This window comes from Aquarana catesbeiana, linkage group LG02, assembly GCF_042186555.1.
Source record: "Aquarana catesbeiana isolate 2022-GZ linkage group LG02, ASM4218655v1, whole genome shotgun sequence".
In the NCBI taxonomy this organism is placed as follows: Eukaryota; Metazoa; Chordata; class Amphibia; order Anura; family Ranidae; genus Aquarana; species Aquarana catesbeiana.
In genome coordinates, this window is record NC_133325.1 from 622,630,486 (window position 1) to 622,774,664 (window position 144,179).

General features: G+C 43.8%; 1 protein-coding gene and 1 long non-coding RNA gene across 2 annotated transcripts; both read right to left on the minus strand.

Moving 5' to 3' along the window:
* Nucleotides 1-40,732: 40,732 nt before the first annotated feature.
* On the minus strand, nt 40,733-102,009 carry LOC141130043 (uncharacterized). Its single transcript, XR_012241963.1, has 4 exons — nt 101,870-102,009; nt 50,119-50,190; nt 41,422-41,580; nt 40,733-41,346 (listed from the first exon to the last, which is right to left on the minus strand). It is a non-coding gene; the product is annotated as an uncharacterized lncRNA (long non-coding RNA).
* Nucleotides 102,010-120,824: 18,815 nt separating this feature from the next.
* On the minus strand, nt 120,825-121,180 carry LOC141130044 (large ribosomal subunit protein eL37). Its single transcript, XM_073618024.1, has one exon. It carries the CDS (start codon nt 121,144-121,146, stop codon nt 120,853-120,855), a length of 294 nt encoding a protein of 97 aa, XP_073474125.1. The 5' UTR covers nt 121,147-121,180; the 3' UTR covers nt 120,825-120,852.
* Nucleotides 121,181-144,179: the final 22,999 nt, after the last annotated feature.

A 144,179-nucleotide genomic window follows, 5' to 3' on the forward strand; every position in this document is an offset into this window, starting at 1 on the left:
TCACCCAACGTTACCTGTGGTGGCCTTCCCTAAGATCTGCCTGCTAAAAATATGTTAATTCCTGTCTGGTGTGCCAACGTAACAAGGGTCCCAAAACCAAGTCTTGGGGTCTGTTAACTCCCCTGGCGGTATTCCTGAGTCTGGCTCGGGGTGGATTTTCAGTACCAAAAGCGGTAACCTCGAGCCAGATTCAGGATCGCATCGCAGGATCCATGTAGAGGTTACTTACCTTGTCCCCTGGATCCTGCAATGTCTCCCCGCTGTGATCTGCGAGCTGCCATGTCTCACTCAATTCACAGTGCCGAGCTCTGTTCCCTGCGAGCATTGCGATGCACGGGGGCGGAGTTCGGCGCCAAATTCAAAAAGTAAAAAACACAGTATAGATACAGTACTGTAATCTGTAAGATTACAGTATACTGTATCAAATAATTACACATCCCCTTTGTCCCTAGTGGTCTGCCCAGTGTCCTGCGTGCAGTTTTATATTATAAATACTATTCTTTCTGCCTGGAAACTGGTGATTGTCCATAGCAACCAAAAAATGTCCATTTACGTCAAAAGTGCTTTTAGACCAGTTAGAAAACAGTGATAATAAATTAGAATCGCTTGCAGAATTGAGCGATAGTGATTTGTGGGGAAATTCGTCATCAAACATTAAAAGTAATGACAGCGACAATTCTGCAACTGAGCAAATTTCAGTGTTTTTGATTTGATTACATTATTGAATAATTTTTATTATTATATTATTATTTCTTATAATTATTTATAGTTCTTTATTATATTATAATTTTTTATTTAATTTTTCAAACTTTATCATACCCGGGATGTCTACTAGACTCTTGTTTGAACAGATTTAAGTGAGTTATTCCTAAGAATTACAGGCCTACAATATAAAATGCCAAATTTCCGTGCAAAATAATTGTAACGCTTTCAGCATCAAAAATCTGAAATAATCATACCGCAAGGGAGGTTAAGACCCCTACCAGTCCCAGAGCAGCCTTGGAAGAATATCTCTATGGACTTGTTGATCTCCCGCCAGAGAATTTCACTACAATCTTGGTAGTAGTGGACAGACTTTCAAAAATGGCCCACTTCTTACCCATGCTCAGTACACCTTCTGCCATGGATACTGCAAAAATCTTTATCAAAGAGATCTTGAGACTACATGGACTTCCTGACAATATAGACAATATAGTATCTGATAGAGGAGTACAATTCACCTCCGGCTTCTGGAAAAATCTCTGCAAAATCTTGTCAATTGAGTTATGCCTCTCCTTTGCTTATCATCCCCAGAGTAATGGCCAGACGGAGAGGACAAATCAAACCCTGGAACAGTATCTATGATGCTTCTGCTCCTTCTCCCAAGATGACTGGGCCTCTTTACTGCCTTGTGCCGAGTTTGCCCATAACAACACCATTTACACAGCCACCAAGCAGTCACCCTTTTGGGCAAACTACAGCTTCCACCCGTTCTTTCTACCCAACACCATTCCTGAATCTCCGGTACCAGCTGTCCAGGATAGAATAACTTTTCTCCAAACTTATTACCAAGTTCTCCAAAGCAGTGTTTCTCAACTCCAGTCCTCAAGGCACCCCAACAGGTCATGTTTTCAGGATTTCCCTCAGATGAAACGGCTGTGGTAATTACTGAGGCAATGAAACTAATCAACTCACCTGTGGAAAATAATGGAAAGCCTGAAAACATGACCTGTTGGGGCGCCTTGAGGACTGGAGTTGAGAAACACTGCTCCAAAGAACCATGCGAAAGGCTCAGGAAGACTTCAAAAAACACTATGATAGAAGAACAAAAGGAGAATCCCATCTACAAGATGGGTGACAAGGTATGGCTGTTTTCTGTTAATCTCAAACTTTCTTGTCCTTCCAGGAAGCTTGGTCCAAGGTTTGTGGGTCCAATCAAAATCAAGAGAGAAGTGAACCCTGTGGCCTTTGAACTCTCTTTGCCGGCCTCCTACAAGATCCATGCGGTATTCCATGTCTCCCTACTGAAACCAGCTGTGCCAAGTCCATTTTCAGGAAGAAAGGAGTTGCCACCTCCACCAGTCACCATAGGTAATGCCACTGAATATGAAGTCAAAGCCATCCTGGACTGCCGGAAAAGAGGTAGGCAGACTCAATTTCTTTTCAAATGGAAGGGGTATCCTTCAGAGGAAAATTCTTGGGAACCGTTGGCTAATATTCATGCTCCAAAACTTTTGCAGAATTTCCATAACAAGCACCCTGAAAAATGGTCTAGGTTAAGCATCCGGAGGCTGCCCCTTGGGGGGGCACTGTCAAGAACATGGCCGTCTTAGTACTGGCAATGTTGCCCAGACCCTCTATGGACACCCACGGAGGATCCTGAGACGTGCAGGAGCGTGTGCTGCGCATCAGCATGCATTGCGCACGCCGGCTTGCATGCAAAAAGGCGCGTGCGCGACAGAGCGCAAGTGGTGTGACAGACGCTGGCGCCAGTGGCCCTATTTAAACCAGCCTGTGACCACAGGACATTGCTGGATTATCTTCTCAGCTCCCTTGTGTACTTGACCTTGCTTCCTGATCTGTGACTACCCGTTGTGATCCGGATTGCCTTGACCTTGCTTCCTGAATCTCCTGGTTTGACCCTTGGCCTGCTTCTGGACTCCGCTTCTGCATCCTGATCTCCTGGTACTGGTACCTAGTACCTAGTACTGGCAATGTTGCCCAGACCCTCCATGGATGCCCACGGAGGATCCTGAGATGTGCATGGGCATCATTGGCACATGCTGGCGCGCATCGGTGCATGCACCATATGGCGCGTGTGCAATGGCATGCAAGTGGCGTGACAGACGCTGGCACCAGTGGCCCTATTTAAACCAGCCTGTGACCACAGGACATTGCTGGATTTTCCTTTTATCAGAGACTGAACTTGAAACGTTACAATCCTTTATCGATGAGAACCTGGAAAAAAGATTTATTCGTCCCTCTTCATCCCCTGCCGGTGACGGCATCTTTTTTGTTTAGAAAAAGGATAAGATGCTAAGACCTTGTGTAGACTACCGAGAGTCGAATAAGATTACCATCAAAAATCGCTACCCTCTCCCCCTCATCCCGGAAGTCTTCCAACATTTCCGTACTGCCCGAGTTTTTTCCAAGCTGGATTTACGAGGTGCTTACAATCTGGTGCGCATCCGTGAGGGGGATCAATGGAAAATGGCATTCCGAACGTGCTTCGGACATTTCAAGTACCTGGTAATGCCGTTCGGATTCTGCAATGCTCAAGCCACGTTCCAGCACTTCGTGAACGATATTTTTTGAGACCATCTTGACAACTTCCTCATTGTATATCTGGATGACATCCTTGTTTTCCCAGCCACACTGGAGATCCATCGAGTTCACATGAAAAAGGTACTAACTATTCTAAGAAAGCATGAACCGTACATGAAAACCAAAAAATGCGACTTTGTAAAGGAAACTATCCACTTCTTGGGTCTGGTCATTTCCACTAAAGTAGTGGCCATGGATCTCCAGAAAGTAAAAGTGATCTTGGATTGGCCTGCCCCCTCAGACAAAAAAGGCATCCAAAGATTTATCAGTTTTTCAAACTTCTATAGAAGATTTACTAGGAACTTTTCAACCATTAAATCTCCCATTACCCAACTAACCCATTTGCATTCCATGTTCAAGTGGACCCCAGAGGCTCAAGCAGCTTTTGACAGACTTAAAACAGTATTTGTCTAAGCACCAGTCCTGCAGCATCCTGATCCCACATTACCCTACGTGCTAAAAGTCGATGCATCTGAAGTGGCCTCGGGAGCTATCCCTTTCTCGTCGTCAAGGCCCTAAATCATTATTACATCCTGTAGCTTTTTCCTCTCGGAAAATGACGCAACCAGAGAGGAATTATGATGTTGGAGATCGGGAGCTTTTGGCCATTAAAACAGCCTTAGAGGAATGGAGGTATTTACTTGAAGGTGCAGCACATCCCATCATGATTTTCACAGATCACAAAAACCTAGAATACCTGCCAGACGTTTAAGACCGCGCCAAGCGTGGTGGGCTTTATTCTTTTCAAGATTTAATTTTCATATTTCTTATCGTCCTGAATCAAAGAATGGAAAGGCGGATGCTCTGTCTCGGATGTTTCCAGATACTCCTGAAGAAACCACTCCCGGTACAATTCTGTCTTCTCAGAACTTTCTTCTGATTCAGCCTGACCTAAGAGCATCTATTGTTCAAGCCTCTCTCCAGTGTACGGAACCAGGAAGTACAACTTTAAGGAGACACGAAGGGTTCTTGTGGCATCAGGACAAAATTTTTGTTCCCCAGGAAGTCAGACTACAGGTCTTAAAAAGATTTCATGACCATCAGCTGGCCAGGCATTTCAGGGTCTGGAAGACTCTTGATCTCACCCAACGTTACCTGTGGTGGCCTTCCCTAAGATCTGCCTGCTAAAAATATGTTAATTCCTGTCTGGTGTGCCAACGTAACAAGGGTCCCAAAACCAAGTCTTGGGGTCTGTTAACCCCCCTGGCGGTATTCCTGAGTCTGGCTCGGGGTGGATTTTCAGTACCAAAAGCGGTAACTTCGAGCCAGATTCAGGATCGCATCGCAGGATCCATGTAGAGGTTACTTACCTTGTCCCCTGGATCCTGCAATGTCTCCCCGCTGTGATCTGCGAGCTGCCATGTCTCGCTCGATTCACAGTGCCGAGCTCTGTTCCCTGCGAGCATTGCGATGCACGGGGGCGGAGTTCGGCGCCAAATTCAAAAAGTAAAAAAACCAGTATAGATACAGTACTGTAATCTGTAAGATTACAGTATACTGTATCAAATAATTACACATCCCCTTTGTCCCTAGTGGTCTGCCCAGTGTCCTGCGTGCAGTTTTATATTATAAATACTATTCTTTCTGCCTGGAAACTGGTGATTGTCCATAGCAACCAAAAAATGTCCATTTACGTCAAAAGTGCTTTTAGACCAGTTAGAAAACAGCGATAATAAATTAGAATCGCTTGCAGAATTGAGCGATAGTGATTTGTGGGGAAATTCGTCATCAAACATTAAAAGTAATGACAGCGACAATTCTGCAACTGAGCAAATTTCAGTGTTTTTGATTTGATTACATTATTGAATAATTTTTATTATTATATTATTATTTCTTATAATTATTTATAGTTCTTTATTATATTATAATTTTTTATTTAATTTTTCAAACTTTATCATACCCGGGATGTCTACTAGACTCTTGTTTGAACAGATTTAAGTGAGTTATTCCTAAGAATTACAGGCCTACAATATAAAATGCCAAATTTCCGTGCAAAATAATTGTAACGCTTTCAGCATCAAAAATCTGAAATAATCATACCGCAAGGGAGGTTAAGACCCCTACCAGTCCCAGAGCAGCCTTGGAAGAATATCTCTATGGACTTGTTGATCTCCCGCCAGAGAATTTCACTACAATCTTGGTAGTAGTGGACAGACTTTCAAAAATGGCCCACTTCTTACCCATGCTCGGTACACCTTCTGCCATGGATACTGCAAAAATCTTTATCAAAGAGATCTTGAGACTACATGGACTTCCTGACAATATAGTATCTGATAGAGGAGTACAATTCACCTCCGGCTTCTGGAAAAATCTCTGCAAAATCTTGTCAATTGAGTTATGCCTCTCCTCTGCTTATCATCCCCAGAGTAATGGCCAGACGGAGAGGACAAATCAAACCCTGGAACAGTATCTATGATGCTTCTGCTCCTTCTCCCAAGATGACTGGGCCTCTTTACTGCCTTGTGCCGAGTTTGCCCATAACAACACCATTCACACAGCCACCAAGCAGTCACCCTTTTTGGCAAACTACAGCTTCCACCCGTTCTTTCTACCCAACACCATTCCTGAATCTCCGGTACCAGCTGTCCAGGATAGAATAACTTTTCTCCAAACTAATTACCAAGTTCTCCAAAGAACCATGCGAAAGGCTCAGGAAGACTTCAAAAAACACTATGATAGAAGAACAAAAGGAGAATCCCATCTACAAGGTGGGTGACAAGGTATGGCTGTCTTCTGTTAATCTCAAACTTTCTTGTCCTTCCAGGAAGCTTGGTCCAAGGTTTGTGGGTCCATTCGAAATCAAAAGGGAAGTGAACCCTGTGGCCTTTGAACTCTCTTTGCCGGCCTCCTACAAGATCCATGCGGTATTCCATGTCTCCCTACTGAAACCAGCTGTGCCAAGTCCATTTTCAGGAAGAAAGGAGTTGCCACCTCCACCAGTCACCATAGGTAATGCCACTGAATATGAAGTTGAAGCCATCCTGGACTGCCGGAAAAGAGGTAGGCAGACTCAATTTCTTTTCAAATGGAAGGGGTATCCTTCAGAGGAAAATTCTTGGGAACCGTTGGCTAATATTCATGCTCCAAAACTTTTGCAGAATTTCCGTAACAGGCACCCTGAAAAATGGTCTAGGTTAAGCATCCGGAGGCTGCCCCTTGGGGGGGCACTGTCAAGAACATGGCCGTCTTAGTACTGGCAATGTTGCCCAGACCCTCTATGGACACCCACGGAGGATCCTGAGATGTGCAGGAGCATGTGCTGCGCATCAGCATGCATTGTGCATGCCGGCGTGCATGCAATAAGGCGCGTGCGCGACAGAGCGCAAGTGATGTGACAGACGCTGGCGCCAGTGGCCCTATTTAAACCAGCCTGTGACCACAGGATGTTGCTGGATTATCTTCTCAGCTCCCTTGTGTACTTGACCTTGCTTCCTGATCTGTGACTACCCGTTGTGATCCGGATTGCCTTGACCTTGCTTCCTGATCTCCTGGTTTGACCCTTGGCCTGCTTCTGGACTCTGCTTCTGCATCCTGATCTCCTGGCTTGACCTTCGGCTTGTACCTGGACCCTGCCTGTGCATGACCTTGGCTCACCCCTGTATTCTCTCTGGACTGATTTATCCATGTATGACCCCTGGCCTGTCGCCTGGTTTCTCCTTTTACCTGAACACTGCAAGTTCTGCTTTGCCAGCATTGACCATCCCTCAGTGGCTGAGCTCATCGGACTGCAAACAAGCACCTGGCCAACTGTGCTTCTTTGGGCACCGCGCTTCCTTTTCCCAAATCCAGGAATGCACTGCACTTAGCATCAAGGTGAGCCCTCTTAGCATCTCGATCTCCATACCCGCATCTGACATTAGTGAAGCCTTTGTACCCCAGGGCACACATCAATAATTTTATAGTCAAAATTGGTGGCCTGAGGTGTCCTTACAATAGGGAGCACAATCCGGTCCAGGACTACAAGAGATCAGGAACAGCAGCAGATGACATCTATGTCCCCAGGCTGTGTTACTACCACAGCCTGCATCTTTTGCCAGACCAGACTGAACCCAGGGCCATAACTCTCTGGTCTTCCTTAGATGCTTCCTTCCAGGCTGTGGCTCTGGTGTTGGAGGTGTGGCAGGAGGTGGAGGAGGAGGAGGACCATGGTTGAACCCACAAACGTGGCTTTGACTTGTGAGTTGGCCCCTCAACCCCTTATTTAGGGCTTGTAAGATGAGATACTCACATATCAGGCATTGGCCCTCCTCCATTTCCAACATTTTGCAGGCTGTAATATAGGCCTCTTGAACACTGTGGGGGGTTCTGAGGGCCGCAGTAGCCTTCATAAATAGGCCAATTGCTGCCTCCTTTGGGTTACTCCTCTTCCTGCCACTTTTTTGTGGAGGGCGGAGGGGAGGAACCTGGGTATCGGGCAGGCTACTGGGCCCAGCCACCTCCTGGCTGCCACTTACCCCCGCCACCTCCTGGCTGAGACTTTCCTGTGTATGAAAAAGGGACATCATTTTAGTTTTTGGTTCATCAATCACACATAATTTTCAGCTCATGACTGTTGCAAATTGAATGTTAATAACTGAAAAGACTATCATTCTGACCCCAGCATTTTTCACTCTTGTCACAATCATTTGTGGCCACTACTGTCTATTGATATGTAAAACACTTTGTGAAATTAGTTATCAAAACTAACATATATTTATCATCATTAATTTGACAACCAGAAATATTTAGAAGAATGCTATACAGTACCTGACTGCGAGATTGTGTTTCCAGCGCGATCCCATCGCGCTGGTTCTTGGCGACAGGGTACTGTGCATGTCAGGCTGGCTTACTCATTGGGAAAGGAAAACTTTTTTTTTCTTTCGCAATGAGCGACAGGCACTGCTGACAGCTATCTGATATGAATCCTGAGGGGGAACGCCCCGCCAAATTTTAAAATGAAAAAAATGGCGTGTGTTCCCCCCAGAGGCATACCAGGCCCTTAGGTCTGGTATGGATTGTAAGGGGAACCCCCATGCCGAAAAATTGGCGTGGGGATCCCCCCAAAATCCATACCAGACCCTTATCCGAACACGCAGCCCGGATGGTCAGGAAAGGGGGTGGGGACGAGCGAGCGCCCCCCCTCCTGAGCCGAACCAGGCCGCATGCCCTCAACATGGGGGGTGGGTGCCTGGGGCCCCCCACCCCAAAAGCACCTTGTCCCCATGTTGATGAGTAGGGATGAGCCGAACACACCCCTGTTCGATTCGCACCAGAACATGCTAACAGGAAAAAAATTTGTTCGAACACGCGAACACCATTAAAGTCTATGGGACACGAACATGAATAATCAAAAGTGCTAATTTTAAAGGCTTATATGCAAGTTATTGTCATATCTGTATATGGGGGGGGTGGATTTAAATGATCAGATGCTGCAACCATATTTGTCAACCCGCAAGTCCAATTATTGGTATAAAAAAGCTGCATTTCATCTGTTTCATATGGCCATGTTCAATCCATTTGTCTGCTATCAAAAATCATCCGAAAACCAACCCATCACCTACCTCAAATATATTGAAAATATTGTCACTGCCCTTATTTACCAGCAAGGACGTCCATGTGCACTGACCTCAGCCTGTTTACCGACAATGCCTTTGCCTGACGTTTTAACCACGTTTCTGACTTCCACGTGCACCAACCTCAGCCTATTAAATCGACCATGTTTTTGCCTGCTACTTGGACTGATTTTTTGCCCTTCTACTTCAGTACACAGGGGTCTCACATATGTGAGGGGCTTCAGAATAGCGTTCTGAGTAGAGAAAATCAGTTTTGGTTTTCTGTGTTCCCAGAACAGGGTCTGGTTGCCCGGAGGCTTCAAAGAGATTTGGGTGGGAGAAGCCTCTACCCCTATCCCCCTGGCCATAAGCTTGATGGTCCTTCCTCCTGCCTGGACCAATACTTTGGCTGTGCTGACCATATCGCTGCCTGTAATGACCCAGGACTTTATGGACTGTGTTTATTTCTGCTGCCTGGACCAATACTTTGGCTGTGTTGACCATATCTCGGCCTGCTGCCTCTACTGACTATAGACAGTATCTCTGCCTGAACTAACTATGGACAGTATTGCTGCCTGGACGATTGCTTTTGCTGTCGCTGACCACATCCCTGCCTGCTGCCTGGACTGATGCTCTCCTCTGTGGACCACTACACTATAAAACCACAGGTAATCTTTTGTTATTTGGTATTTACATGTTATGTGTTAGAAATATGAAGGGCCTTCAAAAATATGATCGGTAGTCATGAAATTATATGTGTAATTTATGCTCCTAGAACGACTGGAGGTGCTATTTGGATGTTGGGCTTCTGTATGTGGCCAGGCTGTGTAAAAGTGTCACACATGTGGTATCGTTAAACTCAGGAGGAGTAGCAGAATGTATTTTGGGGTGTGATTTTTGCTATGTACATGCTATGTCTTAAAAATATCTTATAAATGGACAACTTTGTGTAAAAAAAAAAAAGCATTTTCATTTTTTTCCCATGTTTTCCAAAAACTTATGGAAAAAAATTAACTGTACAAAAGACTCATTATGCCTCATAGATTATACGTTGGGGTGTTTGCTTTCCAAAATGGGGTCATTTTGTGGGCGTTTCCATTGTCCTGGTGCTCCAGGGCCTTCAAAAGGGAGATAGGTCGTCATGAAATTATATGTGTAATTTTGCTCCTAGAATGCCTTGGAGGTGCTCCCTGCATGTTGGGCCTCTGTATTTAGCCAGGCTGTGTAAAAGTCTCACACATGAGGTATCGCCATACTCAGGAGGAGTAGCAGAATGTATTTTTGGGTGTGGTTGCAAGTATGCGCATGCTGTGTTCAAGAAATAACCTGTCAATACAATAAGTTTGTGTAAAAAAAAAAAAAAAACAAGTCTTCATTTTCCCAAGAATTGTGGGAAAAAAATACAACTTCAAAAAACTCACCATGCCTCTTACTAAATACCTTGGACTGTCTACTTTCCAAAAAGGGGTCATTTTGGGGGTATTTGTACTTTCCTTGATTGTTAGTGTCTCAGAAAATGAGATAGGCCTTTAGTACATCAGTTGTGATCAATTTTCAGTGATTTGCACCCTAACTTGTAGACTCTATAACTTTAACACAGACTAAATAATATCCACTAATTTGGGTTTTACCAAAGATATGTAGCAGTATAAATTTTGGCCCAAATTTATGAAGAAAAATTACTTATTTGCAAAATTTTACAATAGAAACTAAAAAAAAGTGGGTTTTTTTCAAAATTTTTTCTATTTTTTTGCTTAAATCACAAAAAGAAAAAAAAACTGCGGTGATTGAATACCATCAAAAGAAAGCTCTAATTGTGAGGAAAATGATAAAAATTTTGTTTGGCTACAGTGTAGCATGACAGAGTAATTGTCTGAAAAAAGTACAAAAAAAAACCCTAGTGGGGCTTTAAAGCAGCCAATGAATACAAAATGAATAATCAAAACATAGTTTTATTCGTACAAAAAATATATATTAAATAACAAATAATTCTGACCTTTAGAGTCAGGACATGAACTGGGATACAGTGTACAATAAAAGTATAAAAAAGTATGCAACGGACAGTGCCCGTAATCGGGAACAATGTGCAATACAATGTATAAGACAACAAAGGAATGGTAAATATTAATTGTTAAAATCCTGACGCGTTTCAACCCTGAATGGGTCTTCTTCAGAGGATAATTGTCAACTGTGGAAATAAAATCATGTATCAAACAGAATATATGGTTCGACAGTAGCAAACTTACATATATAACTCACAGTACATCTACAGGTATCATAAAATTACCAATCACAGAGTTCCCGATAGTGTTGGGTGTTTCCAATGAGAAAAATATATATATGTAGTCCCTCCTGAGCCAGTGTCTATCCCAGTGCCGGGTCAACTCCTAAAAGGCGGGCGGTGGGCCAGGCATGCCTTACGAGGAATCGTGCATTTGTTGCCCCCCACACACAAAGGGGAGGGGAGCAGGGTAGAGGCGGGCGGCAGGCACTCACCGCACCCGGGGTGAAGTAATGATGGTACTACAGTCAATTTGGAGCAGAGAAACATTGATTAGTACTCGTAGGGGAATATGAATTCCCCTAATGCAGAACGTAGTAAAATGTAAATGTGGGGGCATGCAGGGGCAAAAATGCAAGGGAACAGAATAGAGAAACATGAGGAATGAAAAGTAAGGGGAAGAGAACAAGGAAGGGGGGAAGGAAGAGAACAAGGAAGGGGGGAAGGGAGGGGAAAAAAAAAAAAGGGGAGGGGGGGAAGGGGGGAAAGGAGGGAGGAGGAAAGGGGAGGGACAAAGAAAGGGAGTTGCAAAAGATGTGAGGGGAGCGGAAGTGGGGAAAGATGAAATAACAGAACATATGGGAGAATAGGTGAGGAACGGGAGTGTGAAAATGTGTGGTCAGAATAGGGAGTGATGTGGTGAGACAAGGGAAAATGCAGTCCCCTGCTGCCCCTGCAAGACCATGCAACAGTATGGGTATAGGTTATAAGGCAAACCATACACTAGTATGAAAAAGTGTGAGGTGAAAAGGACCAGCCACAGGGCTGGAAAAAAGAAAACGTTGAGGTGTGGCAGTGAAAGAGAAGGAGGTAAAGGAGCCAAGAGTCAGGAAGAGAGTGAAGAGACACATAATGAGAATAGTGATAAACCCCAGAAACCATATACAGTCACACAGAGGATTAAGTTTGAAAAAAGTGCATACATAGTGATCAACTAAATAGAAGTGCATAGGGTGATGGTAATGATTATTACCTATTACTGAGGACCAGGGGAGCTTGAGTTAGTTAGCTACAATTTCTGAAAAATATGATATCAGCATCAGATATAATTAGATGAAAACAAGAAGTATTAAAAAGAGGTGCTCCACAGCAGTGGTATGAACTACATATAGAAGAAAGCATTTCCAAGTGTTTAAAGGCACTTACCATTACATGAAACAATGGCTACATGCAGGCGTTTAGCAGAGTCAGGAGAGGACCAATGAACCTCCCATGTGGTTATGTGCTTCTTATAGTCGGAGTGCTGATTGACTAAAGCCCCTACAGGTGCGAGCCGCCCGTCTAAAACCCCTCCTCCCCCCACCCCCATGGGGAGGAACAACACGCAAATGCACTTACCGCACGGTCCCCCCGGCGTTCCGGAGGAGAATGAACCCTCGGGGACACCCGTCGCTTCCGCCGCAATTGCGTTGACGCCGTGACGTCACGCGGACATGACCTAGGTCGCGTGCGCATGCGCACGGCATCCGGAAGGGATCCGGGACGCCGCTGGCAGGGAAGAGGCGTCCAATACCAGGTGCTGACACCTGGTGGACGCATTTCAGGAGACACAGGGCCCAAGCGTCTCCCCTCTTCTGCCAGGAAGGCATGTGTGACACGACACCGCCCCCTGCCAGGAGGGAGAAGACGGCAGAGGGGGACACATACACGGGACACGGGGGGGGGGAAAGGAGAGCCAAATCATGGCAATGGATCGTATTACAAAATGTTAAAAGTAATTGTCATTCAAAGTGTGAGAGTACTGAAAGCTGAAAATTGGTCTGGGCAGGAAGGTGTTTAAGTGCCCTGTATTGAAGTGGTTAAAGATAGTAAGGATGTCATTAACCTACTTAAACAGCTCAGGGTGAACGATTCAACACTATTGGTCACCATGTCGTTGTACACCAACATAAAGCAAACGGATGCATTGGAGGCAGGTGAGGACAGGATAGCATTGTTTGCAGATGATGTCCTGTTCTTCCTTGGAGATGTTGAAACCTCGTTAAATACAGTGATACAAATGGTTGGAGGGTTCGGACAATTTTCTGGTCTGGTTATCAATTGGGAGAAGTCGGACTTGTTACCGGTTGACCCACTTGGTAATCGGATACCGTTTGGAAACCCCCACCTAAAAGTAGTTACAAAGCTGAAATATCTGGGTGTTTGGATCACGAGCGATATAAATCAGTATGTTAACAATAATTTAGCTAGCTGCTCAGCTGCAACATCTAGCGGGCTGCAGAGCCTTAGAAGGTGGGGGTTCCAGCAACAGAATGATGATAACAGGGGCCCCACATAGGATATTAGTGGAGGTATTAGAGGCAGATTAAGTTATCTATAGATGCCCGATGATAAAACTAGTTAGTAAAGTATGGCAGGTAACGAAGACATTAATGGGGTATAATGGGGTAACAGAATATACCCTCTTATGGAACAGTAAAAATTTGGCAGAAGTAAAGCGTATAGAGAAACCCAGGGAATGGGAGAGGCAGGGCATTAACCCACTAATCCAATTATACAAGGGCAATTCTATGAAAACATTTCTAGATCTAAGACGGAAATTTAACATATCAAATGGCTCGTTTTATAAATATCTCCAGATTGGGCACACCATTCAAGTACAGTTCAGGTCACAAACAATCGAATGGATTCAGATCCCCACGCTTATAAACATAATTAAGTCAGACACATCCAAAGGACTAATCTCCGAATTGTATGCAAGATTGGGGACTAGAATAATAAGCCGAGTAGGACCTTCCAAGAGCATAGCGGGATGGGAGAGAGATGTGGGGGTAATGACTACAGAAGAATGGGCTAAGATCTTAGAAGGAGGAGTATTAGCTTTGATTTGTCCCTCACAGAGGTATCCTACTTGTTCTTAATACCTAGAGTCTACTACACCCCTAAAAAAAGTTTAAACTCGGGTGGAGACAAAACAATGAGTGCCCTAGGTGTAAGGCGTCAGGAGATTTCATACATATGGTGTGGAAATGTCCAAAGCTATTTAGATATTGGGTGGAGGTAATAGAGAGGATAAATAAAATCTTCATGACCACATTAGAACCGGTGGCCAAGACATGTCTATTAGGGAATATGGAGGAAGATAGAATTCCAACTGGCACCATCGAAGTAGTGTTGAGATGCCTATTCCAGGCGAGAAAATTAATTGCACAGAAATGGCAGACATAGACCCCCCGACTGTGAAGAATTGGGTTGAGACCATCAACTCAATAGTTTGGAGTGAGAGAGTGGCATATATTAGCCAAGGCAATAGCAAGTTGGAGAGAATGTGGAGGCCTTGGCTGGACAAGGTGGGGTGCCCCCCATAGGGGAGTGGCGAGGGGCAGATGGAGTTTTCTTTTCTTGCCCCCCTCCACAAACCTCTGTTTCTCATTTTCTCCTTTATAAGACACTGGACGTCTTTCTCCCCGTGCTGCTTTTTTCTTTTCTTACCCCCAGGGGTGTCCTCTTCCCTTCCCCCCCTGAGACCTTGCAACTAATAGAAGTACCTTCACAATTATAGATTAGGTGGTGTGGGAGAGGGGGGATAGGGGTGGGTTGGGAGCGAAGAGGGAAGATAAAGTAATAACAGTTTTTATGAAATGTAAGACACCATATAATGTTTTATGATGTATTTTTTTTCACTACTTGAGAAATAATAAAAAAGTAATTAAAAAAAAAAAAAAAACGGATGCATTGGCAGCGGTATCATGGGCTATGAAAAACAATCAGACCTGAAGTTAAAACAGAGAAGATTTATATTAGAAGGTTTAAGAATGGCCATGGGAAACAATTTTTCTGGCACAATCATAAATTCTACAAACAGATAAAGGGGGTAGGAATGGGAAATAAATATGCCCCAAGTGTGGCCAACATCTTCCTAAACAAATGGGAGGGGAAGGAGATATTTGGAAGGGGTTGGCCACACATACAGGTATATAAAAGATTTATAGATGATATTTTGATTGTCTGGAAAGGTAGCCAAGGGGAACTAGATGAATTTGTCCAACATATAGGTGCAAACCAGTATGGCATCAAGTCCACAGTAAATGTACATCAGGACACCATCAACTTCCTAGATTTGGAGATTTTTAAAAATAAAGACAGACTATATACTAGAACGCACTTTAAAGATACTGACCGGAATGGATACATACCGTTTAGCAGCTGCCATCATCCTCAGTGGAAGAGAGCCATCCCCAAGGGCCAATTCATCAGGATTAAGCGAAATTGTGACCTGATGGGAGACTATCATGCACAAACAAGTGTCCTTATTGAAAGGTTTGTGGACAAAGGTTACGACAGGAGTGAGTTGGAATACACTAGGGAGAAAGTAGGATGCCTAGATAGGGACATCATACTAGACATGTGCACAGCCAAAAAATGTGTTCATTTTCATTTTCATTTCATTAGTTTATATTTTTTTCGTTTTTCAGATCATTCATTATGATCGCAATTTGTACATTCGTAAATTTGTGAATTCGTACATTCATCCATTCGTAAATTCGTACATTCGTAAATTCGTAAATTCGTACATTTGTAAATTCGAAATTTGAAAAACCAAAAACCCGAAAATTCGAAAATCTGAAATAGTAACTAACTATTAAATTATAGTTATTGTAATTTCCTTTCAAATTTGGCTGTCAGTGAACGTAACAAATACGAATTTATCTGAAGTTACGAATTATCCGAAATAACGAATGCTGCATCTAAACAAATGGAACAGAACATATTAATAATAAATAATAATAAAAAGTTTTTATTATTATTATTGTTATTTATTATTATTAATTCATTACGTTCCATTTGTTTGGATACAGCATTCGTTTTTTTCGGATCATTCGTAACCTTCGGATAAATTTGCATGTGTTACGTTCACTAACAACCAAATTTGAAAGGAAATTACAATACCTATAATTTAATAGTTACTAGTAATAGTAGTTAAGTTATTATTAGTTAATTATTATTTCAGATTTCTGAATTTACAAATTTACGAATTCACTAATTTACTAATGTGCGAATTTACGAATGTATGAATATACGAATTTACACATTTTTTCGAATTTACGAATATTCGGAAAAATTTGTTAAACGGGTTTTTGTTAATTCGGATAATTCCGAAATTAACGAATTTGTTGAAATTCGTTAAAAAACTAATTTAGAAAGTAACGAATTGCACATGCCTACGTCATACTACAGAGTAAAAATAGGGAACAAATTGAAAGAGATAATGTACCATTCATAACGGGGTTCAATAAACAATATAAAACACTAGAAGGGATTGTGAAGAAGAATTGGCCAATAATTTGCAATGACCCGCATTTGAACAAAATCCTACCGTCTAAACCAACATTTATTTATAGAAGGGCAAGAAGGATCAGAGATGGAATTGTAAAAAATGTGCCCGATCCCCCCCCAAAAAATGATTACTTTATTTGACCATAAGGGGTTCTACAGATGTGGCAAATGTAAACCCTGCAAGCTCACAAATAAAGAAGCAAGGAAAACAATAGAATTTCAATCCAGTTCAACCAAAAAAAATATATAAAATTGATAAGCTCATTATGTGCTGTAGTACCCATGTGACCTACATATTGGAATGTAGCTGTGGACTACAGTACGTAGGAAGGACAACAAGGACACTTTCTGTTAGAGTAGGAGAACACATTAGAAATATAAAAAAGGGGTATAAATACCATAGCGCTTCAAAACATTTTAGGCATGTACATAAAAGAGACCTGCGACACCTCAAGTTTTACTCTATAGATAAGATAGAGCAGGATTTCAGGAATTTGAACCTACGAAGAAAAGTATTGTGCAATGAAACTTACTGGGTATTCAAATTAAATACGATGAGACCGCAAGGGTTGAATGTGGAACTAGATATTAATTGTTTTATAGAAAATTATTAGATTAGTATCCTATCTTTTTAATATATTTTTCATCATTATTTTCATCTTTATTTTATTTTTATTTTTTTCATTTAAATTTTGTTTTTAGTTTTATTTATTTTTTATATTTATTTTTATTTTAATTTTTTATGTTTATTTTTATTTTTATTTTCATTTTTAATTTTATTTTTATATTTTTTTTTATTTTTATTTAATTTTTTATTTATATATCTTTATTTATTTTTTTTTCAATTTTTATACTTTTCCATAAATCATTGATAGTTTATAATAGCGTTATGCTTCCCTCTTCCCTCTTCCCTCTTTTGAGTTATTGAGTTTTTTTATACATAATTAGATTTGCAAATTGTCATTAAATTTATTAACCGCTTAATAATTGAATGTACAGTATATGTAGATCTAGCATAAGTAAAGAAGTACTATGGAAGGATTTTTATATAAAGTTTTATATGGGTTTTGTAATTGTAATTTTCTATCAACTTTAGTAGTACGAGGATTGTAAAAGCTATTCCAGCCTTTTGCATGGGGAGACCCCGGAGGTTTTTAAGTAGGGTCTTATATTATCTGTGAAACAAACTGCACCTGGGTATAAACATAAATGGTGTCAGAACTAGGGATGAGCTTTGAGTTCGAGTCGAACTCATGTTCGACTCGAACATCGGCTGTTCACTAGTTCGCCGAACAGCGAACAATTTGGGGTGTTCGTGGCAAATTCGAAAGCACCGCCCCCTCTGACGTCACGGGGAATGCCACAGGAAAGTCCCCGTGCGTCAGAGGGGGCGGGGTCACCGGGTGGCCCCGCCCTCCATTATTTAAGAACCGTCAGAAGACGAGAAGCGTCACACAGCGGGAGCCTCCCATCATGGTGGATGCGGAGCGGCCCGAGAAGAAGAAGGGAAGAAGATGCCACGGAGGAAGATGCCGGACGAGAACACCGGAGGAAGAACCAGAAGAACCAGAAGAAGAAGAAGATGGAGGAAGAAATTGAAGGAAGATAGAAGAAAGAGGATAGAAGAAAGAAGATAGAAGAAAGAAGAAGCATTTAAATAAAGGAATTGTCAAAAACTGTCTCTTGTCATTTTTGACACTTTTTTGTGAAATGGTAGGGGTACTTTTGTACCCCCTTACCATTTCACACAGGGGGAGGGCTAGGATCTGGGGGTCCCCTTGTTAAATGGGGGTTGCCAGATTCCGATAAGCCCCTGCCCGCAGACCCCCACAACCACCGGGCAAGGGTTGTGGGGATGAGGCCCTTGTCCCCATCAACATGGGGACAAGATGCTTTGGGGGGGCTACCCCAAAGCACCCTCCCAATGTTGAGGGCATGTGGCCGGGTACAGTTCAGGAGGGGGGTGCTCTCTCGTCCCCCCTCTTTTCATGCGGCCTGCCAGGTTGCGTGCTCAGATGGGTCTGGTATGGATTTTTGGGGAGACCCCACGCCATTTTTTTTTTAATTTTGGCGCGGGGTTCCCCTTAAAATCCATACCAGCCCTGAAGGGTCTGGTATAGATTTTGAGGGGGACCCCATGCCATTTTTTTTTAAATTTTGGCCAGGGTTCCCCTTAATATCCATACCAGACCTGAAGGGCCTGGTATGGAATTTAGGGGGACCCCCACGTCATTCTTTTTTAAAATTTTGGTTCGGGGTTCCCCTGTGGGGAATTCCCATGCCGTTTTTATCAATGAACTTTTATGTGTATTGTCGGACCGGCAATTCATTAATAGCCACGAGTAGTTTTCAATGACTTTTTTCCTTTGAAATGTCATTTTGCTGTCAGACTGTTCTAAACTCAGGAAACATGCGCGCCTTTACAGACATACTATAGACACCCCCAGGTATGAAATTTAAAGGGATATTACACTTTTATTGTTTCACTTTAAGCATTATTAAAATCACTGCTCCCGAAAAAACAGCCATTTTTAAAACTTTTTTTGCATTGATCCATGTCCCCTGGGGCAGGACCCAGGTCCCCAAACACTTTTTATGACAATAACTTGCATATAATTTACATAATTACACATAGGTTGGACTTGATGGACTTGTGTCTTTTTTCAACCTCACCTACTATGTAACTATGTAACTATAAGCCTTTAAAATTAGCACTTTTGATTAATCATGTTCCATAGACTTTAATGGTGTTCGTGTGGTCGAACAAATTTTTTGCCTGTTCGCATGTTCTGGTGCGAACCGAACAGGGGGGTGTTCGGCTCATCCCTAGTCAGAACAGAGCTAATTTGGTTTCCGGAGACACCACCATTGAGGACCCACAGGGAGACAGAGCGCCGGGAATGGGCTAGGGACACCAGTGTTTAAAATGGCGGATTGATTGTTTCCGGTATAGCGGTAAAACGATAGGTCTAATTAGTAATGCTGGTGACATAAATATTGTGACGGGCATCATACAGCAGCTTCCTGATGATGCAATATAATATTTTTTAAATGCATAGAGGCTGCTGGGAAAATTATTACGTCACTTCCTGCCAAGTGGGAGCGAGGCCTGGGACGCATGCCAACACAGGAAAACACAGGGGAACACATGCCGATACTTTCTACCCCATACACACCGCTGGTTAAGCTTGGTGCCAGCTTGTGGGCACATAAAATTGTGAGTTTGACAGTTTTTATACCTTTTTAACAATAAACAGTACAGACATAATGAGCAATGATTGCTGTTTATTTTTTATGAGAATCGATAGAACAGGAGAAATCGATTATATTGACACGCTGTTTGGAAAAAGTGCAGACTGATGCTCTGAGTGGAGTGGTTATCCCATTGATGAACCAAAAGCGTATGTATATTTATTTCTGGTGAGTGGCTAATCTACAAGGTGGTGGTGTTGTCACACATTGGTGGAATCAGTGGCACGGAGCCTCGGATGAGGGATGACCACATAGGAAGTAGTTGATCTTCACTGAAGCAATTCACTGGGACTTGATACACATCATCACAATCATTTATTTACATATTATATTTTTTTCACATATATTTTTTTTTCATACATTTTTTTCACTTATATTTTTTCATTTTTATTTTTGAATTCACTTTGTTGGTTTATTTTTAGCACTGTATATTTGATTGGTTTCTATACGTATTTATTTATTCATTTTATATATGTATTGCAGCATATATTTCAGTTTTTTAGGTGTATTATTTGGTGTTTAACATTTGGGCACATATATTAATTGTTTATCATTGGATAGGTTAAACGGAGGGTATTTTGTGAAAATCCTTCACAGTAATAGTTAATAGATATATTTTTTTCACTGCTATATTAAGAGTGGTAGAACACAAATTTGTTTAGGAGTTAGTGCAGTCAACACTTTCCTTTTTCCTTTATATTTCACATCCCACTTTAGGGTGGCATGCACCTTTGACTGCAGCAAACAAAATTTTTGACAAATTATTGGTTATTGTGCGCCGGTGGCTTATATATTTTTTATATATTCCTGACTTGTCTGGTGTGTTCCTTGGCCTTCATGATGCTGTTTGTTTACTAAGGTTATCTGACAAACCTCGGAGGGCTTCATAGAACAGCTGTATGTATACAGAGATTAACTTACACACAGGTGGATTCTATTTACTAATTAGGTAACTTCTGAAGGCAATTGGTTCCACTACATTTTAGTTAGGGGTATCAGAGTAAATGGGGCTGAATACAAATGAGCACAAGCACACTCAATTTCAAACAAGCCAATTTTTCTGATCTGCGGTTTTTACTACATGACATCAATTGGAATTAAATCCTAGAAACACTAAACATGGGAAGAAAAATGGGAATGCTTTAGAAGAGTATTAAACAAAGGTATCGCATTCCAATGGGCAATAAATATAGAAGAGCGAAGCTTAAACCTGGGTGGCTAAACCATAATGTAAAAAGCCTTATTAAGGAGAAAAAAATAGCCTTTAAAAAATATAAAGTAAATTGGTCACCGTCAACATTCCAACACTACAAGGAATGCAATAAAAAGTGTAAGAGCACAATCAGGGTGACTAAAAAAAAAACTAAGAGAGACACATAGTGGAGGAGAGTAAAAAAATCCAAAGATATTTTATAGATATATTAACAGTAAAAAGGCAAGATCAGAGCACATTGCCCACATAAAAGATGAGGATGGAAGGATGGTTACAGATGACACAGAGAAGGCAATTGTACTAAATGCCTTCTTCTCCTCAGTTTTTATGCAGGAAAAAGAGGGGTTTACCAACCACGACAGTACTGTTAGTGACATGTCACAGGGCATACCGTTGTGGCTAGCAGAAGCCAGAGTGAAGGAAATACTTAATAAATTTAATACAAATAAATAACCAGGACCAGATGGCTTACACCTCAGAGAACTCAGTCATTGTTCCTAATCTTTGCGGACAGCATACTGACAGGAATTGTACCAGCTTAAAGCCAACATGGTACCAATATTCAAAAAGGTCAGAGACATAGCCCTGGAAACTACAGGTCAGTCAGCCTAACATCAACAGCAGGTCAATTATTGGAGGGGGTGATAAGGGACTATATCCAAAAATTTACTGAAGAAAAAAATATCATTAGTAGTAATCAGCATGAGTTTACAAAGATTGTTCCTGCCAGATCAATCTGATAACATTCTACGAGGAAGTGAGCTGCCATCTAGACAGGGGAGGGCCTGTGAATTTTGTGTACCTGGATGTATGACCATTTGATACACTCCCCCATAAACGCTTAATTTACAAGCTGAGGTCTGCAGGCATGGACTATAAGGTTTGTTCTTGGATAAAAAAACTGGTTACTGGGGTGTGTCCAAAGGGTGGTGATAAATAACGTTTACTCACACTGGTCTATAGTGGTAAGTGGGGCACCCCAAGGTTCTGTCTTGGGACCAATTCTATTCAATTTATTCATAAATGATACAGAGAATGGAATAAATAGCTCAATCTGTTTTTGCGGATGACACAAAAATATGTAGGGCAATAACTTCACATTAGGATATAAAAATTTTACAGAAAGATCTGAACAAAATAATGGAGTGCGCAACTACATGGCAAATTAGATTTAACGCTTTCGTTGCCAGGCCCTGTGCTCCATTTTGTACACTCAGGTGGCCAGACCATTTTTGCAATTTTTCCTTTGTTTTATTTTTATCACCTATAGCTTTCAGAATTTGTGAACCCCCCCCCCCCCCCAAACCATGTATCTTTGAAAAGAACATGATAAGTAGAATAAAAAGAAGGTGCTACTGATTTTTTAGACCCCGCGATATTTGTGCAAATGTTTATCAAACCAATATATTTGCAAAAAATATACTAAAGCCATTATTAGCAGATAAAAACACAGCAAATTTTACAAAATTCCTACTAAATATAAAAGCTTAACCTGTATTGAGTGCATAAATAACAAATATTTGTAACTTTGAAATTGAACCTTTTTGCGTAATGGTGAAAATTGAACAGACGCAAAAGTGTAATTATCCAAATTTCTCTAAAAATCTGAAGGTTTTCATTTTTCCCTTACAGCTTTCAGAATTTGTGAAAGACCCCCAAAACCATATATTTTATGAAAGCATATGACCTCTAGAATAATAAGAAGGTTAGAAGGTTTTACAGATTTTTTAGACCCTGTGTTATTTGCTCAAATGTTTATCGAACCAATATATTGGCAAAAAATGCACTAAAACCATTATTAGCAGATAAAAACACAGCTAATTTTCCAAAATTCCTACTATATATAAAAGCTTAACCTGTATTGAAATCATAAATAACAAAAAGTTTTAATTTTTACATTGCGCCCTTTTGCAAAATGGTGAAAATCGAACGTACGCAAAAGTGTAAATATCCAAATTCCTTAAAAAATCTGAAGGTTTTCATTTTTCCCTTACAGCTTTCAGAATTTGTGAAAGACCCTCAAAACCATATATTTCCTGAAAGCATATGACTTCTAGAATAAAAAGAAGGTGCTACAGATTTTTCAGACCCCCACAGTATTTGCGCAATGTGTATCGAACCAATACCGTATATACTCGAGTATAAGCCGACCCGAATATAAGCTGAGGCACCTAATTCTACCACAAAAAACTGTGAAAACGTATTGACTCGAGTATAAGCCTAGGATGGGAAATGCAGCAGCTACTGGTAAATTTTCAGGATGCGGTGTGGCACGGACAACACAGAGGCTGCCAGCTTCACTGTGCCCATCACCGTAGCCTCACGATGTCCATCATTGCAGCCTTACCATGCCCATCATTGTAGCCTCACTGTGCCCATCACCGGAGCCTTACCATGCCCATTATTGCAGCCTTACCATGCCCATCATTGTAGCCTCACTGTGCCCATAACTACAGTCTCACCATGCCCATCATTGCAGCCTTACCGTGCCCATCATTGTAGTCTAAAATATAAACTAATTGTGAAAAAATGTTAAACCATAATTAGTATGCTAATAAAAACATACATGTAAAAATATATATATATATATAATGTGCAATCCTTATATATAAAATTCACAAAGTGCATCCACATAAAAATGCAATCCTTATATAAAATGCTGAAAGTGCATCATGCATGAATATAGACCTAATTAATAAGTGCAAATCCTGTGATAATCAAGTGTCCAAACAAAATACGTCAGTAGATTCAAACTGAAACAAAGAAGTGCAAGAAAACAGTGAATGAATGAAGTTTTCATCAAGCTTCTCCTGAAAAGTGTCCAAATCACAACAAGCTGGATGTGCTCTCCCGTGATCCCCCACTTGTGCTTGCGCTCACCTCTATTCCTGTGACACGGTAGTTAAACAGTGTCAAAACACGCATTGGGGCCACTCCTGAGCTCACTCAGGATGCAATGATGTATGTCCAATCCTCACAGGTAAAACATCATTCATAAAAGAGAAAAAGAAAGCTCCATGGTGTAATATAGTAAGGGATTTATTTAAAGTAAAAGAAGTTCCTCCAGGAGGGTACTCACAGTATGCAGGTGCTACAGTGCACCAAACTATACAGGTGTATTTCCTTTAGCAGCGGCTCGTATGGCGTGCGGTGTGGTGTATATTCCTCTCCTTCCCTGCTGACAGCTCCGTCCTACCCCTCCCCGACGCGTATTCGGCACAGGGATCACGTGCCTTCCTCTGGGGGATATCCCCCACGTGATCCCTGTGCCGAATACACGTCGGGGAGGGGTAGGACGGAGCTGTCAGCAGGGAAGGAGAGGAATATACACCACACCGCACGCCATATGAGCCGCTGCTAAAGGAAATACACCTGTATAGTTTGGTGCACTGTAGCACCTGCATACTGTGAGTACCCTCCTGGAGGAACTTCTGTTACTTTAAATAAATCCCTTACTATATTACACCATGGAGCTTTCTTTTTCTCTTTTATGAATGATGTTTTACATGTGAGGATTGGACATACATCATTGCATCCTGAGTGAGCCCAGGAGTGGCCCCAATGCGTGTTTTGACACTGTTTAACTACCGTGTCACAGGAATAGAGGTGAGCGCAAGCACAAGTGGGGGATCACGGGAGAGCACATCCAGCTTGTTGTGATTTGGACACTTTTCAGGAGAAGCTTGATGAACACTTCATTCATGGACACTGTTTTCTTGCACTTCTTTGTTTCAGTTTGAATCTATCGATCGTATTTTGTTTGGACACTTGATTATCACAGGATTTGCACTTATTAATTAGGTCTATATTCATGCATGATGCACTTTCAGCATTTTATATAAGGATTGCACTTTTATGTGGATGCACTTTGTGAATTTTATATATAAGGATTGCACATTATATATATATATATTTTTTCATGTATGTTTTTATTAGCATACTAATTATGGTTTAACATTTTTTTCACAATTAGTTTATATTTTATACTCAGTTTATATATATTCATATTTTTTTTCAATTCACATTTTTAGCGCGAGCACAATTGATTTTATTTATATTCAAATACACGGAATGAAACGTGGTGAAGTGTTTGCTGCTTTAAATATAGTTGTTTTACTCCTTAGAGGCATTGGTCCACTTGTGGCTCGCAAGAACCCCACCTGTTTGTTGGCATCATTGTAGTCTCACTGTGCCCATCACTGCAGATTCTCCATGCCCATCATTGTAGTCTCATGCCTATCATTGCTGCCTCATTGTGCCCTTCAATGCAGCCTTAATGTGCTCATCATTGCAGCCTCAATGTGCTCGTCATTGCAACCTCACTAGTAGTGACTGTGTGTCAGTACCTGTATTGCACAGCGGGCATCTCCCGCTGTCTCGGAGCTCAGTCTGAAATGTTCAGCCGTGCTGTGACAAAAGTCCCGCCCTCCTCCTAGACCAGCTCGTGTGATGGACCCAGTGTTCTGTCTATCACATGAGCTGGTCTAGGAGGAGGGCAGGACTTTTGTCACAGCGCGGCCAAACATTTCAGAGTTAGCTCCGAGACACAGCAGTCTCCCGCTGTGTAAGGGAGGGGGAGAGGGCGAGACTTTTGTCACAGTGTGGCCAAAAATGTCAGAGTCAGTGCAGAGACACAGCGGTCTCCCACTGTGTAAGGGAGAGAGAGAGGGGAGCGCTCCAACCACAGTGCAATGCAGCCCCAGGACAAGCAGCCTAATGGCCGGTATCCCTGCCCTGACTCAAATATAAGCCGAGGGGGGTTTTCAGCATAAAAAACATGCTGAAAAACTCAGCTTATACTCGAGTATAGGGATGTGCTTCGAGTTCGAGTCGAACTCATGTTTGACTCAAACATTGGCTGTTCGCAAGTTCGCCGAACAGCGAACAATTTGGGGTGTTCGCGGCAAATTCGAATGCCGCAGAACACCCTTTAAAAGTCTATGGGAGAAATCAAAAGTGCTAATTTTAAAGGCTTATATGCAAGTTATTGTCATAAAAAGTGTTTGGGGACCCGGGTCCTGCCCCAGGGGACATGGATCAATGCAAAAAAAAAGTTTTAAAAACGGCCGTTTTTTCAGGAGCAGTGATTTTAATAATGCTTAAAGTCAAACAATAAAAGTGTAATATCCCTTTAAATTTCGTACCTGGGGGGTGTCTATAGTATGCCTGTAAAGGGGTGCATGTTTCCCGTGTTTAGAACAGTCTGACAGCAAAACGACATTTCGAAGGAAAAAACCCATTTAAAACTACCCGCGGCTATTGCATTGCCGACAATACACATAAAAGTTAATTGATAAAAACGGCATGGAAATTCTCCACAGGGAAACCCCGAACCAAAATAAAAAAAAAAAATGATGTGGGAGTCCCCCTAAATTCCATACCAGGCCCTTCAGGTCTGGTATGGATATTAAGGGGAACCCCGGCCAAAATTAAAATAAAAAAATGACGTGGGGTCCCCCCAAAAATCCATACCAGACCCTTATCCGAGCATGCAACCTATCAGGCCGCAGGAAAAGAGGGGGGGACGAGAGTGCGCCCCCCCTCCTGAACCGTACCAGGCCACATGCCTTCAACATTGGGAGGGTGCTTTGTGGTAGCCCCCCAAAACACCTTGTTCCCATGTTGATGAGGACAAGGGCCTCATCCCCACAACCCTGGCCAGTGGTTGTGGGGGTCTGCGGGTGGGGGGCTTATCGGAATCTGGAAGCCCCCTTTAACAAGGGGACCCCCAGATCCCGGCCCCCCCCCTGTGTGAAATGGTAAGGGGGTATTTACCCCTACCATTTCACTAAAAAACTGTCAAAAATGTTAAAAATGACAAGAGACAGTTTTTGACAATTCCTTTATTTAAATGCTTCTTCTTTCTTCTATCTTCCTTCATCTTCTTCTTCTGGTTCTTCTGGCTCTTCTGGTTCTTCCTCCGGCGTTCTCGTCCAGCATCTCCTCCGCGGCGTCTTCTATCTTCTTCTCCTCGGGCCGCTCCGCACCCATGGCATGGGGGGAGGCTCCCGCTCTTCTCTTCATCCTCTTCTCTTCTTCCTTCTTCTCTTCTTCTCTTCTTCATTTTCTTCTCCGGGCCGCTCCGCATCCATGCTGGCATGGAGGGAGGCTCCCGCTGTGTGATGGCGTCTCCCCGTCTGACGGTTCTTAAATAATGGGGGGCGTGGCCACACTGTGACCCCACCCCTCTGATGCACGGGACATGACGGGACTTCCCTGTGGCATTCCCCGTGATGTCACAGGGAAGTCCCGTCAAGTCACCGTGCGTCAGTGGGGGGCGGGGTCACCGGGTGGCCTCTCCCCCCGTTATTTAAGAACCGTCAGACGAGGAGATGCTGTCACACAGCGGGAGCTTCCCTCCATGCCAGCATGGATGCGGAGCGGCCCGGAGAAGAAAATGAAGAAGAGAAGAAGAGAAGAAGGAAGATGAGAAGAGGATGAAGAAGAAGATTAAGAGAAGAGCGGGAGCCTCCCCCCATGCCATGGGTGCGGAGCGGCCTGAGGAGAAGAAGATAGAAGACGCCGCGGAGGAGATGCTGGACGAGAACGCCGGAGGAAGAACCAGAAGAGCCAGAAGAACCAGAAGAAGAAGAAGATGAAGGAAGATAGAAGAAAGAAGAAGCATTTAAATAAAGGAATTGTCAAAAACTGTCTCTTGTCATTTTTAACATTTTTGACAGTTTTTTAGTGAAATGGTAGGGGTAAGTACCCCCTTACCATTTCACACGGGGGGGGCGGCATCTGGGGGTCCCCTTGTTAAAGGGGGCTTCCAGATTCCGATAAGCCCCCCGACCGCAGACCCCCACAACCACCGGCCAGGGTTGTGGGGATGAGGCCCTTGTCCTCATCAACATGGGGACAAGGTGTTTTGGGGGGCTACCCCAAAGCACCCTCCCAATGTTGAGGGCATGTGGCCTGGTACGGTTCAGGAGGGGGGGTGCACTCTCGTCCCCCCCTCTTTTCCTGCGGCCTGCCAGGTTGCGTGCTCGGATAAGGGTCTGGTATGAATTTTTGGGGGGACCCCACGCCCTTTTTTTTTTTGGCATGGGGTTCCCCTTAAAATCCATACCAGACCTGAAGGGTCTGGTATGGAATTTAGGGGGAACCCCACGTCATTTTTTTTTTTTAATTTTTGCCGGGGTTCCCCTTAATATCCATACCAGACCTGAAGGGCCTGGTATGGAATTGAGGGGGACTCCCACGTCATTTTTTTTTTAAATTTTGGTTCGGGGTTTCCCTGTGGGGAATTCCCATGCCGTTTTTATCAATGAACTTCTATGTGTATTGTCGGCAATGCAATAGCCGCGGGTAGTTTTAAATGGGTTTTTTCCTTCGAAATGTCATTTTGCTGTCAGACTGTTCTAAACACGGTAAACATGCGCCCCTTTACAGGCATACTATAGACACCCCCCAGGTACGAAATTTAAAGGGATATTACACTTTTATTGTTTGACTTCAAGCATTATTAAAATCACTGCTCCTGAAAAAACGTCCGTTTTTAAAACTTTTTTTTGCATTGATCCATGTCCTCTGGGGCAGGACCCGGGTCCCCAAACACTTTTTATGACAATAACTTGCATATAAGCCTATAAAATTAGCACTTTTGATTATTCATGTTCGTGTCCCATAGACTTTAACGGTGTTCGCGTATTCGAGCGAACTTTTTTCCTGTTCGCATGTTCTGGTGCGAACCGAACAGGGGGGTGTTCGGCTCATCCCTACGAGTATATACGGTATATTAGCAAAAAATACACTAAAACCATTATTAGCAGATAAAAACACAGCTAATTTTACAAAATTCCTGCTAAATCCCTACTAAATATAAAAGCTGAATCTATATGGAGTGAATAAATAACAAATATTTGTAAATTTTAAATTGCGCCTTTTTTCAGAATGGTGAAAATCGAATGACTCAAAAATTTCTTTAAAAATATGGAGGTTTTCATTTTTTACTTACAGCTTTCAGAATTTGAAAAGACTCCCCAAACTAGACGTTTTCTAAAACACATGGCCGGTAGAATAAAAAAAAGTGCTACTGATTTTTTGGGCCCCGCAATAATTGCGCAAATGTGCATCATATCGCTATTTTCACAAAAAATACACTAAAATCATTAATATTGCACATAAACACAACATAACTTACAAAATTCCTGCTAAATTAGTACTAAAGCCTCGTTCACATGTGACATACTAAAGTGTACACCCATGGGGGCTATGTTTACCCGCACAGGGATGCACAGGTGTTCCGTGCATCCCCATACAGGCAGTCTCATTTATGTCAATAGGGATGCAACGGCTGCACAGGCATAGCTGCTGTTCCCAATCTGACATCCGTGTGGGTGTGGGTACATGACCCCGAACGCAGGCAGTGTAAGCTCAGGGACATGCATGCGGACCTACATGGATGTAAAATTGGGAGCAATGGCTCTGTTCGTGCAGTTGATATATCCCAAAAGACATCAATGGGCGTTCCTGCACAGAGATGCACGAAACATCCGTGCATCCCTGTAAAGGTATTCTTTTTATGCCCTGTGTGAACAAGGCCTTAGGCTCCTTTCACACAAGCACACAGATTGGGCCTGCCTGTCCGTTTTTCAGGTGGGACCAATCAGGCCACCCGTTGTTCTCTATGGAAAGACTGATGTAAATGGATATGTGTCCGTTTACACCCGTCTTCATCTTATCCAATCCGCTAAAAACAGATGGATAGGGATTCCATTCCCCATCCATCTAGCAGATCGGATTGGATGGCTTTCAATGGAAATGGACAGGTGGTCCGTTTCCATACGACCGTCCCATAGAGAATAGCAAGCTGTGCATCAGCGGACACGGACCTGTCATCCACCTGCTCAGCGGGGATCAGCAGACAGATCCCCGCTGAGCAGGCGGATCTGCTTTTTCAGAGTCCACTCCATGTGAAAGGGGTCTTACCAGGAGCGGCCGGTCCATTAGGGGCTCCGCTCCCCTGCAGGGTGCCAGACTCATATGTTTGTATGAGGTTTTTTTTTAAGCCACATGATTAGGGCCTGAGGCTCTAATTGGCTTAAAAAAGGTTGGGCTCGGGGCCCATAGCATTGCACCCCGAACCCACAAACTTGTGAAATTAATATTCGCTATTGTCTTGCGGCTTCTCCTCCTGGCCAATGAGGTTGATGGATCGGGTTGGCTGGGAGGAGAAGCTGATGTATCCATAGAGGGGTGAGTGCGCGGGGACTGTTACCGTGGAGGGGTGAGTGCGAGCAGAGCTGGGGGGTTTTACTATGTTTGTGGGTTTTTAATTTACTTTTTACTTTTTTTTTTTTACAGTGATTTATTTTTTTTTGGGGTGGGGAGCGTCACTGTGGAGGGGTGTGTGCGGGCGGACTCACCCCTCATCTGCAATCCCAGTGTGAAAGCCCAAGTGCTTTCACACTGGGGCGCTGTGCTGGCAGGACATTAAAAAAAGTCCTGCAAGCAGCTTCTTTGAGGCGCTTTAGCAGCGGTGTATCTCTGGCGAGATTTCAGAGGTCTAAACAGACCCCCATATCTCTTTTTTTGAGACAGAGAAAGGGACTGAAGATAGTCCCTTTCACTGTATCACTTTACTTGAGTGAATGAGAAACTGTATAGAGATTCCATTCATTCAGAAAATGACAGTCTGATACATTGTCACACTCGCGGTTCAATATATCAGCTGTCAGTGTCAGTGGGCACATAGCAGCAATCAGTAGTGATCGCTGCATGTGCCCTCTCTTCTACTGGAGGATCTTAGTAAACACATGTTTACTAAAGCCCCCCAAGCCCCAACTTCACCCACCGCCACGATCCCTAGCCTGACAGATCATGGAGATCTGTGCAGGGAGAAGATGGAGGATGTGTGCCAAACATGGAACATGGGTCAAGCGTCCCTGTCAGAGGGCAGAAAGAAGGTTGGTGCCATTGTCGCATACAACCATTCCTGGCTGAAGCTGGCGTGGCGTCAACCACCTCTGTCCTTGCAGATCTGACAGAATCTTTGCCCCGGTGTGGCTCCTGTGCCTTAGGCAGACCAACTCAAGCACTGCATGGCATCTTTGAGCCTGACTGCTTGCATAGCCCCTTGAACACTTTCGGAGCACTGCTGGTTCAGGAGAGAGCTGTGGCAGAATCACCACTAGCATTTTGGAGGCATGGTGGTGGAACAAGCTCCAACAATACTGAACCCTGTCCTGCATCCTTCCCAGCTGCCAGCAGAGTTACCCAGTGCACCGTGAAGGAAAGGTAACGTCCCTACCCATGCCTGCTGGACCATTATTCAGTGGTAATATGCACCTTACTGCTGACTGCCCTGTCCAACAAGGCCAAAACATTGCCTTCCACATGCAGGTAGAGAGCTGGAATGTCCTTCTGTGAAAAGAAATGGCATTTCGGAACCTGCCACTGAGGTGCAGCACATGCCACAAATTCACGAAAGGGGGCAGGGTCTACCAGCTGAAAAGGCAGCAGTTGCACTGCTAGCAATTTGGCCAAGCCAGCATTTAGACGCAGAGCATGTGGATGTCTGGGACCGAATTTCTTTTTACAGTTCAGCAACTGGGGTAGGGAAATTTGCCTGCTAAAATCAGATGGTGGTGTACTGCTAGCAGATTGGCTGCAAGTACTTGGCCAGGCCGTACCCCTATTGCCATACCTTCATTCCTCTCAGTGAAGGTTTTTGAGAGGACTGGAGGTATAGTAGGGTTGAGATCCCAGATGAGGAGCAGGGAGAAGTCCACCTTTTTCTTTGATGTGGGTTTTTCAAGCGCTGTTGCCAAAGGACTAACAGATAAATCTAATAAATAATTGCGCTATTACAAAAAATAAAATACAAATGGTAGCTGCCAGCATATAAGAGTGTGGTGCACCATGCAGAAAAACTATATAAATGAAAAACAAATGCAGCGCTAAATATAATGGTGACAGGAAGGTATCCTATATACAATTCACATCTTATATAATAGAGTGGGTGATAGGAAGGTATGCTCACATCCTATATATGATTTGCATCCAATATAATATAGTGGGTGATAGGATGGTATACCCACATCCTATATAAAACTCATATAGTGGTTATTACAGGTGATGTTTGTAAGCTGAGAATAAACAAAAGAGGCAAACATTCCCATATAACTAAAAAATGTCCATAGTGATTGAAAGTTCAATGACATATATAGTGCAGTGTTCTTGGAGTGAAGTGGGAACAAAAAATAAGTGCAGATGATGATTTCAATTCAGGGAAAAATCTTCATGCATTCGGAATCAATATATAAGTGACAGAAGTGAATACTCTTACCGGAGGAGATGGACACAGTCACCGTAGGGTGGAGTGTCATGCAAGCTTTGGGGATCAAACGATCCCAGGGATACTGTGCTGGGAAATGCTGATGGTAGGTTCCCTCCAGGATAACCGTGGTTGTAAGGTGATATGCAGATCTGCAGCAGATGGAGGGATGAATCTCAAAGAGAGCAGGCTGCTGGGGAAGACGGCTTCCTCCCCATGTATGTTCAATTTATAAAGAAAGAAAAAATCTCCACATAGGGCATGAATCCGGTATAAACAGTTGTTTTATTAAAAGATGCTGGAAAAATACTTAACACGCACTGTATCAAATGGATAAAAAGTGATCACAAAATGGTAATAAAATCGCGTGGTAGCACAACATCAAAAGCTTTAGCAACCCGACATGTTTCGGACGATGGTCCTTCAACTGGGGCATATATATAGTTGCCAAATGACTGCATAGCAGGTCGTCATATGTCTGGTCAAGCATGTGGGGCCCAAGAGCCTGCTGTTCTGGCCACGCTTGATATGCTTCAGACATGTTGCAAACAGCAATGGTGTGATCTGCTGCACACATGTCAAAAAAGGTGTGGTGTATAGGAACGGTGGTGGTTTGAACCACCGCATCACAAAAAGTAACAAAAATCATAAGAAGCTGGGAAAGAAAGAGGACATGTGCTGAGAAGCACTGCCATTGGGTCACATCTGTGTTTACCTTGAGTGGAGGTGCACAGAAAGAGAGGCTTCCAAGAGGTGAGCGTGCCACATGTGTGTGGGGAAAGGTGAACTGCATTGAGGGAGTGACCTTATGTGCGCCCAAAGGGGAGTGGCTACCACCAACATCACATGCACGACAGGTGTGGGGGGGCCCAAGCATGTACGGCGGATGTCACATGTGACTGAGCTCCAGGATCCCCGCTGTCGGCCAGATAGAAACTAATCGTGGCCCCGCTGTGGCACCATGAAGTGACAATGGTAAAATTCATATACAGAGATCAATAAATAAATGTAATCATATTGTTTGTATGCATAGAATAGTAACATCATGTTCACAGATGTGTACATGATAAAGACATGGCACATATATGTAGCATGATCGATTCACATGACAGCTGACAGCCTGATTGATAATTCAAAGGGTTAAGAAAAAATATCACATATCCAGATATCATACTGTGCGCTCTCCCTCTCCCCCTCCCTGGGGTAGAGGGCGGGTGTCTACAGCGCATCGGTACCACACTCAGCGGCCCCGTGCGTGATGTGACGTCACTTTGTGTGCCACAGCAGGGCCACGATTAGTTTCCATCTGGCCGACAGCAGGGATCCTGGCACTCAGTCACATGCGGCATCTGCCGTACGTGCTTGGGCCCTCCCACACCTATCGTGCGTGTGATGTTGGTGGTAGCCCCTCCTCTTTGGGCGCACATAAGGTCACTCCCTCAACGCAGTTCCCCTTTTCCCATACACATGTGGCATGCTCACCTCTTGGAAAGCCTCTTTTTCTGTGCACCTCCCCTCAAGGTAAACACAGATGTGACCCAATGGCAGTGCTTCTCAGCACATGTCCTCTTTCTTTCCCGGCTTCTTATGATTTTTGTTACTTTTTGTGACGCGGTGGTTCATACCACCACCATTCCTATACACCACACCCTATCTTTCATTCCAATTTCCCACTTCCACATCACTATCATTAATGGTCAATTTATTAATTCATTTTAGGTCACACCATCATCTCTGTTTCTTCTTACCATTGGACACACTTTTGACACAAGGGGTCTGCGCCTTTGTTTAGGGTTTCTGCATGTGCGCCCTTGTGGTTATGGGGAATTTTATCACCTCAGCTGCCGGGACGGACCACTCCTTTTTTCTGCTCATATTGCACATTGTCGCTAATTACTGGCACGTAGGTACTTAGGGTGGACGACATTATCATGTCTAGGCCTGCTGTACTTACTCCAATACTAGGATTGATTTGCACGTTAATTATTTTTTTCATAGACAGTCTACAATATCCGCCCCTGAAGAAGTGTTTTTACACAGAAATGCGTCAGGCTATAAGGATGTAGGTATGTGCCCCATTAATATAATATCTGGATATGTCATATTTTTTCTTAAACCTTTGAATTATCAATCAGGCTGTCAGCTGTCATGTGAATCAATCATGCTACATATATGTGCCATGTGTTTATCATGTACACATCTGTGAACATGATGTTACTATTCTATGCATACGTACAATATGATTACATTTATTTATTGATCTCTGTATATGAATTTTACCATTGTTTTGTATTTATGTAAATTATGTATACATACAAATATGATAATACTCAATCATTGACTTTTTTATATGAATTCTATCACTGTTATGCATTTATATAATGCTTGCTTCAACAATAAAATTGACTACATTTATCTACACAAGTCTGCCACCTCATTTAACCACTTCAACCTATAGTAAAATGGCGTCCTCTACTTTTAGGGGGGATATCTGAATGATGCCTGCAGCTAGATGCATCATTCAGATATCATTCTTTTCAGCCGGCGATTCTGTGCACGATAATAATGATCATAGCGGCAGTTCCACCACTTGATCGTTCTTATAGGTGACAGGAGGGGATATCCCCCCTCCCGCCGCCATCTGGTGCTTCTCCGGGCTCTCCTGTGCCATCGGGAGCCCGGAGAACAAATTGGCCAGCGCCGGATGTTGATGATAGAGATGACTGGTGACCAGGTGGTCACCAGTCATCTCTATGACCACCGGAGGCCCGGGCGCGACGTTATGACGTCACGCCCGGGATCCCGGAAATAAAAGAAGCCACGATCGCGGTTGTCAGCATGAGATTGGTGATTTTTTTTTCTGATCTCATGCTTTCAAGCCTAGAGGAGAGATGTGGGGTCTTATTGACCCCACATCTCTCCATAAAGAGGACCTGTCACATAGATTCCTATTACAAAGGATGTTTACATTCCTTGTAATAGGAATAAAAGTAATAAAAAAAAAAGTTAAAAAAAGTGTAAAAATAAAAAAATTAAGTAAAAAAATAAATAAAATAATAATAAAAAAATTAAAACGCCCCTGCCCCGGTAGCTCGCGTTCAGAAGTGAACGCACATGTAAGTCCCGCCCACATATGTAAACGCTGCTCAAACCACACATGTGAGGTATCGCTGCATGCGTTAGGGCATGTGCAACAATTCTAGCACTAGACCTCCTCTGTAACTCTAAACTGGTAACCTGTAAAAAATTTTAAAATGTCGCCTATGGAGATTTTTAAGTAATGAAGTTTGGTGCCACTCGTTGATTGTGCGCAATTTTAAAGCGTGACATGTTAGGTATCTATTTACTCAGCGTAACATCATCTTTCACATTATACAAAAAAAGGGCTAACTTTACTGTTTTGTTATTTTTTAATTCATGAAACCGTTTTTTTTCCAAAAAAAGGCGTTTGAAAAATTATTGCGCAAATACCGTGTGAGATAAAAAGTTGCAATGACCGCCATTTTATTCCCTAGGGTGTCTGCTAAAAAAACATATATAATGTTTGGTGGTTCTAAGTAATTTTCTAGCAAAAAAAATGATGATTTTTACATGTAGAAGAGAAGTGCCAGAATAGGCCCGGTATTGAAGCGGAGTCCCAAATTGCCTTTTTTGTCTCAACTGAATCAGGGATGGATGCACATTACATGTGCCTCATCTAAAGTCCCAAAACTCCCCAACTTTACTGCAGGTAAATAACTGATGTTCGAGTCAGCTCATCCCTATTCAACTCGTCAACTTCCAAACGACACATGAAGCTTTATTTTTGAAGCGCAGCAACACGACAAGATGCAAACACTTCGAACCCTTTCACACTGAGGCACTTGAAAAAAGCCTTAAAATGCCTTAGTGCTATTACCGCATTTTTGCCGCATTTTTCCCATGTTTTTGCTGCGCTATCGCTAAAATTAGTGCACCGCGTTGGCATTTTAAAGGCGTTTTGCAAGCGCTAATGAAGCATGGGCGTCAGCTAATAACCCCACCTCCCTACATCACTTTCTGTGCACTTCCTTGTATCTCGTGGAGGGGAGAGAGGGAAAAGAGAGATGATGGAGTTTCTTGAGCACTTGTTGTTTGTGCTACTCTATGGGGAGAATATCCACCAACAGAGGCAGCAATGGCACTATTCGGTTCATCCCATCCTCCAAGTACACATCCCAAGAGAACAATTTGCATTGCTATATCAGGACTTGAGAGTGGACTCTGACAAGTTCAGAAATTACTCTCAGATGAGCATTGCAACGACAGTGTCAATAGCCCAGTCCCTAATCCAAGTCCCACTTCTCCCACTCCACCAACCCTAATCCCAGTTCCTACTAGTCCCAATTCCCTAACCCTAACCCTAATCCCACTCCCACTCTTCCCAATTCCCTAACACTAACCCTAATCCCAGTTCCCACTAGTCCCTATTCCCTAACACTAACCCTAATCCCACTCCGACTAGTCTCTATTCGCTAACCCTAATCCCACTCCCAACAGTCCCAATTCCCTAAACCTAAATCTAATCCCAGTTCCCACTACTCCCTATTCCCTAACCCTAACCCCACTCTGACTAGTCTCTATTCCCTAACCCTAAACTCTAATCCCACTCCCACTAGTCTCAATTCCCTAACACTAACCCTAATTCTAGTCACTATTCCCTAACCCTAATCCCACTCCGACTAGTCCCAATTCTCTAACCCTAACCCTAATCACAGTTCCCACTAGTCCCTATTCCCTAACCCTAATCCCACTCCCACTAGTCCCAAATCCCTAACTCTAACCATAATGCCACTCCTACTTGTCCCAAATTCCTAACCCTAATCCCACTCTGACTAGTCCCAAATCCCTAAACCTAATCCCACTCCCACTAGTCCCAAATTCCTAACCCTAATCCCACTCTGACTAGTCCAAAATCCCTAAGCCTACCCCTAATCCCACTCCCACTAGTCCCAAATCCCTGACACTAACCCTAATCCCAGTTCCCACTAGTCCCTATTCCCTAACCCTAACCCTAATCCCACTCCGACTAGTCCCTATTCACTAACCCTAATCCCACTCCCAATAGTCCCAATTGCCTAACCCTAATTCTAATCCAAGTTCCCACTACTCCCTATTCCCTAACCCTAACCTTAATCCCACTCTGACCCACTCTAACCCTAACCCTAACCCTATTCCTAAACCCTAATCCCACTCCCACTAGTCTCAATTCTCTAACACTAACCCTAATCCCAGTTCCCACTAGTCCCTATTTCCTAACCCTAGTCCCACTCTGACTAGTCCCAATTCTCTAACCCTAAACCTAATCCCACTCCCACTAGTCCCAAATCCCTAACCCTAACCCTAATCCCACTCCTACTAGTGCCAAATCCCTAACCCTAATCCCAATTCCCATTAATCCCTATTCCCTAATCCTCACCCTAATCCCACTCCTAGTCCCTATTCCCTAACCCTAATCCCACTCCTACTAGTCCCTTAACTCTAACCCTAATCCCACTCCCACTAGTCCCTATTCCCTAACCCTAATCCCACTCCCACTAGTCCCAATACTCTAACCCTAACCCCATTCTGACTAGTCCCTATTCCCTAACCCTAACCCTAATCCCACTCCTACTAGTCCCAAATCCCTAACCCTACTCCCACTAGTCCCTATTTCCTAACCCTAATCCCACTCCTACTAGTCCCAAATCCCTAACCCTACTCACACTAGTCCCTATTTCCTAACCCTAATCCCACTCCCACTAGTCCCAATTCCCTAACCCTAATCCCAATCCCACTAGTCTCAAAGCCCTAAACCTAATCCCACTCCCACTAGTCCCAAATTCCTAAACCTAATCCCACTCTAACTAGTCCCAAATCCCTAACCCTAACCCTTATCCCAGTTCCCACTAGTCCCCATTCCCTAACCATAACCCTAATCCCAGTTCCCACTAGTCCCAACTCCCTAAACCTAACCCCAATCCCACTAGTCCCAAACCCCTAACCCTAATCCCACTCCTACTAGTCCATTAACTCTAACCCTAATCCCACTTACACTAGTCCATATTCCCTAAACCTAACCCTAATTCCACTCCCACTACTCCCAATTCCCTAACCAATTCCCTAACCCTAATCCCACTCCCACTAGTCCCAACTCCCTAACCCTAATACCACACATCCCTAATCCCTAACCCTAATCCCACTCCTACTAGTCCCAAATCCCTAAACCTAACCTTAATCCCACTCCCACTAGTCCCTATTCCCTAACCCTAATCCCAGTTCCTACTAGTCCTAATTCTCTAACCCTAACCCTAATCCCACTCCCACTATTCCCAAACCCTTAACCCTAATCCCACTCCTACTACTCCCAATTCCCTAACCCTAACCCTAATCCCACTCCCAACAGTCCCAATTCCCTAACCCTATGTAGTGTTAACAACTGACCTGTTTGCTTTCCCAGATTTGACTTCCTCCTTGATATGTTGTTGTCTGCCTTGTCGTGACAGGATATGAATTGTAGGGATGCAATACCTCCATGTGAACTCAGGTAAGTTTATAAAGCCAGATGAATAAATATGTCCTCAATTTAACAGGTAATAAAAAGCAAACATAACATAGTTTGAAAACAAAAATATATTTATTGCATAACAGATATTGTTTGTACACATTTCAAATAAACTGTATATTATTTAACCCTTTCACGACTAAACCTATTTCTGAAATTTGTTGTTAAAATCTGTATTTTTGCTAGAAAATTACCTACAACCCCCAAGTATTATATATATTTTTAGCAGAGAATCTAGAGAATAAAATGGTGATCGTTGAAATATTTTATGTCACACTGTATTTGCGCAGCGATCTTTCAAATGCAATTTATTTAGGAAGAAAGACACTTTCATGAAAAAACTAAACAGTAAAGTTAGCCCAATTTCTTTGTATAACGTGAAAGATGTTATGCCGAGTAAATGGATACCTAACATGTCATGCTTTGAAATTGCGCACACTTGTGGAATGGCGACAAACTATGTTACCTAAAAATCTCCATAGGTGGCACTTTAAAAAAACGAATGTTTACCAGGTTACAGAGGAGGTCTAGTGCTAGAATTATTGCAATCACTCTGACGATCGCTGTGATACCTCACATGTGTGATTTGAACAACTTTTACAATGCGGGCGTGACTTACATGTGCGTTTTCTTTGCTGCGTGAGCTCGCAGGGACAGGGGCGCTTTAAATTTTTTTTTTCTTATTTCTTTTTTTTACAGTGTCACTTTCGGAAAAAAAAAAAATATGATCACTTTTATTGCTGTCACAAAGAATTTAAACTTCCTTGTGAGAGTAGTAGGTTAAAAGACTCCAAATCCCTCCTTTGCACTTTAAAGTATTCAGATCACCAAAAACAGAGATTCTGAATACGGTCATTTTTTTTTTAAATGATGCCATTGGCAGCCGAGTAAACCGGAAGTGATGCTGTGATGTCGCTTTCGTGTTGACAAGAAGACCAAATGTCCTTCCAGTCTCACTCTAGCAGGCGGAAGTGCCGGATCGCGCATCATGTCTCCCGGTGGGGCAAGCGGCTCGGGAACAGCAACGGAAGGGGGAGGGGGAACGTCCCCTCTTGCTCCTCCGGTATAACAGCGGCTATTAGCCGCATTGGGTTGTTATCCCTGAAGAGCCACATGCATCATCCCGTTATAACCTCTTAAAACCAAGGCCGCATATGTGCGTATGGTCGGCGGGAAGGAGTTAAGTGCCAAATAGCACTAACCAACATAAGTGCATACATTACCGTATTTATCGGCGTATAACACGCACTTTTTTCCCCTTAAAATCAGGGGGAAATCGCGGGTGCGTGTTATACGCCGATCCCCTGCGATCCTGACCTGTCAGAACGAAAATTGCAGTGGTGAATGGGGGAGAGCCGCCGAGAATAGCCGAGGACCGGCTCTGTGTATTTCGGCACCGGTGGCGCCATTTTCAAATCGCGGTCGGCGATTTTGAAGCTCAGAGGCTTCAGCAAGACTGCACTGGGGCAAGGCTGGACTGGGGCAAGGCTGGACTGGGGCAAGGCTGCACTGGACACTGGGGAAGGCTGCACTGACATGGCTGCACTGGCAAGGCTGCACTGACATGGCTGCACTAGCAAGGCTGCACTGACATGGCTGCACTGACATGGCTGCATTGGCAAGGCTGCACTGACATGGCTGCACTAGCAAGGCTGCACTGACATGGCTACACTGACATGGCTGCACTGACAAGGCTGCACTGGGGCAAGGCTTTACTGAGAAGGCTGCAATGATGGGCATTTAAATGTAAGTTTTTTTCCCTTTAAGTTCCCTCCTAAAAGTTTTTTTTCCTTAAAATTCCCTCCTAAATTGAGGTGCGTGTTATACGCCGGTGCGTGTTATACGCCGATAAATACGGTACTTAACTTTTCATAACAAATAAAAAACATTTTATTAAATAACAGATATTTTTTGCAAAATAAAGATTTCAAATAAACAGTGCCAAATAGCACAAATCAACAAACAGAGAACATATACCTTATAACTAGCACTAATGTGCATAAATTCCTACAAAAAATACAAAAACATTACAGGTTATAATATGAAGAAGGCATAGGATGGGACTCCTCTCGAGGGGAGAGGGTAATGTTGCTGTTGCCAATATATAGACCATTCATATGCCCCTCCCTGAACCCATGCAGTGGTGAATGGGGGAGGAGGCATAGGAACATAACCTGACCCAGATGCTGCCAGGTACTGCAAAGGCATACACATTTAAAGAAGCATTTGTTGGCTCATATCTGGTCTAATATTGCCCTATATTTTGAAAATGAAACATTTGTTGCCTTGAGGATGAACATGATTTGTCTTGAAAAGATTGTATCATGCGCAATACCTCCATCCTCATTGCACATTAATAACTTTTATCAACCATGTCCAGTTTAACTTCAAGCAAAAGCAGCATTTTTACCCTGATCTTTTTGCTGGGCTGCCATCATCTTGACTACTTCAATAAATTGCTCAGATTGCTGCTGCTTTGATCGCTTCTTTCGAGGGTTCCCTAATAATTGAGGCTCTGGGCATGCATCAACAGGGCTTCCCGGATCCGTGTCTTAAAATAATAATTGTAACTCCAGACCAATATCACGGTTCTCCTGCTGTGTGCCATCCAGCTCACCCTCCGTTGTGGAGTCTATGTTGCTTTCAGTCCTACAAAAACAAATATAAAAAAAGAACTAATTATATAATTCTTAATAATTTATCTATACAAGTTGTTATACTTACTCCCTCAGTTCCATCACAGGCTTTAAAAACTCAAGCTTGAGGTAATGGCAGTAAATGCATGCTGTCTTCCCACCGGACCCACTTTTCGATGTCCTCTGCCTCTTTAATTCCCTCCTTAAATTGTCCTTTAATGTTTTCAATCTTGTTTTAGTTGTTTAACTGGAAGATATCAAATTATTTTTTCTTTTTATTTACAGATATCTTGCCACAGAAAATAGCTACACATCATTACAATATGAATTTCGCACAGGAATATCTACCATTAGTGAGATTGTGAAGCTGTGTGATGCTATCTGGAATCTAAAGAATGAATTCATGCCTATTCCAAATAAAGAGACATGGGATGATGTTGCCAGGTGTTTCTGGAGTAAAACCAACTTTCCAAACTGCCTAGGAGCTATTGATGGCACACACATTAGGGCTATAAAACCCTGTCACAATGGAAGCAGATATAATAACTACAAAAAGTACTTTTTAATTGTGCTGATGGCTGTTGTAGATGCAGACTACAAATTCCTCTTTGTTGACATAGGAGCATTTGGGAGTTGTGCAGACTCAACTGTCTTCCATAATTCTAAATTTGGAAAGTGGCTTGCTGCAATTTAACTTGATTTGGCTAGGAGCCAACCACTACCTGGGACTGAAAATCCAGATATGCTGTTTGTTTTTGTGGCTGATGAGGCATTCACTATCAACGAACACTTAATGAAGATATACTCACAGAGGAATCTTGACTCCTGGAAGAGAATATTCAATTACCGTCTATAGAGACGCAGGCAGTGAAGGGGTTAACCAGTAGGGGATGATGAAGGGGTTAAGTGGGAACTGGGATTAGGGTTAGGGAATTGGGACTAGTGGGAGTGAGTTAGGGTTAGGGATTTGGGACTAGTGGGAGTGGGATTAGGGTTAGCGTTAGGGAGTTGGGACTGGTGGGTGTGGCATTAGGGTTATGGATTTGGGACTAGTGGGAGTGGGATTAGAGTTAGGGAATAGGGACTAGTGGGAACTGGGATTAGGATTAGGGATTTGGGACTAGTGGGATTAGGATTAGGGATTTGGGACTAATGCAAGTGGGATTAGGGTTAGGGAATAGGGACTAATAGGAGTGGGATTAGGGTTAGGGATTTGGGACTAGTCAGAGTGGGGTTAGGGAATAGGGACTAGTGGGAACTGGGATTAGTGTTAGGGAATTAGGACTAGCGGGAGTGGGATTAGGGTTAGGGTTAGTGATTTGGGACTAATGGGAGTGGGATTAGGGTTAGGATTATGGATTTAGGACTAGTGGGAGTGGGAATAGCATTAGGGATTTGGGACATGTGGGGTTAGGGGCTAGTTGGAGTGGAATTAGGGTTAGGGGTTTGGGACTAGTCAGAGTGGGATTAAGGTTAGTGAATATGGACGGGCGGCACAGTGGTGTAGTGGGTAGCACTCTCACCTAGCAGTAAAAAGGGTCACTGGTTCTAATCCCAACCATGACACTACCTGCCTGGAGTTTGAATGTTCTCCCTGTGCCTGCATGGGTTTCCTCTGGGTACTCCGGTTTCCTCCCACACTCCAAAGACTGCTGATAGGTTAATTGGCTTCTGTCCAAAATTGGCCCTAGTATATGAATGTGAGTTGGGGACCTTGGATTGTGGGCTCCTTGAGGGTAGGGACCGATGTGAGTGTGCGATGTATGTGGGGAGCGCTGCATAAAATTGACGGCGCTATATGGGTACGTTAAATAAATAGGGATAATTGTAGACACGTACCCACACTCACTCAGATTGAACTGGATGGACTGGTGTCTTTATTCAAACTTACTAACTATGTAACTAGTGAGAACTGGGATTAGGGTTAGGGTATTGGGACTAGCGGGAGTGGGATTAGGGATTTGGGACTAGTCAAAAAGGTGTTAGGGATTTGGGACTAGTCAGAGTGGTATTAGGGTTAGGGAATAGGGACTAGTGGGAGTGGGTTTAGGGTTAGGGTTAAGGAATTGGGACTAGTGGGAGTGGGATTAGGGTTAGGGATTTGGAACTAGTGTAAGTGGGATTAGGGATTTGGAACTAGTGTAAGTGGGATTAGGGATTTGGGACTAGTGGGAGTGGGGTTAGGGATTTGGGACTAGTCAGAGTGGGGTTAGGGTTAGAGAAAAGGGACTAGTGGGAACTGGGATTAGGGATTTGGGACTAGTGGGAGTGGGATTAGGGTTAGGGTTAGGTGATTGGGATTAGTGATTTGGGACTAGTGGCAGTGGGGTTATGGTTAGGGATTTGTGACTAGTATGAGTGGGATTAGGGTTAGGGATTTGGGACTAATGGGAGTGGAATTAGGGTTAGGGTTGGGGATTTGGGACTAGTAGGAGTGGGATTAGGGTTGGGAAATAGGGATTAGTGGGGGTGGGATTGGTTAGGTACTTGTTGGAACTCACTTTTGCTGGCTCTTTGCTTCCTGTTGAGGTCATTACAGTCTGGTAAGTGCTTTTCACCAATCTTGTCCCATGCCAATGTCTTCCTGCTAGGATTGACATAATATGGATTCTTTAGACCCTACAATTCAGGGTCCTCATCGTATGCATAAAGTCCTGGGGTTCACAGGCTCTTGTTGGTCTGGCCACTTCTTCAGCGCTGGTTTGCAGTGCTTGCTCTTTTTTAGCCTCCATCTTCTCTCTGCTCCTCTCCACCTCTCAAAAAAACAGATTTCCTGATATCCCAGTATCCTTCACTTCGGTCATGTGACCTTCCTATAGCTTCAGGGTGGTTTTCAGGTGCTTTTAAAGCGCTTCCAATTCATTTAAATGGAATAGGCCATTTTTGATTTTTATTGTTTCACTTTAAGCATTAAAAATATCACTGCTCCCGAAAAAACGGCTGTTTTTGTTTTTTAAATTGCATTGATACATGTCCCCTGGGGCAGGACCCGGGTCCCCAAACACTTTTTATGACTATAACTTGCATATAAGCCTTTAAAATGAGCACTTTTGATGTTCATGTCCCATAGACTTTAATGGTGTTCGTGTGTTCTGCCGAATTTTTTGCCTGTTCAGTATGTTCTGGTGCGAACCGAACCGGGGGGTGTTCAGCTCATCCCTAGTTTTAAATTACTTTTTTTCCTTTAGAAATGTCACTTTGTTGTGGCACTGTTATAAACACGGGAAAGATGTGTTACTTTACAGGCATACTAAGGTCAACCCCAAGCACAATATTTAAAGAAATATTTAATTTTTATTGTTTCACTTTAAGCATTATTAAAATTACTGCTCCTGAAAAAACGGCCATTTTAAAAACTTTTTTTGCATTAATACATGTCCCCTGGGGCAGGACCCGGGTCCCCAAACACTTTTTATGGCAATAACTTGCATATAAGCCTTTAAAATGAGCACTTTTGGTTTTTCATGTTAGTGTTCCAAAGAGTTTAACGGTGTTCTGGGGCTTTTCGAATTTGCCGTGAACACCACATAATGTTTGCTGTTTGGCGAATAGGCGAGCACCCAATATTCGAGTTGAACTTACATTCGACTCGAATGTCAGACTCGTCCCTACCCCCTATATTGCTCCAATGCTCCAATCACGTGTAACATCTGATAGTTTCTCCAACTCCAGTCCCCCAGCTCTGCTGATCCTTCACTGCTCAGTGCTATCTCTCTGGTCCTTGCTCACCTTCTCCTGTAGCGTTTCCATGCTGCGCACCACGTGTGCCATCTGTTCCTTGCTATGCTCTGGTCCAGACCCCATTTATCTTCCTACTGCTCCATGCTGCACACCAGATGTGACACCTGCACCAAACACTCCCAGAATATATACACATGAACTGGAAGTGGCTACTGATAATGTCTTTTTGGTGCACTTGTTTCGCAGGGCATCCTGGGATATCTCATACCTCCAATACCTCAAAAACAAAGCAAAATCATTCTGAAAAAAAGCCCCTCAAATGCTGCAGGTGCTGCTAGCGAGCATTGTCATAGATTTCTACGGAGGCTTTGGAGAGACTTTGAAGCACCAAGAAAATGATATGAGGTATATTTTTTGAAGCAAAGGAAAGCAAATGCAACTGTGCTAACAAGACTGCAAGCTAACAATTTTAGTGAGAGGTGCTTTGATTGGCATTTATTGTAGCGTGTTTTAGAAAAAGTGTAAAATGCCATATTTTGAAGCAAGTGTAAACAAGCCCTAAGGGAGGGCTTGAACCCCTGTCAACTTTTATCGATGTCTGTATCCCTGCTGCATATTTTCTGTCACTTACTATCTGGTGAAACCATTGTTTGTTGAACAGGAAGTGAGCAAAATCTTTCTAAGGGAGTTTTGACATGCACAATTTATGTAATAATTATAAAAGTGAGTTATTATTATAGTGGATTTAAACTCAGTAACTAAAATTGCACATAAGCTTAAACTTTTTAATAAAATTTTGAAAGATGTTTATAAACATTTAAAATATGTATTTGTCAAAAAAATACTCGGTGATGCTGTTATGAAGGTCATTGTTCAGACACTTCTAATTATAGATGGATAATTTTCCCTCAATCGTGTTCCTGCATTGTCACCCTGTCTCATGCTACCCTGAGAAAGGGGACCATACATCACATCACATGCCTGACAAAAGGGTCCTGCGTGGCTCTGAAACATTGCACTTATTCTTTTGTGATGTGATCTTTCTGCAATAAAAGCTTTGAACTACATTTGAAGATCCATGGTGTGCTGGCAAATATGTGCATTGATCTGTGATGTATCCCACATCCAGGAATATAGACAAGACTGAAGAAGACTACAACATCTCTTCATAATTTAGATGGAATTGATAGGGGGCTTGGCATTACATAAATTAGGTGGCCCAAAAACTAGTAGAATTTGACAGTATTATTAATCTGCCCTCATTATCACATTCAAAATTCAGTATCCTAAAGTAATCTACAGCACAAAGCTCAAAGACACTGCAGCAGGTAAAACACCAAGGCCTTGATGATGTTCCTATGTTTTATTATTAGATCTTGCAGTGGTGTCTCACCCAGCACTTAGTCATCTATTTCAACACTACACCTAAATAGTGCACCCTCTCCTAAAATTGATTTAGTGTGGCACCAAATTCATAAAAGAATTCTAGGAAGTAGATTTTTTGGGGGCCAAAGCAACATCTAAGTGTCTTCTTCCAAAAAACTCTTTTCCTCTTGCTCCTAACAATGTTTTATTACACGTACACGAGCCCAGTATCAGGACAATGTAATACCAACATGTATGTAAGTTACATCACTAGTGGCTGCACAGTCTAGCCACCCTGTAAAGTCACTTTTAATGATGAACTCCGGGCAGCTTTAAAAAATTAAATACAAATTAATGCAGTTAGGTGTTTATTAATAAATATTTTTGTTGCAACTCATGTAAATATCTGAATCCCCTATAAAGGAGCACTTACACTTGGAGAGGCAGGGGCAGGACAGGAAGCCCATTAGGTGTATTGCATGCAAATATCCTGGCAAGGATTATGCTGATGGGAGTAGAAAGCAGTTTGAGCAGACAAGCCAGGCTGCTGCTGGTGAAACAGCTCCCATGTATGTACTTCAACCCACATCTTTGTCAGTTCTAAGGACATAAATGATCCATCTGTCTGTTACATCTACCCACTCTCTTTTAAACACAGAAGTTTGATATGTCAAAACCATAGCCTGCACAACAATATTCCCCCAGGTTTGTTCATTTAAATCAGTTGTACTCAACTTAGGAACAATAAGGTATCTCAAGTGCCCCCACCCCTCCGCTCCAAATGAATGCGTGATTACATGCATGGTTTACCACACATTACTGCCATGTACAGTAATGCATTCAACAGTGTGCATCTATTGTGTTTTGATGCCAATAATTCAGAATGACACCCCGCACTGTTATAACTGTTACAATACTGGACAATGCATTGTGGTGTGTAGCATTAAAAAAATCACGTACCTCAGCTACTCTCCTTTTTATCTTATCCCTTTCACGCCTAAGCCTATTTCTGACATTTTTTGCTTACAAGTTAAAATCAGTATTTTTTGCTAGAAAATTACTTAGAAACCCCAAACATTATATATTTTAGAAGAGAACCTAGAGAATAAAACAGTGACTGTTGCAATATTTTATGTCACGCGGTATTTGCGCATCGGTTTTTCAAACGCATCATTTGGGGAAAAAAGACACTTTCATGTATAAAAAAAACTAAACAGTAAAGTTAGCCCAAATGTTTTGTATAATGTGAAAGATGATGTTACACTGAGTAAATAGATACCTAACATGTCATGCTTTGAAATTGCGTACACTTGTGGAATGGTGACAAAGTACGGTACCTAAAAATCTCCATAGGTGACGATTTAAGAAAAATTAATGGTTACCGGGTTAGTTACATAGGAGGGCTTTTGCTAGAATTATTGCTCTCACTCTGACGATAGTGGCGATACCTCACATGTGTGATTTGAACACCATTTACATTTGCGGGCGTGACTTATGTATGCATTTTTTTTGTTGTGTGAGCAAGCGGGGATAGGGAGGCTTTAAAAAAAAATTATTTTTTCTTTTTTTTTTTTTTTTACATTGTCCCTTTAAAAAAAAAATCGGATCACTTTTATTGCTGTCACAAGGAATTTAAACATCCCTTGTTACAGTAATAGATGGTGACAGGTACTCCATTGGCAGCTGAGTAAACCGGAAGTGACATTGTGACGTCGCCTCCAGGATTTTACATCAGAGACCCAATCAGAGCCAAATCTAGCTTAGTTCGGGTCTCATCCAAGCTGATGGACTTGTCGACTGGTGGCTCGGGTCTCCCGGTGGGACGGGGGGCCCAGGAAGAGAGACGGAAGGTGGCGGGGGGCGGGGGGGGGACCATTCCCTCCCGCTCCATAGGTTAACAGCCAAGCGGCTTTTAGCTGCATCGGTTGTTATCACTAAAGAGCCAACCGCCCACTCTAAAAAAACAGTACAGGAGTAATGCCTGCAGCTGTAGGCATTAACCCGGTTTAACCCCCTTCAAGCCATGAGCACAAATTTGAAAGGGTTATATATATATATATATATATATATATATATATATATAGAGAGAGAGAGAGAGAGAGAGAGAGAATTTGATCCAGGAAACAGAGATGTAACTATTATAGGTACTGTTGCCTTTTTGATTTCACAGACTAGACTATGGACTGACTTTCAGCATATTCTATAGTCTTTAATGGTTATATTCATTGCACTCATGTGCCTTGGATATGCCCATTTTACTCTCCTATGTACGAACTATATCCTGTGTACTGCTTTTTTTTGTTATGTTGTTAAACCCTCAATAAAAGCATTTGTATTAAAAATAAAAATAAATCATGTACTTTTTTAGTACGTTAAGATACTCTGCCAACCCATTTAAAATGAATGGTCTGCTTTATTGCAAATGACATTAACATGCATATGGTAATGCACTCAAAGATGTGAAAAAGCACAGATTAGTTTTTCATTTAAAACTATTAATTTACATTAACAATAATTGTAACATTAATTGTAAAGACATTCATCATAGTAGAACTTACCTATCAGCTGAGATCAACAGATCTGCCCTTTAAATATCCCTGCCATATGTGGGATATCACATTAAGTGTACAGATTTCAAAGACCCAGTCCAGCCACCAATTAACCTTTTTAGGGCCGGAATGCCCACTTTTATTTAAAAGAAAAACTCTTGTATAGAAGGGACACCATTATATAGAACACAGCGCCGTGCAATGCTTTCAGCCTTTACATTTCTGAATGGCTATTTTGGTCCACTCAGACTCAGTCTGTCAATACAGACGGTCACCCAGCCTCCTGGCTATTGAGCATATAATGTACAGCTTCCTGCCTGTTTAAACATCATCTCTCACTGTACATGACAGTGACCCACTGCTCATCAGACACCAGCCCAGTCAAAGTGCTTTTTTCCAGGCCTGGACACACCTACATGTCTGTCCATACACAAACACACACCACTTTCTGCAGCATGATTTACCTAGGAAGAGAGGGAGGAAGGGCCCTGTTCAGGAAGACTGGTTCCCTTTTGCTGGGCAGCACCTACCTGCATATAGTCAGATATGCTGAAACAATTATTACCTGTATCTTAAGACAGTGATGGATTGTCTGCCTTTAACAACATATACAGTGTATTAGTATATTATCAAATCTTATACATGCTGCCATGCACCTCTAGTTAGATTATTGGCATGCATCACATTATAGAAGTATATTGTATATCAACTATATTTTTCAAAAAAACACACAAAGCAGGTTTATTTCTTCTGAGACTACGCAAAAACATACTGAGAAACTATCTTTCTAAATGGTTAAATAGGCAGGCAAGGCTGCAGGCAGCATAACAATCAATAAATGACAGTTATTCCACTGCATATCTCCAACTTCACACTTTCATAATTGACCTTCAGGTTGCATAAATTGGTGACTTTAATGTGGTTTAATTACTTCAAATATAGCAACATACATAGGGATCTTTTCATCATGATTATACAAAAGACAGAAGGTCACCAAATGAGTTTACAAGAAAGGTGCTTTCATCTTCAATCTGTGCCCAGTGTGTAATGACCTGACAGAGATGACTACATTTCAGAAGCTCAGTGAAATACATAAAAAAGTTGGATATGCCCGAATCAAAGGAAATATTACAATATGCTGAAATGCTTGCACTCACATTTCTCGTTGTGTAGTAAAGAAAATAGTTTACCTGGTTTTGACTTTTCTTAAACAGGAAGTTTTTAAATATTCTCCTCTCCAGTAGTGTTAGTTATGATGAAGCCTTAGTTGATGGAGAGATACAGAGAAAAAATTAAATATAAAAATAATGACTTTGAATGTTCTTTTTTTTTTTTCAAAAAGTGAACTATTGGTCTACTATAACCCAAATAATTACTGGTTTCTGGTTTCTGTGCACTTTCTGGACAACATTTGTCATTGGAAACTGTGTGATCTGAAGCAAAAGTCCAACTATAGTATTTATAGTTTTACATTTTGTGTGTTTTGTGGAAAGAAATAATGGTGAGAGAGCAGTGGTTGATGTTAAAAAACATTTTTTTGCAATGAATCATTAGTCACATTTAATGAGTGGAGGAAAGCAACTTAACCACCCCCCATGTACCCTCCTCTATATAAATGATAAGATAGGGGACTTCTCAGGGCGGGCTATCATTTATAAACATATTTTTTTGTTTTCTTAAATGTCACCTACAAGTAGCATAATAACATGAACATTTTCAAATCACACTACCAAGATAGCATTTTGATATTTTTGTTATCATAACCTGTAGCAACAGTTATTCACACCATTCAAATGTATGACTTAAATTACCCACAGACATAATCTTCAACTATTCTTGATGCACTGCTAATAACCCTGACAAACCATAAACATAGCTACATAAATCTGCATTACTTGTACCAAACATGTTAACAATTAAAATGTGATGACAGAAGTCCTAGCAGTAGTCTAAAAGATGTTATTGGTGTCACGACAATATGCACGGTAGAGAAATGGATAATTAATGGTAGAAATGGCATATGTGCTCTTATAGCAAATGACACACTTGCCATTTACACAATGATATTCTTTGTAATGGAAATAAAACATATAATGGTAACACCATAACACAGAACATTTTTTATTCTTTTGCATACCTGCGTAGACAGTGAGCAGACTCCTGAAGTGTGGAAGCTAAATCATTTGAGTGTATAATTAAAACTCCTTTTTTTAAAGCCATTATTATAGCTAGAAGACAGATACTGCTCTCTACTTGTTCTTTTAGGAATGACTAAAACCAAATATTCTATATGTATCTTCTACGTGTAGCTAAAATAACTTTTACCCCAAAGACCTACTATTGCCCCTTTACTCATGCCTTCTATGAAACTGAAGGTCACACTCACCTCAAATAAAACTTTTCCCCAGATACCACCAAATAAATATACAAAAAAGATTGAATTTTGGCTGAATTTTGGCAAAATTTTGGCCCCGGCACCTTTATAAGTTTATATATTTCAATACATTACGATTTTATTGTAAATAATAATTTTCAGCATAACTTTAATGAATACAAACAGTGCCGATCCTGATCTCCCTGGGGCCCTAAGCAAAATTCTGCTAAGGAGCCCTCTACCTGACCCGTGATGCCGTGAGCTATGTAAACCATTTGCCATTGCCACACAGTCACACCTGACAGAGTCTCCCCCTACATCAAGGTCCCCAGAGTCCCTTCCCCTACATTAGGGTCCCCAGAGAGCCATCCCTTACATCAGGGTCCCCAGAGAGCCTCCCCTTATATCAGGGTCCCCAGAAAGCCCCTCCTTTCATCAGGGTCCCCAGAGAGCCTCCCTAATTACATCAGGGTCCCCAGAGAGCCTCCCTACTTACACCAGGGTCCCCAGAGAGCCTCCCCTTACACCAGGGTCCCCAAAGAGCCCCTCCTTACATCAGGGTCCTCAGAGAGCCCACCTTACACCAGGGTCCCCAGAGAGCCCCCCTTACACCAGGGTCCCAAGAGAGCCTTCCCTTACATTAGTGTCCCCAGAGAGCCCCTCCTTACACAGGGTCCCCAAAGAGCCCTTCTTTACACAGGGTCCCTAGAGAGCCCCCCTCTTAAATCAGTGTCCCCAGAGGGCCCCCTCTTACATCAGTGTCCCCAGAGAGCCCCTCTCTTACATTAGTGTCCCCAGAGGCCCCCCTCTTACATCAGTGTCCCCAGAGGGCCCCTTCCTTACATTAGTGTCCTCAGGAAGCCTGCCGTCTTACATCAAAGGGTCCCCAAACAGCTGACTCCCCCATTGCAGAGGTTCCCCTGTACCTGGCTGGTGGAGGTGGGAGGTGGCGATCGACAGCTCTATGGTGTCCACAGGCAGAGGGATCTCCCTGGGGCTAGTAGTTCTACCTATGAATGTATACAGCGGAGAGGGGAGGGGCCTCTGACCCAGGCATCAGCAACAGTGTTCAAGCAGAGTGAAAGTGAAACTGATACCTGCCCAGGTCAGAGGCCCCTCCCTTCTCCTCTCCACTGTATACACTGACACTCGAGAGAGCACTACAAGCCCCAGGGAGATCCCGCCGCCCACACAGGGGCCATAGAGCTGCCAATTGCCGCCTTCCACCTCCTCCCACCTCTCCACACTGCACTCTAAATGGCCAGCCAGAGGTGCAGGGGGGATGCTGGGTTTGGGGGCCCCCCACAGCGGTATAACTGAAGGGCCCAGTCACAAATGCGACTGCAGCTCCAGCGACCCCTAAAGTTCTGCCACTGGATGTTGTAAACATTAATTGATGCGCTATGACACGAGGGGGAGGCGGGGCCACGAGTAATTTTCGGGGCCCTACGCAGCTTGCGTAGTGAGCGTATAGGGCGGACCGGCTCTGAATACAAACATTATTAAACTGCCCAGTTATCAGAATTAGAGTAGCAAGGCCTCAACATTTTACCATATACAAAACACACCCCCCACAAGCCGGGCTTGAAATCAAGCCCGGCCCACCCACACCACCATGGCCATTTCAATCCCGCACTGCAGGCCAAGTTTAAATTTATCGACACCAACATCTGAGAGGTGAACCCTGTTTGGCTTGTACAGCCTCAGGATTCCCCCCTCCAGATCCATGTGTCGATTACGAACCAATGAACCACCAATCAAGGGCATGTATTTTTCCATCGCCCTGTTCACTCTTTTCCTCATCTTCTTCATAACCCTCCTCTGAGGCGAGGACAGCCAAGAAAGACGCGGAACAATCTCAGAAAACAAAATAGTAGTACCTGGGGAAGTTAAGGTGAAACGGTGGAGATCCCGTTTCATCCTGAACAGCAAATCCAAAGTTCTAATATTTCCCAGGTCATTACCCCCTAAATGAACTACTAATATAGAGTTCAGGGGCCAAACCTGCAATAACCTAAGTGGAAGTATAACTGGTGCCACTGAAGACCTCTTACTCCTTTCCAAACCACATTAAAGGATTCCGGATGCAATGACAAATTTAAAGAATAATTATGTTGAGCTGCTCTTTTTCACTCCCAGTAGATAAAAGAGTGTCTCAGAATCCACACCGTGCGACATAATTCTGAAAAATTAAACAAACAAATTAGGTCTCACATACAGTTGAAAACATATTGACTTCTACCTCCCCATTCCTTTAATGGCCGATTCATCCAAACTCCTCCAAGCCACCTCTGAAGCTGCGCCAATTCTAAATGAATTGGAAGAAAACTTAAAATCGTGTAACCCCATGTGTCTGGGGCAATTATGCAAAATCAAATCAAACTGGTACTTCGTTAGTGGTGTTAAATTCAAATGTATGAGTAGATGCCCTGCCACTGGGGGCCTGACCCCTAAAAACACCCAAACTACCATTAAAGGGCACAATGATTTATTAACCTGAGCCCGCAAAGTAACCCACAAACCTCTACCACCAAGGTCAGTTTTGGAACGTTGCAACCAAACGTGAACTACTGATTGTTCCACAGAAATATGCTCATAACGGATACTCAAACTGCCTATTTGAGCCCAGAACAAGCTCCGAGATGCAAAATGCCCAAAAAAAGTGAGGAAAAAGGCAGTCCTAAACAGCAAAGCTTCATATGCAGAAGCACAGACTGCAGATGTTACCGATCCCAGACCACCCAAGATTTCTAATGAAATTGTCCTTCTGCCATCCGGCTCCACCGTCATCCTTTTGTAACCTTTAACCTCCTGCTTAAATGACAAGTAAGACATACAGCAAGGTAGGCTCCTCAACTGAAAGAAAAAAGAGAGACCCGCCAAAGTCTTTACTAAATGACTGCGGGAAATTTGTTGTTGAGGGATGTCATAAAAGCCAAAACATTTCCTTCCGTCGGTCTGACACCATCAAAACCCTTATCGCCCGCAAATGACAGCCAACTCCTCCAGGCAGTGGAATAACTCGCCAAAGACTTCAGAGCAACCGATCCCTGTATAGCTTCTGATACCAGTTTCAAATTATCTGTCACAGGCCCTCCAGGCACTGGATGCCCTGTTTGTCTGCATCTGGAAGTAACTGATGAAAGCGGTCCATCCGAAACTGGGACAAGGAATCAGCTATGTTAAACCTACCTGGAGTGTATTTTGCTTTCAACCATACATTGTACTTAAAGCGGAGTTCCACCCAAAAGTGGAACTTCCACTTTAAGCACTCCTCGCCACATGATATGCCACAACTGGCATGTCATTTTTTTGGGGGGTGAGTGTGTACCTTCTTTTTAGTGGGACTTCCTGTCCCACTTCCTCCTTCCTCTTCTTGGCCACCTAGACGACTCCTCCTCTCGCCCTCCTTGCCAGCGATCTTTTGGGACACGTCATAGGTCCCAGCAGATTGCCTGGCCAATAGCAGAGTGACTCGCGAATGCACAGTCAGGAAAATGACAGTATTTTCCTTAAAAAATATATACATTTTATTACATAGATGTACAGAAGACAACAAACATGGGGTGCATAAAATATAAGCAGAGTAATATACAGATAGTAATACTGGCCAAAGTATCCATATGCTTGAAATGGTCACTGATGCATGTCAAGTCCCTACATGTTTCGCGAAACAATGGCTTCTTCAGGGGATTATATGATCATCAGTGTTCAACAGTGGCTCTGATAATAATAAACACATAATTAATTATTACAAAGTCCGGTTGTTATGTCCAATTATATATATTACTCCCTTTATAATTTTCTTCTTAACTTTAATCTAGCCCGGCCCCTGTATGCCCCTGTGGTCACTCAAACTGAACCTCCCTTTGCCGTGATTATGGGCTGCCCGGTAGTGTGCCCTTCTGTGGTGGTCCCCTTGGTAAGGTTGGTGGGATTTGTGGGGTCGGACAGTCTATGAGCCATGACACTTGATATATATTTATATGTATTTTTCCTGGTACTATTGTATTTGTCACATTATTTCTATTTTCCCGACTTTGTAATCATTACTTATGTGTTTATTATTATCAGAGCCACTGTTGAACACTGATGATCATATAATTCCCTGAAGAAGCCATTGTTTGGCAAAACATGTAGGGACTTGACATGCATCAGTGACTATTTCAAGCATATGGATACTTTGGCCGGTATTACTATCTGTATATTACTCTGCTTATATTTTATGCACCCCATGTTTGTTGTCTTCTGTACATCTATGTAATAAAATTTATATTTTTTAAGGAAAATACTCTCATTTTGTATATATTAGGCACCACTATAATCTCTATCCAATTCCCCTTCTTTGTACTTTACCAATAAATGGGATGAGGTGCCGGATCGTATAAGATCACTCAATCCACACCCCTCATACCTTAATTACAAGTAAAGAACTAGAAGAAAGGCAATTCACAGCAAAAAGAACTCCCTTATTATCCGTTTTCATTAAAATCCTCCTATTTGCAAAATAAGCTCCCCAAAGCTCCATAGCTACCAAAATTGGGAACAATTCCACTAATACTGCATTCTTTGTGGCGTTTATGCTAATCCAGCCATGCCACACAACACCAATGCGTACCCCAAATTGCCGCGGAACCCTTTGAACCGGCCGGTAAACAAGCGAAAATCTGAGGCAAACACAAACTCACTCTGAAAGAAAGACCGCCTGTTATAAGTATCCAGAAACTTAGCCCATACCAACAAATCCTCCTTAAGGAGATTAGACAGTCTGATATGCGGAAATGGAGACTTGAGTCCTGATACAAAAAGGTACAATCGTCAAGAAAATATTCAACCTACTGGCATGATCCTGCATGCAAAAGCTAAATTTCCTAGAAGCGATTGCATGTCCTTCAGAAGCACTTTCTTCTTCTGTAAGAAACATGCCAGCAAAAACTATAATTTCACAAGTTTCGCCTCGGGCAAACGGAATTCCCTTCTACACGTGTCTATGTAAATCCCGAAAAATTCTAACGACAAGGTAGGCAAGCATGTTTTTTCCTCTGCCAACGGAACCCCAAAATCCCGAGCGATACTACGGAACGTTTGTAACAAATCTGCACAGCAATTAGAGTCAGGTGGTCCTATACATAAAAAATCATCCAAATAATGTATCACACTGACCCTGCCTGACTGAAAAATAAACCACCCAATGCAGGAAAGAAGAGAAAGCTTAGAAATATGAACACGACAACGAACATCTCATAGGGAGACACTTGTCAAAGAAAAAAAACACTCCTCAAAATGAAAACTTAGAGAACTGAATGCTTCCGGAGTAATCGGCAAGAGGCGGAAAGCTAATTTTATATCAGCTTTAGCCATTAGAGCTCCCACCCCAAAATGACCTGATTTTAACAACAGTGTCCTCAAATGTTGCCTAAATTGACTGAGAATGAGGCCACATCAATCTCGTAGTTTAGAGAATTTCCTTTCGGAAAGGACAAGTGATGTATGAGGTGGAAAGCATTGGGTTCCAGCTTAGGAACGACCCCCCACGGAGAAATGTGGAAATTCAGAAAAGCTGGATCCCTAGACGGGCCCCCCATGCACCCCTCAGCGATCTCTTTAAACACTTTACCCCTAACCACCTGGGGAAAAATCCTAACAGACTTCAAGTTACCCACCACCTCACAACCTTAACCCAAAAAGGGGGGCAATGGAAAACCCTGCTCAAAGCCATTAATGAGGAAAAGTGCCTTTTCCTTGTTGGGTACCTGTCCAACATTTTTAGAAAAATATCCCTATGTGTGTTACCAGACCCGGCGTTCGCATTTTTTCACAAAACACTTAGCCGCCGAATGCGCTCCAATGCAAAAGGCGCATTCATGCCTATATTTACAGGAAGCGTTCCAGCGGCATTGGCTCTCATTGAAAGTGAAACAACGTCCTCTCCTATATGCTGTCGGTAAATTTTTAACCGCTCCCTGCTTTGGCGTAACTGGTTTCTGAGGCAAAATCTAATTCAGCCACAGACCCACATCCTTCATGCCCCATCTAAGGGCGGGGTGTACCAACAATTTATGTCTAAAAGATTTGTCGTACACATACCACCCCAGACCCCCAAATTTTTTGTAAGCCTCCAAAATGTGATCTAAGTGCTAGAACATACCCCCACACAACCCTGGGTGTTTCTCCGCCATTACACCAGGCCCGAGTGAACACCTTTGTTTATTTATTCGTTTTGTCTTTTTGTTTCTTGACAGCCATGGATGCTATGCTGTTCCTGAGTAGCAGAACCATTGATATTAATAATGTCTTTGCAGTCAACGAGCAGACTACTGCACATTCTAACACTAATGGGGTACTTACTGCCTAAGGGAACGCGTTAGAAAAACAGGTCCGCACATGGTGGGATATCTGTACATTCGAACAGTATGTGAAAGAAAAAAATTATAGTTAGGAGCCTAAGATGGGATGTAGTCCCTCAAGATGGGCTTGACGATCCAGAATCCATGAAAGAGTGGTATGAGTTCTTTACTAATATGGGGTTCAAGCTGCAGGATTTGGTCCTTGCGCGTAAGCGAAAGAAAATGGCTATCTTGGAGGGCAAGATCAATGAATTTCGTATGCAACTTGATCCCATAAAGGATTCACAACAAGTAGTGGATTTTAATACCCACATAAAAAAGAAACTTGAGAAGATTGACAAGGATACATGGAAATAGAAGGCTAAGAAGTTCTATAGAGATCTGGGGGACTTTAGGTCTGGTTCTGTGTATCTCTGGCAACAAGTTAAGGCTCCAATAAATGCTGAACGAAAAAGGGAGAATGCTCGGCCTGAAGACCCTGTGAGTCGGGTAAATAATATACCCAATGCCGCCCCGCATGTTGGTGACAACAGAAGGGACGAGGGATATAGCCGTCCCCCCCAATGACCACTCCACCCTTATTAGAAGAAATATGGACTATGGAGGGAATAATGAAGGAAGAAGTAGACCTAATAACCCCTATTACCATATACTGTACCTTCTAATAACCAATATCAAGTCCCTTTATATAATAGATTTGACCCTTTGAGGGAAAATGGGGATAGAGTAGGTTCCAATCTCCCCATCCTTTTTTAGGGAGGGGGAGAGGCTGGCAGAAACGGGGCCGGGGGTACTCTCAACGCAGGGGAAGACCTCCAGCACATCCGAAGCTGTGGCAGGATTATCGGGAACCGCAGTGGAGGGAACAGCCGCAATGGAAGAGAGACCACACCCAACATCTTAATCAGTGGAGAGAAGAACAAGGGGGTGTAGGGCAGGACGAAGGGTCCAAAAAAAGAAGGAGAGAGCAGGACTGGGAGGAAGTAATGTTGTTTTATCACACAAAGAAACTAATATCTTACATTTGGGTTTAAAATGTGGGCTGAAAAGACAGATTAACAAATTCGATGTTTTTATTGATATACATAAATATATTAGAAAGATTAATATCAAGAAGTACTTTTTAAATAAAAATTCCCAACCAGTCAGCAACATGGCCTCTGTGCCGACAGATAGTGGACTGAGGAATAAGTCTCTCTTTAATCTTTTGAATAGTGCAAATCAGCATATTGAAATTTTTAAAGGACTAGTGACACGGGATTTATAAACATATAGTGCCAAAAAAGAATGTAAATCCTCAGCATGTATTGGATGGGATCGCTATGCTTGAAAAAAGGAAAGAGATCGTCATAAGACCCGCTGACAAAGGGGGAGGGGTAGTGATTTTAAATAAGGAATTTTATCACAACCAACTCACCGAAATGCTGAATGACAGTAACACCTATGTAAAACTAGCAAAGGACCCTACTGTGCAATACGAAAAGGATCTGAGGAATTTGGTTGAAATGGGATACTCATCAGGAGTTTTATCTAATCGAGAAAGAAAATATCTTGTGCTGAGTAGTAGTAGAATCCCTACAATCTACACTCTCTACCGAAGATCCAAAAAGATTTGAATAATCCTCCCGGTAGACTGATCGTTAACGGGATAGGCTCCATTACATCCCAGATGGGCCAGTATTTGGATCATTTTTTGCAAACCAGTGTCATACAAACGAAGGCATATCTCAGGGATACTAAAAGTCTTTTAAAGATTTTACAACAGATTGATCTAACAGGGAAACAAGAACTATACTTGGTAACAGCTGATGGTGCATCTCTTTATTCAATCATCCAGCATGATGATGCACTCTTGGCTCTTAACTGGGTTTGTGCCAACGTGATGATTTACCACATAGTCATAAAGTCTTTATTAGGAATGCCCTAGACTTCTGTTTAAGCCATATTTTTTTTGGGTTTGATGGTCAGTTCTTCTCCCAATGTAGGGGCCTAGCTATGGGGGCTAAATTTGCCCCCAGTATAGCAAATCTGTTTATGGGGGAGTGGGAGGACAAAACGATCTTCTCTGTCACTTGCACCCAGCTTTTGTTATACAAGAGATATATTGATGATTTATTCTTTATTTGGGAAGGCTCTATGGACAGTTTGCAAGAATTTTTGAAGCAACTCAACTCTAACGTGAATAATATTAAACTGACTAGTGAATTTAGTCAGAGTGATATACATTTTTTGGACGTTACTATTTTTAGACAAGGCAATAGTTTGGGTACTAAGGTGTACTTCAAACCCACGGACTCTAACAGTTACCTACCCGTTGATAGCGGGCATCACCCTATGTGGCTAAAGAACATCCCTAAGGGGCAACTCACTAGGGTGTAAAGGAACTGTTCTGAAGGAGTGGACTTTATGTTGCAAGCTCAAATCATAAAGAAAAAATTCATGGAGAAGGGGTATCATGAAGAAGTGTTGGACTCCATCATCCAGGAATTGTCTGTGCAGTCTAGAGGTGCCCTGTTAGAGGAAGCTCCACGTGTCCCGTATAGGGATAGTCATGAATGGAGCTTCATCTCAGGGTTTCACTCCCAGTACAGGGAGGTGGAAAACATCTTCTCTGCCCATTGCCATGTTCTGCTGATGGATAAAGTGCTACATTCAGTTTTACCGTGTAAACCTAAGTTTATCTATAGAAGGTCACTCAGTTTTGCAGACAAGATAGTGCAGAAAGTGTTGGATCCCCCATCTAGGCCCTCCTCTTTCTGGGACAGAAATGGTTTCTTTAGTTGTAGGAGATGTCGTGCTTGTAGGGAAGTGAATAGACCACTGAGGGCCATGGAAAGCTTTACATCAACCTCTAATAATAAAGAATTTACCATCAAAGAATTTATCACATGTAACACTTCCTTTGTGGTCTATGCTCTGCAATGTCCATGCGGCCTTATTTATATAGGGTGCACTAAAAGGCTTTTGAGAGTCAGAATTGCAGAGCATATAGCCAATATAAAAATAGGCTTTAAAGACCACAACGTATCTCTCCTTTTTAAATTGATGCACAATCAGGACCCATCAGGCCTCAAATTTTGGGGCATTGATCATCTAAAGCCAAAATGGAGGGGTTCAAATCTAGTCCATGACCTATCTAGGAGAGAGACCCAATGGATTTTTTTGGCGGATACTTTATCGCCAAAAGGGTTGAATGTTGACTTAGATATTAACTGTTTCATAAGTGACTATTAATCTTTCTAATTAGTTTTTATAGATCAGTTTTTAATTCCTGATATTTATATATTTAATCCCATTTAATATTGCAGTGTGTATACAATCATGTTCTATTTTTGTATTTGTCTCCTTTAAATGTATATTGATCTATATTTGTTGTTTAGCTCTTTTGATATCATGTGCCTTGAAATTATTGGTGCATATTCATGCTATTAGCTCCACTTTGATAGTGGATTTTTATATATATGATTTATTTTGGTTTTTTATTTATGTTATTCTCTATAAGGATTAATTTGCATGCTAAAAACAGTATGAATAGGATCGGCTGATGCAGTGTATAACTGCATATTATTAAGTGTGTGGGCTTCTTTAAATGTATTAGTCCGTGCAGCATTCTTTAAATGTATGAGTCCGTACATTATGTGCTGTGTCATGGATTTGCATATCTCGTTGTACCCATGATTTAAGTGCAGTGTGCCTAATTTGTTCCTCTCTCCCTCCTGTAGGAAGCCGTCACTGTTTACTTCGGCTGACGACGTGCGCCTGTCGTCATACCGAACGTGCTGTGATTGGATATGGAGGAGTGGGGCGGGACAATTTAAGCCTGTCTCTTCGTCGTGTAGGCACGCCCTCTGTTGAAGTCAGGATATGACAAAACGCGTCAGGGTGTGGCCTACACGACGCCGGAAGTGATGTATGCGCTCCACCACAGCCTGATCCACAACCAGGAAGTGTTCTCTCGCTTCTTGGGGCTTTGAAACGGCTGATCTCCGGAACGGTGAATTGCACAGTTTACACGCTTTCATTGCTTGATTGATTGTAGTGTTTTTGTATGTATATTTATTGAGGGGGGGTTTGTGAGATGTGATGGGTTTCCATTAATAAATGGGATTACGCTATGTGCGCTTTTCTTTTGTCATTGTTTTATTTGGAGCCCTGATCCCCCATGAACCTCCCGGAGTGGTGTTGGTAGCGGTTTTGGTTAAAAAGGTTTTCTTCCCTTGGAGGCTTACTTATCTTTCAGCTCTGGTGAGTTTAACCCCCGGAGGGGAGTGTGTTCTCACATGGTGGAAATTAACTGACCGGTGGAAGGTGCACACTAAGACCCTGTTTTATGATCACCTATGAACACTCTTTGAACCACTTTCCTACTCCTCACTACTCTCAAAGGACTTTCGTGTGAAGTTGGCCACATGATCTTATGTTTCTTGCTCAACATTAGCGCTGTTTGTAGTGTATTATCACAAGTTTATTGTTTTATATATACTGCTTTTCTATAATTTGATTATGTTTTAAACGGCTGTTTTTACCATAGTATTACCTTAGTATTTTACGTTGTCAGCCACTTTGTGTTAACAAATTGGGCGATACTTGCAAGTTATCAATTCATTTTATCTGTACTTTTGAACAGCATTTTCTCTTTTGGCGCTAAGAGGTGTACTGCAGGCCCGAGTGAACACCTTTGTTTATATATACAGAAGGCCTGCAACCAATTGTGAAAAGACCTTGATATATGCCTACACCTGTCACCCCCCTGCTTCTCTTCCCCTTTTCTGTCTGCTTTAAACATAGCATCCTTGTGAAAAAGGAGGATTGACAATATCTCCATAAACTCTCCCTTCCATATCCTCTCCTTTACTGACTGACTCAAATGATAACCCAGGGGTGAAATCTTGCATAGCATAATCTCCTTTATGCAAGCCTCAGGGATATTATTCCTGACAGGCGCAGCAGCATCCACAAATTCAGGGACAAGTAATGTACTCTACAACCCACTATCCACCAATGAAACTACATTGTGCTGAGAGAATGAATGAGAAGGATGAAAGCCAGAAGCAAAAGAAGAGGTTGAGAAGGATACAGGAGGAGATTGAGCAGATTTAAACAGTGGAGATACATTTTTAACCAAAGAAGACAGAGAAACCACTAATTCAGATAAGGCATTAAATTAGCTGACTCACCAGCTGCTGGAGGTTGCGTCATTTGCTGAGCCATCCCCTCCAGCAGCACACTTGGTTCAGGAACCTGTGGATTCTGCAAAGCAAAGGACACAAGCTTCCTGTCACCTACATACTCTGCCGCTTGCTGATGAGATGCAGCCTCCTGTGTTCTAGGGGCTTGTGGTGACAACGGCCATCCCCTACTTTCTATCCCTGCAGGCTGTCTGGTACTGCCCTGCCTTCCTCCCCTGCTGGCCGGTGAAGGAGAAAACGACCATTTCTTCTTGCAAGCCAGGCAGACCCAGCCCGCCAAGCCGCTGCTATTCTCCCCTGCTCCGCTGTGGCTGCTCTTCCCCTGCTACCTCCAAGAATGGACTCTGTCTCTCCGTTGGGCTGCAGCAGTGCAGTCTCTGATCCCATGCGAGCTCTTCTTCCTGCCAGTCCACCCTTTTTGCTGTGCCCACAGACCTTCTGCCAACATTCCGCTCCCCCGCGCTCTGTTTGGTCTTCCCCAAAATCTTCGGCTGATGCCAGGCAGCGGTGCAGCCATTATTCCCCTCTGTCACTGCCAGCCCTGTCCAAGAACTGCCTGACCAGTGACTCCATTACCGCAGGTAAAACTTACTGAGCTCTTGTGCTGCTGCTCTGGTCCTGGGCAAAGGAATAAGCCCCACAGCAGCAGCCCTTAAATAGCCTATCCTGGTTTCCAGAGAATTCCAATGATTCCCATTGAATCCTGGAATCTTCATTCCTAATTCTTAAAGTAACAGTAAACCTAACTAACCTGCATATTACGTATGAAAAATGTTTCTTAGCCTAGCACGAGATGGGGTGGCCACAATCTCAAGCCGGTGGGCCCCTAATTGTGGCCCCCTTTTCATTCTATTTGAATTGAAAAGTAAACTTTCTTTATTTTCTCAAATCATTTTAGCCCCATCAATAACCTTTACATCTAGCAACTGGCCTCAGATCAGATGGTAATAGTGTACTGGTACTGTTATCTATGCCAAACCCAACACCATTTTTTTTCTTCCAAGAATAATGCACATCTTGAAATCATATGAAAATGCAAAGATATTATATATCAAAAAGAAAAAAATGGTAAATAAAGATGAACAGCAATTACAGAGCAAATTAGCAACTTTAGTATGTGACTGTTAACTTGACAATAACTTTATTGATAATTGGCCTACCTAAATAATGTTTAAATTGCTTGGTAGGAAAATGTGAGTCTTTTAATTAGTACATTAGTTTTTGTTTATTTTACACAGTTTTTGAAATGAAATTTTTTTTTACACACTGTAATGATTTCTTCTACTGTACCCCTTTCCTTGTACACAGCAAGTACACAGAGAAAGAGAAACAGTGCCATCTGCAGACTGGAGATGTTTGTAAACAAACTTCCAATGATCATCATGATTAGCAGTCAGGTGTAGGAACAACATTGACTGGTGTAAGCAAGAAACCAATCTGTGACCTTCAGTTGTCAGCGGCAGCATAGTTTCAGAATTAGAAGCATGCACAGATGCAACGTAGATAGAGTATGCAGTAAACCATGGCCAGATGCACAATTAGTCAAATCTGGGTACTTGCCACCTAACATGGATGGGTGTACTTGTTTGTCTCTTATGGCACTGTGCCAGTACAAACAAAGCAATTAGGCTCATCCTCTGTGCTTATTGCAATCCATATTAAAACCAGTCAAAGGAAAGGGGGTAAATATGTTACATTGAGTAAAGACCCATTTAGACTCAATCTATTTCAGAGACATAGGGGTTGATTTACTAAAGTGCACTTGGAAGTGCAGTCAATGTAGATATGAGGGCGACATGCAAGGAAAATAAAAAAAACTGAATTTTTGCTTGTACATGATTGGATGATAAAATCAGCAGAGCTTCCCCTCATTTCAGATCTTTCCCTGAGATCTAAAGCGACTGCACTTCCAAGTGCAGTAAAAAACCCTACACAGTTTTATGTTAAACTACTTCTCCTCCAATTTCCTTGAGTGGACACGTGTCTTCTTACATTCACTGAGACTGAATAGCTTACTCCCTATACTGCACCATAAGTTCCCAGCTTTATTTGCAAGTGCTTTGGACATTACAAGAGATCTTATATTCTATGATGTATTCTTTGTCAGGAAAAACATACATGAGATATCATTGTTGCTTTCCTCTTAAAGATGTATGACCCTAGGCTGTTATAAAAAAATCTGAATCACTATTGAGTCATTGACGTGGATCAAGGGTGTAGACACTGAAGTGTCAGGACCCCTGATCTGCATGTTTGTCTCAGGTCAATGATTAGGCCTCTTTCACACTTGTGCGACTTTTCCTGTGACTTTCAACATCAGTCGCATGACAAGTTGTACACTATGATTCCCAATGATAACCATTTATAGCTGTGCGACTTCAAATCACACCAACTTCAAAGTAGTCCCTGTACTACTTTGGTCAGACTTTGATGAGAGTTGAGGTTCATAGACCTCAAGTTTACACAGGCATTCCCTGAAATCGCTGCAAAATTGTGGCAAAGTCACAGCCACAAAATTGTGGCAAAATTGCGCAACTTTAAAGTCGCAGCAGTGTAAAGAAGGCGTTAGCAGTAAAGTAAAAATAGGACAAATGGCCTTAGAATATGTACCTTTAAAGCTTAACTCCATCCAAAAACAAAATAGACAGATGAAATACATAAAAGGGAACTGTTTTATCTGTCAAATAGATTGGTATTTCTGTCCATTTAGTCCTGAGATTTGCATAGCAACACTACACACTGTAGTCCTGTCTGTAAGGGCAGGAGACTTTCTCTGTTGCCATTAAGAAACAGTCACAGCTCTTGTCTCTCCAACAGTCTGTGACTGGACCATAAAGAAGAAGCAGCAGGCTGATGAACTCATATGTCTGTCACTCTTTTCTTTTCTATCATGCTCTTGTTAGGACATAAACATTGCAGCACAACTGCTGCTTGTGATGTTTCTCCTTCCAGTCTGAGCTTTGCTGTATGGGGTTTGCAAGAGGCTAATACTAGATCAGATTAAGTACATGCATTCACTAAACTGATTTCATTTACACAATGATTTTAATGATGCATTGAAAATTACAGAGATGATTAGCAAAAATAATAGCAAAACGCCTCAATAGCATTATAGGAAAATTAATACATAGAGATCAAGTAAGCTTCATGCCAAATAGACAGGCAGGCGATAATATACGCAGGGCAGTGTTATTGGCAGATATTGCTAAAAAATGGAAAATCCCTTTATGTTTTCTATCTCTCGATATTAAGAGGGCATTTGACACAGTATCCTGGCAATATATGCAATATTCATTACAAAAATGGGGTTTTGGACCCCACTTTTTAACATGGATCAAAGCATTATATAATAAACCCAAAGCCTATATAAAATATGCTGGATACAAATCTGAAGCCTTTAATATCGAAAGAGGTACCCGACAGGGTTGCCCATTATCTCCCTTATTATTTGCCCTTATACTCGAACCCATGGCCCAATACATCAGAACAAACCAAACTATAACTGGCATTGAAGTAGGAGGTATTACACACAAATTATGTATATTTGCAGACGATATATTACTTTTTCTATCATCACCACAGGTCTCTGGTCCTAACTTAATACCAGCTCTTGATGGATTTGCAGCCCTATCCGGCCTTATGATTAATCCTAAGAAATGCCTAGTGCTTAATATTTCACTCACAAACATGGAATTGATCCCGGCTAGGGCTGCACTCCCATTCACATGGGCAGAAAAATCAATCCCATATCTTGGAATTCATTTAACAGCATCTCATTCTGACTTATTCTCAACCAATTATCCTCCTGTATTAAGACAGATCACAAATCTAATAAAACAATGGTCGCAACTTCCTCTATCCTGGATAGGGAAGATTAATGCAATCAAAATGACTATTCTACCCAAATTGCTTTATCTATTCAGAGTCCTCCCTATTCCAATTCCTTCCTATTTTTTGAGAATAGTACAAAAAAGAGCAACTTCGTTTATATGGGGCTCTTCTAAACCACGTATACCTATACACACACTACATCTTCCCATAAATAAAGGAGGCCTGGGATACCCTAATTTTACTAACTACTACAGAGCAGCACATTTGGCCAGTCTGTCCAAATACCATGCAAAACAGGAAATCCCATTATGGGTATTTATAGAGGCTTCAGAAAATGACCCTCTATTAATATCAAATTTATTATGGCTTGATCCTAAAGACCGCTTTAAAATTCATAATCCCATAACTAAACACTTCTTATCTCTCTGGGATAAACTAAAAACCAAATATCAGTTACAATCTCCACACAATCCTCTCCTTTCTTTTATCAGAAATCCGGCCTTTTATCCGGCATGGATCTACCCAAATTCTTTTAAAGCTTGGACAACATCAGGCATTCAGACACTAAATGACTTCATAGCATCTAAATCATTCCTTTCATTCCCATCGCTTAGAGAAAAATATGATCTACCAAACTCTGAGATATTTAGATATCTCCAAATCAAAAATTTCTATACACCATTCCTAAAGGGGGATACACCATTATCCCAATTATCCATTTTTGAATCAATCTGTACAAAAGATCCATTTGCTAAAGGTACAATTTCATCACTTTATAATCAATTATATGGAGTAGCAAATCTTAATAGACCCTCTTACGTTCAGAGGTGGGAGGAGGACCTGGGACGAACTTTAGAAGACACGGACTGGTCTAATATATGGCTCACATCTAAGTCATCTTCACCCAACATCTTGGCACTGGAGACAAATTATAAAGTCCTAACTCGCTGGTACCTTGTACCCGCTAGAGTGGCAAAATATTCACCTAATACCTCAACTCTTTGTTTTCGAGGATGCCCAGAAATAGGCACATATTTACACATATGGTGGACGTGCCCAGTAATCCAAACCTTCTGGAAGGAAGTCTTCGTGATTGCATCTAAAATATTTAAAAAAATAATACAACCAGATCCATATTTAACTTTACTTAATCTAAAACCGGAATGGTTAACACTCTCTCAATTCAAACTTATGATCCAACTAATAACGGCTGCAAAACAAACAGTGACCAAGGCATGGAAATCTCCTACATTGGTACTAGCAGAAACAATTCACAGAATGAATAATACAATGTCCCATGCTAAGATGGTAGCCATCGATCAAAATCAAATTCCAAAATTTGAAAAACTTTGGCATCCTTGGATAAAACAACAGTTCCTGTCAAATTTCAATGACTCTGTCCTGTTGCCATGGTAACAGATTAAATGACTTACAGAGACACCCATTCTAAGGCTTCAAAGAGAACTAAAAAGAATAATAAACTGACGAGCGGGACAACCTTGTGGACCATACCTCTACCTTTCAACCCTTTTTCTTCTTTCTCTTTCCTTTTCTCCACCTTACAATTAAAGCTCATTATCAGAATTTATTTGACCTATATACACTCTACTTGTAAACAATATGTATAGTAGGTATAAATCATTTAAATACCTACAAAAGTAACTAAGGAAATGATATATATCTTTAATTTAGGTTTACGTTAACCCAATGTTTAATATTTGAAATTTCATGATATTTACCTATATAAAACCCTACTGTAAAACAATGAGCTTACTTTATAGATCCTTGTAAACTTACTTTATGTATCTTTATGTATCTTTATAACATTGTATACTCAATAAACTTCTTTTGACAAGGAAAAAAAAAAAAAAAAAAAAAAAAAAAAAGAAAATTACAGAGATGGATTCATTTGTAATTGTAGTATTTACCTGGAGTTCAGATTTAAAAACAATGGCATTTCCTGCATGTTTCTTGTGAGAATCTACTGTATATTACAGACTGGCCCTAGGACATACCAGGCATTTGCCTAACAAGAGCTGACTAATACAGGGGTCCCCAACCCCTGGGTCGCAAACTGGTATCAATCCGTGGCCTGTGGATGACCGGGCCGCACAGTGGGAGGTAAGTGCCAACCGCGGCCCAGACAGGGCTAACACAGACCATGGTCACCACTCACCTTCCACTCTATGGCCATGCCTGTGTCTCCAAACAAGGGGTGGGAGGAGCTGGGGATCTGCTCAGAGAATAGGTGTCTTTTCATAGTTTTTATATTTTCATATAATCACCACCCTGCCGAAAGATAGGATTGTGCATGGGAGGCAGAGAGTAAAGGGAGGCACTGGAATTAGAGAGAAAAGAGGGGACATGACTGCAAGGGGCACTGTGATGGGGGGCTGTGATTGCTAGGGGCTCTGTAATATAAAGGGAACTGTACTGTAAAAGGGCATTTAATCATTACAGTGCCCCTTTACAGTGCAGTCCCTTTATACTTTATATCACAGTGTCTCTTTACATTACAGTGTGGAGGACTGACTCCGTGAATGTCCCATCACCAACCGCAGCCCCCCCCTGGTCCCTGTGAAAATTAGCTGCTCAGTCTAAAATGCCCAGTCCTAGTTTTTTGTCCCAGTCCAGGCCTGAATACAGATATTGTAGCACAAGTACAGAGATGTTTGCTGCAACAAAGAGAGCGAGAAGAAGTAATTGAACTCATGAAAGCACAGTGGGTTATTCAGTCCATCAGCATCTATACTTAATGTGGATTGCACTGATGAAGTCACGTGGGCGTGATGTTACGTGTCAGGATTGAGCGACAGGCACCGGAAGTGACATGGGAGTACAAGCTCATTGCTCGTGAAGTATAGGTTTTTTTTAACCTTTGTAAAATGTGAGTAAACCAGCCATTTTTTATTTAATAAACTTGGAAGGCACTACCCACCATGTAGAGACACAAGCCAGGCCAACCATAGAAGGACCCCTAGAGGCAAGTGGAAATACACAGACCTTCAGAAGGAGTTACCTACTCATGCTGTTACCTTACAGCAATAAGGTGAGAGGCTTGAGAGCACTTAGGTGTCACAGCACTTGAAAGAAAAGACACCAGTCACTTATTCACTGCCTTGAACGGTAAAGGGATTTATCAATTTCTGAAAATACCACACCAGATTATTTTTTATTCTTTATTTTTTATCACGTATTATTAATCAAGTAATTTTTATATATGGGGGCGTGTCCGGATGTGAGATGAGACAGACGTGCTGCTGTGGAGCTCTGCACATCCTGACTCAATCTACAGCCATCCTCTGAACTGAGCAACCCGGTGAGCCTCCCGATCAGCCCTATAGTTCCCTGGGCACCCCCTGCCTTAATTCCAGCCTAAATTGTGGATCCTGGCTGGCTGGTGGTGTTGTTACACAGCCCGCGGCCGGTTCCACACAGTCATGACCCGCCGCCATCTTGCGGCCTAACAGGCCACAAACATCCTCCGTGCTCGGGTGCCGTGATCAGCGGGACGAGCGGCGGCACCGTCATCATCCGCCCAGAGCAGCTTCTCCAGAGAGGGCGGACCAGGAGTGAGCCATCGGAGGGCCGCCTGAGGATCCCCAGAGACAGACTCTCCACACCAGCGGCCCGTTGCTGTCTTGTGGCCTACGAGGCTGCCTGCATCCTCCACACCCGAGTGCCGCGATCTGTGGGACGAGCGGCAGCCCCATCCTCATCTACCTGGGGCAACTCCTTCAGAGAGGATAGTTGGGAGGGTGCCATCGGAGGGCCACCTGAGGATCCCTGAAGACTGATTCCCCACACCTGCAACCCACCACCATTTTGGGGCCTATAAAGCCGGTAACATCCTCCCAGCCTGGGCAGTGTGATCTGGCCATCCTTTCCTCCTCCCCTCCTGCTAGCATCCCTGAGGGGGAAAGATTGAATCATACTGCAGCTGGGGAGTGGATAATCTGTGAAGGGGTGGACACGTTCCACTGGAGCTTCGCCCCCGTCAGCACCTTCGCATCCTCCATCCTACTCCGCGGACCCCTATACCTACCCACAGGCCCCCTAAGAACCTCCTTCATCACGGGGCAAACCTCGGATGGGTCACCCTAGGACCCGCTACTCAAAATCTGGTCCGAAGGCTTCTCATACCCCCCACTGGTGACCGTCTCCTCTACGAAGTGGCCTGCTACCATGATGGCGGTGAATACGCAGGCAGTCGCGAAGCCGGGGGCGGAGGTGGCCCCCACGGGAGCGGAGATCCTGGCGGCCATTAGAGCGTGCAAGGAAACTCTGACAACCAAGATCGACTTCCTGACCAAAGATGTCAGTCTCATCCGTCAGGATATGGACAAATTCTAGTCCAGCAACGCAGAGGTGGAGGACAGAGTCTCCACAGTGGAGGACACAGTCCGGGCAGATTCCAGGGAGGTGAGGGCCCTGCAGCTCCAAGTGAAAGAGCTCCAGGAGCGTGCTATAGACACTGAGAACCGCCTCAGGCGGAATAACATCCGCATACTTGGATTACCTGAGAGAGCTGAGGGTCCCAGACCAGCTGAGTTTACTTAACAATTACAGTCCACCCTGTTCAGCCTGGGTGATATGCCTCCCATCTTCGTGGTTTTAAGAGCCCACAGGGTCCCGGCGCTCCTTCCAAGACCAGGGGCCCCTCCACGCCCCTTCCTGCAGTGGCTGTTAAATTACCACGATTGGGATTGCATTCTGGCAGCGGCACGCGCAATGCCTGAAATTAAATACGAAACTGACAAACTGCTCTTTTTCCTGGATTTATCTCAGGAAGTACAGCAACGCCGCAAGTCCTTTACTTTGGTTACTTTGCTTTGGTCTATTATATCCCAGCAGGTTGCAGATCACCAATGGTGACAACACGCTTTCTTTGACACACCGGAGGCTGCTGCGGCATGGCTGGATACCCACTAACAATATACGACCAGGGAACAACATGCTGGGAGCAGCTAACTATCACAATCCCCCTCGAACAGGACTACCTCCTGCCCCATGTTGACTCACAGTATTACTCACTATCCATCCCTAGGTCTTTCCTCACTGCTCTAATCCACCATTACCCCAATTTGTTGTTCAATGTCCTTTGTTGCATAGACTACCACCCACTCCTCCTGTCTGAGGAGCTCCAGCAGCAACCACCAATTTTGTTTTTCCCTCTTTTTTCTTTTTATTGACTGTGCTACTTTCTGGAACTTGCTTCCTCTACCTAAGAGCTTCCACAAGTGTTGTAATACAACACTGAACTGTTGCTAATTAAAGTTTAAGGGTTTACTGTCAGGGCCGGATTAACATAGGGGCTGATGGAGCTGCAGCTCCAGGCCCCTGCCTTAAAATCGGCCCTCATAGCTAGTAATATAAGCCCGACTTTCTCCTGCCCATAAACGTCTATGGGACAGTAGAAGCTGTGTGTAAATGGAGGGGTGTCTGGCTGCATCTGTGTTGGCTCACTGTGTTTATTACAGTGTCACAGTGCACAGTTCCCCCCTACACAAATGGCTCTGCCTTCCCCCTCCCCTCTCTCTTCTCTCTGTGTGCAGTGAAGGAGCCGTGTGGGCTGGGAAATTATGAACAGAGCAACTGCAGCCGGCAGATAGAAGGTGAACTGAACAGATATCTGAGTGATGAGCTTCCAACCATCCAAGTGTGAGCTCAGTGACTGGACTCTTATCTCCCTTCTCTCCCCCTCTTTTACCTTTATCTTCAGCAATGGCTCTTATAACTGCAGTCAATATGTAGATTTGGCTCCTTGTGCTTTAAGGTGGGTTCACACTGCTTTGCTGTGTTTTGGCCCATTGCTGGTGTATCCGCAGTTTTCCTGCGTTTTACCCACAGTCCTATTGATTTCTATTAGGTTGCATGTTTGTTCTGAAAGCGCACCAAAATCAATAGGACTGCAAGCTAAAACTGCAGATACACAAGCAGTGCACCCAAACTGCAGTAAACCAGTGTGAGCCCAAAGGCTGTACACACCCCCCTCTATAGAACTTGGTCTGATCAATACTCCTGGCATTCATTTTACACACAGCCATACCATCCCAGATGAGGAGGGGTGGGGGCTTCAGGGATTTGTTTGACTATGCTGGCCCTGTCCCTTCTACCCATCCTGGAAGAGTCCTGGAGGGAGTGGCAGGCTGCTGGTGGCAAGTGACACACTGTATCTGGTGGCAGGCTGCTAGTGGCAAGTGGCACACTGTATCTGGTGATAGGCTGCAGGTGACAAGTGGCACACTGTATCTGGTGGCAGGCTGCTAGTGGCAAGTGGCACACTGTATCTGGTGGCAGGCTGCTGGTGGCAAGTAGCACACTGTATCTGGTGGCAGGCTGCTGGTGGCAAGTGGCACACTGTATCTGGTGGCAGGCTGCTAGTGGCAAGTGGCACACTGTATCTGGTGACAGGCTGCAGGTGACATGTGGCACACTGTATCTGGTGGCAGGCTGCTAGTGGCAAGTGGCACACTGTATCTGGTGGCAGGCTGCTGGTGGCAAGTGACACACTGTATCTGGTGGCAGGCTGCTAGTGGCAAGTGGCACACTGTATCTGGTGATAGGCTGCTAGTGGCAAGTGGCACACTGTATCTGGTGATAGGCTGCAGGTGACAAGTGGCACACTGTATCTGGTGGCAGGCTGCTAGTGGCAAGTGGCACACTGTATCTGGTGGCAGGCTGCTAGTGGCAAGTGGCACACTGTATCTGGTGACAGGCTGCTAGTGGCAAGTGGCACACTGTATCTGGTGACAGGCTGCTGGTGGCAAGTGACACACTGTATCTGGTGGCAGGCTGCTAGTGGCAAGTGGCACACTGTATCTGGTGATAGGCTGCAGGTGACAAGTGGCACACTGTATCTGGTGGCAGGCTGCTAGTGGCAAGTGGCACACTGTATCTGGTGGCAGGCTGCTGGTGGCAAGTAGCACACTGTATCTGGTGGCAGGCTGCTGATGGCAAGTGGCACACTGTATCTGGTGGCAGGCTGCTAGTGGCAAGTGGCACACTGTATCTGGTGACAGGCTGCTAGTGGCAAGTGGCACACTGTATCTGGTGACAGGCTGCAGGTGACATGTGGCACACTGTATCTGGTGGCAGGCTGCTAGTGGCAAGTGGCACACTGTATCTGGTGGCAGGCTGCTGGTGGCAAGTGACACACTGTATCTGGTGGCAGGCTGCTAGTGGCAAGTGGCACACTGTATCTGGTGATAGGCTGCAGGTGACAAGTGGCACACTGTATCTGGTGGCAGGCTGCTAGTGGCAAGTGGCACACTGTATCTGGTGGCAGGCTGCTGGTGGCAAGTAGCACACTGTATCTGGTGGCAGGCTGCTGGTGGCAAGTGGCACACTGTATCTGGTGGCAGGCTGCTGGTGGCAAGTGACACGCTGTATCTGGTGACAGGCTGTCAGTGGCAAGTGGCACACTGTATCTGGTGGCAGGCTGCTAGTGGCAAGTGGCACACTGTATCTGGTGACAGGCTGTCAGTGGCAAGTGGCACACTGTATCTGGTGACAGGCTGCTAGTGGCAAGTGGCACACTGTATCTGGTGACAGGCTGCAGGTGACATGTGGCACACTGTATCTGGTGGCAGGCTGCTAGTGGCAAGTGGCACACTGTATCTGGTGGCAGGCTGCTGGTGGCAAGTGACACACTGTATCTGGTGGCAGGCTGCTAGTGGCAAGTGGCACACTGTATCTGGTGGCAGGCTGCTGGTGGCAAGTGGCACACTGTATCTGGTGACAGGCTGCAGGTGACATGTGGCACACTGTATCTGGTGGCAGGCTGCTAGTGGCAAGTGGCACACTGTATCTGGTGGCAGGCTGCTGGTGGCAAGTGACACACTGTATCTGGTGGCAGGCTGCTAGTGGCAAGTGGCACACTGTATCTGGTGATAGGCTGCAGGTGACAAGTGGCACACTGTATCTGGTGGCAGGCTGCTAGTGGCAAGTGGCACACTGTATCTGGTGGCAGGCTGCTAGTGGCAAGTGGCACACTGTATCTGGTGACAGGCTGCTAGTGGCAAGTGGCACACTGTATCTGGTGACAGGCTGCTGGTGGCAAGTGACACACTGTATCTGGTGGCAGGCTGCTAGTGGCAAGTGGCACACTGTATCTGGTGATAGGCTGCAGGTGACAAGTGGCACACTGTATCTGGTGGCAGGCTGCTAGTGGCAAGTGGCACACTGTATCTGGTGGCAGGCTGCTGGTGGCAAGTAGCACACTGTATCTGGTGGCAGGCTGCTGGTGGCAAGTGGCACACTGTATCTGGTGGCAGGCTGCTAGTGGCAAGTGGCACACTGTATCTGGTGACAGGCTGCTAGTGGCAAGTGGCACACTGTATCTGGTGACAGGCTGCAGGTGACATGTGGCACACTGTATCTGGTGGCAGGCTGCTAGTGGCAAGTGGCACACTGTATCTGGTGGCAGGCTGCTGGTGGCAAGTGACACACTGTATCTGGTGGCAGGCTGCTAGTGGCAAGTGGCACACTGTATCTGGTGATAGGCTGCAGGTGACAAGTGGCACACTGTATCTGGTGGCAGGCTGCTAGTGGCAAGTGGCACACTGTATCTGGTGGCAGGCTGCTGGTGGCAAGTAGCACACTGTATCTGGTGGCAGGCTGCTGGTGGCAAGTGGCACACTGTATCTGGTGGCAGGCTGCTGGTGGCAAGTGACACGCTGTATCTGGTGACAGGCTGTCAGTGGCAAGTGGCACACTGTATCTGGTGGCAGGCTGCTAGTGGCAAGTGGCACACTGTATCTGGTGACAGGCTGTCAGTGGCAAGTGGCACACTGTATCTGGTGACAGGCTGCTAGTGGCAAGTGGCACACTGTATCTGGTGACAGGCTGCAGGTGACATGTGGCACACTGTATCTGGTGGCAGGCTGCTAGTGGCAAGTGGCACACTGTATCTGGTGGCAGGCTGCTGGTGGCAAGTGGCACACTGTATCTGGTGGTAGGCTGTGGTTGGCAAGTGGCACACTGTATCTGGTGGCAGGCTGCTGGTGGAAAGTGGCACACTGTATCTGGTGGCAGGCTGCCGGTGGCAAGTGGCACACTGTATCTGGTGGTAGGCTGTGGTTGGCAAGTGGCACACTGTATCTGGTGGCAAGTGGCACACTGTATCTGGTGGCAAGCTGCTGGTGGCAAGTGGCACACTATCTGGTGGAAGGCTGCTGGTGGTAAGTGACACACTGTATCTGGTGGTAGGCTGTGGTTGGCAAGTGGCACACTGTATCTGGTGGCAGGCTGCTGGTGGCAAGTGGCACACTGTATCTGGTGGCAGGCTGCCGGTGGCAAGTGGCACACTGTATCTGGTGGCAGGCTGCCGGTGGCAAGTGGCACACTGTATCTGGTGGTAGGCTGTGGTTGGCAAGTGGCACAATGTATCTGGTGGTAGGCTGCTGGTGGCAAGTGGCACACTGTATCTGATGGCAGGCTGCTGGTGGCAAGTGGCACACTATCTGGTGGAAGGCTGCTGGTGGTAAGTGACACACTGTATCTGGTGGTAGGCTGTGGTTGGCAAGTGGCACACTGTATCCGATGGAAGGCTGCTGGTGGCAAGTGGCACACTGTATCTGGTGGCAGGGAGCTGGTGGCAAGTGGCACACTGTATCTGGTGGCAAGTGGCACAATGTATCTGGTGGCAGGCTGCTGGTGGCAAGTGGCACACTGTATCCGATGGAAGGCTGCTGGTGGCAAGTGGCACACTGTATCTGGTGGCAGGGAGCTGGTGGCAAGTGGCACACTGTATCTGGTGGCAAGTGGCACAATGTATCTGGTGGCAGGCTGCTGGTGGCAAGTGGCACACTGTATCTGGTGGCAAGTGGCACAATATATCTGGTGACAGGCTGCTGGTGGCAAGTGACACACTGTATCTGGTGGCAGGATGCTGGTGGCGAGTGGCACACTGTATCTGGTGGCAAGTGGCACAATGTATCTGGTGGCAAGTGGCACACTGTATCTAGTGGCAGGCTGCTGGTGGCAAGTGGCACAATGTATCTGGTGACAGGCTGTCGGTAGCAAGTGGCACACTGTATCTGGTGAAAGGCTGCTGTTGGCAAGTGGCACACTGTATCTGGTGACAGGCTGCTAGTGGCAAGTGGTACACTGTATCTGGTGACAGGCTGCTGGTGGCAAGTGACACACTGTATCTGGTGGCAGGCTGCTAGTGGCAAGTGGCACACTGTATCTGGTGATAGGCTGCAGGTGACAAGTGGCACACTGTATCTGGTGGCAGGCTGCTAGTGGCAAGTGGCACACTGTATCTGGTGATAGGCTGCAGGTGACAAGTGGCACACTGTATCTGGTGGCAGGCTGCTAGTGGCAAGTGGCACACTGTATCTGGTGGCAGGCTGCTGGTGGCAAGTAGCACACTGTATCTGGTGGCAGGCTGCTGGTGGCAAGTGGCACACTGTATCTGGTGGCAGGCTGCTAGTGGCAAGTGGCACACTGTATCTGGTGACAGGCTGCTAGTGGCAAGTGGCACACTGTATCTGGTGACAGGCTGCAGGTGACATGTGGCACACTGTATCTGGTGGCAGGCTGCTAGTGGCAAGTGGCACACTGTATCTGGTGGCAGGCTGCTGGTGGCAAGTGACACACTGTATCTGGTGGCAGGCTGCTAGTGGCAAGTGGCACACTGTATCTGGTGATAGGCTGCAGGTGACAAGTGGCACACTGTATCTGGTGGCAGGCTGCTAGTGGCAAGTGGCACACTGTATCTGGTGGCAGGCTGCTGGTGGCAAGTAGCACACTGTATCTGGTGGCAGGCTGCTGGTGGCAAGTGGCACACTGTATCTGGTGGCAGGCTGCTGGTGGCAAGTGACACGCTGTATCTGGTGACAGGCTGTCAGTGGCAAGTGGCACACTGTATCTGGTGGCAGGCTGCTAGTGGCAAGTGGCACACTGTATCTGGTGACAGGCTGTCAGTGGCAAGTGGCACACTGTATCTGGTGACAGGCTGCTAGTGGCAAGTGGCACACTGTATCTGGTGACAGGCTGCAGGTGACATGTGGCACACTGTATCTGGTGGCAGGCTGCTAGTGGCAAGTGGCACACTGTATCTGGTGGCAGGCTGCTGGTGGCAAGTGGCACACTGTATCTGGTGGTAGGCTGTGGTTGGCAAGTGGCACACTGTATCTGGTGGCAGGCTGCTGGTGGAAAGTGGCACACTGTATCTGGTGGCAGGCTGCCGGTGGCAAGTGGCACACTGTATCTGGTGGTAGGCTGTGGTTGGCAAGTGGCACACTGTATCTGGTGGCAAGTGGCACACTGTATCTGGTGGCAAGCTGCTGGTGGCAAGTGGCACACTATCTGGTGGAAGGCTGCTGGTGGTAAGTGACACACTGTATCTGGTGGTAGGCTGTGGTTGGCAAGTGGCACACTGTATCTGGTGGCAGGCTGCTGGTGGCAAGTGGCACACTGTATCTGGTGGCAGGCTGCCGGTGGCAAGTGGCACACTGTATCTGGTGGCAGGCTGCCGGTGGCAAGTGGCACACTGTATCTGGTGGTAGGCTGTGGTTGGCAAGTGGCACAATGTATCTGGTGGTAGGCTGCTGGTGGCAAGTGGCACACTGTATCTGATGGCAGGCTGCTGGTGGCAAGTGGCACACTATCTGGTGGAAGGCTGCTGGTGGTAAGTGACACACTGTATCTGGTGGTAGGCTGTGGTTGGCAAGTGGCACACTGTATCCGATGGAAGGCTGCTGGTGGCAAGTGGCACACTGTATCTGGTGGCAGGGAGCTGGTGGCAAGTGGCACACTGTATCTGGTGGCAAGTGGCACAATGTATCTGGTGGCAGGCTGCTGGTGGCAAGTGGCACACTGTATCCGATGGAAGGCTGCTGGTGGCAAGTGGCACACTGTATCTGGTGGCAGGGAGCTGGTGGCAAGTGGCACACTGTATCTGGTGGCAAGTGGCACAATGTATCTGGTGGCAGGCTGCTGGTGGCAAGTGGCACACTGTATCTGGTGGCAAGTGGCACAATATATCTGGTGACAGGCTGCTGGTGGCAAGTGACACACTGTATCTGGTGGCAGGATGCTGGTGGCGAGTGGCACACTGTATCTGGTGGCAAGTGGCACAATGTATCTGGTGGCAAGTGGCACACTGTATCTAGTGGCAGGCTGCTGGTGGCAAGTGGCACAATGTATCTGGTGACAGGCTGTCGGTAGCAAGTGGCACACTGTATCTGGTGAAAGGCTGCTGTTGGCAAGTGGCACACTGTATCTGGTGACAGGCTGCTAGTGGCAAGTGGTACACTGTATCTGGTGACAGGCTGCTGGTGGCAAGTGACACACTGTATCTGGTGGCAGGCTGCTAGTGGCAAGTGGCACACTGTATCTGGTGATAGGCTGCAGGTGACAAGTGGCACACTGTATCTGGTGGCAGGCTGCTAGTGGCAAGTGGCACACTGTATCTGGTGGCAGGCTGCTGGTGGCAAGTAGCACACTGTATCTGGTGGCAGGCTGCTGGTGGCAAGTGGCACACTGTATCTGGTGGCAGGCTGCTAGTGGCAAGTGGCACACTGTATCTGGTGACAGGCTGCTAGTGGCAAGTGGCACACTGTATCTGGTGACAGGCTGCAGGTGACATGTGGCACACTGTATCTGGTGGCAGGCTGCTAGTGGCAAGTGGCACACTGTATCTGGTGGCAGGCTGCTGGTGGCAAGTGACACACTGTATCTGGTGGCAGGCTGCTAGTGGCAAGTGGCACACTGTATCTGGTGATAGGCTGCAGGTGACAAGTGGCACACTGTATCTGGTGGCAGGCTGCTAGTGGCAAGTGGCACACTGTATCTGGTGGCAGGCTGCTGGTGGCAAGTAGCACACTGTATCTGGTGGCAGGCTGCTGGTGGCAAGTGGCACACTGTATCTGGTGGCAGGCTGCTGGTGGCAAGTGACACGCTGTATCTGGTGACAGGCTGTCAGTGGCAAGTGGCACACTGTATCTGGTGGCAGGCTGCTAGTGGCAAGTGGCACACTGTATCTGGTGACAGGCTGTCAGTGGCAAGTGGCACACTGTATCTGGTGACAGGCTGCTAGTGGCAAGTGGCACACTGTATCTGGTGACAGGCTGCAGGTGACATGTGGCACACTGTATCTGGTGGCAGGCTGCTAGTGGCAAGTGGCACACTGTATCTGGTGGCAGGCTGCTGGTGGCAAGTGGCACACTGTATCTGGTGGTAGGCTGTGGTTGGCAAGTGGCACACTGTATCTGGTGGCAGGCTGCTGGTGGCAAGTGGCACACTGTATCTGGTGGCAGGCTGCCGGTGGCAAGTGGCACACTGTATCTGGTGGTAGGCTGTGGTTGGCAAGTGGCACACTGTATCTGGTGGCAGGCTGCTGGTGGCAAGTGGCACACTGTATCTGGTGGCAAGCTGCTGGTGGCAAGTGGCACACTATCTGGTGGAAGGCTGCTGGTGGTAAGTGACACACTGTATCTGGTGGTAGGCTGTGGTTGGCAAGTGGCACACTGTATCTGGTGGCAGGCTGCTGGTGGCAAGTGGCACACTGTATCTGGTAGCAGGCTGCCGGTGGCAAGTGGCACACTGTATCTGGTGGCAGGCTGCCGGTGGCAAGTGGCACACTGTATCTGGTGGTAGGCTGTGGTTGGCAAGTGGCACAATGTATCTGGTGGTAGGCTGTGGTTGGCAAGTGGCACAATGTATCTGGTGGTAGGCTGCTGGTGGCAAGTGGCACACTGTATCTGATGGCAGGCTGCTGGTGGCAAGTGGCACACTATCTGGTGGAAGGCTGCTGGTGGTAAGTGACACACTGTATCTGGTGGTAGGCTGTGGTTGGCAAGTGGCACACTGTATCCGATGGAAGGCTGCTGGTGGCAAGTGGCACACTGTATCTGGTGGCAGGGAGCTGGTGGCAAGTGGCACACTGTATCTGGTGGCAAGTGGCACAATGTATCTGGTGGCAGGCTGCTGGTGGCAAGTGGCACACTGTATCCGATGGAAGGCTGCTGGTGGCAAGTGGCACACTGTATCTGGTGGCAGGGAGCTGGTGGCAAGTGGCACACTGTATCTGGTGGCAAGTGGCACAATGTATCTGGTGGCAGGCTGCTGGTTGCAAGTGGCACACTGTATCTGGTGGCAAGTGGCACAATGTATCTGGTGACAGGCTGCTGGTGGCAAGTGACACACTGTATCTGGTGGCAGGCTGCTGGTGGCAAGTGGCACACTGTATCTGGTGGCAAGTGGCACAATGTATCTGGTGGCAAGTGGCACACTGTTACTAGTGGCAGGCTGCTGGTGGCAAGTGGCACACTGTATCTTTTGACAGGCTGTCGGTAGCAAGTGGCACACTGTATCTGGTGAAAGGCTGCTGTTGGCAAGTGGCACACTGTATCTGGTGGCAGGCTGCTGGTGGCAATTGGCACATTGTACCTTTTGGCAGGCTGTGGGTAGCAAGTGGCACACTGTATCTGGTTGCAAGTGGCACACTGTATCTGGTGGCAGGCTGCTGGTGGCAAGTGACATGCTGCATCTAGCGGCAGGCAACTGTGGAAAGTGATACGCTACATTTGGTGGCAGGCTATGGGTGGCAAGTGACAAGCTGCATCTGGTGGCAAGTGACAAGCTCAGGTCCCACTGATTCTGCATCATGGTGAGTTGAACTATTTCACTATATATTACAAGGTAGTAACTGAAATAATGGAATTTGATCATCCTGACACCATATCAAGCATGGTGTCAGGATGATTGATTTTAAGTACTAACACCAGCCATTTGCCTGACAAATCACCTCCACCACCGATTTCCCTGCCAACCCCGAGACTACATCCCCCACCCTCATCTTTTTTTCGGAAGAGGGGGTTGTCTCTGAATGACAGTTTGGAAATGTGGTCTCCCTATGTTGCTGCTGGTGAGAGACTGCATAGCAGGTGGTATTGGTGGTGTTGCTGCTGCTCAGAGGCTGCACAGCTGGTATTACTGGTGAGAGTATATTTAATTCGTTTTAGCGAAAAATTGTTTGCATTTTCATTTTGTTTCCATAAAAAGGCCCACCAAAATCCTCAGCACCAGGCCCATGATGCTCTTAATCTGGCCCTGTTTACTGTTTTTGAGCTTTGGGTATGGGCCAGATCTGATCACTCCCCAGTTTTTAGGGATGTTATCAGATGAGGGCAGGTTTGACACCTAGGTGTCATCATGGGTATTGTTTATCAGTTATGTATTTATTCATGTTCATTTGTCTATATGGTCTTTCATGGGTCATGATTCCACCTGGTACAGGCTCCCTGGGTCTTTTCTGCTCCTGAGATGTGCACCTGCTTCATTCCTCCTTTCTTCATCATCAGACCTCCACACAATGACAGGACGTGACACCCCCACCTTCAGTGCACTGTCCTGGAATGTCCGGGGGCTCAATTCTAAATTTAAGAGAGCGGTGCTCTTCAAGTACCTCAAATTGTATTCCCCACATATGGTAATTTTACAGGAAACGCACCTTATGGGCAGCAAACTACTAGCGCTAAAAAAGCCATGGATCCTGAGAGCCTTCCACACCTCCTATTCCACATATGCCAGAAGGGTCACAATCCTGATCAGTAAATCCTTCCCATGTGTGAAGGAACATCACACTGACCACCAGGGTAAATATGTACTAATAGTGTTCACTGTCTGGGGTGTCCGATATATTGTGGTAGGTGTATACATCCCCCCTCCTTTTTCCTCCTCCATCTTATACACCATTCTAGAGAAAATCACTCCATACTGCCCTGCCAAACTGTTACTAATGGGCGATTTCAACACCATTCTGGCCCCGGACCTGGACAGACCTACCCCCTCCAAACAATTCTCTACTGACTTGCTCTCATGTGCAGAGGTGCTGGGTGTATCTGAGGTGTGGAGATGGAAACATCCCATGACCAGAGCATACTCCTGTTTCTCCAATACACATAAAACTTCCTCCCGCATCGATCTCGCCTTTCCAACCCCACTATGCTGACAGATGTACTAGACGCCTCATACTTGCCCAGCGGACTCTCAGATCACTGCCCCCTACTCCTTGCCGTTTGCTCCCTGTCCTCCCATTCCTCATCCCTTTGGCGCCTGGGGACCCATTGGATTTCCCATGCTGACCTGGCATATACCATTCCACCACGCTTAGCGGAATACTGGGATCTTAATACTGCATCCTCCTCCACAGTGGTGACCTGGGATGCCTTTAAGGCTTTTACCAGAGGGCAATACAATTCTTCTATTGCTGGGATCCAGAGAGAACAAGCGGCTACCACTACTGCCCTACAGAATGCTGCGCAATCCCAATCAGACATCTATGCAGCTGACCCCACTGACTCACACTTTGACACCCTCAATGTGGCAAAACGTGAGCTACACCTCCACCTCACCGAAGTTACCAGACTTGACCTTTACCGAAACAAACAACGGTTCTTTGAACAAGGAGACCGCAACGGTCGCCTCCTGGCGATGCTGGCACAACATGACAGATCCTTGACGGTGATCCCTAGTGTGGTGTTCCCTTTGGGAGAATTGGCCTCTTCCCTGCCAGACATACTCAAAGGCCTTCCGCCAGTACTACAACTCTCACTATACCTCAGTGCTAACCTCAGACTTCCAGTCGTGGGACCTCGTGCCCTGGCTGGATCCCTTGGCACTTGGCTGGTTGTCTGATGGGGAGAGAGAATCCCTAGTGAGGCCAATTACCCCGGAGGAGGTACTGGAGGCAATTAGGTCCTTCCCTGTGGGAAAGTCTATGGGCCCAGATGGACTACCCATTGAGTTCTACAAAACTCATAGGGACCTACTGGCCCCCAAATTAGCCCAGATTTATTCCCAATGTTTGACTTATGGTGCCCTCCCAGCTTCCATGGGTCATGCCCATGTCATTCTCACCCATAAAGCATCTAAAGACCCCACATCCTGCGCCTCCTACTTAATACAGACTTCAAGATCCTCACCAAATTACTAACCAGAAGACTACAGCCCCTACTACCATCTATCGCTGAGACTGACCAGACTGGTTTCATGGCCAATAAAGTGACAGACGTAAACTTGAGGCGCCTGTTCACCAACTTACATGCGCAACATCTCATTAAGGGATCTAGGGTGGTGGCCTCCCTAGACATTGAGAAGGCCTTTGACACGGTCGAGTGGCCTTTTCTCTGGGAGGTTCTACGTAGGATGGGGTACCCCTGATCTTCATTGAATGGATGAAGGTCCTTTACCATGACCCCACCTCGGCCATTAAGCTGGGAGGGGGCCTGTCACGGTCCTTCCATCTATCCAGGGGCACGCGGCAGGGCTGCCCTCCCTCTCCAGCCTTATTTGGCGATGGAGCCACTTGTGGAGGCCCTTCGCACCTCTCTTCACGTTAGTGGCTGCGGGTTCGCTGGCTGGAGGAGAGGGTCACCCTGTATGCAGACAACCTCCAACTCTTCCTCAATGATGCAGGTCCATCACTCGAGGGAGCCCTACAGGTCCTTAACTCCTTTTCCTCTGTCACGGGCCTCAGAGTTAACTGGATAAAATCTCTCCTGTTCCCCATAGACCCTGCGGCCCATGACTCAGCTCCCACTGACATCCCTCTACAATGGATCGAGAATTTTAAATACCTAGGGGTGGTCTCCAGGCAGGCTTCTGACTACTTACCCCTAAACTTGTCCCCGGTGGTTCAGGAGACTCGGCAACGGCTGAAGGCGTGGGAATCGTTGCCTCTTTCACTGTTGGGACGCATAAATATGTTTAAAGTGAAAATACTCCCGAAATTCACATACTTATTTCGCCACTCTTCACAGTGGATCCCTAAATCTTTTTTCATACGTCTACATCGCCTCCTCGCCTCTTTCCTATGGGGATCCCATTCCCCCAGATACAGCTGGACCACACTGATACGCCCGACTTCCCAAGGTGGCTTGGTGTGTCCAGATCTATACAAGTACTTAATAGAAAAAAGATCAGACGGCGCAAAACCAATCCTAACACACAGCAGCTGTACACTGAAGGTCAATATAAAAATCCTTAAATAAACTATAGAAGCAAAGCACTTAGAAGCAATGTAAAACCAAGTCCCAAAGTAAGTAGTTTCCAATGAAAATAGATGGATGACACACCAACAGGCAAAGAGGAGACTCCTTAATGGTGAACAGGGTGCTGTAATGAAATTATGGTAACAATCGTGCATCCAAATCAATGTGTTCCACCACCAGAAGTATAAGCCGCTTACCTTGATGAATGGACCTTCTGAGCTAACAGACAGGTCACTTATGCAGTGCCTTCAAAAGGCTAATCATAAAGATGAGAAGGCTGACCTCATATATGTCCGCCATTTGGTCATGCGATATCCAAATATCATACTCATCGGCATACACAGTTCTGTCAATTAAGGCCTGAGAGGACAGAAATTATCATCTACTGTATCCCAACAATCACCCAACTGTAGAAGGAACAAGATGGAGCCCACAAGCAAACCAAACTGGAGCCTCTCCTCATGCAGTGCCCCCTTGCAGAACGCAGATGAAGGACCTTGAACCAATATACTCCGGGATGGATGATGTACGGCGAGCCGGAGGGACCCCACAGCCAAAACAGCGACAAGTATTATCTAGCTGCCCAGCTAGTAACGGCTGCTTGGTGGCTCAATCCGGACATCTCCAACCCAGGCTACCCGACCTCCCGTTGGGAAGACATGTGGCCAATGAGCGCCATGGTAATTTCCCCAACATTTACTTTCTGATCCTGGATAGAGTCCATCCTAGCCCGAGGGGTGGGGATTGGAACAAGGCCCTTCTACAGCGCGAGGCTCGCTGGATTATGGACCTTGCTGCCACCTGACCCCCCGGACTAAATGAACATTTGAGTTACAGACCCTTCCTGGAGGGCTTTTCCTCTGGGGCATGTGAAAAAGACTTATAGGCCCCTTAATTTCAAACCCCTATATATCTTAAACCTGTTTTCCTTTTGATGACATTCATCATTATCTGTCTTTGATGCTCAATGTATAGTTGACTGCTTGATGGCTCACTTTTGCACTGTCTTCTCAGAATGTGTTTGCTGTTCTTATGTTAGGCCACCCATCTATGTATGTACATTCCCCCCCTTTTTAGCCCTGTATATACAACCATTCTATCATGTATTGAAGCTCTCTGCCATTTCCGTTTGTGGCAGGTGTTGTCGATTTACATTCTACTGACCCCTCTTTGTCCTGGCGCACGGGGGCCTCCCGGGATCTACGATCCTGTTGGGGGGCCTCTGTTTGGTGCCCGGATCACGCGGTGGGTGTTGGGCAGCGGTTCCAATGGCTCGACCTTACCGCGAACCCGGTCACCTGTTTTGCATCGGTGGGCGGTGGTTGCATGACCCCTCTCACAGCTCCGGCTGTGGGGGGTGCCGTGCAGTGGCGGCTCAGGGTCCCCCCTCTTTATTGGCGCCTGGACGTTGCCATTTGTGGGCTATGTGGCTGTGATAACATATGGTGACCCTGGTGGGCTCATCTTTCACCCCAGATATTCCCATGTGTTTTATACCCTCTCCCTGCTTCTGTTTTCATTTATATACTCTTAGGCTTTTTCTCGTTATTTGTTTCTGTTTCTCCATTCCATATATGGAGCTGTTCTTTCATCCTCTGCCCTCTGTCTCTCCCCCTGCTGTTGCTGGGATACCGAGGCTTTGTACGTGCCTCCTCCCATGCTTGCGGGGGAGGAGCCGTGCATGTTTTTGTTTTTTATTATTACCATATGACAGGAGGACGCTGTGATCAACATGCTCCTCTGCTGTTGCCATGGCTCCCCTCTCCTTCCTCTTCCTGATGGAATGGCGTAACGACGTGCGGGACCGGCACGTCTATCAGTGCAGCACCTGATCGCCTTCCCCTCACCCTATATCAAGCCGCCGTACATCGAGACAGTGACATTGTCCTGCTCGGCGGCAGCGTCTACTGGTCGGATGAGCATGAGCTCCCTGAATGCACAGACATACAGCTCCGTGTCTTGAATGGTAATATCTCCCTTTATTTTTCTCGTTTATGGAGCTGCAATCTGTTGAAGGCCCGTTGTGTTGCCTGTTTTTGATTGCTTTTCCTTGCAATATATATTATGTATTGCTACACATGGAGGGCATTTCTGTTTTTGTGACCAGCTCTCCCTGTCACATATTGCAGATCGTGTCCTCTTAGGACGCCTCCTACTTATTACGAACCCTTGGAGTTGTCTGTGTGCACAGGGGTCCTCTGTTTCTCCTTTGGATTCTTGGGTTCCTGCTTTATCCTTCCTGTTAATCTAGGCTTTGTGCCACGATTGGGGTAAGCCATGCATTTTAATTTAATTCACTCTTATGCTCTGCTTGGACACGGATCCACATGGTGGATATGTGGCTCTGTGTCCACGCTGTGTTGGTTGCTATTATATGGTTTATCTCACATGCAGATAGATACTAGCCCATTTGGTTTTTCTTCTCTTTTAGATACCCCTTCGGGTTCTATCCAATTTGTGTTCCTTTTTAAGATAGTGCCAACCCCTGCTGTGCTTCACTCCTCTGGTGTCATACGGGGGGGACCAGTGTGGATAAGGCGGGGCCAGCCACACGCCCGATTCTCCTTTGGATTTTCGGGGCGTTCCTGATGGACTCCCCTCCGGGATCTGGCAGTGAGCTTCTTTTATTGAATATGCTTGGGTATGCTGTAATTTTTTTGATGTCTAACTAGGCAGAATGGTCTAAGATACAAGCAATGTGTTTAATACATATGATTCCTAATTATTCTAATTTACATCCTATTATGCAGTGTGATTCTTCCTACAAGTTGCCCTTGATGAAGGGACTCTCTAGGTAGTCCTGAAACGCGTAGGCCCAGGTGGAAGACTACACGAATATACATTCGAATTCTACATCAGTATATTCATATTTTTTATTCTCTATTGTCATATGTGAACTGTATTAGATCTTTTCTATTTTGTACATTTGTACCAATAAAATTGTTTTTTACTACTTTGTTGCCTTCAAAGTCCCACCAATTTTTTGAGGGGTTATCTTTTTTCCAGCTACCCAGGTTGAGACGGCAGTGCCGGGATCCCTAGAGGCGCTCAAATTTTTGCTCTTTCGAGGCCCTCGACCCCCCTATCCACTGACACCCTCCATACGCACCACACTACGTGCATGGGGAGCAGGTCTCAAATTAGAAAAATACCCTCAACAGGCAATCTCACCCAATGCTCCCCTTTGGCTAAACCCAACCCTGGAGCACATCTATAAACTACCCGAGCCTCATGCCTGGACCAAATTTAACATCAAAACGGCGACACAGATTGTCTTCGATCAATCCCTAGTCCCGCTCTCCAAACTGAACTCCGATTTTAACATACCGCAGTCCTATTTTTTCAGATTCCTTCAACTCTCCCATGCCTTCGGCTGCCAATTCTCCAACTCCCCTCCTCAACTAGTCCAATCTTTACTAGAGGACCTTCTTAGATCACATTGTATTCAATTATATTCACACCTGACTATCACCTCCCTCCCGACTATGGAAAAGCTAAGATCTAAATGGTCCCGTGACATCCCCGATTTTGACAATGATGACTGGGATGACATATGGGATTTCCCATTTAGCTCCCTGGTCTCTCTGAGAGATCGCCTGATCCAATTTAAGATAGTCCATCGGGCATATTTTACCCCTCACAGACTACACAAAATGAACCCCGACTCCCCTCCCAGATGTTGGAGATGTTGTGGGACTCCTGGGGACTTCACCCACATCTTCTGGACTTGTCCGGCAATTGTCGGATACTGGAGGGAGATATTAGACTTTATCACACAAATCACCTCTGTGCCACTACATCCATCAATGTAAATCTGCATACTAGGCCTGATAGAACAACTAATTCCTACAGTGACGGGATGCACACTGGTGGGATTGCTCCTGTTCTATGCCCGTAAAGCCATAGCCCTTAGTTGGCGCAAACCAACCCCCCCCTCTCTCCCTGTGGAAACAATTAAGTAAAAATAGCTTACCTCTGTATAAAGACACATATGACCAGGCCCGGATTTACTCCCTTTGCCGACCCAAGGCCGGTTCCTTCAATGCCGCCCCCCCCACACACATACACACACACCACGTCCTTTATCGATGACTTCTACAATAGATCAATTAAAAACATATCTCCATACACGAGAACACTGAAAATAACTGGCTTTAATTGTACAGACTAAAAATACTTCAGGGTAAGCGCGCGAGGGGTAAGGATTTTTCGCAGGCAAATTTTCAAGGCAATGGCTGGTGTTAGTGCTTCAATCATCCCCGGCACCATGGTTGTTATGGTGTCAGGATAATTGAAACACATTATTTCTATCATTACATTGTAATATAAACTGAAATAGTTCAACTCACCATAATGCAGAATCATTGGGAGCCCTGAGCGTGTCACTTGCCACTATCTCTTGTCACTTGCCACTATGCCTGCCACCAGATGGGGATGTCACTTGCTACGCTGCCTGCCACTAGATGGGGATGTCACTTGCCACTATGCCTGCCACTAGATGGGGATGTCACTTGCCACTATACCTGCCACCAGATGGGGATGTCACTTGCCACGCTGCCTGCCACCAGATGGGGATGTCACTTGCCACTATGCCTGCCACCAGATGGGGATGTCACTTGCCACTATGCCTGCCACCAGATGGAGATGTCACTTGCCACGCTGCCTGCCACCAGATGGGGATGTCACTTGCCACGCTGCCTGCCACCAGATGGGGATGTCACTTGCCACGCTGCCTGCCACCAGATGGGGATGTCACTTGCTACGCTGCCTGCCACCAGATGGGGATGTCGCTTGCTACGCTGCCTGCCACCAGATGGAGATGTCACTTGCCACGCTGCCTGCCACCAGATGGGGATGTCACTTGCCACGCTGCCTGCCACGATGGGGATGTCACTTGCCACGCTGCCTGCCACCAGATGGGGATGTCACTTGCCATGCTGCCTGCCACGATGGGAATGTCACTTGCCACGCTGCCTGCCACCAGATGGGGATGTCACTTGCCACGCTGCCTGCTACCAGATGGAGATGTCCCTTGCCATGCTGCCTGCCACCAAATGGGGATGTCACTTGCCACCATGCCTGCCACCAGATGGGGATGTCACTTGCCACCATGCCTGCCACCAGATGGGGATGTCACTTGCCACCATGCCTGCCACCAGATGGGGATGTCACTTGCCACCATGCCTGCCACCAGATGGGGATGTCACTTGCCACTATGCCTGCCACCAGATGGGGATGTCACTTGCCATGCTCCCTGCCACCAGATGGGGATGTCACTTGCCACCAGATTGGGATGTCCCTTGCCATGCTGCCTGCCATCAGAAGGAGGAGGGCCGAACAGCGGTGCGGGCAATGAGAGCTGACATTACTAGCTACTCTCGATTTTTTTAAAAATGGCGCCGGGCGGCGCAATCATGCTACTGCGCATACGCCGCCCGGCACGCAATTACGAGCTTTCCCGAGCCCGGCCGGCTTCGGAACGGCGCATGCGCAGTTGCGTGGTCGGCTCGCGCCATCTTTTCTATGGGCACTGGTGCCCATAATAGACTTTAATGGGCAGCACGAAAGGGGGGCGGCCGCAAAGTCGCTGCAGGAGCGGCGCCGCTCCTACACCACTGCTGCCCCGAGGCCTGGCCTCGGTGGCCTTGTGGCAAATCCGGCCCTGCATATGACAACAGAGGCTGCCCCAACAAATATGACAAAGTCTGGTCTAAAAGGCTGGCAGATCCCTTCACTGCTTCAGAGGCCTCTTAGTAGATCCCAATCACGAAATAGCTCCCAAGCGGGTGCCAAGTGTACACAATGAATCTATAATGTGCTACCATACCATGTATAATTGCGCATAGCACCACCTCGTGACCCAGTGAACTGTGCCGCTATAACCAATATCAGAATATGTATTTCATACCTGATGATAGGCTGACAGCGTGATTCCTGCAAGGATCATATTGACATCATATGAGACCAATGCATGTTTGAGTGTTTGTTCTCTTTTTGAAAACCATTTAAAAAAAAGTAATTTTTATATATACTTATACAGTATATGTTGGCTATTGGTTTCATGCTGTACATACACAAGTCACTATTAATTAATTCATTTTAGGAACAGGCATTGATTGGTACATTGGATATTACGCACCTTGTGGATACACATTTTTTTTTGCGTGTGTTATTTTATTTGCACATGTTATATATACAGTATCTCACAAAAGTGAATACACCCCTCATATTTTTGTAAATATTTTAATATAGTTATTATATTTTATTATATCTTTTCATGTGACAACACTGAAGAAATGATACTTTGCTACAATGTAAAATTGTGAGTGTACAGCTTGTATAACAGTGTAAATTTTCTGTCCCCTCAAAATAACTCAACACACAGCCATTATTGTCTAAAACGTTGACAACAAAAGTGAGTACACCCCTAAGTGAAAATGTCCAAATTGGGCTCAAAGTGTCAATATTTTGTGAGGCCTTCATTATTATCCAGCACTGCCCTAACCCTCTTGGGCATGGAATTCACCAGAGCTTCACAGGTTGCCACTGGAGTCCTCATCCACTCCTTCATGATGACATCACAGAGCTGGTGAATGTTAGAGACCTTTCACTCCTTTACCTTCCATTTGAGGATGCCCCACAGATGCTCAATAGGGTTTAGATATGGAGACATGCTTGGCGAGACCTTTATCCTCAGCTTCTTTAGCAGGGCAGTAGTTGCCTTGGAGATGTGTTTGGGGTCATTATCATGTTGGAATTCTCCCCTGGGGCCCAGTCTCCAAAGGGAGGGGATCATGCTCTGCTTTAGTATGTCACAGTAAATGTTGGCTTTCATGGTTCCCTCAATAAACTGTAGTTCCTCAGTGCCAGCAGCACTCATGCAGCTGCAGACCCCAACACTCCCACCACCATGCTTGACTGTAGGCAAGACACACTTGTCTTTGTACTCCTCACCTGGTTGGCACCACACACGCTTGACACCGTCTGAACCAAATAAGTTTTATCTTGGTCTCATCAGATCACAGGACATGGTTCCAGTAATCCATGACCTTAGTCTGCTTGTCTTCAGAAAACTGTTTGCGGGCTTTCTTGTGCATCATCTTTAGAAGAGGCTTCCTTCTGGGATGACAGCCATGCAGACCAATTTGATGCAGTGTGCGGCATATGGTCTGAGCACTGACAGGCTGACCCCCCACCCCTTCAACCTCAGCAGCAATGCTGGCAGCACTCATACGTCTATTTCCTATAGACAACCTCTGGATATGACGTTGAGCACATGCACTCAACTTCTTTGGTTGAGTGTTCTGAGTGGAACCTGTCCTGTTAAACCGCTGTATGATCTTGGACACCGTGCTACAGCTCAGTTTCAGGGTCTAGGCAATCTTCTTTTAGCCTAGGCCATCTTTATGTAGAGCAACAATTCTTTTTTTTTCAGATCCTCAGAGAGTTCTTCGCCATGAGGTGCCATGTTGAACTTCCAGTGACCAGTATGAGAGAGTGAGAGCGATAACACTAAATTTAACACAACTGCTCCCCATTCACACCTGAGACCTTGTAACACTAACGAGTCACATGGCACCAGGGAGAGAAAACGGCTAATTGGGCCCAATTTGGACATTTTCACTTAGGTGTGTAATCACTTTTGTTTCCAGCGGTATAGACATTAATAGCTGTGTGTTGAGTTATTTTGAGGGGACAGCAAATTTACACTGTTATACAAGCTGTACACTCATTACTTTACATTGTAGCAAAGTGACATTTCTTCAGTGTTGTCACATGAAAAGATAGAATAAAATATTTACAAAAATGTGAGGGGTCTGCTCACTTTTGTGAGCTACTGTATATATGTTTAGAGAAATTCACTTATCAATACTTAAAATTTATATAATTCATATGTTGGCACCTAACAGCGCAGCACTATCACCGTATCAAATATCACATCCCATTAGCTACAGATCAGCTAACCGGTGCCTGCGGCAGTTAGTTATTACACACATCTAAAGTGATAGTGCAGGAGCACTACTGTATATATATTTTTAGACTTACTGTGGAGCTTTCGTCAGAAAATTACGTCTTGCTAGATCACGTCAGGCTGGCTTCTTTTGCAGGTATAGCTGTGTAAAACATTAAAATCTGCTGACAGCCTAAAGATTTACTGCTGCTCAGGAGCATTGGGCTTCAGCAAAATAGCAGAAAAAAACAGGATCAATGATGGAGGCAATTTACAGCCCGCACTAATATTGGTAGCATATTTATTAATGTGAAATGCATGTTCCTTCTTAAAGAACATTATTTTTATTAAGTCGTTATGAGTAAAGTTCCGCTTTAAGGATTTTAGCATTTAGCGAACTGACCCTTTTACAACTGCTTGCACTCATGAAGTCATTATCATCACAGGCTTTCCAGTGCTATTAATCTTCCCGCTAAAAAGTATTGCACATAAGATGTGCTTACTGTGAAACTATTTAATTTCTTTTCTTATTCTTTAATTTATCAACTTTTCCAAGAGGTATATTTGCAGTAGAACTGGTTTCTAAAAGGCCTTTCAGGTGAACTTATTGCTTTCTATTCACTGCTTTCTCCTTTTTTCAATGTCATTTAAGCAGTTGTGCTATTGCTGTAGTTCGTTATTTTGCAGAATGGTTTATTGCTGTGCTGTATTTCCACCTGAGTTAATAGCTAGTTTTGGAAGTGACCTGACAGGTAGATACACCAGGTCTGGAAAAAAAAAAAAATCAGAGGCAGGAAGCCTGTTTTCATTTTTATAGTGGTGCCTAGTGACCTTACAAAAGTCACTGTGCCTTAAATCTTTTGTAAACTTTGAAATCTGTGCATGTAATATTTTGAACATAAAATCACATTAAAATGATTGGCAGTGTTTATTAAAAAAGGCTACTTTCTTTAGATGTGAAATATGAAATTTAGAATAAAAATCATCTAATCTACAGTAATTCCCTTTTTAACATGAATATTCATATGACATACATGACAAAAATAAGCTTATATGAAAATATACCCTCCCTTTTAGATTGTAAGCTCTAACGAGCAGGTCCCTTTGATTCCTCCTGTAAGGAATTGCATTGTAACTGTACTGTCTGCCCTCATGTTGTAAAGTGCGAAGTAAACTGTTGGCACTATATAAATTCTGTATAATAATATTAAAAACAATGAAATAAGAAATTAAAAAAAGAAATAAAGACTAGCATTCAACAACTCATTGCAAAGGGGACTTTTACCTACAGATTTATAAAATTATCATTATTTTATGACCTCATGCACACTGGACGTTATGAAAATGCCAGTAGCATTAGCTGTAGAAATCTGTAGCTGTAGAATGAGTTTTTCAGCGTTTTTTGCAGTAGTGTTTTTTTAGCGTTTGCGTTTTTCAGCTTTTTTTAGCAAAACTATACTACCATAAAAGCTTATGGCTCATAAACGCTCATGAGCACTGAATACCAGTGTTTTTCGTCATTTTTCAGCGTTTTTCAGCTGTTTTCAGAGTTAGAGCATTGTTATAGCTGAAAAACTCCTCTTCAAACCCACTAGTTTTTTTCTAGCCACTGTCAAATAATGCTGATAAAAGCCTATGTGTGCATGGATACATAGGATAACATGCTGAGGAGTTTACTGGCTGCAAAAAAAAAAAAAACGCCCGAAGCCAAAAACAGCAGCTGTAAGTCTTCATGTACCCTACAGCTTCTAAACTTGTTTGGCTTTTTTTTGCTGCTGCGGTTAGGGGAGGTTCAACCTTCCTCACCCCCCCTCTATTTAACATGGAAAAATGGTGTTCAGGATAGGAAAGTTTTGACCACAGACCGCAAAACATGGTAAAATTGCAGTAGAATTGATTTGTGATTTTGCAGAGTTTTGTATTTTCCAACGGTCGGTGGTCATATTAGGCTATGTGTACACAAAGCCTAAAAACATCCAGTGTGCATGAGGTTGATAAATTTAAAAGAAAAGGGGGGGCAGTTCAAGATTCAAGTTATGACTCACCCAAAATGAACCACCCTCCCAATGTGTGTGTTTTTCTTCTTGCTGTGAATAGGTACCTTGTGTCAGGTTCATCATGTACCACCGACATAGTTGTGAAGCCTACCTCCCCTGCCTCCTAATTCATTCTCCCTATAGAGATGTGCTGTCAGGGCTGGGCCCAGCCCTTCCTTCTCTGAGCCAGCCGCTCAGCTGTCGGCTAATTGCCAGCTCCTATCTCTCCACAGGGACTCACCTGTTTATGATCCTGCTCATCGGTCTTGCTTACTTAAGCCATCCAGTCCAGATGATCTCTGCATTCGCCTTGGTCACATCTCTAGAGACGCTCTCCTGTGTTCCTGTTAAAGATTTGCTTGGCTGACATTCCTTCTGGCTCCCTGACATTTTGGCTTGTCTGACTATCCATTCCGGTTCCTGAACACTGGCTATGTTTTGATTCAGTTTACTCTGATTAACTTTTTTTTTTTATTATTAAACAAGTGTGATTTAACTGTACTTCTGTCTCAGTGTGATTCATGGTTTCTGACATGTACTCCCTGTTAGCCTTATTGGGTAGTGTTTGTTTTTCATTTTTGCAAAGCTACTTGTAAAACATTTTGCCCAAGGACAATCTGTACTGCAACACTTGGCAGGCTATGTTGAGAAGGTTCCAGAGTTCTGTGATGAAGTGGGTACACACTGAATCTTTCACTTTTGTCAGCTGGCCAACCCAGGTGAGTTTATCATCAGGCTTTTACAAAAGAGGGAGGCACTGTTCTGGAATTTTTCTTAGCTAAGGGGAGGTTCCCCTGTGAACAGGCTGTGTGGTTGTTGTAGGGTGTCAGGGTCTGGAGGGCTACGCTTTGATGCAGCCAGTGTGCCTGGAGACAAGCCCCATGCTTGGAGCTTGGGAGTAATGCTATGTGCAGGTTAAGTGACTGGAGGCCATGTTGGCCTAAAACAGTCCTGCAGAGAGCTGGAACTAGAGTACCACTCTAGAATCTCCTGTTTTGTGATTGCTAAGCTCCAGTGTGTGTTGTGTATTGTTCCTCAGACCTCCCAACTTTCTGAAATGGGAGTGAGGGAAACCTATTAGCAAACATTTGTAGGCATAGGACACATCCCTGCCACACACCCCTTAAAGGAGAATTGTACAAAATATGTTTTAGTTAAACCCACAAGTGCTTTTATAACATTGCTACTCCTTTTTTTTCTCATAAAAAGTATTTATTGAAGAAAATATAGTGTACAAACACAAGTAAAGATTAAGGCATTAGTATATCAAACAAATAATAGGCAATTAAAAATTAAAAATCGACGAACAATGTCTCCTTATAGGTAGGTAATAGCTTGTAAGTCTAACAACATGTATACACAACATTTGTCTCAAGGTGGAGTGTCAATATTCAGTATTATTCAATCAAATTCTCGTAGTCTTGAGAGTATCTATAAGTGACCAAGGAGACCATGTTTTGTGGTAATGATCCACATTTTCATCTGCATGGACCAATGTGTCTTCCATTTCACAGATATAAGAGATCTTGTGTAGCCAGTCTTTCATAGTAGGAATGTTTGTTGATTTCCAAAATAGTGGGACGAGGGACTTGGCTGCATTTGGTAAATGTCTAGATAGGGAATTTTTGTACCTCTTAAAGGTGAAGTTCAAAATGTGGAGCAGACAACAGGCCGCATTAAGTGTGAGTCTGGTCTCCGTGATTCGATAGATAACCTCTTTGACCTTAGTCTAAAATGATGTTATCCATTTACAATGCCACCAAATATGTAGTAGGGTACCTTTCTCTTTATTGCATCTCCAACATGTGTCAGGTGACTGGGGGAACCATTTTTGAATCTTCTCTGGGTTGGCGTACCATTGAGTAAGGACTTTATAAGCTGTTTTCTGCATTCTTGTGCTAAGGGAGCATTTATGTGCCAAGATACAAGCTCTTTCCCATTGGGCATCTGTGAATGTCATGTCCAGACTGTCTGACCATCTCTCTCTGAACCTGTCAGTCTCAGATTCTTTCAGGTTTTGCAACCACGCATAGGCGGTGGAGGTGGTTTTTAGAACCTGTTCCCTTTTTAGGCACACCAACTCCAGTTCAGTAAGGTCTCTTGCGTGTGGTGCCATTGACATAGTTACGGATTTGAAAGTATGACCATAGGGTAGGTGAGGGATATTATTGCCAGCCCTGAAATGGGTTAAATCTTTTATTATCTTGTTGTTTAAACATTGAAGTGCCGGGAGGGGTAGTTTTTTGTCAGTGGATCTCAAGAGATGATTCCCGACTCCAGGTGGAAAATCTGGGTTATTTTGTAGTGGGGTAAGAGGGCTTAGAGGCGAAGAAAATTTGGGGTGTTTGGTTAGATTGTGGAAGATTCCTAATGTGGTACCTATTAGGGGATGAGCTTTCAATGCTGGTGGGCATTTTAGTTTAGTTATCCAGGGGGAAAATTGTAGGGGGCAGGACTTAAACCGTTTTCTAGTGACACCCAATCCTTAAGACCAGCGTGACATTGCCAATCTACGATTCTGGCAATATGTGTGGCATGGTAATAGGATTTGAAGTCAGGTATGCCCATCCTGCCCATTGCCTTGGGTCTCATTAATAGGGATGATTTGATATGTGGTGGTTTATGAGCCCATATAAATCTCATCTGAAGAGTCTGGAGGGATCCAAAGAAGCTCTGAGGGATTTTAATGGGTAGTGTGCGTAGTAAATATAGAATTTTGGGTAATACTGTCATTTTGCAAATGGCCGCTTTGCCAAACCAAGAGAAGAACTTAGCATGCCATGTTTGCAAATCTTTTTCAATGGTTTTGAGAAGGGGAAGGAAGTTGTGGGTGAATATTAAAGAAAGTCTGGGTGTCAACCAGACTCCAAGGTATTTAATGGCCTGTGATTCCCATTTGAAGGAGCTGTTATCTTTAACTGTGTTTAATTTAGGTTTGGGTAGTGTGATGTTTATTGCCTCCGATTTTGAGTAATTTATTTTGAGGTTGGAAATGTAACCATATATGGTGAATTCTTTCATGAGAGAGGCAATGGATGTATGTGGCTCGGTCAAGAAAAAAAGGAGATCGTCAGCATAGGCGGCGATCTTGAATTCCTTCCCAGTGACCAGGAAACCCTTTATGGACCTGTTGGCTAGGATTCGTCTAACAAACGGTTCTAGTGAAATGATAAATAGCAAGGGTGATAATGGACATCCTTGTCTCATTCCATTGTTTATGGTCACTTTGTTAGACAGGGAACTATTTATTTTGAGTCTGGCCGAGGGATTCTGGTAAAGGGAGGATATCCAAGCCATCATGGGTGGACCCAGACCTATGTATTTGAAGTCTCAAGCATGTAGTCTCAGGCTACTCGATCGAAGGCCTTCTCTGCATCGGCTGATAGAAGAAAGCCCTCGATTTTATGCTCATGGGCAGCGTGAATCATGTCCAAAGCCTTGGTGACATTGTCTCTGGCTTCTCTACCAGGCATAAAACCAGCCTGGTCTGGTCCTATCAAGTCGTGCAGTAACGGTTTCAACTATGATTTTCTCCATTAACTTGATGTCTAGGTTCAACAAAGGGATTGGCCTATAACTGGCACAGTGTAGTGGATCCTTGTCGGGCTTGGGTATTACTGCAATGAATGCTGATTAAAAATCAGAAGGAACTGGCCCTGTCTTTGATGGGGAATTCAATGCATCTCTGAGGTGTGTGATTAAAATGTCGACAAATGTTTTGTAGTATATGGCCATGAACCCATCGGCGCCAGGGGTTTTGCCCATTTTTAGGTCTTTAATAGCCAGCCTGAGTTCAGAGGAGTCTATAGGACTTTCAAGTAAAGTGATATCCTATACCTTGAGGGAAGGGAGGCCAGATTCTTTCAGAAACTCTTGTATTGCCTGAAGCCTGTTGTCAGGTATGTCAGGTGGTCTGTGTTGAGCTGGAAGGTTGTAGAGATTGGTATAAAACCCTTGAAAGTGTTGCACTATCTTGTCAGTTGTTTTGTCAATTTTGCCCCCTTTTTTCTGGATGCCCATAATGTTCTGTTTGGCCATGGTGCCCTTTACGGACGCCGACGGAACAAAGCCGGCTGACAATCCAATCGTTTGTGGGCTTCCCCAGACTTTCTGGCGGACTTTAGATTTGAAACATTCTTCAAATCTTTACGTCGTAACTACGCCGGACCCAGAAATCCGCTCATCTGTATGCTAGTCCGACGGACAAAAACCCACGCTAGGGCAGCTATTGGCTACTGGCTATCAACTTCCTTATTTTAGTCCGGTGTACGTCATCACGTATGAATTAGTCGGACTTTTGTGTGATCGTATGTAGGCAAGTCCGTTCATTAGAAAGTCTGCCGCAAGTCCACCGCAAGTCCACCAAAAGTCAGTCGAAAGTCTGTCGGACGGGCTGTCGGACTTTTGTAGCCGAAAAGTCCGACCGTGTGTACGCGGCATAATGCCGCGTACACACGGTCGGACTTTTCGGCTACAAAAGTCCGACGGACGCCGATGGAACAAAGCCGGCTGACAATCCGATCGTGTGTGGGCTCCCCGGACTTTCAGCGGACTTTTCCAGCCGCAAATCTGACGGACTTTAGATTTGAAACATGCTTCAAATCTTTACGTCGTAACTACGCCAGACCCAGAAATCCGCTCGTCTGTATGCTAGTCCGACGGACAAAAACCCACGCTAGGGCAGCTATTGGCTACTGGCTATCAACTTCCTTATTTTAGTCCGGTGTACGTCATCATGTACGAATTAGTCGGACTTTTCTGTGATCGTATGTAGGCAAGTCCGTTCGTTAGAAAGTCTGCCGCAAGTCCGCCAAAAGTCCATCGAAAGTCTGTCGGACGGGCTGTCGGAAATTTTGTAGCCGAAAAGTTCGACCATGTGTACGCGGCATAAGAGCTGCTTGAGTTTTTTTCTGGTCTCAAGAAGGCTCGTCGCTGATTTAGTTGTCAAGGACTGTTTATGGAGGGTTTCTAGTAGGGGTGCAATGGTTCGTCACCGATCCGTGATCCGAACGGTTCAACCTGTTCGGATCGGCACACATGCGCTCCGAGGAGCGCGCCGCCGCCTCTGCCTTAGGAAAGGCCGCGGCTTTGGCCTAGCTCCGGAGCGGCGGCCATCTTGGTACACCTGGCGCCCATTTACCACGTGATCGCTCCGTCAAATGACGGAGCGATCACTTGTAAACAAACCGGCATCATGTCATGACGCCGGTTCCTCTCTCCCCTCTGTGTACTGATCTGTACAGTGGAGGGGAGAGATCAGATGGCAGCAGTGCCAATGCTCTGCCATACCCTGCCAATACTCTACCATACCCTGCCAATACTCTGCAATACCCTGCCAATACTCTGCCATACCCTGCCAATACTCTGCAATGCCCTGACAATACTCTGCAATGCCCTGGCAATACTCTGCAATACCCTGACAATACTTTGCCATACCCTGCCAATACTCTGCCATACCCTGCCAATACTCTGCTAATACTCTGCTAATACTCTGCAATACCCTGCTAATACTCTGCAATACTCTGCAATACTCTGCCATACCCTGCCATACCCTGCCATACTCTGCCATACTCTGCCATACTCTGCAATACCCTGCCAATACTCTGCAATACTCTACCAATACTCTGCTAATACCCTGTCAATACTCTGCAATACTCTACCAATACTCTGCCAATACTCTGCCAATACTCTGCAATACCTGCCAATACCTGCCAATACCCTGCCAATGCTCTACAATACTCTGCAATACCTGCCAATACCCTGCCAATACTCTGCCATACCCTGCCATACTCTGCAATACCCTGCCAATACTCTGCAATACTCTACCAATACTCTGCCAATACTCTGCCAATACCCTGCAATACTCTGCCAATACTCTTCAATACTCTGCAATACTCTGCCAATACTCTGCCAATACTCTGCAATACCCGCAAATACCCTGCCAATACTCTGCCATACCCTGCCATACCCTGCCATACCCTGCCAATACTCTGCCAATACTCTGCCAATACCCTGCCAATACTCTGCAATACTCTGCCAATACCCTGCAATACCCTGCTAATATATTATTACAGTGGGGGAGATTGTGGATATTATTACAGTGGGGGAGATTGTGGATATTACAGTGGGGGAGATGACATGGATATTACAGTGGGGGAGATGATGTGGATATTACAATGGGGGAGATGACGTGGATATTACAGTGGGAGAGATGATGTGGATATTACAGTGGGGGAGATTTTTTTTTGTTGATCCGAAAATGATCCGAACCATGACTCCTGATCTGAGGAACGATCCGAACCGTGAGTTTTTTAATCCGTTGCACCCCTAGTTTCTAGGATGCAAATTTTCCCCGTTAATTGTGAAATTTCTCTTTCCTGATCTCTCTTTCTTTGTGCTCTCCACTTGATCAGTTCACCTCTGATGGAGCACGTGTGAGCCTCCCAGACCATCAACTGGTCTATACCTGGGGTCACATTGATCCTAAAGAAGTCTTTTAAAGATGTGTTCAGTTTGGGTAGCAAGACAGGGTCCATTAAGAGAGAGGAATTTAATCTCCACATATCCGATTTTGGAAGTGGGTCTGCAAGATTTAGAGTAAATGAAACTGGGGCATGGTCAGAGAGTCTGTATCCCTATATGGGCTTCTAAAACTATATGAAGGTCCCATTGTGTAATGAAAAGATCAATTCTGGAGTGGCGGTTGTGTGGGATCGAATAAAAGGTGAAGTCTCTGTCCTCCGGGTGTAAGAAGTGCCAAATATCCACCAGGTCTAATGAGTGAAGAAGGGATGTATTTCTCTTTAGGATCTTAAAGCTGATGAGGGTCTTCCCTGTCGAGGTGTCTATTAGCGGGTTTAAAGGGATATTGAAATCCCCTCCCAGGATTAAGTGGCCCGAGCTGAAACCTTCCAGCTCCTTCACTAGTTTTTGGCAGAATGATAGGTGGGAAGTGTTAGGAAAATAGACATTGGCTAAGGTGATGGGTACTCCACAGCAGGACCCTTTAATTAAATGAATCTCCCCCTGGGTCTACCAATTTGTCTGTTAATTCAAAAGAAGCATCTCTACTCAACAGAATTGAGACCCCTTTAGATTTGGATGTGTCGTTGGGTGGTGGTGGGCCTCAGTGAAGTAGGAATCGGTGAGCCTGGGGATATGGTTTGTCTTAAAATGCATTTCCTGTAAAAAAACAAACTTAGGCCTACCTTTTTTCAATACCTTCAAGAGGGTAGATCTTTTCTCTGATATATTCATGCCCTTGACATTATGAGAGACCACTGTGGGAACACGCCCAAGTGTGGAGTAGGCCATTGTTCAGGTGCAGAGAGAGATGGCAACTTTTACCTGCAACCACACCTACAAGAAACATTGGTTAGTTCCAGGTACAGTTATAGGTTTTTATCACTTAGCCCAACAGTTATAATAGATAGATCTACGAAAACAAAGAGATAGTAATGTAGAAAGTTGACAGAAGTAAGAGCGGAGATAAGAGTCAATGACCCTCCTAGACAGCTATACCGTCTGAGAAGGTCAAGTCTTAGTGTGTGGGAATGGATCTGAAATCTCCACACCAGCACACTCTGTGGGAGCGAGGGAGGCCCCCGGCAAAGATGACAGCCCCAACTGTTCTAAAAGTAGATAGGAAAACTATCAAACTTTGTGGAACATTCAAACAGTGGCCCAAGTAAGCATTATGATAAGTGCCAGAAAATTTTTACTGGCAATTGAGATATCGATATATAACTTTAACTGAAAACATTGAACAAGCAATAACTATGGTAATTGTGAAGAACAAGTGTTATAGTGTGCTCGAAATGGGGAAGGTAACACTACCTCCCATCTTACTCACCCCCCTTTTGGAGTAAGAATTAAATGGGGGAAACAAAAATCAGATGTTGAAAAATGTGAATAGACTGATCAAGCACACTGTGAGTCACTCTTAAACTGGTGTTAGCAACTGGGAAATTGGGTGAAACATAGATCGTAGGGGTCCCCCGGGAGGACCTTTCCAACAAAAGGGCACTTCAGACTACTGTGTGGTAACCAACCTTCATGTGTTAGGAAGTTTTTCGCTTGAGAAGGGAATGAGTCTGGTCCAGTTATTGTAGTCTAGTGTCTAGAAGTTTCCACAATTCTAATGTAGTTGCAGGTAGCAGTGTTTATGACTGAGAGGGATATCGGAAGGGACAGGGGGAGCAAACTTGAAAGGTAACTGGGGTATATCCCATTGCATTACTGCAAGCCTGCTTTTGCACTGCTGCTAGAATGTGTGTGGTGAAGGCAATATCAGTTAGTGTCCGAAGTAAAATGCAAACATGGTCGTGAGGGCCTTAGGATGAGCCCCTGCAATAAATGTAACAAGATCTCTGCTAAATCAGTGAGAAAGCTGTGTTAACAATTGACCAATGTGTAAGATCATACTGGCAATAGCCCGAGTCTTATTGATCAGGCATTCAATAAATTTATGGAAAAGTGTGCTCTACGGTATGGAGTGCTGGCCATTTGACCTTCCTGACGATTCTGCTTTTGCTTCTTGGAGTGATGCTTCTCTGGTGTCGCCAAGGGGGAATGGGGCGGGCTTCGTTCCCTGGGTGGGAAAGTAAACTCCTGATACCACTCTGGGAGGTCAATCTGACCTAATTGGAGAGTGCTGCAAAACTCCAGGAGATCACTTGGGGTGCGGAGTGTGTGCTGTCTGCCATTATGAGTCACCAAGACAGCGAAGGAGAAACGCCACGTGTAGCGAAGATCTTTTTCCCGTAGCACGTCTAGCAAAGGTTTCAGGGCCCTGCGATTCTTTTGTGTATTTTGGGAAGGGTCTTGAAAAAGTTTTATGTTCTCACCATTAAACACTATTTGTTCATTTCTGCGGGCTTTGTACATGATCTCTTCCTTGAGAGAAAAAATTTGCAGGCAGCAAATGATGTCACGGGGGGGGTAATGTATCCGGGCCTCTAGCTCTAAGGGCTCTATGTGCTCTGACAAACTCAGTGTCTAAGTCCTCTGGCCTTTCAAGGAGACTGTTAAAAACCCTCTGTAGGACTGGTGTTATTTGGTCTGCATTAACCGATTCCGGAATACCTCTTACCCTGATATTATTCCTTCTCCCTCTATTATCAAGATCCTATAGATCCTCTAGGTGCCTATTCATCTCAATAAAGTGGAGAGCATGGGAATAGTTGTAATGCCATAGTGGGCCCAAACCTGCGGATCCGGGATGGTACGGAAATGTGCCAGTGCTGGGTCTCCCCAAAGTGGATGAGCAGGGGACCATTGGCCCTGTTTTAGGTAACGTCGACCTGGCAGCCACCCACACCCTCCACGTCGCCTGCATAGGTCCTGGGACCTCTGGGTATGCCCCTGGGCCTCTGTAGAGAAGCTCACGAAGGTCAGCCAGAGAGCCTAAGCAGTTCGCCTCAAGGCAGACTGTGGCATTGGATCTGGAGCCCCGAAACCACCAGTGGACTGAGACCAGCATTGAGGCCCAGAAGTAAACTTGAAAATTTGGGAGGGCCAAGCCTCCCAGATGGGCAGGCAACCACAGGGTGGCTCGTGCCAACCTAGGAGTCCTGCCACCCCAGATGAAGGAACCTATACAACGGTTCAATCTCCTTAAAGAATGAGACAGGGACCCATACAGGACAGTTTCTAAACAAGTAGTTCAATTTAGGCATTATAGACTGGGAATTTTTGCTGAAGTCTTCCTCGTGTTGTACCGGCACCATCTTTCCTCTTGCTGTGACTCTCTGTATAGCTGCTTGATTCTTGAAAATCTCTGAGATGTTTCTCCCCACTGATGCAGCTGTGGATCAACGGGGATGAGTGTGTTGTGGGTGACGGTTCTGCTTGTTCATCATCGGTCGCTGTTAGGCAGAAAGACTGATTAGGGCCATGGGTCTGACGGAGCTGCTCAGCTAAGCTGCCATCTCCACTGTGCGCCAAGCCATGCCCCCATTACTATTCCTTTATATTGGCTTTTGGAATTCACAAATGCAGCAATTTAGAAATTGGATGAAAGGTTTAGCACTGTATACTATACAGCAACTACCTGTATATAGATCTGACCAAAATGAGGGACAAATTAGGAGGAAAGAGGATAGAGGGATTTTGTTATGAATGAGGGATAGTCCCTCAAAATGGGGGACAGTTGGGAGGTATGATTGTTCCTGGATTCTAAGTATCCACCCAGCATCTGCTAGACAGGGAGCAAAAATAACCCCTGAAAACCTTTGGTACTCCATCTCCTCCTGTCCATTCCTATTTTTTCAGAACTGGACTTGCATGTATTTGTAAGAACAGCACAATTGAGTACTGATTATAATTCTTTCTTTCTTTTTTTAATATGCACAAACAAGTACATTTTTAGACTAAGCTTTTAGGCGATTCTGCTCCCTCTTTTTTGTTCCCAGCTGTAATAATTTACAAAGGTCTAGCAAAATGATAGGAAAAAGTGTAAAGACTACAATCTCTGAAAGAAAAGCACACACAGCTTAAAAAAATAGACAGATAAAGAGTAGAGAAATGGGCTATGGAATGGAATTGCTGGGAGAGAGAGTGACAGAGGTAAGAATAGTCATAAAATTACTTGATAGTGATTTAAAAAGCTGGCTCAGTCTTTTATCTCTGGTGTCAAACAGAATTATCATCTCCTGTTCAAGTGTGTACCTTTCTTGAGTATTTTAAAAGTTTCCTAAAGTTTAAAGAATAAAAGCGTTAATGTCTTCAATAGGTGGTCTTGCTGTGTGTGGTGATTAGCTGAACACACCAGAGTTCAGTTCAAGGAAGTTCAGCCAAACATATCAAAAGTTTGGATGCCAAACTCTGAACTACATTGAATGCAATTGTAGCCAAATCTGTCAAATAAATTGTCTCTATTTTTAGGGCTAATAGCCAAGGGATGGGCAAAAAAATGCATGGGGAGATCGGCATTGCCCTAGAATACATGAATAAATGCAAAAAAAGTAAAACATTTTTAAGGGAGCAATGTGTCAGAACTATTGTGAAGAAATAGATACATTTTCAAAAATTTCATATGGAGCTTTAAAACTGAATAAGCCTCAGAACAAAAGGCTAAACACATATGTCTTCAACCGGGGACATCCTGCATTTTTAGCACCCTGTTGGAGGTCTGTAAACAGGTTGTTTGATGAACTGGCTATATAAAAGCCAAGGATAACTACATTCTATGGTCACTAAGTAGAATATACTTGAAGAGCCTTAAATTAGTAATAAAACTTTAAAACACAGCAAACTCAAATGCTTCTCCCAGGTGAGAATACCATCTTCAAACAAAGTCTCACAAGAAAGCCTTGGGGGGAATGTTTACCTAGCTGAACAATTTTAAGATACTTTGGTAAACAAACCAGGCTAGTAAACACCTGGATTACCTCCTCAAATTCCTCATCATTTAGGAAAAACAGCTCAGACATTATTTTAAAATATGTGTGAATCATGACATAAATATGATGTACAACCTACATGGTCCCAATATGACAAAAGGGAAATATGGAATTTTTGCTTATGTGTTTTGGATAATATTCTACTGAGAATCTCACTATATCTGTATATATCTAAAAGTGTATGAATATAAGACTCTAACCTCGTGTATTATATCTCATGAAATAGAGGCAAGTCATGATTTTATTGTCTGCTGGCATTGTAATAATATTGTTAGGTATATGTATTAATCTGATCTAGAAATATACTCTATGTAGAAATGGGTTAAATATCCAAGTTATTGTGTTTAGAAATATATATCCCTATAGTGTTCTTCCTTTATCTAGATACATAATTAATCATACCATATATATGTAAAACATCTGTTCACATTCAATATAATTATGTTTGAAATATTCTTCTTTCCTTTTCTCCACCTTACGATTAAAGCTCATTATCAGAATTTATTTGACCTATATACACTCTACTTGTAAACAATATGTATAGTAGGTATAAATCATTTAAATACCTACAAAAGTAACTAAGGAAATGATATATATCTTTAATTTAGGTTTACGTGAACCCAATGTTTAATATTTGAAATTTCATGATATTTACCTATATAAACCCTACTGTAAAACAATGAGCTTACTTTATAGATCCTTGTAAACTTACTTTATGTATCTTTATGTATCTTTATAACATTGTATACTCAATAAACTTCTTTTGACAAGGAAATATTCTTGCATTAGACATGGATACTCATCTAATGGTGTTACCAGATCTCTTGAACCTTACATATATATATTAGAAATATCATATGGCCACGCCTGTACCATGAGAAAATGGATATTCTTACAAATCATTTATAAGAATAAATCAGAACAAATATTTCTGCTCTAGGATGACACTTGGTTAAGAGAGGCAATGCCTAATCAAACAAGAAAGTTATTTTTTAACTGCATCAACAAATAAAAAGAGGTTCCACCATCTGGGGTAGGCTTATTATATTTTTAATGAACTTATTGTCTATAATGGTATATAGGACCAGGAGAGGAAGCCATTAGGACACACAGACACACTGCTTACACTCACCACACTCATCACTATATATACTTGACACACTTCATCCATAATACTTCATACCCTCATCATCACGCCTCATACTCTGATACTTTAAGGATACAAGATGCAGCTCCTCCTTAAGAAGACCCATTTTGGGAACGGCAGCCATCTTAGGGGACTCTAGTAAGGACCATTGTGAGCCGGCAGCCATTTTGGAAGGGTAAATATGTTACATTGATCTTTCCTGATTTGTTGATTATTTGAATACTGATTATTGATTGTTCGAGGTATTTAGATTATTATTTCCCCAGTGTAACAACCATTGAGGATTTTTCTTTAACTTTAATTTTTGTTTTTCTAAATGTTGCCATCTTTTGTTTGACACTATATTGGCATACCAGTTTTACTCTTACTCCTGCTGCAGAGGGGTAACTGTTGGCTATATAAATTGCAGACTTTTGGTCTGATAATTAATTCTATATATATATGTTTTTTGTGTCCATGGGGGGAAATGAATCCTTTCATTTCATTCACATTGCTTAGCAAAACCCATTAGTGAGTGTTGCAAATAATTTTGTATTTTATGTAAGATTTAATTTCTGTCACCCATAATCTAACCATTTATTGAGAATACATATCCAGTGAATAAATATTCCATATTTTTTCTGTATTCATATAGTTTGATGTGTGCCTTTAAAAAGAAATTTGATTGGTAAAAATACTCGTTATAATAATTGGTCAGGCAATTCCTGACGCAAATGCATAACAAATGGTATTTATAATGCTTACATTGCAACATTAAAAATGCACTACTCCTTTGGAAATCCTGTTTGGGGAGTCTCATAAACCTGCCTGTGAAGTGGCAAAACTGTGACATGTAAACAAAGTGGTATAGCAAAAGTGACATTTATAAAAGGAAAAAGCCATTTCAAATTCACATTTCCATGCAAGCTTATTTTGGAAATAGAGTAATGAGGACCTCTACAATATATACCAGACCCTCATCAAGAAGGTTGGGGGTCTGGTATGTTTTTTGAGGGGTCCCCATTGCATTATTTACAAAGTAAAGGAAGCTTGCATGGAGTAAGTTAACTTTTTTTTTTTTCAATATGCCACTTTTACTATAAATGTTAAAAATAAACATGGGTTCCCCTGCCCAAAATCAACATCAGACCTTTCAAAACACTGAAAGAAATTTTCCAACAACCCCAGTGATGGCCTTTAGGCAACTATCTAATTTGAAGCAAAATGAATGACTATTTATCAGGAAAATATATCCCTTATTCTTCAGAAAGACAATAAAATAATGATTAATAAACAATTTATGTCTTCTTTTAAATGGCACATTTTCTGTCATTGTAACTTGTTGTATAAGGTTTATCAGTCCTATCTTTCAACATGAAAACTACAGTATTTATAGGAATCCTCTTGAATTTCCACTAACTCGTCATCCTGGGTAACAGAATTCTACTCATCTTGGATAAATCTTCAGAGTTGTTTTAAATATCAACTCCTGGAATGGGTTCTATAAGATTTGATAACGCTGAAGATCTTTCAAATCTGGGTAAGGGATCAACACAAAAGAAGGTATAAGAATATACTATTACTCAGCTCCACTTTTAGAATTCACCACTATCTACTCCCAAGCAGGGATGAGCCGAATGGACCCCTGATCGGTTCGCACCAGAAGTTCAAACACAGCGAAAGTTCGAACCCGAAAAACGCACCCCATTAAAGTCAATGGGACCTGAACGTCAAAAATCAAAAGTGCCCATTTTGTAGACTTATATGCAAGTAATTGGGCAGACAATGGTTATAGGGGTCTGGGTCCTGCCCTGGGGGACATGTATCAATAAAAAAAGTTTGTGAAAAATTTCATTTTTAAATGAGCAGTGACTTTTAAAGTGAAAAATTCCTTCCAATATAGTGCCTGGGGGTCCCCTTAGTCTACCTGTAAAGTAGCAGATCTGTACCATGTCTAGAATCTGCTGCAGCAATAAATGCATTTATAAAGCCAAAAAAAATGAAATGTTCCCTGCAAGCTGCCTTTATGTTGCTCAGCAACAGCTGGGGAGCCAGTGTGTATGACGAGGCCACAATGTAGTGCACTGGGAACAAGATTAGAGATTTTTTGGATACATTCTGGTGTCACTTTGACTTTGTATAAAAGTATAAAAATTGGTCTTTGGGTATCGGTGGCGCCTTCCTACCGTAACCCTATAGAGGTAATCTTGATGAAGCAGGAATTGGCCTTGCTGTCAAAACTGCAATGATATGCACCTGTCAAACAGGTGCAGAAAAATTACTCTTTGGGTGTCGGGGGCGCCTTCCCACCATAACCCTATAGAGGTGCTCTTGAGGAAGGCAAAAAAATTGCAATGATATGCACCTGTCAAACAGGTGCTGAAAAATTGGTCTTTGGGTGTTAATTGTGCCCATGAAACCTATACCAAAAACATTCTTCCAGGTGAAATGATTGAACACCCTTAAAGCTAGGCAGCCTCGAAGTCCCACAGAGATTCTACATCCCAATAAGACTTAATCAAATACATCAGCATCAGGGGCTTCATAGCTGGTAATCCAGGACTGATACATTTTTATAAAAGTCAAACGGTCAACGGAGTCTGTGGACAAACGCGTTCTATGATCAGTAACGAAACCTCCTGCAGCACTGAATGCCCATTCTGAAAGCACTTTGGATGCAGGGCAGCCCAACAACTCAATAGCATACTGGGCAAGTTCTAGCCAGTGGTCTATTCTTATGACTCAGTAAGTCAGCGGATCGTCAGCTGGAAAGCTCTTCATCTCTATTTTGGCCCCAAGGTAACCGTCCACCATGTGATGCAGACGCTGCCGATGGGATGTGAAAGCTGACAGCCTTGGGCGGCGGGGACTAAGAAAAATTCTGAAATGCCTCACTTAGGTGGACACCTTCTCCAATGCTCCTCTCTTGACCAACAGAAGACTCAAAATGATGTTTCGCATGACACTGTAACCTACTGGAGTCAGGAAAAACATTCGATAAAATCCTCTTTAACGTGTCCTCAAGAGATTTTATCTTCTGCAATCTCTGTGGGGACAGGATGAGTTCTGAGAACTTACCCTTTATTACGGTGGTCAAGGAGGGCTGCCAACCGGTAATCATCCTTCTCCTTTATGCCACGTGTTCTTGGGTTCTTTCGCAGGCTTTGAAGCATGAGGTTGAGGCCCATGAGGCCCATGTGCCTCAAATTTGCTGAGGCTTGAGAAGCAGACTCCTTGGGGTCACTCAGGTTGACAGCATCTGGAACTTCCTCCTCCCAGCCATGTACTACTCCCAAGGGTCCTGGGGTTGGAAAGCCATCACTTACAGAATGACACATGTCTTCCACTTCTTCAAAGCCTATGAAAGTGCCAGAAAACTTTCCTCATCATCCTCCTCCCCTCTCTCCTCCTGTGTGGATTTCCCGCTGAATTTCAGCCAACTGAGCACTGGCTGTGTATGACCGCCTGAAATGGCTACAGACTCCTCTGGCCAGCTTTAGCACATCTTGCAACCCTGGGTACGTATTTATGAAATGCTGCACCACCAAATTGAGGACATGTGCCAGGCATGGCACATGTGTCAACTTTGCCTGTCTAAGGGCGGACAGGAGGTTTGAGCCATTATCGCACACCACCATTCCTGGCTCCAGTTGGCATGGTGTGAACCACCTCTGGGCCTGTCCCTGCAAAGCTGAAAGAATCTCTGCTCCAGTGTGGTTACTGTCCCCTAAATGTACCAGCTGAAGCACTGCATGGCACCTTTTAGCCTGACTCTGGGAATAGCCCTGTGAATGCATGGGGGTACCTGATGTTCATATGACAGAGGAGCGCATGGAGGTGGCGGAGGAAGAGGAGGAGGGGGTAGAGCTCACAGGTCTGGCATCATCACCACCAGCTGTATGGAGACGTGGGGGCACAACAAGCTGCAGCACTGATCCCTGTCCTGCATCCTTTTGAGTTGCAAGCAGCGTTACCCAGTGTGCTTTGAACAAAATATATCATCTCTGTCCATGCTTGCTGGACCATGTGTCAGCAGTAAGGTGGATTTTGCATCTGACTGCCTTGCCCAACAATGCCAAAACATTCCCTTCCATGTGATGGTAGAGAGATGTAAAAGTAGTAGCGACTGGGAACCGGCCATTGCGGTACAGCACATTGTGCAAATTCACGGAAGGCGGCAGAATCCACCAGGCTGAAAGGCAGCCAACAGCTTTGACAAGCTTGCATTCAGGCTCTGGGCATGTGGGTGGCAGGGACTGTATTTTTTTTTCCACTGCAGCAGATGGGGCAGAGAAATTTGCCGGCTACAGTCTACAGCTAGTGGTGTGCTGCTGGCAGATGTGCTGCTAGGACCTGGGACACCCTGTGCTATACCATCATCCCTGTCAGTGGAGGCTGCTGAGAGGTAACGAATCAGTAGAGCAGGGCAGACTGAAGTGGGTAAGGAGGAGGAGGAACAGATTTGTGCCCCTTTTGTGTGGCTTTTAGGTGCTCTTGGGCTGAGTGGTTTGACGTTAAATGCCTTGTTAAGCATGTCGTACCCAAATGGTTGCTGTTTTTGCCACGTTTGATGTGCCTGAGAAACAGTTTGCAGATAGCAACAGTGCAATCTGCTGCAGATGTGCTGAAAAAGGCCCAGACAGCTGAACTTTGGTGAGTTGGCTGGGAGATAACAGCTGCAGAATGTGATGGAATAGGATGGCTGCTCTCTACTCTTTCTTGATGTCGGCCCTCTTGGGGTTGTGCCGCCTCACCTTCAGTTTCCTCTTCTGCTCTATCTGGCATCCAAATCGCATCAGTGACCTCATCATCATCATCTCCATCTCCTCCATCTTCATCATTACCACTGGAGACAACTTGGCAATACGCTGCGGCTTGGGGAACATGAATGCCAATTTGTCTACCAGTGTTCCTCCCTCTCTCTAGGCTCATGTTCCTGTCATCCTCAACCTCAGAACCCACATCTGAATCCAGTAATGGCTGGGCATCATCAAGGGGCAAGTGGCTGATGCTGTATTCAAATAACTCAACTGACTCCTCAATGGCTGATGTTGAGGCTATGACAGGAATAGATGTGGACAAGGAGGCAGGTTTATCCACTCTGGCAACTGCAGGGGACTGCACACTTTTCTCTGCTTGTGTGACAGAGAATGAGGAGGATGAGGAAGGTTTAGTAAGCCAGTTCACCACCTCCTCTGCATGGTGTGGCTGGATAGCACGGGCAAACTCACTAAACAGAGGAAATGATGCTCTACCTGAGGACTGACCATAACGTCCACCTTTACCTGTGGTCACATTTGTTGCTGGCTCCCCCACAGTGCCAAGGGAAAGTCTGCCTCTCCTTGTTGTCCTCCCAGATATTATTGGGAGGGAGGGGGCAGTGCTTATATGCAAATGTAAAGAAGAAGTTGAAATCTGTATGTAGATGCACTTTAATCAATGTAAAGAGGTGCTTGGTGTGCTTAATTTGAGTACTCACACTACATAGCAACACTCCAAGCATACACTATAATATACTGCAATATAATATGCCAAACATACAGTGACGAACAGAACTATATGACGTTAAACTGGAAGTAACACACATTAAAGTAAATGGCATTAAACTGGCAGTAATGCATAAAACTATATGGCGTTAAACTATCAGTAACACACGCTGAACTATATGGTGTTAAACTGGCAGTAACACCCACAGAACTATATGGCATTAAACTGGCAGTAACGTACACAGAACTATATGGTGTTAAACTGGCAGTAACGCACGCTGAACTATATGGTGTTAAACTGGCAGTAACACCTACAGAACTATATGGCGTTAAACTGGCAGTAACGTACACAGAACTATATGGCATTAAACTGGCAGTAACGCAATCAAATAGACGGTGTTCAACCGTCACTACACTGACGCTATCTGAACTGTCCCTACTCTAGCTATACACTAATGTAAAGATTACTGACATGGTCTCACTACACTACATTGAAATTATCTGAGCTGTCCCTACTCTGGCTGAACACTATGCAAATCTGAATGATGGTCCTCCTCACTACACTCACACTATCCCTAGGCTGACACTAAACTAATATTCCACACTGACAATTGAAGCAACATAGTACATTGTAGCACACTAACTAATAGCACTGAACAGAGCCCTGTTCTATCTCTCTTCATGCCGAAATCACACTGAAAATGGCTGCCATTGAAAGAATACTTTTATACTGTGGGCGGGAATGATCCAAGATTGGATAAAGTGATGATGACAGTGTCCAGTCATGACTCTGACAGTGCTCTGTGCCCTGATTGGCTGAAGCTTTTACTACTTCAGCCAATCAGGGCTAGTAATGCATTGTTCAGCGCCGCAATGCATTGTAGTCGATTTGGATGGCTGAACAAACGGTCGAATGACCCATTTGTTCGGCTGTTCGTCGAACATCCGAACAGCGATTGTTCGGCGCCAACTTATGCACAAGCCAAACCATTTGCCCATCCCTACTCCCAAGTCGGAGAACTATAATACAGAATGCAGCTTTTCCTTCCTAGCTAGAAATTTTAATTGGACCTGGAATAACTTTTGGTGATCACAACAGATGTATTAGCATAATTGTCAAGTTTTTTTACATACACAGAATCCCATATGATATATAGGGATGAGCCGATGTTCGAGTTGAATGTAAGTTCGACTCAAACATTGGGTGTTCGCCTGTTCACCGAACAGCGAACAAGATGCGGTGTTCGCGGCAAATTCGAAAGCCGCCGGAACACCGTTAAAGTCTATGGGACACATGAAAAATCAAATGTGCTCATTTTAAAGGCTATATGCAAGTTATTGTCATAAAAAATGTTTGGGGACCTGGGTCCTGCCCCAGGGGACATGTATCAATGCAAATTTTTTTTTTTAAATGGACGTTTTTTTTTCGGGAGCAGTGATTTTTTTAATGCTTAAAGTGAAACAATAAAAATGAAATATTCCTTTAAATATTGTGCCTGGGGGGGGTGTCTATAGTATGCCTGCAAAGTGGTGTATTTTTCCCATGTTTAGAACAGTACCTTAGCAAAATGATATTTCTCTAGGAAAAATTGTCATTTAAAACTGATCGCGACTGTAATGAATTGTCGGGTCTCAGCAATATAGATACTCATTGAAAAAATGAGCATGGGTTCCCCCCAGTCCATTACCAGGTCCTGGTATGAATATTAAGGGGAGCCCGAACCAAAAATTTAAAAAAAATTGTGTGGGGTCCCCCCAAAATCCATACCAGACCCTTATCCAAGCACGCAACCTGGCAAGCCACAGGAAAAGAGGTTTGATAGGGAAATTAAAGGGGACCCTGCACCAAATTAAAAAAAAAATGGAGTGGGGTCCCTCCACAATCCATACCAGACCCTTCAGGTCTGGTATAGATTTTAAAGGAAACCCTGTGCCAAAATAAAAAAAAATGGCAAAGGGGTCCCCCCAAAATCCATACCAAACCCTTATCTGAGCACGCAACCTGGCAGGCCACAGGAAAAGAGGGGGGCGAGAGAGCGCCCCCCATCCTGAACCATACCAGGCCACATGCCCTCAACATGGGGTGAGTGCTTTGGGGTCTGACCCCAAAGCACCTTGTCCCCATGTTGATGGGGACAAGGGCCTCATCTCCACAATCCTTGCCCGGTGGTTGTGGGGGTATGTGGACGGGGCGCTTATCGGAACAAGGGGACCCCCAGATCCCAGCCTCCCCCCTATGTGAATTGGTAATGGGGTACCCCTACCAGTTCACAAAAAAGTGTAAAAAAATGGTAAAAAAGACAAGTGGCAGCTTGCGACAAGTCCTTTATTTAAAAATAAAAAAATAAAAGTGTCCCGTGATGTAAATTCACTCCGCCTGACGGACCAGAAAAAAAAAGCCGCCACCATTCCGCCTCCATGGGAGGCTCCCGCCGACTGATGCTTCTTCTCTGTGACAGTTCTTATATAGCTGAGGGCAGGGCCACCCTCTGATGCCACAGGGAAGCCCCCCATGGTGTCAGAAGGTGTGGGGTCACCTCTTTACGTCATAGGATGGCCTCGCCCTCAGCTATATAAGAACTGTCACAGAGAAGAAGTGTCAGTCGGCAGGAGCCTCCCATGGAGGCGGAATGGTCGCGGCTTTTTTTTTTCTTTTTTGGTCCGTCAGGCAGCGTGAATTTTTTTGTGAAATGGTAGGGGTACAATGTACTCCATTACCAATTCACATAGGGGGAGGCCGGGATCTGGGGGTCCCCTTGTTAAAGGGGGCTTCCAGATTCTGATAAGCCCCCCGCCCACATACCCCCACAACCACCAGGCAAGGGTTGTGGGGATGAGGCCCTTGTCCCCATCAACATGGGGACAAGGTGCTTTGGGGTCAGAGGCCATGTTGAGGGCATGTGGCCTGGTATGGTTCAGGAGGGGGGGCGCTCTCTCGCCCCCCCTCTTTTCCTGCGGCCTGCCAGGTTGCGTGCTCAGATAAGGGTCTGGTATGGATTTTGGGGGGCCCCTACACCATATTTTTAAATTTGGCACAGGGTTCCCCTTAATTCCATATCAGACCCGAAGGGCCTGGTATGGATTTTAGTGGGACCCCCCACAAATTTTTTTTTTAATTTTGGTTCGGGTTCCCCTTTATATTCATACCAGACTCAAAGGGCCAGGTAATGGACTGGGGGGGAACCCATGCTCTTTTTTTCTATGAGTTTTATCTATATTGCCAAGACCCGACAATTCATTATGGTCGCAATCAGTTTTAAATGACAATTTTTCCTTTAGAAATGTCATTTTCCTGTGGTACTGTTCTAAGCACGGGAAAAATTTGCCACTTTGCAGGCATACTATAGACATTTTATTTTTTCTCTTTAAGCATTAAAAAAATCACTGCTCCTGTAAAAACGGCCATTTTTTTAAAAAAAATTTGCATTGATACATGTCCCCTGGGGCAGGTCCCCAAACACTTTTTATGATAATAACTTGCATATAAGCCTTTAAAATGAGCACTTTTGATTTTTCATGTTCGTGTCCCATAGACTTTAACGGTGTACGCGTGTTCTGCCAAATTTTTTGCCTGTTCGCAAGTTCTGGTGTGAACCGAACCGGGGGTGTTCGGCTCATCCCTAATGATATACTATACCAGTTGATTAATCAATAGTAGACATATCAGGAGTAGGGGATGTTGGCTTTGCATGATGAAAGTTTGCTTTGCTTCAGTTCTTCATTTCTTTATCATATTTATTATTTAGTCTAAAAAAATTCCTTGCACATGATTTGCTGTTTAAACTGAATGCAACTAAAGTTTACTGAATGTTCATTTTGTAAATCGTCTTTTCTCCTAGTAAATCAACCCCTTAGTGCTACGCAACATAATGTAGAAAAAATGTATTAGATGTAGAAAAACTAGTATCATCTAAATCAGTTTTACCTAGGAGTATCCTTAGCCTTAGGGGGTAAAAAAGTTAAAGGAGGCTATGTACAGTATTTCAAACCACTAGATAAAGTGAGAAGCCATATGAAATACAACTGGCATATGCAACATTTGATGAAATCCAGCCTCTGTATTAAAAAGCAAACAATTGTTCTCAGTTGCCAGCAATCAACTGCTATATAGGCTTATACTCAGATTAGTAATCATTGTCCCTAGAGGATTGATAGCCATGGGATAAGGAAGGCTAATATTGCATTGTAGTGATTTCCCCTTCAAATGTAAATTTCCCTGTGTTATATCCTCAGAAGAACTCATAAAAATGCAATCATATTCCACCAGTAAGTTTTCTAGAAATGATCCATCCATAAGAGAGCAGGCTATTTTCTTCCATTACTATACATTACAGGCCAACCTGAACATCTGTGGAGTCCTAAATTGAAATTACCACTTATGCAATTGAAAGTAGATAGATAGATAGATAGATAGATAGATAGATAGATAGATAGATAGATAGATAGATAGATAGATAGATAGATAGATAGATAGATAGATAGATAGATAGATAGATAGACATTTTTTAAAACTCCTTTTTTTTTATTTTTTTATGTTAAGTTATAGTTAGGTTATTCGACTGTTTTACTTGCTGATACTAAATTAAAGCATACCTTTAAATTTATTGTACATTGTCATTCACTCCCTTTTGCCTCTTTTTATACTAATTGCTAACAATTTTCATGATGTATTATCTATAAATATAGTATTATATTCATTTAGCCCCTGCACCCTCCCGCTTCATTATTTCTGCTGGTGACAGCCTTCTTTTTCACTTCTAATCTAGGCTAAACTATGTACCCTTATCTGTACACAGCTTCATGGGGAATTTTCCATCACACATCTTAGATGGCTGCAGGTCAGTAAGTGGCAAAATGTTGTGTCTGCATAGCTGACATCTATGCAGACATGAAATCTCAAGATGCCTTTCTATGTATCCTCATGTGTTTACATTCTCTGGCCCAAATTATTTTTACGAAGCTAGCTGTTCCTGGGCAGTACCTCCCTATGGACCCCGAATGGGGCTTTACTCCTAGAGTCTGTAGTGTTGGTGTACTGATTTATTATATAGTCTATGCAGAGTATATGCAAATGCAACCTGCACCTGAGAAGTGTTTAGGGCCTAAGAATATTAACACCGAAAAAGGCTGCCACTGTCTTTGAGAGGTAAGTACCTGAGAGGGTATTCTGATTTATTAACCTTTAGGGATACATTACGATCAGATATAATTTTGGACGGTTTATTTTTCTGTTTCTGTGCATGTATAAATGTATCATATTCGCATATTCGCAATTCCCCTGGGCTGTTTAAATGCTGAAAACAGGGTTACTGTAGACGTAAACTGATATGTAGTACTGCTAATCAAATTACCTAATATACAAAATTTTTCTTTCAATTGTCCATTCATCTTTAATTAGCCTTCTGTGCCTGCAACTCCTGCTACTTTAGTAAATAAACACAAGGTCACTAGTAGAAGCATTTATAAATCTATACAATAAATTCAAGAATGATATATTTTTATAGTATATTATTATTATACAGGATTTTTATAGTGCTAACAGTTTGTTCCTCACTGTACAATCTAAGGGAGACAATACAATTACAATACAATAAAATACAAGAGGGTTATGAGGACAAGGCTCATAAAAGCTTACAATCTATGGAGCAGTGTGCAAAAAAGGGTTAGTCGTATCAAAATTTTATTTTAGACAGATGTCACAAAGTGCACCATAATTTTCTTTTCAATGTGAAGGCTAGAGATAAAATAAGATAAAAGTTAATTTGTTTATTAGTATAGTGTCATAATGTGGGACTATGCCCCATTGGTGTGCACTACAAAATCTTTATTAAGTAATAATAGTTTAATAAATTCATATCTTCCATTTGAATAGAAGTGCATAAATGGTTGTATCTTTCTGTTGGTGCATTTATTTTGATGTCTGACTTTTTAGTTGTAAACAAAATAATTAGTACAATTTCCCCTAAATAATGATTGTACATACAGGTCCATCTCAAAAAATGTGAATATCATCAAAAAGTTCATTTATTTCAGTGATTCAATTCAAAAGTGAAACTCAAATATTTTATATAGATGTGTTACACACAGATTGATATATTTCAAGCATTTCTTTTTTTAAATTGTGATGATTATGGCTTGCAGCTAGTGAAAACCCAAAATTCAATATCTCAGAAAATTAAAATATTACATAAGACCAATAAAAAAAAGATTTTTAACACAGAAATGTTGGCTTACTGAAAAGTAAGTCTATGTACGGTAGAGTATGCACTATACCAATACTTGGTTGGGGCTCCTTTTGCAGGAATGACTGCATCAATGTGGCGTGGCATGGAGGTGATCAGCCTGTGGCACTACTGAGGTGTTATGGAAGCCCAGGTTGCTTTGATAGGAGCCTTCAACGCATCTGCATTGTTGGGTCTGGTGTCCCTCATTTTCCTCTTGACAATACCCAACAGATTCTCTTTGGGGTTTAGGTCAGGGGAGTTTGCTGGCCGATCAAGCTCAGTGATACAATGATCATTAAACCAGGTATTGGTACTTTTGGCAGTGTGGGCAGATGCCATGTCCTGCTGGAAAATGAAATCGGCATCTCCATAAAGCTGGCCAGCAGAGAGAAGCATGACGTGCTCTAGAATTTCCTGGTAGAGGGTTGTGCTGACTTTGGACTTGATAAAACACAGTGGACCAACACCAGCAGATGACATGGCTCCCCAAATCATCACTGACTATGGAAACTTCACACTGGACCTCATGCAACTTGGATTCTGTGTCTCTCCATTCAGACTCTGGGACCTTGATTTTCAAATGAAATGCAAAATTTTTCACAGTCTGTGGTGATGTGGGGAGCCATGTGTGGTGTGTTTTATCAAGTCCAAAATCAGTGCAGACCTCTACCAGGAATTTCTAGAGTTCTTCAAGCTTCCCTCTGCTGACCAGCTTTATGGAGATGCTGATTTCATTTTCAGGCAGGACTTGGATCCCTCCCCACACTGCCAAAAGTACCAATACCTAGTTTAATGTTTATGGTATCACTGTGCTTGATTGGCCAGAAAAATCGCCTGACCTAAACCCCATAGAGAATCTGTGCGATATTGTCAAGAGGAAGACAAGAGACACCAGACCCAACAATGCAGACAAGCTGAAGGCCGCTATCAAACAAACCTGGGCTTCCATAACACCTCAGCATTGCCATAGGCTGCCACGCTGCATTGATGCAGTAATTCATTCAAAAGGAGCCCCAACCAAGTATTGGTATAGTGCCTACTATACCGTACATGGACATACTTTTCAGTAAGTCAACATTTCTGTATTAAAAATCCTTTTTTTTATTGGTCTTATGTAATATTCAAATTTTCTGAGATACTGAATTTTGAGTTTTCACTAGCTGTAAAAAAAAAAAAAAATGCAAGAAATATATCACTCTGTGTGTAACACATCTATATATAATATACGAGTTTCACTTTTCAAATTGAATTACTGAGGTAAATAACCTTTTTGATGATATTCTAATTTTATGAGATGCACCTGTACATAAAATTGCTATGTTAACATCAGAGAGCTGCTCCCTACTTTGCCAGCAGGAATTCAAGAAAATATGTGTTTTGCCCATTCATGGCACAGCAACAGGTTTGCATTAGACCCCTTTCACACTGGGGCCGCCCATGCAATCACGGTAAAGTGTCGGTCATTTTAGCAATGCTTTACTGCTGTTTAAGCGTCGCTTTTGCGTCACTTTTCAGCCGCTAGCGCAGCACTTTTAACCCAAAAAAAAGGGTTAAAAACTCCCATGTTGCGGCGCTTCTGAAATGCTTTTCATTGTATACAGCGAGCCCAAACCGCCCCAAAAATTCTTCTTGCAGGACTTTTTCTAACGCCTGGATGTGAAAGCACTCATTGCATTGAATAGGAGGCAGTTTTCAGGCATTTTACAGGCGCTATTTCTAGAGCTAAAACACCAGAAAACTGCCTCAGTGTGAAAGGGGTCTTAATCCCCCATAACCAGCAGCATATACTTACATTTCCTTTGTTCCCCTATTACTCCGGTTAAGGCAAGCAGCATGGAGTCAGGAGCCAAACCCCCCCCCCCCAAAAAAAAAAAAAACATAAGACAAAAAAACACTTCTTTTTTTTTTTTTTTACTTTTAACCACTTTATTTTTTTTGTACAAATATTAGTTCTTAAGAGGAGCTGGAAGCTGCAACTGCGGCTCTCTTGGGTTTAGGAGTTGTACCTTCACGGAATCCATTCCTGAACCTGCGGTACACAACCTTCAGATGTCTCATGCGGCCGGTTCCGGTGGTGTTACGTCTCTTGGCCTTGGCACTCCAGTTGTACTTTCTCTTCCGTTTAGCTGGGTAGGCACACTTGCCACAGGTAGACTTCTGTAAATGGAAGGCTTTAGAGCCACAGCGACGGCACAAAGTGTGCGTCTTATTGCGGCGCTTTCCGAATGACGATGTTCCCTTCGTCATCTTCCCCAGCGGCCCAGACGATAGAGCCACTTCTTTTTTAAGTAATAATAGTTTAATATTGTAAATTCAAATCTTTCATTTGAATAGAAGTGCATAAATGGTTGTGTCTTTCTGTTGGTGCATTTATTTTGATGTCTGACTTTTTAGTTGTAAATAAAATAATTTATACAATTTCCCCTAAATAATGATTGTAGATACAGGTGCATCTCAAAAAATGTGACTATCATCAAAAAGTTAATTTATTTCAGTGATTCAATTCAAATGTGAAACTCAAATATTTTATATAGATGTGTTACACACAGAGTGATATATTTCAAGCATTTCTTTTTTCTTGTTCAATATTTTATTTATTTTAGGTAGATAGGTAATAACAAACATAGCATGAGAGACAATGACAACATAGAACAATGAGCCGGTGTCTTCATACATGTTAACCAGATGATAACATTACAACATTGATAAAGGAAACGTAGGAGAGAATAAACTCCCATCTGATGCGCATGGCACAGGCAGTTATGGCACAAGTATTTACAAAGAAGAGTAAAGATCACGGAAGGGGTCTCAGAGGAATACCCTAGGAGGCCCCGACCACATATCCTTAGATAACATCAAAGGAAAGAGATGAGAGACATCTTGGTGGAAAAGAGAGAAAAAAAAAAGAGAGAATAGAAAGAGTGAAAGAAGAGTATAGGGAAAATAGCAAAGGGGGAGGGGGAGAGAGGCGTCTGTTCCGCTACGGAACAAGGGACCAACTAAAGTGAGAGATTAGGCTCGTCATCTTAGGGTTCCAGGAGCTTGGGGTCAAATTGTGGAGGGAGGAAATGATCCACCCATGGTTGCCATATTTTCAGATGTCGTGGGATCCTATCCAGGAGGGTCGCTTCGGTCTTACTATGAATCATGGCCTGGGTAACCCTATTTTTAGTCTCTAGTGAACAGAGTGATGGGGATTTCCAGGCCCTCGTGATTGTCTGTTTAGAAGCTGTAATGATGTATATTGCTAGTTTCGATTGGGCCTTTGTAAGGTCGGGTGGGCAGTGGTTCAGCAAGGCAAAAGCTGGATCAGGGGTTGCCGGCCTCTTCAATAGAGTGGACAATATTTTAAAGATTTCGACCCAAAATCGCTGCACGACCAGACACGTCCACCAGATATGTACATATGTACCCCGCTCTCCGCAACCTCGGAAGCACATGGGAGGGTAGGTCAGAAGGTATTTGGCAATTCTTGCTGGGACCATATACCAGTGCAAAAGCACTTTGTAGTTGTGTAGTTGGTCTCAACAGCGATTATGTTTTGGGATGAGGAATTAGTCATAGCCCAAATGTTATCCCAATCTTCCTGTTCTCTAGAGACGTTCAAATCATTGATCCAACGGGTAGTATAGGAGGGGAGATGGGAGGATGTAGTCGTGAGGTGGGTGTACAATTTAAAAATGATACCTGGGGCATGGGGATCAGAGTTGCAGATACCTTCGTACATTGTCATATTAGTCAGTGATGTAGAAGCGTGCAGGTAAGAAGCAAAAAAGTGGGATATTTGTAGGTAACGGAAGATTTTCTTGTTTGGGATTTGAAATTGCTCCTGCAGGCTCGAAAAGGTTTTCAGGTAAGAGGAAGTGACCAGATTGATTAGCCTAGTTAAACCAAGACGCTTCCAAATTGTAAAAGCATCAGGGTCTATGTGAGCTGGCAAGGACAGCGGATGGCCTAAGAAGGATAGTAGAGGATAGTGTGGGGAGTGTAGTTTAAAGGGACCCTTGAGCTTATCCCATAGCTGCAGGGAGTGTGCTGTCACCGGGTTATGTAGGGATTTACGTTCTGGGTGTTGTAGCCAAAGCAAATTATCAACCAAAAGAGGGTCAAGGTCCACTGCCTCAAGGCTTACTCACAGCGGGACCTCCACAGTAGCGTGATAAAGGGCAATCTGGGCCAGTTGGGCCACCTGATAATATTTGGAAAAACAAGGGACACCCAGTCCACCGTGTAATCTGTGGCGCATTAGTATAGAGGAAGATACTGTAGGTGAATTGGGTCCCCATATGTATTTATATATACAGCTCTGGATTATACAAAAAAAATAGGAGGGCACCACTATGGGGAAGACCCAAAAGAGATAGAGTATCTTAGGTAACAGGGACATCTTAATTGCAGTTATACGACCCAGCCAAGAAACATAAAGGGGTTGCCAAGCTGCCATAAGGGCTGACAGATGGGCCAGCATAGGGATATAATTAGTGTGATATAAAAGGGCTGGGTCGCCAGTGAGTTTGACACCGAGGTAGGGGAGATGTGATGTTGCCCATCTAAAAGGAGAATGTTTCCTGTAAATGGGAGACCTCAGTCAGCTGTAGGGAAATATTGAGCGCTATGGACTTCGATTGGTTGACTTCAAGACCTGATATAGTGGCAAAGCGATCTAAAATAAGTATTAGGTTAGGTAATGTAATACGGGGTGAGGTAACAAACATCAGGGCATCGTCGGCAAATAGGCATAATTTGTGGTGATAGGAGGCAACTTCAATACCTTTAATATTCAGATCCGTTCAAATTGCTAGGGCCAGCAGTTCTAAAACGAGGGCAAAAATTAGCTTGAGGATTATCATAAGGGCCATGACCCAATGAAGGAAATGGGGGCCAAATCCCCATTTCCGTAAGGTGTAATGAAGGTAAGACCAGGACACGGTATCAAAGGCCTTTTTAATATTGAGGGACAAGAGGTGTAGGGGGATTTGTCTTTTGCGAGCTTAATGTTGCAGAAGGACTACACGCCTGATATTATCACTGGCCTGTCGACGGAGAACCTTCTTGGTCCTTTTGAATAAGGGTACAAATTATGTTGTTGAGTCGCAATGTGAGAACCTTGGCCAAGAGCTTGATATCTAGGTTCAGTAAGGATATAGGCCTATAATTAACCCAGGAGGTATGATCAGAGTTAGGCTTGGGAATCATGGAGATTATAGCGGTGAGCGTTTCCCCACCAAAGGAACGCTGCTTTAGAAGGGAGTTGAAGGCATTAACTAAAAGGGGGGCTAGACAATCAGAAATTTTTTTTATAATAAGTGGCAGACAGACCTTTGGGGCCGGGATGTTTATGGGGTTTAAGGAATTTTATAGCACGTAGCACTTTTTCGAGCGATATAGGGCTTTCTAATGCGTCTCGGTTTTCCATCGAGAGTGTAGGGAGAGTTATGTCATTAAAGAAAGTGTCGAGTAAAGAAGGATCAACATCTGTCTCGGACTCATATGAATGTGATAGGCGTTTATGGAACTAGGCGTGTAGTACGTGTACCTTAACTGGGTCGTTAGTATAAATATCCTTAGAGATTTTGAGACGAATTGGTCTACGTATCTGATCAGATTGACTGAGACGTAGAGCCAAGAATGTACTCTGCTTTGTTAGCTTTTAGGTACATAGTATGCCGGGCTCTGTGGATGGATTTTTCAGCCACTTCTGCTAAGAGTAAGTCCAGTTCAAGTTTGGCCTTCTCTAGCAGGGATTTATTGGTTGGTGTGGGGTGAGATTGAAACCGGAGGTGGTGGTAGTAGTATGTATCTTCTACATGTTTCAGCTTGAATTTTTTATCTGTATTGAGTTGGGAGGAGACACGGATACAAGTACCCCTAATAACTGGTTTGTGGGCTTCCCACAATAGTATTGTGGAGCTATTTGGAGTAGCATTGTGCAGTAAATACTCTAGTTGTATATCAAAGCAGTAAGATTTATTAGTCATGTAAGCTTCATTCAGGCACCAAGTGTGATCTGTAGACTGTGGAATTAAGGAGGCCAATGAAGTAATCACTGCACAATGGTCTGACCAGGGAATTGGTTGGATTGTGGAATGTAACAAGGTAGGGGCAGATGCTATTGAAATAAATATATGGTTGATTCTTGTGAAAGACTTATGGGGATTGGAATAAAATGTGTAATGGCGATGAAGAGGATTACACTCTCTCCAGGTATCCAAGAGAGCTGCATCCTGCACCAGGCGTCTAAACGCTAGAGAGGGTATATATGTGTCAGAAGAGTAAGGAGATCTATCAAGGTTGGGTTGGAGAATTTGATTTGAGTCTCCACAGAGGATGAGGGTGCCTTTACAGTGAGTTTGAATCACTTGTAGCAAATGAGAAAGAAGAGTTGAGATTAACATTCGGGGCATAGTACGAAACAACTGTAGTTTCAACATGCTGTAAAAGCCCAACCAGGAGGAGGTAGCGGCATTGATCTCAACCAGAGGCACAAAGGGGACGGAAGCGTGGAATGCTATGAGAACCCCTTTGTGTTCAGTTCTGGCATTTGCCATATATACTTGTGGATAGCGGGGGATGAAAGAGTGCGGGACCAATCGTGCAGCGAAGTGGGTTTCTTGGAGTGCCACAATTGGCGCTTTGAGAGTAGCAAAGGATTTAAAGGCCTTAACACGTTTGTGGGGTGAATTTAGGCCCTTGACATTTAAGGACAAAATATTTAGGGGGGCCATAAGGATTTGGTCGGAGATCTATATAAGAAGAACCCATATCCCGTAGGGAACAGACGGCCTAAGAGTGAGAAAGAAATAAAAGAGAGAGAGCAAGAAGAGGGAAAGAGAGTGGGCATGAGTAAGGGAATGCCCACTGGACGATCAGTAAGGCAGCAAGGGGGATGAACCTAAGCAAAGGAACACCTCCTCACGTGCCCGACAAGTCACACTCAGACACCAGGGACAGCTGAGCTAGTCCGAAGGTGAGAGTGCACAGAGGGGAGGCGCAGTGACTGCTGCCCGCAGCACCCATTGTCTGCAAATAACATTTGTAGGTAAACCATATTAATTACAGTTAAGCAAAAGCTAAACAATAAACAACAGTGAGACATTAGGAGTGCTAGCAGGTAAATGTAGCAAGTTTCCATAGTGGGATGGGGGGGAAAGGTAGGGCAAGGAAAGGGATAGGGTGAGGTAGGATAGGGGAGGGGAGGGGAGAGGGGAGAAAGGAAGGGGGGGGGAGGGAGGGGAAAAAGGGAGGGAATAGGGGTCGCTAGCTATGTAGACTACTGTCAGTCATATGGATCAGACAAGAAAGATGAAAAAATAAGAAATAAAAAATAACTCAATTATCCATTAGCTCAGCATCCTGTTTTAGCGAGTGATCTATAGTTAAACTGGTAAGGGATATAGATCGAAGCAAATAGAACAAAAAATAAAAACAATTTAACCAGTTAAAAACAAAGAGAAAAGAAGAAGCCATTATTCTAAAATTTAAAGTGTTCACAGCAGAACGGAAGACAGCCAGGAAGGCTGGGAATGGGGGTTTCAAGTTCAAGCAACAAAAAATATAGACATTTGGTACTTGAGGTTACCCATCAGGTATTCATAAGGCGGGAATGAGATGTGGGAGTCCAGAAGTTTTCTTCAGCCCGGGAGGATCAAGCATTTCTTTTTTTAAATTGTGATGAATATGGCTTACAGCTAGTGAAAACCCAAAATTCAATATCTCAGAAAATTAGAATATTACATAAGACCAATAAAAAAAAAGAGATTTTTAACACAGAAATGTTGGCTTACTGAAAAGTAAGTCTGGTACGGTATAGTATGCACTATACCAATAATTGGTTGGGGATCCTTTTGCAGGAATGACTGCATCAATGTGGCTTGGCATGGAGGTGATCAGCCTGTGGCACTACCGAGGTGTTATGGAAGCCCAGGTTGCTTTGATAGCAGCCTTCAGCTCATCTGCATTGTTGGGTCTGGTGTCCCTCATCTACCTCTTGACAATACCCAACAGATTCTCTTTGGGGTTTAGGTCAGGCGAGTTTGCTGGCCAATCAAGCACAGTGCAGAAGTGGGGATGATTTCTGCAGAGAGGAGGGTTGGAAAAGTGGTGGTGATTTGTGCAGAGAGGAGGGCTGGGAAAGTGGGGGTGATTTGTGCAGAGAGAAGGGCTGGGAAAGTGGGGGTGATTTGTGCAGAGCGAAGGGCTGGGAAAGTGGGGGTGATTTGTGCAGAGAGAAGGGCTGGGAAAGTGGGGGTGATTTGTGCAGAGAGGAGGGTTGGGAAAGTGGTGGTGATTTGTGCAGAGAGAAGGGCTGGGAAAGTGGGGGTGATTTGTGCACAGAGAAGGGCTGGGAAAGTGGGGGTGATTTGTGTGGAGAGAAGGGCTGGAAAGTGGGGGGGATTTGTGCAGAGAGAAGGGCTGGAAAAGTGGGGGGGGGATTTGTGCAGAGAGAAGGGCTGGGAAAGTGGGGGGGATTTGTGCAGAGAAAAGGGCTGGGAAAGTGGGGGGATTTGTGCAGACAGAAGGTCTGGGGAAGTGGGGGTGATTTGTGCAGAGAGAAGGGCTGGGAAAATGGAGGTGATTTGTGCAGAGAGGAGGGCTGGGAAAGTGGGGGGGGGGGATTTGTGCAAAGAGGAGGGCTGGGAAAGTGGGGGGGTTGTGTTGAGAGGAGGCCTGGGAAAATGGTTGGGGGATTTGTTCAGAGAGGAGAGTGGGGGGGATTTGTGCAGAGCGGGAGCTGGGAAAGTGGAGGGGGTGGAATTTTGTCCAGGGAGAAGAACTGGGAAGGAGGGAGCTTTGTACAGAGGTAAGAGCTTCAGAGGGCAGAAGGCAGGTTGTGCAAAATGAGAGCTGTGGAGAATGGAGCAGGCTGTGCAGAGGTGAGAGCTATAGGGGAAGCTGGAGGTGCAGAGGTGAAACATGAGAGGTGGCAAAGGTGAGAGTTGTGGATTGGGGTAAGCTTTAGATGGGTGTGCAGAAGGGGAGCAAAGATACTATGGATGGGAGTGCAGAGTGGAGCTGTGGACATGGGAAAGAAGAGGTGAGCTGTGGATGAGGGTTGTAGAGGTTAGGTGTGGCTGGGGGACACAGAAGTAAGCAAAGAGATAAGCAGAAGTGAGTATTTGATGGTTACTTTTGGGGGGATACTTGAGGGGGAAGACCAGGGATATTTGCTGGGGGGCAGTAAAGCATACAAGTTAATGACTTATGCCCCGTACACACGGTCGGATTTTCAGATGGAAAATGTCCGATCGGAGCGTGTTGTCGGACATTCCGACCGTGTGTGGGCTTCATCGGACATTTTCCATCGGATTTTCCGACACACAAAGTTTGAGAGCAGGCTATAAAATTTTCCGACAACAAAATCCGATCGCGTCAATTCCGACCGTGTGTGGCCTGTTCCGACGCACAAAGTGCCACGCATGCTCAGAAGAAATTCCGAGACGGAACAGCTCGGTCTGGTAAACTTAGCGTTCGCAATGGATACAACACTCGTCACGGTGCAATGTTAAAAATGGTTTAATACAGCGCACTCTCTTCTTCTTTATAATGTGAGAAGAATGAAGTAGTTTTGTTGCTCATATTCACACAGACTTCTCACAAACTTCTTTCTTTATTATTTATCGGGATTCCCTTAATATATTTTGATGTGTCACATCTGACAAAAATATTTTTATTTTATTTTTTTTAAGGCAGATTTTTTTTTTATTTTAGGTTTGTATTTTTTCCAAGGCTGATCTTTGTTTTATTTTATTTTTAGTTTTACTCCAGAATATTTTTGTGTGTGTGTTGTGTGTCAAGTTACCACAACACCATTATTATCTTGCATTATTTAATCTCAAGGAGATTGTTTGGTGTTGGTGTCCCTTGTTAATTTCACATTGTATTTTTGAAATGTACCTGAATCCTCACAAACAAACTGTCCTTTTTGAAGGAAAACACACATAGGCAAGTATAATTGAAACCAAACATCCTTTATTAAGGGCTCAGAACCAAACAAAGAGAGAGGCAACGCTGGATAAACAGCAGAAATTGGCGAAGCCTTGGACCCCCAGGGCAGACATCAATTCTTGAACATCAAAATTGGTGGCCTGAGGAGTCCATATGTAAGGGAGTGCAGTCTGGTCCAGAAGTCCCAGAGATCTGGAAAGCAGCAGATGACATCTGTTTCCCCAGGCTGTGGTACCACAAGAGGCTGCATCTTTTGCCAGACCAGACTGGATCCAGGGTCATCACTTTCTGGTCTTCCTTCCATGCTTCCTTCCTGGCTGTGGCTCTGCTGTTGGAGATGTGGCAGGAGGAGGAGTATGACCTGGAGGAGGAGGAGGACTAGTAGGACCTGGAGGAAGAGGAAGAGGAGGAGGAGGAGGAGTAGGACCTGGAGGAGGAGGAGGAGGACCATGTGTGAGGTCACAAATGTGGGTATCAGATGTTATTTGGCCCCTCAACCCCTTATTGAGAGCTTCCAACATTAAGGACTCACACATGAGTTGTTGGCCCTCCTCCATCTGCTGCATTTTACACGCTATTATGCCAGCAAAGTCCTCCCCCACAGTGTGTGGTGCTCCCAGGGCCTCTGTAGCCTTCCAAAAGAGGCATATGGCAGCCTCCTCTAGGGTACTCCTCTTCCTGCCACTTTCTCTTTGCAGGTGTAGGGGAGGGACCTGCATATCAGGCAGCCTGCTCGGCCCAGCCACCTCCTGGCTGAGACTTCCCTGTGTATGAAAAAGGGACATGGTTTAATGTTTTGCATCATCAATCACAATCCTAAATTATTACTCCAAACTAACATCTAGTTAACATCATTGATTGGACAAGCAGAAATATTTAGAAGAATGCTATACCTGGCTCAAGCTGGGCTCCTCCACATGTTGCTGCCTGGAAGGCCCAGGTTGGGCGTCAGAAGCCTCAGCTGGGGGGGAAGGAAGCGTGGAAGGAAAACTGGAGAGTGATGACCTGGGTTCAGTCTGACCTGCCAGAAAATGCAGCCTGTTATAGTACCACATCCTGGGGACATAGATGTCATCTGCTGCTCCGGATCTCTGCGAATCCTGGACTTTCTTGCACTCCCTTACATATGTGCTCCTCAGGCTACCAATTAGGATCTTCAAATAGGTGATGTCTGCCGTGGGGATCACCTGCTTCACAATTTCCAACAATTGATCCAGCGCTGCCTTCCTCTTTGTTTGGTTCTTATAATGTGGGTGGTTGATCTCCCACAGACAAGGCAGCTCCCTGAACATGTCAATGAAGATTGCCATAAAGTCGGTATTGTTCAAGATATCCATTTTCACTGCAAGACACAACACAAGACAAACCCTAATGTCAGACAAAACTCTCCTAATCTAGTTACAATATAGGCCTCAATCTAGAAGCAGTATAGGCCCAAGTTTGGCTCTTACCTTCATTATCACAATCGGCGCCTCCGATACACCTTCCTCCACTCACAGATCGTACGTACTACGCACGCGTGTTACGCTTTATACACACTGCGCATTTGTGTAACTCCGCCCGCCCCTGACATTCTTTCTAGTCTATTCCCCGCCCCTTTTCATTCGTTGCAGTGGGTGAAGAGCACATGGCGGAGTCAGAGCAGGTGCGTGCTAATTATAGCAACGAGGAGGAGGAGGAAAGCCCGGATCTGGAAACGTCCTGATCCAGAAGGAGACGATTTAAGGCCTCAAATATGTCCTTTGGGGAGATGTTGGAGATGGTCGACATCCTGAAGAAGGCCGACTATGATGGAAAGTATGGACCTTACCCCAACCCCAATATCAGAAAGGCCAAGATCATGGCGAAAGTGGTCAAAAGTCTGCACCGGAATTTCGGGGTACGACGATCGAAAGATCAGCTCAGGAAGCAGTGGTCGGACCTGAAATAAAGAGAGTCCGAGCAGTACAGAAATATCCGGAGAGTGCTGTAAAAAAGTAAGTAGTTGTGCTGTGTTCCTATTCTTTTTGTCTTTATTACGTTCGTGCTGCTCCATGTGCTTTTCTTAAGTGTTGTACAGTTTAAAATGGCAACTTTCATGTTCATGGGCCCATTATTCGTTCGTATCAAACATTTTTCTTTCGGCCTATAAAACACCATTGTTTAGGCCATATGCATTTACCAACATTTTTTAGGGCCTACTTGTATGAAAAATATTTGGTTGTGTAGATGGGTTTGTGACTAGAATGAAATGCAAACTAGATTCTGTGTAAGGAGAGGACACTCAGCAGCTGTTTTCACATCTGGACGCTGGAGCACTAGTGTGGGACACCAGAACCAGTTTCAGTGCAGTTTCAAGTGCACTTGTAGTGCAAAGTGTCTACGCCTTTAGTAAATAACACCCAACAGTGCTTTGTATAAGGTTACACAATCACGCCATTTTCAGGACTCCCCACATTTCTGTCAGGGTCAGCTAAAACAAACACAAGCAGTAAATGTCACCAAAGATTTGCTTTTTTTTGGATTTTATTTGATAAAGGCTTCACAAATTGTCTGGCATATTGATGGCCCCCCTACCCGCAAAGAACTCAAGGTATCTTAACCGGACATCAGGGGCACTCAGGGAGGGCAAGCCAAGACGGCCACTTTCAAGTGCCGTCAGGGTTGTTTCATTTATTATTCCGGCCTCAGGCCCAACTGAGCCAGCATAGTTGGCAGAATGTTGATGTAAAAAGTTATGTAGAACACAACACGCCAGGATTATATAATTAAGTTTATACTCCGCCATATGGATGGGTGTCAGAAATAGGCGGAACCAGCTGGCCATGATTCCAAATGTGTTCTCCACCACTCTTATGGCTCTGGCCAGCTGGTAATTAAAAACCCTCTGTTCTGGGGTGAGGGTCCTCATCGGGAATGGCCGCATAAGATGGTCCCCCAGCGCAAATGCTTCATCCGCAACGAAGACGAATGGGAGTCCTTCCACATTCTCTTCTGGAGGTGGCAAGTCCAAGCTGCCATTCTGGAGACGCCTGTACAACTCCGTCTGCGTGATGACTCCACCATCGGACATCTGGCCATTCTTCCCCACGTCCAAATACAGGAAGTCGTAATTCGACACCACCGCCAACATCACAATACTATTGAACCCCTTGTAATTATAATAGTATGACCCCAAGTTGGGTGGTGGGATGATGTGGACGTGTTTCCCATCAATTGCCCCTCCGCAGTTAGGAAAGTCCCACCGCTGGGCAAAGTGGGAGGCCACAGTCTGCCATTCCTGTGGCATGGAAGGAAACTGTTGAGGAAAACAAAAAAAATTAGTATTTTTGCACATAAACATGGAAAGCAGATTAGACACAAACATTCTTGGCCAACATCCAGATAACATTTATTAAGGGGAATTTTACAACACCAAAGTATAAGGTACACCTATCATATTCCCCCTCCCCCCTCTCATGGGCCATTTCTAACATTATAGGGGGGGGATCTTGGACAGGTAACCCTCTTCACTTCATTGAGAGATGAATGCCTAAATACAGGGTATTACTTGGAACAGCCCCTCCTTAGTTACACTATTGGCAGCCCACTGGACAGGTAAGAAGTGTCAGAATACAAAGATATAAATACACACTGTACACATTTGAGCACATTTGGACATTCTGCTATTACCTATGAAGATAATAATAGGATACAAAAACTTTAAACAGTACCATTTGAAAGTATACAGGCAGGCCCTTGCACTACATGCTTTGGGGAATTCATCCATACATCTGACCACAAAAGAGGTGGGTATAGTGTGTATGGGTTTGCAAAGTCAGCAGATAGATGATTGAGGATAGATAGAGAATTGGTATCAGCTGACTTAGCAGTTGGGGGGAGGGAGGGTTAATAAAAATGATTTGGGGACACTACAAAAAAAAAGCCTCTGGCACTCTGCCTGAATTTAAAGCACAAATCAGATTTCTAAACATTTTAGGGGGTGTTTGGGGTAAAGCACTACTATGGAGCTGATAAAATACATTGTTAAGTGACTACATGAGGTGAATATAGGGCCAGGAGAACATGCTGGGGAGGTTAGTGAAGGGAAATATGTATGAAGGACTAAAAAAATAATTACATCAAAATCCAGCATGCATGAGAACAAAGGGGACGTTCACAACATATTACAATCATGGTAATTAGGGAATGAGGAAAAAAATACAATATATTAGCAAACATTCAATACAATAAAATGTGATATTAAAGGATAAAAATCTTACCTTTATATACTCCTTCTGCAGGACCTGGATGATGGCAGAACAGGTCTCTGGGATAATGATACCCAGAGCCTGGGGGGAGATGCCTGTTGAGAACTTGAGGTCCTGCAGGCTTCTCCCTGTTGCCAAGTACCGCAGGGTAGCGACGAGCCTCTGCTCCGGAGTGATGGCTTGCCTCATGCAGGTATCCTGCCTGCTGATATAGGGGGTCAGCATAGCCAACAAACGGTGAAATACGGGGTCCGTCATCCTGAGAAAGTTCCTGAAATTATCAGGATTATTCTCACGGATCTCACGGCGCAAAGGCATATGAGAGAACTGGTCACGCTGAAGCAACCAATTCTTGGTCCATGAACTCCTCCCCACCCTGTTCATGGACTGGACTTGTGTCAAGGTCAGGACCCCAACACCAAGCCCCCACACAGCACGAACTCTACGAGGAGTACGTATACGCAACATGGCTAGAAAACGGTCGGCTGCTCAGAACGAAGTAACAGAACGCACTGAAGAACAGCAAGGCCTGTGAAGAGCGACCTGAAAAACAGCAACGAGCGGACAAGATCGCACAGAAAACTCTAAAACGAAATGACTGCACGCACTGAAGAGCAGATACAAACCCACAAGCACAAACTGAACCGCAGAAAACGATTTGAAACCCACGAGTCTGAAAAAGCGCGAATCGTCTCTCACCAAACTTTTACTAACATGAGATTAGCAAAAGGAGTACAAAGGGTGCCGCGCTTGGTTCTGAACTGGCCTTTTCTAGTCTCGTCGTACGTGGTTGACATCACCGCGTTGTTGGCGATCAGAAATTCCGACAACTTTGTGCGACCGTGTGTACGCAAAACAAGTTTGAGCCAACAGCCGTCGGAAAAAATCCTAGGATTTTGTTGTCGGAATGTCCGATCAATGTCCGACCGTGTGTACGGGGCATAAGAGTATGTAATGTATGGTACTTCTTATTAATGCTATACTCTGTACAATGGGTTTTGCGTTACATACTCCTGCACTTTGTATGCTGGACTGCATATGACATATGCTTTACCACTGTTCTCTTTGTGCTGGGCTGTGTGTTATATATTGTTGACCCCTGCCCTCCGTACACTGGTCTATATGCACCATATTTCTGAGAACAAGGGACGCTTCGCATTGAATTTAAGTACTATCCTGTTGGCTGCTTTTTTTTTTTCTGCGTCTTGTGTGATATTCTGCTGCTCACAACTGCACAATACACACTCCTGAGCCCTGTGTGTTATGAAGTCCTGAGTCCTGTACTTTGTGTGTTACACATTCCTGAACTATGCGGCTTGTGTGATACACTGTTGTAATGCCGCGTACACACGATCGGAAATTCGGCCAGCAAAAAAACGATGAGAGCTTTTGGTTGGAAAATGCAACCGTGTGTATGCTCCATCGGACTTTTGCTGGCTGAATTTCCCCCAGCAAAAAATTGAGAGCGTGTTCTCAATTTTTCAGACGGAAAAACTTTCTATCGGAAATTCCGTTTGCGTGTATGCAATTCCGACATGCAAGAAACCACGCATGCTCAAAATCAAGTACGAGACAGAGACGCTGAGTCTGGTAAAATGACCGTTCGTAATGGAGATGGCACATTCTTCACACTGCAAATTTTGACATCTTTCAATGCAGCGGATTCTCTTCTTCTTTATAATGCTAGAAGAATGAAGTTGTTTTGCTGCTGATATTCACACAGAGTTCTCATAAACTTATTTCTTTATTTTTTCTTGTGATCTCATGAATAATCTTTTTTGTTTGTAAAGCTAGATCTCCATAATAATGTTTTTTTTTTTATAGTCATTTTTTATTTTTTTTTAATCAAGATCTCCTGTTGTATTTTTTTATTATTATTATTTTATAGTCATCTTCATATTTTTTTTTTGTATGTCACGTTTCCACAACACCATTATTATCTTGTATTTGTAAACCTCAAGGAGGTTGCTTGGTATTGGTGTCCCTTGTTAATTTGACATTGTATTTTTGAAATGTACCTGCCTACTCACTAAAAAACTGTCCTATTTGAAGAAAAACACATCGGCAAGTATTTTCATATAAAAAAAATCTCAATTTATTCTGGCTCATAATAACAAAATAAAGAGGGAAGGCAACGCTGGAGAAACAGCTGGAGTGTGCAAAGTCTTTGGCCCCCAGGGCAGACATCAACTCTGTGGATAAAAAAATTGGTAGCTTGAGAAGTCCATATAGAAGGGAGCACAATCTGCTCCAGGACTCCTAGAGATCAGGAACAACAGCAAATCACATGTATGTCCCAAGGCTGTGGTATTACAACAGGCTGCATCTTCTGTCAGACCAGACTGAACCCAGGCCATCACTTTCTTGTCTTCCGTGAACCTTCCCTCCACACTTCCTTGCAGCCTTCCCTGCAGCCTTCCCTGCAGCCTTTCCTGCAGGCTGTGGCTCTGGAGGTGGACTTGTGGCAGGAGGAGGAGGAGGACGGGCAAGCGCACATAAGTGGACATCATCCGTCATTTGGCCACTCAACCCCTTATGGATGGCCTCAAAAATGATTTTCTCGCATTTGCAGCGTGGGCCCTCCTCCATTTGCTGCAAATTTGAGGCTATATAGATGCCATAGGTCTCTACAGTGTCAAGGGGGCTTTCAGGGAGTGATTAGCCTCCTTAATGAGGCCCAGTGCTGCCTCCTCCATGTTCCTCCCCTTCCTGGCCCTTTTTGTTGTAAGGCAGAGGGGAGGCACGTGGGATTGGGTGAGGCTACTGGGCCCCGCCACCTCCTGGCTGACACTTGCCCCAGCCTCCTCCTGACTGACACTTACCCCCGCCTCCTGCTGTGTGCCACCTTCCAGAGCCTCAACCTGGCTGAGGTCTTCCTGTGTATGAAAAAGGGACATAGCTTTAGTTTTTGGTTCATCAATCACACACAATTTTCAGCTCATGACTGTTGCAAATGAAATGTTAATAAATAGAAAAGACTATCATTCTGAGCCCAGCATTTTTCATTCTTGTCCCAATCATTTTGGCCTCTACTGTCTATTGATATGTCAAACACTTTTTGTTAAATCATTCGTTTGTTAGCAATAATAACATCTAGTTAACAACAATCATTTTCCCACAAAATATATATTTAAAAATACTATACCTGGCTCCATCTGGGCTCCTCAATTTCTTCCAGGATGGAAGGCCCAGGATGGTCCTCGGAAGGCTCAGCTGGGGTTGAGGGAAGGGTGGATGGAAGGGGGGCCGGAAGAGTTGAAAGTGATTCCCTGTCTTCAATCTGGTTTTCCAGAAACCGCATCTTGTTGTAGTACCACAGACTGGGTACATACAGGTCTTCTGCTGTTGCTCCTGACCTCATGGACTTATGGACCTTCTGAAGCTCCTTCCTATGCGTGCTTCTCAAGGTACCAATTTTCTTATCCACAAACTCGATGTCTGCGTTGGGAACCCGAGTCTTCACAAATTCCAGCAGTCTCTCCAGCAATGCCTTCCTTGCTGGTTTGTTGCGATATAAGGGGCTTTTCACCTCCCACAAATTGCGCATATCCCTGCATCTGTCTATGAATTTGCTGAGGAAGTCTGGGTCTTTAAATTGTTTCATTTTTGCTGCAAGACAAAAGACAAAAACACTAATATCAGGCTAAACTCTCCTAATCTTATCCCAATATAGGCCTCAATCTAGAATCAGTATAGGCCACTCATGTCCCAAGTTAAAATGTTACCTTCATTATTACGTTTGTCGCTTCCATTCCTCCTTCCTCCGCATACAGAGCGAAGGTACGACACACACGTATTAGCTTTATATACACTGCGCATGTGTGAAACTCCACACGCGTCACCCCCCCTGACGTTCTTTCTCAAATAAAAAATAAATAAAGTGCGCTAATTATATGAAAATACACACATAGATGTGAATACATGTGGGTAGTAGTAAAAACCACAATCTACTGAGAGCAAATAAATGGTAAAAATATATAAGTAAGTGGTAAAAATATATAAGTGCAAAACATAAAAACTCAAATAAAAAGAAGAAACAAAAAATGTGTACATGTGAAATACAATGATATTAATAGCATGAAAATCTGAAAAATCAAACAAACTCAGTCCATGGGTTCAAATATAAAAAGTTCATCAGTGAAAAAAAGCTTCCATCCACTATACAGCTCAGCAGCAACTAATCCCCCTATGAGTGGATTGACAAGGGAGAGAGATGTGCAGGATGGTGCAAATCCACTGGCGGTGACTCCAATAAGTAAGAAAGTGATAAAGGTGGACTCTTACCCTCCGTGTTGGACCCCCTCCTTGGCAGGGTCTATCAGGCATGCAGATTTTTGCCCTCTGCAGGGACCATGTAATGAGAAGATCTCCCCAGCAGCTGTTAGGAATGTTGTCTCCGATCCGGGCTGGTCCAAGTGAAACGCCTGGAGAGGGGGGAAGGAAAGCTCTCTTGCTCCCAGTGTGGCAAAGGAAAAAACAAAAGAGCAGAGCTCCAATAGTGTAAAAAGTTTCGGAATTTATTAAATAAAAGTACAGACCGCAACGGAGAGTGTACGCTCCGTGAGGTGAAAATACAATTAAAAACAAGCCGGCATATAAAAATCGTAATAACCCGTGCATAACATGGGGAAATCGTGACGGCTTACAATGTAGCCACGCCCTACATGTTTCGTCATTAGTAGACGTCTTCAAAGGGGCACGGGCTACGTGTTAAGCCATCCCCTATATAGTATAACAGTGCACACCAAGCCTCATTTTCACCTCCACTCTCAGGGGAGGGAAAACCCAAGCCTCTACCTGGTGCTCCTCAGTGAATGGATGTTGCCAAGGTGACACATAGGACTGAAACTAAACAAAACTTCAGCCCCTCCCAGCAGAGCCAATCTCTCGCGCCATCTGGAGGAAGAAGCCCAGTATTACTAGACAATTAATATGTCTTACAGATGCTAATTTGGAACGTAAAACTGACAGAGCAGAAAGGAGAAAATCACTGAATCTCACCAAGAGGCAAGATGTGGTGGAAAAAATTGTAAGTATATATGGAAACGTACGGAAAAGAAACAACGTTCATCTCCGTAAATAAAACCACATTAAAAAAACACATGTATGAAAAAAATATATATATGTATTAAAGTCACACCGTAATAAATGGAGGCCCATCCATGAACGTGAAGAGCACTCGGTATCACAATGATGCGACTAAATCATTATAATGTATAATATCTAAACATATCACTATGCTCCCAAAAAAAAAAAATTGTGAATGGATGAAGAGATAAAAAAAGTGAATGGATGGAGAAAAAAAGAAAAAAAGAAAAAAAAAAAAAAAAAAAAAAGAAAAAATTGTGAATGGATGAAGAGATAAAAAAGTGAATGGATGAAGAAAAAAAAATTGCGAATGGATGAAGAGATAAAAAAGTGAATAGATGAGAAAAAAAAAAATTTTGAATGGATGAAAAAATAAAAGTGAATGGATGAGAAAAAAAAAAAATTGTGAATGGATAAAGAGATAAAAAAAGTGAATGGATGAAAAAAAAATGTGAATGGATGAAGAGATAAGAAAAGTGAATAGATGAGAAAAAAAATTGTGAATGGATGAAGAGATAAAAAAAGTGAATGGATGAAGAAAAAAAAAAATTGTGAATGGATGAAGAGATAAAAAAGTGAATGGATGAAGAAAAAAAAAAAAAAAATTGTGAATGGATGAAGAGATAAGAAAAGTGAATAGATGAGAAAAAAAATTGTGAATGGATGAAGAGATAAAAAAAGTGAATGGATGAAGAAAAAAAAAATTGTGAATGGATGAAGAGATAAAAAAGTGAATGGATGAAGAAAAAAAAATTGTGAATGGATGAAGAGATAAGAAAAGTGAATAGATGAGAAAAAAAAATTGTGAATGGATGAAAAAATAAAAGTGAATGGATGAGAAAAAAAAAATTGTGAATGGATAAAGAGATAAAAAAAGTGAATGGATGAAAAAAAAAAAAATTGAAAAATAACAAAAATGAAAAACATGTATACAAAAGAAGGGAAGAAAGGAAAGGAAGCACAGGGCCCAAAGCATCACCTATGAGTTGTCAATGAACGCATTCAACTCAATATCAACATTTAGGCCTAAAGGTCTGAGGGAACGGATCTTATAAATCCACTCCATCTCGAGTTTAGAGATGGCCCGTCTTTTAGATCCCCCTCTCCATGGGAGTTTGAGTTTATCAATGCCCATGAACAAAGTGCCGCTAGGGTCTTTTTTGTGTTTGTCTAAATAATGTTTGGAGACTGGGTGGCCCAAAAAACCCCTTCTAATATTTCCAATATGTTCCCCCAGTCTAACTTTTAATGATCGGACCGTGCGGCCCACATAGTGGAGCCCACAAGGGCAAGTGAGTAGGTAAACCACATGGGTGGTTGAACATGTGATAAAAGATTTAATATGGAAATGAAGCGGGGAATTATTGGTAATGAATTGACACACCTTTCTCTCCGTTAAAGCATTAATAGCACAAACCTCGCAATTTTTACATTTGAAATAGCCTGTCATATGTTGAAAGAACATAGGTTTATGAACCGGAGGGTCACATGCAGCAGATACCACCCGTGAACTGATTGAGGGGGCACCCCTAAAGACCAGCTGGGGTCTGTCAGGAAGGGATGGTCCAAGCACGGGATCATTCTTAATAATGTGCCAGTGTTTGTTCAACATCCTCCTGACAGAAAAGTGCTGGCAGGAGTATCTTGTGATCAAGGGACAGACCAGCTGACAGTTCCTCTGTGCCCTGGTTTTATCAGCCAGAAGAGCGTCCCTGTCCAGTGATACAACCTGATTGAGTTTTTCAGTCAGAAACTGCGCTTCATACCCCTTCTCTATAAATCTGTCCGTCAAAACCTTAGACTGAGCAAGAAAGTCAGTATTGGTAGAACAATTCCTTTTCAGTCGGATGTACTGACTTTTAGGGACAGAGTCCAGCCAAGCTTTATGATGGCAGCTGTCCCTCGGGATAAACGAATTGCGGTCAGTGACCTTGAAATAGGTAGAGGTAAGTAGAGAGTTATTTTCACCTCATATCTCCAGATCCAGAAAGTGTATTTTTTCCTGGCTGGCCTCATATTTAAAGGATATACCCCTCTCGTTGGAATTGAGTCCATCCATAAAGGAACAGAGAGAGTCATAAGAGCCATCCCATAGGAGGAGGACGTCATCTATGTACCTGGCCCACAGGACCAATTCCGGTCTCCGGTGGGCATAGATGACGTCCTCCTCCCATTTCCCCATAAAAAGGTTTGCCAAGCTGGGGGCAAATTTAGCCCCCATGGCTACCCCCTTAGTCTGGAGATAAAACTGTTTATTATGCCAAAAGAAATTATGTGTAGTGGCATATTCTAAAAGCTCCATAATAAAACGTTTTTGCTTCTTGGGTAGGGAGGCATCCTTATCAAGGAAAAATTTCACCGATTTAATACCCCAGTAATGGGGGATGCTAGTGTATAGAGAAGTGACATCGGCAGTCACAAGCCAATGCCCTTCTCTATAATTACTAGTCTTGAGTAGATTGATGGTATGTCTAGTGTCCTTGATATATGCTGGCAGAAGTTGTACAAGTGGTTGGAGGAAATTGTCAATGTACTTACCTGCCCTGGAAGTAATGGAATCTATTCCACTAATGATGGGACGACCCGGAGAGTGAATTGGGTCTTTGTGGACCTTGGGCAGGTAGTACATGACTGGGATTCTTGACGCAACCGGGATGAGAAAAGATTTCTCCTTCTTGTTTATAATGCCAGATTGAAAACCATTATCCACAATCCTTTCCAATTCTTTTTTGAAACGGATTCTGGGATCCGACTTAAGGGGTTGGTAGGTGTCCCTGTCTCCAACAAGTCTCTCCAATTCGTGAAGATAATCTGACTTGTCAAGGACCACTATACCCCCCCCCTTTGTCGGCTGGCTTTATAACAAGGTCCCTACGTTCACAAAGTGAATCCAGACCCAACTGTAACTCTCTCGTCATTTTCATTTTCTGAACTTTCAAATGATCGAGATCCCTCAAGAACATCCCTGAAGACTCTCAAAGAGGCAGATAAGCCACCCGGAGGGTTAAATAGGGACGCGTTGGCTAGGCCATGGGGTTGGACAGCATATATCTCTTGATGTTCAATTTCCTGATATACTTATGTATGTCCATATAGGTTTCAAATTTATTGAGTGTTTTGGGCGGTACAAACTTGAGTCCTTTGTCTAAAATTGAAATTTCTGTTTCAGTTAGAGGTGTTTTGCTCAGGTTAAAAATACCCCTACCGCTTACACCCGCTTTCTTTTTGCCCCTTGATTTCCTCCCCCCTCGGACTCCTCTCTTTTTTCTATGGGTCCTAGATGGTTTTGATGGGCTCTGGGAAAACCCCAATGCTGGGGTTGAGGATATTGGCCCTGTCTCTGTCTATAGGGAGATTGCCAGCCACCTCCCTCTCTAATCTGAGAAGGGGGGGGTTGGTGCCAGTATGGTCGATCATTCTGTGAACCTCTACCTGGAGTACGTGGTCCAGAATGATAATCTGCTCTGTACCCATGATGGTCATAGTTATCATGGCGATACCCCTCATCCCTCAAGCTCTGAAAGCGATTCTGTGTGGATATAGGGTATCTAGAGGGGTAGTCGTCCGTATAAGCTCTCCTAGGGGAGTCATAACTATAGGGGAAGTCTCCAAAACCCTGTGAGTGATATTCCTGATTATGTTGATTGTACTCACTGGGTTTATGATTTTTGGGTCCCTTTTTGTGGTTTTTACCGGTTTCCTTCTGCAGCCTAGAACGTGGTTTAGGCTGAGGGGGTTTACCTTGTCTAACCGGAGATCGGTGGGAGGCCCTCCTAGAGGCTGAAGGTTGTTGTGTCTGTGTTGAGGATGGACGTCACTGATATCCCACAGACTCCACAGACATCTCTTCCCCACCAGGGGCAGAGGGGCATCCAGTCACCTCAGACGTTTCAGCTGCAATCTTACTCTGCCAGACAAAAACAGAACCTGCCTTATAGTCCCCCACATCACGGCAAAATTTTTTCTTTTTTTTAATCTTTTGTTCAGTTTCCTCTTTTTCCAATATTTTCCTAAGATTCATAGATTTTTCCTTATATTCCTCGCTATCTTTGAAGGGAGATAATTTTTCTTTGATTATTTTAATCTCACCGTCAAGTCTAGCGAGTTTATCATTTTTTTTCTTAATCAGGAACTGAAGGAGTTTTCTTCCAGCCTCATTAAAAAACTGGAACCAGTCTTGAAAGTCAGTCTCTCCTTTTTGGGGGCTGACTTCCCATCTAAGACTCCTTGGGACCATTGAGTCCGTAACATATTGTGCCAAGAACAGAATGTCCCATTGGGTATGTATTTCTGACACCATGAGATTTTTTAATCTCATGAACATACCACTAATATCACTCACTGGTGCATCGCCAGTTTCAAAGATACCATCTTTAGCGATGACCAGCGAGGAACGGTAATCAAAAACGTCCATTCTAAATTCTGGACGTATGTATTTATAGGGGAATCCAAATATACAAAAACAAGGAAATATATAATGGTTTCCCAAGGGAAGGAGAGAGAGGCCTGACACCCAAAGAAGGAAGTTCCTATCCAAAGAGCTCCAATCCCTATTGTAAATGTCTAGACTAAGTCCCACCCCAACAACTAAATGGGGTAAACACTGCACACGCTAGGAAGGAGAAAACAAAACCTCAACCCTCCATGCACAGAAACCCAAGTATCAGAAGTAGATAACGTTACTAAATCTGGAATGCCAGGGCAATAAAGAAAGACAAATTAGAAAATTGAAAAGCTAGCTCCAGCTGCAAGTTAAGCTGATATTGGTATAACAAGGTTCAAAAAGAAAAAGAAAAACTGCGCTGCAGAGCAAAAAAGGTCAAAGGTAAAAGCTGCACACAAAATACACCAATATCTGTGTATACCATGAAAAATAAAAAATAAATAAAGTGCGCTAATTATATGAAAATACACACATAGATGTGAATACATGTGGGTAGTAGTAAAAACCACAATCTACTGAGAGCAAGTAAATGACTCCATGAGTGGTAAAAATATATAAGTGCAAAACATAAAAACTCAAATAAAAAGAAGAAACAAAAAATGTGTACATGTGAAATACAATGATATTAATAGCATGAAAATCTGAAAATCAAACAAACTCAGTCCATGGGTTCAAATATAAAAAGTTCATCAGTGAAAAAAAGCTTCCATCCACTATACAGCTCAGCAGCAACTAATCCCCCTATGAGTGGATTGACAAGGGAGAGAGATGTGCAGGATGGTGCAAATCCACTGGCGGTGACTCCAATAAGTAAGAAAGTGATAAAGGTGGACTCTTACCCTCCGTGTTGGACCCCCTCCTTTTTTTTTTTTTCATCCATTCACTTTTTTTATCTCTTTATCCATTCACAATTTTTTTTTTCTCATCCATTCACTTTTATTTTTTCATCCATTCACAATTTTTTTTTTCTCATCTATTCACTTTTTTATCTCTTCATCCATTCACAATTTTTTTTTTCTTCATCCATTCACTTTTTTATCTCTTCATCCATTCACAATTTTTTTTTTTTTTCTTTTTTTCTTTTTTTCTCCATCCATTCACTTTTTTTATCTCTTCATCCATTCACAATTTTTTTTTTTTTTTTTTGGGAGCATAGTGATATGTTTAGATATTATACATTAGAATGATTTAGTCGCATCATTGTGATACCGAGTGCTCTTCACGTTCATGGATGGGCCTCCATTTATTACGGTGTGACTTTAATACATATATATATTTTTTTCATACATGTGTTTTTTTAATGTGGTTTTATTTACGGAGATGAACGTTGTTTCTTTTCCGTACGTTTCCATATATACTTACAATTTTTTGACCACATCTTGCCTCTTGGTGAGATTCAGTGATTTTCTCCTTTCTGCTCTGTCAGTATTACGTTCCAAATTAGCATCTGTAAGACATATTAATTGTCTAGTAATACTGGGCTTCTTCCTCCAGATGGCGCGAGAGATTGGCTCTGCTGGGAGGGGCTGAAGTTTTGTTTAGTTTCAGTCCTATGTGTCACCTTGGCAACATCC

Bases quoted from the DNA above. Each gene is read 5' to 3' on its own strand.
- LOC141130044 (XM_073618024.1), bottom strand. From the start codon at position 121,146: ATGACGAAGGGAACATCGTCATTCGGAAAGCGCCGCAATAAGACGCAC.